The sequence below is a fragment of the Cnephaeus nilssonii genome (assembly GCF_951640355.1).
Source record: "Cnephaeus nilssonii genome assembly, chromosome: 13".
Taxonomy (NCBI): Eukaryota; Metazoa; Chordata; class Mammalia; order Chiroptera; family Vespertilionidae; genus Cnephaeus; species Cnephaeus nilssonii.
Genome location: NC_137084.1, coordinates 44,902,839 through 45,033,980, shown reverse-complemented (window position 1 = coordinate 45,033,980; position 131,142 = coordinate 44,902,839). Strand labels below are relative to the sequence as shown.

The window sequence follows — 131,142 nt, the reverse complement described above, 5'->3', positions numbered from 1 at the left end:
GATACAAGCTCCCTCTGAACTCCAGTTCCAGGCGAGACTCTGGGGACCCAGACTCATATGGGGAGAAACTCAACTGTCTGGCATTGGGCTGGAATGCGAGGGCGGCTTTCTCTCAGAGTTGCTCACAGCGATCATTGTTCCTGTGAGGGGGCGTGGGGGCGTGGGACTTGGAGACTCGGGGACTTCTCCCGTGTAGGGCTGACTGGCAGCCATTGCTGTTTGCTCCACCCTGGTGATTCCCTGAGACCCCACCCAATTTACAACCCCACCCAAGCTGTGAGCAGCAGCTTTTGCATATGAATGACCTGTCCTTTCTCAGCCTAAAACCTATCAAACTGCAGGTGCGTCAGAGAGCCCCAAAGCTTCCAAAAGAAGGCCCAAGGCCTGGCAGTAGCAGACTGCTTTGCTTCAACAGCTGGGCCTCATCTGAGCACTTCCAAACCCCATACAAAGAGGAGGAATCTGCAGATCTCTCTGTAGCTCCTGCTGGGTGGCCTCAGGCAGTGGCTGATTTTGCATCTCCTTGGAAATCCAAAAGCCAGTGTACCCAGTGGTCAGTGTGAGACCATATCAGGTTACAACTCTTCACATCCATAAGCAACACACTCAAAGGGCAGACTCAGTGAGCACCAAAGCCCCACTGAAGCAAGTCCTGCCCATAAGGGTGTCTCCTTCACAGCAGTTCTTCCATTGTAAACACAGCTGGTCCTCACAGCCAATTGGCCTGGAGGTCAATTCCTCCCAGTGATACCAACAGCAATCAAGGCTTAACTACAAGACTGTGCACACAGCCCACAAAGGGGTGCACCAAGAGTGTCCACTCAGGTGATTGGGGAGGCTGAGCCACTGGGCCCTATAGGACACCTACCACACAAGGCCACTCTATCAACACAAGGAAGTAGCCAAAATGTGGAGACAAAGAAACATGTCACAAATGAAAGAAATGGAGGAAAGCAAACTACTGGATATAGAGTTCAAAACCACAGTTGTAAGGTTACTCAAGAATCTTCTAGAAACCTCCAAGGAACTTAGTGAGACCTTCAAGGATCTTAGTGAGAATGCCAAAAAAATGGAAAATGACCAGTCAGAAATTAAGCATACACTGACTGAAATGAAGAATAATATTCAGAGATTCAATAGTAGATTAGAGGATCCCAAGGATCAAGTCAAAGATTTGAAATACAAGGAAGCAAAAAACACCCAACTGTAAGAGCAAAAAGAAAAAAGAATACAAAAATATGAAGATAGTGTAAGGAGCCTCTGGGACAACTTCAAGCGTACCAACATCCAAATTATGGGGGTGCCAGAAGAAGAGAGAGAACAAGATATTGAAAACCTATTTGAAGAAATAATGATAGAAAACTTTCCCTACCTGGTGAAAGAAATAGACTTACAAGTCCAGGAAGTGCAGAGAACCCCAAACAAGAGGAATCCAAAGAGGTCCACACCAAGATACATCATAATTAAAATGCCAAGGGCAAAAGACAAAGAGAGAATCTTAAAACAGCAAGAGAAAAACAGTTAGTTACCTACAAGGGAGTACCCTTACGACTGTCAGCTGATTTCTCAACAGAAACTATGCAGGCCAGAAGGGAGTGGCAAGAAATATTCAAAGTGATGAATAGCAAGAACCTACAACCAAGATTACTCTACCCAGCAAAGCTATCATTTAGAATTGAAGGTCAGATAAAGAGCTTCACAGATAAGAAAAAGCTAAAGGAATTCATCACCACCAAACCAGTATTATATGAAATGCTGAAGGGTATCCTTTAAAAAGAGGAAGAAGAAGAAAAAGGTAAAGTAAAAAATTGTGAACAACAAAATGACAACAAATACATATCTATCAACAAGTGAACCTAAAAATCAAGTGAATAAAAAATCTGATGAACAGAATAAACTGATGAATATAATAGAATCAGGGGCATAGAAAGGGAGTGGACTGACAATTCTCGGGGGAAAAGGGGTGTGGGGGTGCAGGAAGAGATTGGACAAAAATCTTACACCTATGGACAAGGACAGTGGAGGGGCTAAGGGCATGGGGTGGGGTGGGAACCAGGTGGAGGGGAGCTATGGGTGAGGGATAGGAACATCTATAATAATCTGAACAATAAAGATTTTTTTTAAAAGAATAGGAACCATAAAATGAAGACTACAATAACTGAAATGAAGAAGGAATCAACAGCAGATTAGGTGAATAAGAGGATCAGATCAGCAATTTGGAAGATAATGAAGCAAAAAGCACCTAATCTGAACAGCAAAAAGAAAAAAGAATCCAAAAAAATGAGGATAGCATAAGGAGCCTTTGGGACAACTTAAAGCATACCAACATTTGCATGATGGGGGTAGCAGAAGGAGGAGAGAGAGAGCAAGAAATTGAAAATCTATTTGAAAAAGTAATGACAGAAAACTTCCCTAAATTGGTAAAGGAAACAGATATACAAGTCCAGGAAGCACAGAGAGTTCTAAACAAGATGAACCCAAAGAGGCCCACACCAAGATACATCATAATTAATATGCAAAAAGTTAAAGACAAAGAATCTTAAAAGCAGCAAGAGAGCCCTAGCTGATTTGGCTCAGTGGATAGAGCGCCGGCCTGTAGTCTGAAGGGTCCCAGGTTTGATTCTGGTCAAGGGCACATGCCCAGGTTGCAGTGTGGGGCTTGCAGGAGGCAGCCGATCAATTATTCTCTCTCATCATTGATGTTTCTATCTCTCTCTCCCCCTTTCCCTTCCTCTCTGAAATCAATAAAAATATATATTTTAAAAAAGCAGCAGGAAAAAAGCAGTTACTTAGCTACAAGGGAGCTCCCATAAGACTGTCAGCTGAGCCTAGTCAGTTTGGCTCAGTGGATAGAGCGTTGGCCCTGAGATTGAAGAAACCTGGGTTCGATTCAGGTCAAGGGCACTTAGCTGGGTTGCAGGCTAGATCTCCTGCTCTGGTTGGGGCATATGTGAGAGGCAATCAATTGATGTGTCCCTCTCACATCAATGTTTCTCTCTCTCCCTATCTCTCCTCCTCCCTTCCACTCTCTCTAAAAATTAATGGAAAAATATCCTCGGATGAGGATTAACAAAAAAACAAACAAACACAAAAAACATTTCTGCTGTTTGGAGGTGTATTTCTTTTCTTTTTTAAAAATATATTTTTTATTAATTTCAGAGAGGAAGGGAGAGGGAGTGAGAGAGATAGAAACATCAATGATGAGAGAGAATCATTGATCGGCTACCTCCCGCATATGCCCTACTGAGGATCAAGCCCGTAACCCAACATGTGCCTTGACTGGGAATCGAACCATGACCTCCTGGCTCATAAGTCCAAGCTCAACCACTAAGTCACACCAGCCGGGCTGGAGGTGTTCCCCCCCCCCACCCCCCAATAAGTGTTTGTTAATAATAAATAGAAAAATAGATATAATAGAGAAAAAGGCCAGAAGTAAATATTCTTTATTTTTCTTTTATTTATTGTTTAGGGGAGAGTGCGAACGCTGTCCCCCACTGCCACAAATTATGCAGTCGAGTTTCCCACATTTGGAGAAATCGCAGGGGTCAGCACATCGGGGTGCAATGGGTAAGCCTCACCCTGGGAAAACCAGCTTCGTGATCATGGTATCTCTACTGCCAGGTAAGTACAGAAGGAAATATTCTTAAATGGTTCAATACTGTGCGTCTTTGGAGATGAAAATGCACGTTATTTATATTTTCTCCTCGCTGCCTCTCTGAATTTTTTCAATAGCATATTTACTTTTATAATCTGTTTCTGTTTTTTATTTTTTTAATCAATAAACTGAATAGAAAAGAAACATCGAGTGGGAGGTGAAGATCTGAGTGGGGTCTGGGGACCTGGGGATGGGACCCCTCCTGCAGCTCTGGGGGAGATGGGAGGCTGGGCAGGAGCCCCTCTGGCCAGGCCTGGCGTTCTCCACCACAGGCCTGCCGGCTTTAGGCCTCGGGCTAAAATGTGCGAGACCCTCATAGCATTTCCTGGGAAGCAGCCAAGGCAGGCAGGCAGGCAGGCGAGAATCCCTACAGTGTCACCATGCAAGGGGGCAGGAGTACGTGTGGGTAAAGACACAGCAGGTGGCCAGCCTGCGAGTAGGAGCTTGAGAGCCAGAAGCTCAGAGCTTCCTCCTGAAGGCAATTTAGCAGGGAAGTGACGAGGTCACGTTGATGTTTGTGTGTTGTTGTGTTTTTTTAAATATATTTTTTATTGATTTCAAAGAGGAAGGGGAAGAGAGAGAAAGAAACATGAATAATGAGAGAGAATCACTGATGGGCCGCCTCCTCCATGCCCCCCACTGGGGCTTAAACTCTGCAATCCGGGCATGTGCCCTGACCAGGAATTGAACCGTGATCTCCTGGTTCATAGGTCGATGCTCAACCACTGAGCCGCGCCAGCCAGGCCACATTGATGTTTTAAAAGGAGTTCTATGCCTGTTGAATGGAGAATGACAGAGGGAGGTCAGAGAGGAGAATATCACAGTAACCCAGAGATGCTAGTGCTTAGACCTGGTGGGGCCATGGGTCTAGAGAGGACCCAGGAGGAGGAGGAGGGAGGACTCTTGTGTGCCCAGCCTGGGCAAAGGGGTGGCAGATGATCCCCTTCCTGAGATGGAGATTCTGAGGGAAGATGTGAGCTCCGTTGTCCATAGATTGGAGACATCCAGGAGACCGTAGCATCCACGAGTCTGGCACTAAGGAGAGAAGGCCACCCTGGGGAGGACAATTTGGGAGTCGTGCACAGGAAAGTAATGGATGCCATGGGTGGTAGGTGTGAGTAAAAGCAGGCGCAGAGGGTGAGAAGAACAGAGGATGGGGGAAAACAGGCCCATGCCAGGCAGAAGGGCACCTTTGCCACATCCAGGAAGGAAAATCAAGGTGAAACTGGCAGGGCCACGGATGGGGCAGGGCAGGAGGGAGAAGGCCATGTCGGATGCAATGGAGTGCTGGCCTCCTCTGCCCCCACCTCCCTGGCTGAGAATGCTGAGGGAGGACCAGGCTGCCACGTGATCTGTACACTCAGCCAGGCCCCATTGGCTGGCGGGCAGGAGCGGGCGCAGAGACAGGCCGAGCTGATGCAACGTGGGCCTATCGTTGCAGCCTGGCGGAGGGGATGCAGCTGTGCTGGCCGCTGCCCAGAGGTTCCAGCAGGGAGGGGGGAACCACTCACAGGGAAGGCTGGAGCTCTGGGACTGCAGCCCAGCCAGGCCCCAAAGCCCTCTGCTCTGTTTGGCTCTGACTCAGGAGGGAAACGCGCCTTTCATGGAAGTCCCTGAGCCCTCAGCTTTGTGCCTGTGCGTGTGTGTGTGTGTGTGTGTGTGTGTGTGTGTGTGTGTCTGTGTGGTGGGGGAGGGCCCCCAGCTGGTGCTGCGCGCACAGTTTTCCCTCTCAGGCTTAGCATTTTCAAGGCAAGATGGGAAGCAAATGGGAAAGGAGGAGCCAGGTAGAGCCCAGGCTGAGAGTCAGGTCCTGGGTTCCAGTGTGTGCTCAGACTTTGACTCTGTATATGCGACTTCCAGCAAGTCTCTGATTCCTCTGAGCCTCAGTTTCCCCATCTCTTTAGAGAGTTTCGAAAAAGAACTCAGAAGTTGGGGGCTGGAGCAGGAAGGAGGTCACCAGGGGCACAGCTGACAGTCTGGGCACCCAAAGCAGGCATAGGAGAATGGGAACTAGTATTCATTCATTCATTCATTCATTTATTGGAAGGGGGAGAGAGAGAAAAACATCAATTTGTTGTGTTTTTTTGTTGCTGTTGTTGTTTATCCTCACCCAAGGATATTTTTTCATTGATTTTTAGAGAGAGTAGAAGGGAGGCGGGGAGAGAAAGAGAGAGAGAGAGACAGAGAGTGAGACAGAGAGAGAGAGAAAAACATTGATGTGAGAGAGACACATCAATTGGTTGCCTCTTGCACTCTCCCCAACCAGGGCCCAGATCGATCCTTCAACCTCAGTATATGCCCTTGACCCAAGACCTTTTAGTCTGCAGGCCGACACTCTATCTACTAAGCCAAACCGGCTAGGGTCATTGGTTGATTCTTGTATGTGCCCTGACCGGAGATCAAACCCTCAACCTTGGCATATCAGGAGACACTCTAGCCAACTGAGCTACCCAGCCAGGCTCAAGACCCATATTTTAATCACATCTGCAAAGTTCCCTTTACCATGTGAGTTAACATATCCAGTGATTAGGACATGGACATCTTTGGGGGCCATTCTTCCGACCACAGAAGCCAACCCTGTGAAGGCCTTGGAGTGGAGGCGAGCACCCCAAGCAGAGGGAACTGGGTGTGCAAAGGCCTCAAGGCTAGAATGGACTGGGCGTGTTCTTGGAACAGCAGGAAGGCCACTCTTCTAGAAAGTGATAATACAGTTAGCTTGATCATAATCAACTTCCTCCATGGGGTCAGTCCCCCTCTGAAGATAAGTGTGGTGTACTCCGTGGACCCTGAGCATCCAGGACAACCCTTGGCACTTAAGGTTGTCTCTTCCATCCCTCCGCTTCTGCCTGGCCAACCCTCCATATGCTTAGAACGAGAGCCCTGGATGTTTGAAGAAGGTTCCCGCCTGGGCCCTCACTTGGAGCTGGGGGCAGACTGACCCTGGTGGAAGAGTGGGCCCAGCTCCTGGTACCTGCATAAAATCCTGTTCTTTCTCCCACTGAAGGCCAGGATTGTGTGGCTGAGGGAGGATGGGGGCAGGAAAGATTGGACCTTCATCAGTGGCAGCAGCCATCAATGGCCATATTGTTGGCTCTGGGCTGCGATGGGGAGGGCGCCAGAGTCCGGCTGAATGAGGCTTCTGTGCTCACTAGGTCAGGGTTCCCAGGTCAGGGGCTCTCCTGAGAGATGCCTCCCACCCTCGGCCACTGTCCAGACCCTGCCATTTGTCTCCTTAGCATCCCTTGTACTGGCTTGCTCACTGTGCCACTGGCTTCTGGATGGTAGTCTTTGTTGTTAGAATGTAAGCTCTCTGAGAAGGCAGGAATGATTTGTCTTGATCACACCAAGTCCTAGCACCCAGCCCAGGGCTTAGCTCAGAGAATTTGTTCCATAAAGTGTGCAATGCATGGATGAATGAACGAATGAATGAATGAGACACTGTTGCCATTCTTGTTTCCTCTTCCTGGACCATTGCACCAGCCTCCTCACTAGCTTTCCTGCCCCTGGTCTCTCCTCCTCCTCACAGTTGCCAGGGGATCATTCTAACACACCTTCTAGTTAAAACCCCCGGGTGTTCGCTGAGACCCTCAGGATCCAGCCAAGCCCCTGCCAGCCTTGCCAGGTATTCACCCACCAAGTCTCATCCCTGCCCCTGCACTTCTCCTGAGCTGACACGTCTCAGCCTGTGTTCCCTGGAACTTGTGGACGCCCTTCTTCCTCTTGTCCCCACCTGGGTGACTCCTACTCATGGTTCAGGTGACACGCTCCTCCAGGAAGCCTGCCTGATTACCACCCCAGCCTCCCCTGGGCTCCCATAGCCTCCCCACGCCACCCCACTCTGCGCTTCCCACCACCTCAGCACCAACTGTAATTGCCAGTTAACACCTTTGTCTCTCTCTGCAGACCCCGAGCTCCTCAAGGGCAGGCACTAAGTCTGACCCATGTTGTTGTTTTCTTAAATATGTTTTTATTTATTTCAGAGAGGAAGGGAGAATGAGAGAGAGATAGGAACATCAGTGATTAGAGAGAATCATTGATTGGCTGCCTCCTCCATGCCCCACTCTGGAGACTGAGCCTGCAACCCAGGCATGTTCCCTGACCAGAATCGAACCATAACCTCCTGGTTCATAGGTCGACGCTCAAGCACTGAGCCATGCCAGCTGGGCTCTGACCCATGTTGGCTGGGCTCTGACCCATGTTTTGTTATAGCCAGGGCCCTGGACATGGTCAGACACAGAACCAACACTCAGCAAAGGTGTAATCTTAGCCTCAAGGTTGTAGGTGCCACATGAGGCCTGACTAGTGGGCACGTCTACCCTCTAGTGGTAACATTGTGTCACTGCACTTTTCTGTGTCCTAATTATGAGCTTCACTAGGGTGATAGACTCCCAGAACAGTGGTTCTCAGAATGTGTCCCCAGTGTCAGCATCACCTTGTAACTTGTTAGAAATGAAAATTCTCGAGTTCCACCCGAGATCTGTGAATCAGAAACTCAAGGGGTTGGGCCCAGCAATCTGTTTGGTTTTTTTTAAAATATATTTTTTATTGATTTCAGAGAGAAAGGGAGAGGGAGAGAGCTAGAAACATCAATGATGAGAGAGAATCACCAATCACCTGCCTCCTGCACCGCGCCCCGCCCCCCGGGGATTGAGCCTGCAACCTGGGCATATGCCCTTGACCGGAATCGAACCCAGGACCCTTCAGTCCCCAGGCCGACACTCTATCCACTGAGCCAAACCAGCCAGGGCCCAGCGATCTGTTTTAACAAACCCTCTGGGTGATTCTGATACAGGCTAAAGTTTGGGAACCCTTCTTCCAGGAGCCCCAGGTAATGGAGGAGACAGCAGGGCCCACTGGGTAACATCACCCACCAGCTAAAATCCAGGACTCCCAGTTAAAGTTGAATTTCAGACAAACAACTGTTGACGTAAGAAACATCCAAATCTGCAAAGAATTTTTATGAGTTTATTTAAGCCAAACTAACAATAATCGCCGGGAAGCAAAATCTCAACAGATTGAGAAAATGGGAGTTTTACCACTTATTTTACACATCCTAATCAAAGGAGAAGACATAGGGGTGTTACATGAAATCCACTGGTGATAGATTAGGGAGTCAGAAAAAAGCAAAGTGGGGAAACCTCTGGGATTGGATAAAGAGTAAAATGAAGACACATGCTTCTTTTACACTGGTGGTTATAGGATAGTTAACAATGAACATTTACAGCCCATAGAGATGATATGGGGGGGGGGGGCGGGTAAGATAACAATGAGGGGTTCTGTGGGTTCTTATTCTGGTGGATGATTGTGCCCTGAAGGATCTGCAACACAAAGGGGATTACTCTGACCTTCCAAAGGTCTGTTATTGTAGATCCAAGAGACAATAGACAGCTCCGTTAAGGTAAAGATTGACCTTTGTCAAGAAAGATATCGGCCTAGGACGTGACTACACTGTGACTCCCTTATGGTTAAGTAGTTTTAATTTCAGACCATCCTATGTGGTTACTTTCCGCCTGAGTTTGTAAGGCCACCACACAGGTCTCCCCTGAGCTTGTCAGGTTTAGTATGTGGTCCCTTTTTAGTCCACAGAACAAAAGATTTTTTATTGCAAATACTGCACCAAACACATTTATTATAAAACATTATCTGAAATGCAACTTTTACTGGGAGTCCTCCTCCCCCTCCCCCACTTCTAAATCAGACAATAATTGCCAATTACTATCAGTTTGGCTCTAAGCTGAGGACTTTGCTCTTGATTTTTAAAAATATTTTATAAATAACTGTTTTTTTAAGATTTAAAAATTGATTTTTAGAGAGGTAAGGAGAAACAGTGATCGGCTGGCCCCTGCACACCTCCTACTGGGGATTGAGCCTGCAATTCAAGCCTGTGCCCTTGACCAGAAAATGAATCAGTGACCTCTTAGTGCATGAGACAATGCTCAACCAACTGAGCCACACTGACCAGGGCTCTGCTCTTTATTTTATTTTAATTTAATTTTTATTTATTTATTATTATTTTTAATCCTCGCCTGAGGATATTTTTCCATTGATATTCAGAGAGCGCTGAAGAGAGAGGGAAAGACAGAGAGAAATATCGATGTGAGAGAAACACATCAATTGGTTGCCTCCCACACATGCCCTGACTAGGGCCTGGGCTAGGGAGGAGCCTGCAACCAAGGTACATGCCCTTGACTGGAATCGAACCCGGGACCTTTTGGTCCACAGGCCGACCCTCTATCCAATGAGGCCTAATTTTATTTTTTTAAATATATTTTTATTGATTTCAGAGAGGAAGGGAGAGAGAGCGAACCATCAATGATGAGAGAGAATCATTGATCGCCTGCCTCCTGCACACCCCCTACTGGGGATCGAGCCTGCAACTCGGGCATGTGCCCTTGATTGGACTCGAACCTGAGCCCCTTCAGTCCACAGGCCGACACTCTATCCACTGAGCCAAACCAGCTAGGGCTCTGCCCTTGATTTAATGCTCTGGTGTCCCCATTTTGAAATTCTTAATAATTTTTGGACATGAAGCCCTGCATTGCCATTTGGCATGAGTAGTCAGTCCCAGAAAGGACCCTTACAAAGCCTCACCCTGAACATTCAGGACCCAGAGCTCAGAGGCAGGCGGGGTCAGACCTCCAGCAGCTAAGTAGTGCCTCTAAGTTTTCCCAGCCCCGTCTTCCACATCCCCCATTGCCCCCCTCCTTCATCCCTTCCCGGATTTTGGTATCTATCTCCTCACTTTCTTGCTGCCTCTGTTCTCACCCCTTCCTTTCCACCTTGCATACAGTGAAGTCCCTAAAACGTCTGCCCACATCCCCCTCATGCTCAAAACTTTCTCTGGGTGTCTCCTCACCGCTGCTTTTATTGTAAGAGCCATTACAGAGCACAGGGCTAGGCACTTCCCTTCATCACCTCCTGTGTCCTGCCAGGTAATCCGCCTCGGGCTGATGCCCGGGTGAGGGGGTGCTGTGGGCAGGACATACCTGCAGCGTTGGATAGGAAATAGGGAGTTATTGCTTAATGGGTACCGAGTTTCAGTTTCACAAAATGAAAAAGTTCTGGAGATGGATGGTGGTGATGGTAGCAGAACAATATGTATGTACTTAATACCACTGACCAGTACACTTAAAAATGGTGAAAATGTAAATTTTATGTTATGTTTTGTTTTTTATGACAATATTGTTTTAGAGTTTTATTTTTTAAATGTTTTTTAATTTTACTTATGGATTTGAGAGAGAGAGAGAGGGAGAGACATCTATTTGTTGTTCCACTTATTTATGAATTCATTGGTGGATCAAATCCATAACCTTGCCATATCAGGATGATGCTCTAACCAACTGAGCTAACTGGCCAGGGCTAGAGTTTTATATTTTATTTGTGTGGGTTTTTTTGTAGGTAATTTTTAGTAAGTACTTAACATTTTTCCAGTTTAATTATTATTCTTACTAGAGGCCCGGTGCATGAAATTTGTGCACTGAGGGGGGCGGTCCTTCAGCCCAGCCTGCCCCCTCTCACAGTCCAGGAGCCCTCAGGGGATGTCCTACTGACAGCTTAGGCCCGCTCCCCATAGAGAGCGGGCCTAAGCTGCAGTCTGACCTCCCTCTGTGGGAGGCGACCGGGCTGGTCAGGGGAAGGCACCGCCCCCATCACCCTGCTGCTGCTGCCACTGCCACTGCCAGCCGCCGCAGCCACCAATGTGTTTTCATCAACACGGACTCCAGTCCCTTCACCACGAAAAAATGACAACTTTCTTTAGGCATTTTCAAGATGTGTCTTTCATAGGATATGACATTTCTTTCTTTCTTTATTTTTTTTATCCTCACCTGAGGATATTTTTCCATTGATTTTTAAAGAGCATGGAAGAGAGAGGGAAAGACAGAGAGAAACATCAATGTGAGAGAGACACTTCGATTTGTTGCCTCCTGCATGAGCCCTGACCTGGGCCCAGCCAGGGAGGAGCCTCCAACCTAGGTACATGCCCTTGATCAGAATTGAACCCAGACCCTGTGGTCCGCAGGCCGAGGCTCAATTCACTGAGCCAAACCGGCTAGGGCAGGATATGACATTTCTTAGCCCCTCCAGCAGTGGACCTTCGTTTTTTCCTCCAGGAGTGAGGTGGAAAAACCCTAGATCACCTTCTTGGATTCTTATTACCCAAGTTACCAAGTACACTGTGAGTGGCGTATGGGAGCTTAGCCAATGAGCGGTCAGAAAAGGTGTTTCCTCTGCAGCTCACGCGCAGAGGCAGGACTGCTGGCGTGCCGTGGCTGGCAGGCCCCCCTGTCTCCACTCTGGGCCTGCGCCATCCATGGCTTGCCTCACCTCCCATGCAGTCCCCTCCCGCCCACCTGCGCGCACATCCTCCTCCTGAGCAGTCGTGATGTTACGGTGTCACGGACAATTTGCATATTACCTCTTTATTTATATATATATATATACATATATTCATATACTTGAATGTGAACTGATCAGTAACTTTGTAACCATGTGGATATCTTTCATTATCCCATTCTATCCCCTATGTATAATAATCTTTTCTTTAACTACCCAACACTTTTTCTTTTACTTTATTCCCACCTCCCCCCACCTTTGGCAACCATCAGCTTGTCCTCTAGAAGCATACTTTTGGTTTTTGTTCATTCATTTATTTGTGTGTTTTTTAGATTCCACATATAAGTGAGATTATACAGTATTAGTCTTTCTCTGTCTGACTTACTTCACTTAGTATAATACCCTCTGGGTCCATCCATGTTGTTGCAAATGACAAGATTTCATTCCTTTTTTGTTGTTGTTGTTAATCCTCACCCAAGGATATTTTTCCATTGATTTTTAGAGAGAGTGGAAGGGAGGGGAGAGACCAAGAGAGCAACATTGATGTGAGAGAAACACCTGGAATTGTTGCCTCTCAACCAGGGCCTGGGATTGAGCCTGCAACTGAGGTTCGTGCCCTTGACAGAATTGAACCCAGGAGCCTTCAATCCAGAGACCATGCTCTATTGACTGAGCCAAACTGGCAAGGGCAAGATTTCATTCTTTTTTATTGCTGAGTAATATTTTATTGCATATATGTACCACATCTTTTAAAAAATTATTGATTGATTGATTTTAGAGAGAGAGGAAGGGAGAGAGAGAGAGAAACATCAATTTGTTTAAAGAAATTTGTAAACATATAAAACAATGCCACTCTCCTCAATAATGTTTTGGTTTTGGAAAATATATGTCTCATAAAAATGTATGTTAACATTTAATAAGATTGCTATTGTTAAATTAATTACTTAAAATTTTTAAATGTCTCCATTTTAATTTATAATACTTTAAATACAACATAAACTATATAAAAAATAATTTCTCTGTGGTCTTCAATAATTTTGGGGTGTGAAAATGGTTCTGAGAACAAAAAGGTTGAGAACCAGCGCTCCTGTTATTATTCTGCACTAACCAGTATTACCCAGCAGGGGGCAGCAGAGGCAGCCAAATGAACATGTCCCCTCTGCGTCTCTTTAGCTAAAGGTACCGGGCACCTGACTATTGGGTGTGACCCTCACCCTGTTTGTGCTTGAGACACAGAAGTAAATTTGTGCAGTTCAGTCCCGCAGGTAACAGACCCTGGCGATTGCCAGTGGTGGGGCTAAACTAGACATTCCCTCTTGTGAGCATGGGGAGGTGCTGATGGTAAGCTTGAAGTTACCGCGATTGCCGTTATTCCCACCCGGAAGCTCCCCATCCTTCCAAGACCGGAGGGGCCAGGTCTCCCTTTTTATTCAGTTGACACAGGCGTTGCGCGAAGCCATCCCCAACGCCTCCGCCATGGAAAAGGGGCCACCACGTGGTTTGGCTCCTACCTCAGACGGCCTTGTTCCTCCCTTCCCACTTCCCACGGCCATGGCTTCAGCGTCATGCCTCTTCTCACGGCCCTGCTCTGCCTGGTCCTCCCTTGGCGAGCAGACACCTTGCCTCTTGCTTCCCTGAGACCTCCGGCTGGATCTCAGCTGCCCCATCCCCCCCCACCCCCCACCAGGTGGAAGTGCTGCCTCCCAGCCTCAGTCTGCGCCCAGCCTCTCCATTGCCCGTACGGGTGACCTCCTCTCGTTCACACGGCCTTAACTCCTCTACAAGCCTCCAGCTCTGCCTCCTCCTCCAGCTGCCGCCCAGGCACACGCCCTTTGGCAGCTACCCTGGGAAAGGCAGCCCACACCGGCTCCGAGCGCACCCCTCCTCCTGCCTCCACCTCTGCCGGCCACCCTCAGTCCCAGCTGTGGACCCCAGGACACTTCAGTCCTGGTGCTCTTGGCCCTCGCCATCCGCTCCCGACAGCCCCCTCTCCTCCCCTTTTCTGATCCGTCCTTCTCTGGCTTTTTCCTGGGCTCCATCCCCTGTCCACCCCTCTCCCTGTGGATCCTCTGCTTCCTCCTTGCAAGCCCACTCCCACCCTGGGGCCACTCTCCTCTCATCCCAAAAGCTATCCCTGGCTGTGGCCTCAAGCCCTGGCCCCTCTCCTGAGCCACAAACTCCTCAAATTCTCTATCTCCCTTACCACACACAGACAGGATGAAGAGCTTGCCTCCTTTCCTTAAATGTTCCAGGTTCAGACACTCCTCTCTCCTTGTCATCCAGACTCAAAACAGGCCTCAGACAGATTCCCTGCCTCAGCCTCTCCTCCGAAGAGTGACCAGGGCAAGTTCTGAAGGGCAAACATGGCCTTGTAAGCCCTGCTTAAACCCTCCAAGGCTCCCCTCTGCCCTCAGCACGGAAGCCAAACTCGGTGTCAGAGACGTGCGACATGCCCCCTGCCCACCTCTCCAGCCACAGACAGACTCTCCTGACCTTTCTGCCTTAGTACTGTGGACCTGACTGTGGTCTACACACACACACACACACACACACACACACACACACACACAGTGCTACCTCTGGCCTGGCTGACTGAACACCAGGTGTCTCTCTCTCTCTCTCTTTCTCTCTCTCTCTCTCTTTCTCTTTCTGATTTCAGAGAGGAAGGGAGAAAGATAGAAACATCAATGACGAGAGAAAGTCACCCATCAGCTGCCTCCTGCATGCCCCCCATTGGGGACCAAGCTCACAACCTGGGCATGTGCCCCTGACCCGAATCGAACTTGGGACCCTTCAGTCCGCAGGCTGACGCTCTATCCACTGAGCCAAACCGGCTAGGGCACCAGGTCTCTTTTAATCCGTACCACCTTTGCGGGGCCACTACCTTCATCTTTGCTTTAGTCATACGGAAGCTGAGGCATAGAGAGGGGAGGTGACTGGGCCAGGATGTGTGTCTGGTGCCAAACTCAAGTGTCACTTTCCCTGGGAAGCTGCCCTCGATGCCACCCTCCCCTCCCCCTGCAGCCTCCTGCGTTCACAGGGCACTCAGCACACACCACTGCGGAGAGCCCTCGGCCTGGGCACCCCTTGCTTGTCCGGTCCCTGGATGCCCAATGTTTGGTCTCCGCTTAGAAATTACTGGTAAATGTGGGATGAGCTGGGGGCATAGAGAGACGCCCCCTCCCTCGCTCTCTCGAAGCTCATACTCTGGTGGGAAACCTGACCCACAAACAGCCCGAGACCCAAGCGATCAATGTCCCAAGAGAGGCCCAAAGGGCCAGCAGGGTCACCGGCTCCAGTGGACAATACTGTGCCAGCACCCGCCCCCCCCAGCGGGGTTGGTTGGGCAGGGTCCCCAGAGGGGTCAACCTGTGTCCTGGGCTTGAAGGATGGAGAAAACGCCGGTGGCTGAAGGGGGCGCACGCAGGCAGGAGAGCCGGGGAAAGGATTCCGGGCTGGCAGAGGCAGACCGGCGGGAGAGCAGGCGATCCTGGGGGGGCCCCGAGTTCAGCTGTCTACAGACCCTACCAGACAGCGAGCTGCAGGGGGGCAGGGCCACATCTGCCGGATGCTCCGTGGGTCCCCTGCCAGCACCGAGCACGGCGCCTGCACCGAGTGGGCGCACATAAGGATTTGTTGGAAGCCGGCCTCCTGGGGCACAACGTTTTATACAGACTGGTGCCCCTACGGAAGAGAGTGCTAAATTCCTAATATAAATGTCGGCACAAAGTGGACGTTTATTTGCCACAAACAGAGGAAGCCGCGCAGCAGAGCTGAGGCGGCACGCGGTAGCGGCTGTTAACTCCCCTCCGGCCAGGATATAAGGAGGGGAGGTTCTGGAGAGGTGGGGCGCCGCTGACAAGGGCGGCCTTTTCTGTCAGCCCCAGAGGCCCAGGTTCAGAGCCACCTCGGAGCCCTCCCAGACATCCCGCCACGGTCAGGCCTCCCTCACGCTTCATGGGCCTCTCTGGCTGCATAAAGGCCTGATTCTCCCGGGTCAGGAGAGTTCCTCCCCCCGGGAGGGTAGCCAGAGGTGAATGTGGGCGTGGGAGAACTGTTTGCTGGTCACCCCCTGGCAACCTTGGGCACTCCTCTCTGGGGCCTCGGGGGTCATGGAGGGTCGGTGCTGAAAGCCTCCTTTTTATTCCGGCCTCTGCTCATCGGCCTCTGCTCATCGGGCGCTCAGGGGGCTCTCCCAGCATGGGCGGGCGGCAGAGGGTCTCTCTGAGAGCCTCATTCATCTCCCCTGCCGAGGTCTCAGAGGTCTCCCCGGGGCCACCCAGCACTCAGCTGGGTGTGGGGGCGGTCAGGGGGGGATGCTCTGCCACAGACCTGGAAGGCACAATGACAGAGCCTTCCAGCAGAGAGATCCCGCACCAAAGGCAGGCTTCCTGGAGGAGGAGACACTTGATTGGAGAGATGGAGCATTCATTCGATGAGTACTTACTGAGTACTTACTGCGTGCCAGGCTTCGAGGATACAGCAATGAAAAGACAGACGGGCATTTGCCCCAAAGTGTCTTCCCTTCGGTCCAGCAGGGAAGTAGGAATTGACTCAGGAGAGAAGGGGAACACAGTCCCCCAGACAAGGGGTCAGCAGGAGCAACCACATCCAGGGGAGAGATGGTACCCTACTCAGGCATGGAGCTGACTTTGGTATGAGGGGGAAAGGAAATGACCAGAAGATGAGGCTGCTTGGCAGAGAGCAATAATGGAGAGTCTGGAACACCAGGCTAGGGACTTAGAACTTAATCATGCTGACAACTGGGAGCCACAGACCCTGATTCAGTGCACCTGGGCGGGACGCTCCTGGCCCACCATACGGGTCCACAGTTGCGGGTCGTCCCCAGCCTTTTGCAGCGGGTGTCGGAGCCCTCCGCCCGGGGATAATGCAGGTTGTCCCCGGGACCCCGACTGAGTGCAAAGGTTCTACACAGAGGGAGAAGTTACAAGGTTTCTTTTTTTAAAAAAAAATATATATTTTTTTATTGATTTCAGAGAGGAAGGGAGAGGGAGAGAGAGATAGAAACATCAATGATGAGAGCGAATCATTGATCAGTGCCTCCTACACACCCCACCCTGGGGACTAAGCCCGCAACCTGGGCATGTGCCCTTGACCGGAATCAAACCCAGGACCCTTCTTTCCACAGGCTGACACTCTATCCACTGAGCCAAACCAGCTAGGGCACAAGGTTTCTTTTTTTTTTTCCTTTTCTTTATTGATTAAGGTATTACATATGTAATATGCCCCCCACCCCACCCCCCACTCATGCCCTCACCCTCCTGGTGTCTGTGTCCAAAGGTTTCTTTTTTAAAAATATGTTTTTATTGATTTCAGAGAGAAAGATGGAAACATCAATGATGAGAGAGAATCATTGATTGGCTGCCTCCTACACACCCCCTACTGGAGATGGATGCTGCAACCCTGGCATGTGCCCTGACGGGGAGTTGAACCATGACCTACTGGTTCATAGGTCGACGTTCAACACTGAGCCATTTTGGCCGGGCAGGTTTCCTAGCACCATTACCAAGCTCAACACATAAGACAAGCGCAAGCTTCCTGGGGCCAACCTGCCCACCCCCGACCCTGGGTTTGGCTAGGAGAGGGCACCCCCCAGCCTGGACTTCAGCCTCCAGCTCCACCACCTCTTCCTTGTGCTCCCAGCCACACTCAGAGGTTGGTGTACTCCATAGAGAGGAAGAGACAGAGTGTCTGGGTCCAGGACTCACTGAGGACTCTAACCCTTAACCATCCAGGCCCCACACCATTTGCCTTTTGTGGGCTTTGGGTGTTTTCATGCTGCCTGGTTTCCCTACAAAGTTCTGCTTTCCCATATCCATACCTGGCATAAAACTTCCCAGGATACCCTTCTGACAACCAGTGAGTCCAGACTTAGGGTCTTCAAGGCTGGGGCTTCAGCATGACCCGGCTGAGTTCAGGGTCAAGAGCAAGACCTTGCAGAGTCCTTGGCCCCTGGAATAAAATCCGAACTCCTTTCTGTCTGGCCCCGTCTGCCTCTTCACACCGCCCTGAGAGCTCCAGTCACCCCAAACTTGTCTGGTTCTCCAACAAAGCAACGCTCTCCCTCACTTCCAGAGTTTTGCCTGCACTGGCCTCTCTCCCCAGAGCACTGCCATTCCCTGAGGTTCCCTCCTGACCTAGCTAACCCCTACCTCTGGCCTGAACTGCCTATCACTCCCTCAGGGAAACCTCTCCTAATGCCCCAGAATAGGCCAGGGGTCCCCAGAGGTGTTCTTTCAGATCCCATGCCTTTGCACATGCCGTGTCCTCCCTCAGGAATAGACTTCCCTCCACCTCTGCAGCCTGGTGCCTGCCCAGTAGCAGCATCTTTATTGCGCTTTTACAGAAGAGGCACCGGAGCCTCAGAGAGGTCCAGTCACCTGTTCGAAGCCACACAGCTGTGCCTAGAGTGCTACAGTGGTAAGTGGGTAATGTCCTAGCCTAGCTATATGGTCTTGAGAACATCATTTGGCCTCTCAGTGCTTTAGTGTCCTCACCAGTGAAATGGGGTACCTCTGCCTAAGGTTGTACTGTGCAAGCCTCTATTCCTTTGCTCCCCAGGCCATTCATTCAACTTTGGCTCCTTCAGACATCAAAACCCTGCAAGGCCGGCTCTGTGCCTCGCCCTAAGCAGGGTCCTGGGAACTCCATAGGTATGAAACAGACACAGATCCTGCCCCAATGCGCTTGGGAGGGACGGGAGCAAAAGGCAGAAAGGTCACTCACAATCCTCTGCTGATAATGACGTTCCTCCCCGCACAGGGGGCTGAGAAGGGGTAATTGTTTAAGAGAGATCCCTTGTATTTGCAAAAACTGCGTTTTCACCGCTTCCTGAAACCTGGATATTGCACAGCATCCAAGGCTCGCTTCCTCACGCTGAGCCCTAGAAGCTGGGGAGGGTGAAGAGTATTGTGGGGGCTGTCTCACAATCCCGGGGGGCTCCACTTATCCTGGGGATTCCACTACCTCGGATAACGCACCTCCACCCTGTTTCTTTCCCTACCTCGACCCCTGTTCCATCGCATGACTCCTTCTCTCCCATACAAGGCGGTCTCCACGCCCCGGTCCCAGACACATCCGTCCTTTTCGATCCTCCCTCCTCTTCACCTCGCCCTCCATTCAGGTCCCCAAACAGCCCCAGCCCCGGCATTGTCCTCCCTCCTGCCTCACGTCTCACTGTGGGCCCCGCCCTCTCCAAGGTAGAGACCGCGTTCCGCAGAGCCCCGCCCTCTTCCCACTCTCCCATTGGCCCCTGGCCCCTGACGGCGCGGGCGGAGGGAGGGCACCTGGAGAGCGCCCCGCCCCTCGCCCTGGTCCGAGCGATGGGTGGGGCCTCGGGATGACTCCGCCCCCTCCGGGCGGGGCCGCGCCTGCTGGCTCTGGGGGCGCTGGGCGGCGCTGCCCCGGCTCCGCGCTGCTCTGCCCGCCGCTCCGTGGGGGTGGGCGACCGGGATGACAGCGGCGGGGGCGGCGGCGGCGGCGGCGCGGGGCTGAGCGCGTGGCGTGGAGCCAGGGAAAGAGGAGGAAGTGGAGCGCGGCCCGGAGCTGCGAGTCAACCGCTGCGCCGAGGTCCACCCCGTTTTGCAGAGCGAGCCGAGTCCGGAACCGGGAAGACTTCCCCGCCGGGCTCCGGCCCCCGCGGCTCCCCGCCGGCGTCCCGACCAGCCCCGCCGGCCCTGGCCCCCGGCAACCGCCCCGGGACGCTTCCAGCCCCACGGTCCGGGGCGTCGTGGCCGGGACTCCCGAGCCCACGACCCTGATTCAGTGCACCTGGGCGGGACGCTCCTGGCCCACCATACGGGTCCACAGTTGCGGGTCGTCCCCAGCCTTTTGCAGCGGGTGTCGGAGCCCTCCGCCCGGGGATAACGCAGGTTGTTCCCCGGGACCCCGACTGAGTGCAAAGGAGCCCGGACACCCTCAGCCTCTTTCCCCGAGACCTGGACCTTCAGCTGCTTCCGACCCGGCGCTTCGGACTTCCAGGCGGCGAGCGCCCAGGAAGCCCCTGCCAGGGTCCAGCGCCCGCTGAAGGGTCCCAGGCGGGTTGGACAGTCGGACCGAACCGGCCCCGGGTGGTACTGCGAGCCGAAGCTGCCACGTTCCTGCCGTTCCAGGCGAGGGGCTGGGTGCTTCCCCCGGAGAAGAACACGAGGGCCCCCCTGCCCCGGCAGGCAGCCGGCGGGAGCCGAGAGCTGCAGGTGAGAGCCTCCCGGATGCCGGGCTAAGCGGCTCCCCAGCCCATCGGGGCAGCGACGGGCCAGCTGCCGGCGTGTGCCCCGCACCAGCTGAGGCTGGAGGGGCGCGGGAAGGGGAGGAAGGGAGGGGGAAAACGGGCACTTATTGAGCGCCCATTGTGTGCGTGTCCGCGCTCCACCCTTGCGCAAGTGGTCCCTCATTAAGTCTCACTAATACGCGATGAGATGAAAGGTGTCGTTTACTGTTATAGGGGCTTACAGATCGGGACACTGAGGCTCCGTGGGGTTGAGGGACCCTGCTGTTTTCACTCTGGGGATGAGACTGGGGGGAGGGTTAGGTGGGAGGTGGAAAGAAGCAGAAAGTGAAGAGAAAAAGAAAGGAAGTGAATAGCCGCGGGGCAGGATGGTGGAAGCGGTCAAGGTGGGGCCATTTGAGACACCCCAGAGCCGGTCCTGAGGCCGGGGAGGTAGCTTCTGCTGGCTTCCTTCCCTCCCGTCTATGGCCGGGTCACCACCTCCCAGGACCAGGAGTTAAGGGCAGAGGTGGGAAACTTCCCCCCTTCACAGCTTCCCCCCTGTGGGCCTCTCTCCCCTGCCCCAGACCCCGGGATCTCTAAGGCACCCTGGAGGTCCTGAGACAGTGCTTAGAGGCCCCCCAGGCAGAGCCTCTCATAGGGGGGAAGATGAGGCCCCTCCGCGCTCACCCAGCTCACATCCTTCACATTACTGACCAGGTGTGTGGGGGAGGCTGTGGGGTGAAGGAAGAATGGGGTGTGTGTGCCAGCTGTCCCAGGTCCTAGAGCAGCGAGTGAGTGGTTGAGCCGCAAGTCCGCTTGAGGAAACCTTCCCGAATATCCTGCAGGGTATCCGCTCCCCCTCCCCAGGTAGCACCTTCTGGGTAGGTGGCCGGGGTTTTTCCTACCCTGATGTGAGGTCAGGGTGATCACACATGACGCTGTTGTGAGAGTCTGTGTGGTTGGTGCTGGGGCCCAAGACATGCCGGCGGCCTCCTAGCCTTTGGCCCAGACTAAAGACCTGACCTTGGCCTCTCCTGGCAGGGGGCCCTGAAGACACCTCTGAGCCTGGCGGGGCGGGCTTGCTCAAGGTCTCAAGGCTGGGGCTGCCAGGGCTGGGGGCAGTGTCCCAGGTGTCTGGATTTCCAGGCAGGGGTTCCTTCTGCTACCCACCCTCCCCACCCCCAGGGCAGTGCAAGGGAGAGGGGTGTTGTGAAAGAGGGCTTGGCATGGATTCTGTGGGCTCTTGTTCTGGGTGGGGTGGGGGAGGGGACCTGGCCTTGGTCTGAGCCCTGTAGCCTTGGCTGGGACTCTCTAACCCCTGCTGTGCCCAGCTTCCAGGAGTGTAGCGGGAGCCACCTGGGAAAGCCCCTGGGAGGTGGAGGAGAGTGGAGAGGTCAGCTAAAGACTGGAAGCTCCGTCCCTTGGGGGGGGGGGGGGGCGGTGTCTGCAAGAGAAGGTGACGGAGGAGCTTGGGGATTCCCCACAATCTATGGAGATTCAAATTCTCCTAGTAATCCTGCCTCTAAACAAAGCTCCTTGTTAATGACATAATTTCACACCCGTGATCTCATTTCATGGTGTGATGGAAAGAACCTGGAATGAGGCGAACAGGGTTGGGGAGCCACGTGGGCCCTCTCAGATGCATCCATGGCTCCCAGCCTCACCTGTAAAATAGGGTCAAGGCAGGCTGGCGTTATCTGTTCCGATAATGAGGCCATGATATCTGGCAGGCTGTCAAGTGCTAAAGAGGGTGTGTGTGTGTGTGTGTGTGTGTGTGTGTGTGTGTGTGTGTTTGCCATGACTAGGATTGTTATTAATGGCTACATTGTGTGGGAAACTGAGGCTCAGAGAGGTGAAACCACTTGCCCAGGGCCTTTGGGTTTGCTTCAGCAACTGAGTGCCAACTGCATACCAGGTGGCCTGGAAGTTACCCAGATGGAAAAGGCAGTGTGATGACTCGCTCACAACCGGGTGGGCTGAGTGGCACAGACAGAGAGTGGTGAGACAGACCAGGTGGGCGTGAATGCGCCCTGCCTCCCACTGGCCATGTGGCGTTGGGCAAATCACTCCACTCCTCGGAGCCCCAGCTTCTGCTCTATAAATTAGAGGATTAAGTGAGATATAAATATATAGCGCTTGGCAAGATATCTGTTTCCTTCCCTATGAGGAAGGAAGCTTGAATTGTGACCAGGAAATCTGGGAAAATTCTCAGGCTTGCTCTCCTGTGCCACCTTCCTGGTCTCGGAGTCCTCTGGAACCTGCTTGGGGACCCTGGATTCTGACCCCCTCCCCACCCCAGGGCCAGGGTTGTGGGAGCTGGTACTCATTCCCTCTGGCTCTTTGTCCGGCCTCCCTTAGGCACAAAGGTGCAGTGAATAATTTATGGGTCCCCTCACACTGAGAGGCAGGCTCAGAGAAATTGCTCTGTGCCCAGATGAGCTTCTGAACTCGCCCCAGAGGAGGAGGTTGTTGCTGTTGGTGCTGTATGAAGCCTTGGCTACGGGGGGAGGGAGGCAGGACGGGAAGAAAGGGACCTGTTATCAACCCGGGCCCCTCTCCAATGGGAACCGAGCTAGCTGGGCTAGGGTCAAGCTGTGGGCCTCTGATTCCAAATGGGTGATGAGAAATGGCAGGGAGGGGCCCATGACGACGAGTCACCCTGGAAGGCCTCATCAAGGAGGACGGTGTCAGCGTTGGGGCTGGAGGCAAATTGCTGTAGTCCCGACATCCGCTGAAGGTTGAATCCTGGCCGTGCTGCTTACTCACTGTGAGACGAAGCAAGACACCGACCCTGCCAGGCCTCCGTGTGCTCCTCTGCAGCATTAGGGTAGTTATGGGTGACTGTGGGGCCACATATGTAAAGCACGTGGCACCATAGGTACTTAGTGAAAGGCTGCTTCATGGTGAACGTGAACCTTGGGGTGGGCTAATGGCAGGGGAGGTGGGATTGCGAGGTGGGATAGGGTGGTAAGCAGAGAAGTGGATTGAACTCTGAGGTAGTGACCCTGGGGTTGATGGGGTCAGGGAAGGGGTGTGGAGAAGAGGGAGGGTAACCAGATGCCAGAGAGCCTTGAATGTCAGACAGAATTCACATTTCAGAAAGCAGTAGGGAGCCGTAGCCAGTTTGGCTCAGTGGATAAAGTGACAGCCTGTAGACTGATGTGTCCCGGGTTCAATTCTGATGAAGGGCATGTACCTCGGTTGTAGGCTTGATCCCCGACTGGTCCAGGCTCGTGCGGGAGGCAACCAATTGATGTGTCTCTCTCACATGGATGTTTTTCTCTGTGGGTCTCTCCCCCTCCCTTCCACTCTTATCTAAAAATCAATGGAAAAAATATTCTCAGGTGAGGATTACAAAATAAAAGAAAGAAAAAAAGCATCATGGAGGGCCCACTCAGAACCCTCTGTGGCTCCTTTTGGTCTGTAAGTTGGAGACGAGTCTCCTTTGTTGCGTCTTCAAGGCCTTGCCCACTGTAGCCACTGCATGGACCCCTGGCTCACTGCCCATCACGGTCTCCTAAACACACCACAGGTAGCCTCATCCCTGCGTCTGTGCTTGTGGGGTTCCTCCTGTCAGAGCTGCCATCCCTGCCTCTTGTCTGCTCACCTCCCCATCTGTGGGGGCCCGACTCCAGTCATAAACATCCCTGGATTGTCCAACCCACTGCTGAGTCTTCACCACTTCATAGGAATAAATAATACCGACCATTGCACCACATTTCACAGTTTGTAGAATGCATTCACATACTCGTTAGTAACACTATGATGATGATATTAACAGTAGCTACAGCTTTGAGTGCTTATTATGAGCCAGACACGGCTAAGCGCTCTACGGACACACTTATTCGCCACGCGGGGAGGTAGCTGCTGTTGTCTCCAGAAACGGGGGGCTCCGAGTGGTGCATTGTCTTGCTCAAGGTCACACGGGTCAGACAGAAGGGCGTGAGGAGTCAAACCTGTGCTCCTCTCTGGGACTAAACTGACAGCTTGACAGCTTTTAGAAGATACCCCGTCTCCTCAACTGGGGCCACGTACCTTGAGAGCATGCTTCGCATGTAAAAAGCCTTCTTTTCCAAGCTAAGGAAGGGCAGTGCTGGCGCTGGCATGCGCCCAGGAAGGAACCCTGGCTGGGCATCCAGGGCCCCGGGCCCCGGACGGGCTGGCTGTGTGACATGGGCGAATCGGCCCTGCGCTGTGTCCTGTTTTCCCACAGGTGAGTGGGGTGGTGTCCAAACTGCCGGCGCTCCAGCTTCTGCAGTGTCCTTCGTGACCCTGGGAGGCAGAGGAGACCACAGCGTCAGGGCCAGAGGATGTGGTGTGCTGGGCGGCTGTGATTCTTGGCCTGGCTGCTGCCGGGACAGCAGGCTCTGTAGTTAGCTGCTGCCCTTCCCGACGAAGGGTGGTGCCTTGTGCTGCTGGCAGCGTGGTCATTAGCAGGGCAGAGAAGACCCTGTGAATCGGGAGCAGCTGGGCCAGGCCAGGTTGGCAGTGCCGGAGGCAGGCTGGCCCAGCCACAGTGGGGTCATTGGCAGGGCAGCTGGCAGGGCAGCCGCTGCTCCTCGCTTTGCAGCCTCCAGGGCGGTGGCAAGTACGCACTGGGCACCGGAGCTCTGTGGGCTGAGGCATGCCCTTGCTCCTGTTACCGGGGTCCTGGGAGTGGAGCAGAGGAATCTAGCCAGGCCCCAAGGTGCCGCCTCCTAGAAGCTTGCAGGGCTCCTCCCACACACTCCTCCCACACAAGGGGAATCCCACCCTCCTCCTCTGCAGATCCTTAGCCCGCCTTCACTGACGGTGGTCGGTGGATCGGGGCTGTGTAGGTCTGCTTTCCTTGCCAGCCCGTCAGAACTAGATTCTATGCCACCCCAACCCTCCCCTCCCCTCAGAGTGCCTAGCAGCATGCCTGGCACAAAGTGGCAACCCCTGGGCAGGGGAGACCATGTGAGTTGACCCTTGAGCAAGTTGCTCAACCTTTCTACTTGTAAATAGGCCTGGTAATAACAGCGTTGTAGGAGGTAAGTGGGGTGATGGGAGGAAGAGGCGGCATCAGCCTGAGTCCTCTTGCCTGCCTTCTTGGTAGCCTTGTGAACAAGTGACTCAGTAGGAAGTCGATTGAAGTCTCGCTGGTGATGCCAGGAGGGAGGGCGTGCCAGGTGGCAGGGAGGACTTCCCGGAGGAGGACACTTTGCCGTGTGGGGAGGACTCTGTGTCAGGTGGGATTTATAGAGCTGCAGTTCCCACCACCTTCCCGGTGAGCAGGTAGTGGAGGGGAATGAGGAAGGCTCTGAGCTGAGTTCAGGGCAGGGAGCGGGATGTCCAGGGACCTGGTTACTCTCGGGCCTTAGCAGCAGGAATGACCCAGTTGGGAGGAGCCACCTGGGCCCAGCCAGCAGATGCTGGGCAGAGCGCCTCCTTCCTTAAGCAGCATCCATTTTCGAGCGCTCTCTCTCTCTCTCTCTCTCTCTCTCTTTCATCGAAAATGTAACATGATTGGAGATTTTAGTCTGTTGGGGAAACAGACACTAAACAAGTAAACACACCGATACAAAACTTCCAAATCGTAAAGGGTAAGCTCCTGAGGTGGGGCCAGTCCCATCGTGGTCTGTGGATGGTTGGTGGTAAAGGGTAACGCTCAAATCACAGCCCGAATGCACATGCTAGCAAGTGATTTCACCTCTCTGGCCCTCAGTTTCCCCATCTGTAAAACGGGACGATTAGAGCACCTATTTCATCAGGTTGTGGTGAGCATTAAATGAATTATACAGGTAAAGCGCTCAGAAAAAATACCCAGCCCTTAAGTACTCGGTGCGCGTTAGCTGTCATTGGCTGTATCTCCAGCGCCCAGCGGAGCGCCGGAAAGACAATGGGTGCTTGGGAATGGGTATGGAGTGAGTCCCAGGCAAAGGGCAGCTGCTCTGTGCAGTGAGGGGAAGGACGGTAAGCAGAGAAGGACACAGAAACAATGACCACACAGAACGTGGCCGGGAAGGCCCCGGCCTGGGCTTGTGTCTAGTGCTGGGTGGAGGACATCAGGAGAGGCTTCCGGGTGGTGGTGCTCCCAGCGCTGAGCTTGAGCGTGTCCTTGAACACACGCGTGCGCACACAAGCACAGGCACACGCCCTGGCACCGCTGTGAGGCCAGCCCTGGGATTGAGCTCAGAAGGGAATGGTCTCTGTCTCGGGGTAGCCAGCCAGGGTAGAGCTTGGGAAGTCCCGGGTCTGCTGGTCTCCACAGGCCCCCCTTTCCCACCGCCTCCCTCCCACGGCCTCGCCGTCTGTGACGTTCTGTGTGAGGGCACGAGGAAGGCAAGACAGCAGTTGGGGCGGAAGTGTGGGCCGAGAGCTGAGACCAGATCTACAGAACAGAGTAAACAGGCCTTGCTCCCTGGGCACACCCGCCGGGAGAGGTGGTCTCCCAGCACTAATCCCGCAGCTGTTTCGCTTTGAATGAGAGGACTCTATTTTTTTTTTTAAATGTCATGAAGAATTCCTCTCACCCTCCCACCCAGGAGGCTCAAAGGAAAGTTTCCTCCTACTGACAAGGGAGCCAGGACCCCCCAAGTATCTTAAAAGAGGTCACCCCAGAGGCACCCTGAAGTCAGGGTCCCCTGGTGCTGCTTGCACTCGGGGTTGGCTGTGGGCCTTGAGGACATGACCTCAGCCCTCCTATTTTGCCTGTTTTTTTGCCTGTCCTGTAACATGGGGTCAGAGTACTGAAGTCCTTCTCTCCTTCAAGAGTGTGGGGTGAGCCCCGATCGGTTTGGCCCAGTGGATAGAGTGTCGGCCTGCAGACTGAAGGGTCCCAGGTTCAATTCCGGTCAAGGGCATGTACCTTGGTTGCGAGCACATCCCCAGTAGGGGGTGTGCAGGAGGCATCTGATGGATGTTTCTCTCTCATCAATGTTTCTAACTCTCTATCCCTCTCCCTTCCTCTCTGTAAAAAATCAATAAAATAAAATAAAAAGAATGTGGGGCGGGAGAGGTTTCAGTGGGCACCTGTGCCCATGGCTCTCGAACTTGGCCGCACACGTCAGAATCATTTAGGGAACTTGAAACGTCCTTCCTGGGCCCCACCCCGCAGTCCAGGGCAAGACGCAGGCCGCCGTAGTTTTGTGAAGTGCCCCAGGTGATGTCCGTCGGCTGTCAGGAATGAGAACCACCGGCCGCACTCTGCCTGCCGCCCGCAGCTTCCCCCGTGGTCCCTGCCCACCCCGTGACAAGGAGCTCATTGCTTCCAGCTGCTCCCTCCTCTGTGGCAGTGCCTTCCCTGGGCCCTCCCTGCCTGGGGGACGGGGCGGTGGGAAGACTGCACAATCCTGTACACTTGGGTTCCAACACTCCTCTGCTCTTGGCTTGGGTGTCTTCTTGGAGCCTCGGTGTCCTCATCTGGAACTAGGAGTAACAATCGTCCCTCCCGGAGAGGGCCGCAGAGACCGAGCAGGCCACACACAGAAAGCACGAGCGAGCGCGGTGCCTGAGTGTCCACACTGCGCACGAGAAGGCAGAGCCCTGCAGAGCCGGCCGCCGCACTCAGGCCCTGGCCTCCCCCTGCAGTGCTCTTCCCCCTGCCCTGGCGCCTGAGCCCGGAGCCTCAGAGATGCTGCTGGTGGGGAGGGAGCAACACCCAGGCTCGAGGCCCCTTCCTCCTGTCCCCCTTCTCTCTAAGAGATAAGACAAGACAGCAAGCATTTTGTTTTGCCTGGTTTTGTTTTAATGGCCAAAGAGTCAGGCTCTCCTTAACAATGAAGCCTTGTCTGAATCTGCTTGTTTTTCCCAATTGGACACCCAACTGCACCGCCCGCTTGGGGCCCCCCAGCCCCCCTATCCCACCTGGAAGAATGTCAGAGGGTTTCTTTTTCATCGGGGGGAGGGGGCGGGAAACACTGGAGGCCTCTGTCTGGCCCTCGCCAAGAGTTGACCCCAATTAAGGGAGCTACCTTTGTTGGAAGCCAGTTCGCAAATTTAATGCAAGGTAGCTACCGGGATGGGCTTTGGGGGCAGAAGAACTTGTGTTTGAGCCTGGGCTTTGTCTCTTTCTGGCAACCGGACCCTGGGCGAGTCATTTCAGCTTTTTTTTTTTTTTTAAGAATTTTAAAAAATATATTTTTATTGATTTCAGAGTGGAAGGGAGAGGGAGAGAGAGATAGAAACATCAATGATGAGAGAGAATCATTGATTGTCTGCCTCCTGCACGCCCCCCACTGGGGATCGAGCCCGCCATCCGGGCATGTGCCCCTGACTGGAATCGAACCTGGGACCCTTGAGTCCGCAGGTCGACGCTCTATCCACTGAGCCAAACCAGCCAGGCCATTTCAGCTTTTTTAGCACCAGTGTGTCCTCCTGTAAAATGCATACGTGGGATGCACTTCCTTGGGTTGTTCTGAGAAGCCAACGCAGTGCTTGGTGGGTAAAGCTCAGTGCCTGCCACAGAATGAGCACTCAGACACTGTCCACGATCTTCCTCGTTAGGAACTGAACTCTGGCCCTGCCCCTCCCGTCACTGGCAAAGATCCTACTCCGTGTGGGGTCAGGCCCAAGCTCAGGCGCAGACAGTGGAGGCCTGCACCCTGCGAACGGCCCTGTAATCGCCTGCTCCGTGCATCCTGTATTTAGAGCAGGCTCCGAGGGCTGTTGGTGGTAGTGCTTGGTCTCCTCTCTCTGGCCCAGCCCAGGGTGAACCGCTCAGGCCATAGGGGGGAGCAGACGCACAGAGGAGAGTAAGCGCCGGGCCTAGCAGCCCCTGGGAGCCGTTATGGCCCAGGCCGAAGTGCACAGGGAGGAAGTGGTCAGCTCTATGGACAGGGGCTGTGGTCTACAGTCAGGGAATCAGTCAGCCCAGGAGAACTATCGGGAGAATAAAACCTCAACTATTTTTCTTCCTTCCTCCCGTCTACCACTGGTTCTTCCCACTGGGTGAACCTACTCAGAAGCCAGAGGCATGGAGCCCAAATCAGTCTACTGAGATGAGCCTTCAGGTCCCCAAGCAGGACGGAGAGTGGATCTGGAAAGGCAGACAGGAGACATTTCTCACTCTGATGGTCAAAAGCTGTGGAATCCCTGGTCCCACCCTCCATAGGATGCAGTTTAAGGATCTATTGTTACCTGGGTGTTCCTCTTCTGCCCCCACCCCAAAGACAAGCCAAAGCATTCCAACTGCCACAGCCCTCTCAGGGAGAGGAGTTCTGGGGTGCCCAGCCTTCCATCTCTGTCTCTCCAGAGGTGCCTTAGCACCCCTTCGAAATTGGTACCCAGGTCCCCGCCCACGGTGCCCATCACTTCATCCGGCTCTGCTACCACTGGTCCTCAGAGGCCCTGGCTGTCAGTTTTCTCCAGCCTGATCACCTGAACAACCTGTGTCTCTGTCCCTCTTAGTCAGGCAGTGTGGAGCAGTGGTTGGAACGCAGGTTCTGAAAATAGACTTTCTTCTGAAATCCTCGCTCTGCCATAATATGGTTGGGGAACGACAAGTTCTGTCTGTGCCTTGGCTTCCTCATCTTTGCAGTAGAGATAACACAGAGCAGGGGTGTTGTAAAGATTAAATGAATGTGTCCTAGCCAGTTCAGTGGATAGAGCGTCAGCCTGGGGACTGAAGGGTCCCAGGTTCGATTCCTGTCAAGAGCACATGCCTGGGTTATGGGCTCGATCCCCAGTGGGGGGTGTGCAGGAGGCAGCCGATCCATGATTCTCTCTCATCATTGATGTTTCTCTCTCTCCTTTCCCTTCCTCTCTGAAATCAATAAAAATATATTTTTTTAAAAAACCTTAAATGAATGAATTAACATAAAGTGCTTAGGATGGTGCCTGGTGAGCAGGAAGTGCCCAGTAAGGGATAGCCTTCATCATCACAAATAATACAGGCAGAACCCCGAACACAGTGTGGCGGGACCATTAGTAAGAGGATGGGGACTGTCACCACCCTTAGCCTAGACCAGTGATGGCGAACCTATGACACGCGTGTCAGCACTGACACGCGTAGCCATTTCTGATGACACGCGGCCGCATGCTGAGGATGAAACATTTGCTGCTCCTGAGGATGAAACATTTGCGACTAGAGTCTCGGAGTTAGTTTTTTCCTCAAAGTGACACACTGCCCGAGTTATGCTCAGTTTTTTGGCGAAGTTTGACACACCAAGCTCAAAAGGTTGCCCCTCACTGGCCTAGATCCTGCTCCAGGGACGAGGCTGTGACAGTTTCTCACCGCCTTGCCACGCTGTGGACACTCACCTGTCAGTTCTCCACGCCCTCCCTGCAGTCCTCTCCTGCAAACCACGTCCTGTGAAGAGGGGTCTCAGCCTCCCGGGCTGCAGTCGGACTAGCTGTCCCCACGTTCTGCCCCTGAGTCCGCACCAGGAGCCGGGAGGGAGAGGACTCAGGTTGTCCCTGCCCTGGAGGCTGGGGGTGGAGGGGAGTGGTTGGGGCACAGTCCAATTCCCTTCCTCATGGGGCAGCTGCGCAGCCACAAGCAGGAGACGAGCAAAACCCGAGGAGCTCAGAGGGGAATGAGAGCCATCAGGGAGCTCCGTGGAGAAGGGGCATTGGAAAGGAGCCTTGAAGGTAGGCTGGGACCCCGGTTGGTCCGCATTGGATGGGAAAGGCCTTGTGGGAAGGGGGAGAGTGAGGAAGAAGCCAGGAGGCACGGCCGTAGGCTGTAGCAGGAAATGGGGTGAGCAGCACGGAGGGTACACAGCAGGCCCTCAAAGCTAGAGCGGACCTGGGAAACATTCGGCTTTCTGGAATCAGGCAGGCCTGGGTTTGAATCCTGGCTCCGTTCCTGGCTGTTTTGTTTTTGTTTGTTTTTCACTGTGGGCAGGTGGCGTGGCTTCTCTGACCCTCCATTTCCCCGTTTGTAGGATGGGGGCAGCCCCCCCAGTGTGCTGAGTGAGGCTGAAGTCAGGCTGCCTCTCCACCCCGGGCTGCAGAGAAGTCAGGGACCCACGGGCCTGTCTTGGTCCATGCGTCCTCCCCAAGGAACAGCCTTATCTCTAGAGGGGGGCAAAGGTCACGGGGAGGCTGGTGTCAGGTGAGCTCAGGTGCCCCAGCTCAGAGCTGGCGCTGGTGTAGCCACCTTGCATGTCCTCCTTCGGTCTGGGTGGCTGTCGGCAGCTCGGGGGATCAGCCCCGGGCCCACATCAGCCCTGACCCCCAGAATGAGCCATGCTGCCCTAAGCTCAGATGGCCCCCACAGGAGCCTGTGCAGACCAGGTAAAGGGAATGGGGGTGGGGGGGCCTGCAGGCCATGCTCGTGTTGCTGGGATGTTGGGGAGAAGATGTGTTGGGGGCACATTGCATGTAAAGCCCCCATGAGGCCCCCAGGGCATAGTGTTTGGGGAGCAGCTGGGCAGGCCTAGAACGCACAACCCTCTCTGTCTAGCTGGCCACACTCCCTCTCCTGCCTGACGGTGCTTCGGCATCTCCAGCAGCGCGTGCCGGGGCGTCTGGGCAGACGCGGCGAGATGCCCTGGTGGCTGAGGTGGTGCCTTGGTCTTCAGAGGCCTGCCTGAGAAGCAGGAGTGCGGGCTTCCGGTTGGTCCTGGCTTTGAAGACATTGGGCAAGCCACAGTCTCTGGGCCTCAGTTGCTCGCCTGTACAATGAAGGCAGCAGCACTTACCTTCCAGGTCTGTTTTGAAGCTACAGTGACATGCTGGATGAGGCAGCATCTTGTATTTTAGAAGAGACTCCACCACCACCCTCATCCTGCTCCCTTTCTCTGTGCACTGTCCATTCTTAATGCTGCCTCCGGAAGTTCTTCTTCGTGTCTAACTTAAATCTGTCATAGTGCAACTGGAACCTCCCTCCTCTTGTTGAGAGCTCTGCAGAGATAGACCAGGCCCTCGGTATAAATGTGCCCCATCGGTACCTGGGAGTGAGGCCGGGAACGGAGAAACGGGGAGTTGGTTTTCACCTCGGAGCCTGGGTGCCCAGCTGTCAATGGCCAGTACCTCCTGACCAGCGTGGAGTGGGGGTGCATCACCTTGGCTGCTCACACTGGTTTTCCTCTCTGTGCTTGATCCATGCTCCAAAGGGATGACTCTGAGGCAGTGGAGAGAGCCCTGGGCTGGGCCTAAAAGGCCTGGATCCCAACATACACTTGACCCCTGTCATGCTGTGTGGCCTGAAGCCAGTTAGCAACCTCTCTGGGCCACGATAGGCCTGTGAGGACTTCTGTGCCCGAGGGCCCAGTCTCTCCAGGGAAGATGTAGGCAGTTCAGCTGGAAGACCCCTTTTCTATCTCTCCCCTACCTGGGCCCAGCCAGCCTGGGGAGCCGGAAGCTTAGCATCCTGATGGCTGGTGGTGGTAGGAGCTGGTCCACCTGTCAGACCAGGGCTCCCATGGGCAGGCAGGGAGTTGGGAATCCTGGTGGGATGGGTAGCGCCTTCCTCAGACCATGGATTTTGAGAGCCTGGATCTCCTCCTACTCACCTAGCTAAACCCATCTAGCTCAAGGGTGGGAAACGGCGGAGGGTGGGAGGGTCAGAGAAGTGAGAGGACTAGCCTGAGGTCCCCCAGCCTGTCAGTGGGGAGTGGGGAGGTAGTCCCCATGGCACCTGGGTAGGTTGTGCATCTGAATCCTCAGCAGGTGTCAAGTACAGCCAGCCAAGTGGTTACCAGTGAGGCAGTGTCTGGGCTGGGAGGGCGCTCTGTGGGCTGTGAGGGGGTGAGCTGGGACTCCCAGACAGCGGGTCCCTCTCCCTAGGAAGAAGTTGGCCAAGGAATGCAGGAGGTGGAGGGATCAGGAACCCCGAGCCCTGGGCTGCCGCCAGTTCTGAGTGCTCCTGTGAACTGCAGTATTTGGTTTCATGGAGGAATTAAGACTTCTTTCTTGTTGGCTTTGGACACATAATAGTTTACCTTTTATAAAGTGCTTTGATATTCACGATGTCACCGAATCCTCACGGCCATCGGTGAGAGGCAGCATGGGACTTGTTAGGGAGGGTAAGAAGGGAGTGATCTCTAGTATCAGACAAACCTGGGATTCAATTCTGGCTCCCACCAACTCCCTCAGGCAACTGAGTAACCAGCTGAGCCTTGGTTTGCTCATCTGTGCAGGGGACAATCATCCCCCATAACAAATAGTTAGCGACAGTTGTCTAGCTGGCTGTGCACATTAGGGGAGATAAGGTCTATAACCACTGATTCAGTGCCTGATGCAATGTAGTAGATTTCACGATTTTTATTATCAACCCATTTTACAGATGGGAAGGTGGAGACTCAGAGAAGGAAGGTGACTTGCCCGAGGTCATGAGGTGATTTAACTTGGCCCTCCAGACTTCCTATCTGTGGCTTTTTTCTCCAGCACCACCTTCTCTGTCCTCAAGTGACCAGGTAAACTGACCCCTCATCTCTCCAGTCTTCAACACACGACGCTGTCTGCAGAGGCCTTGTGCCCAGCTCCCCACCTAACAGTGCTTGCCTGGCACACAGTAGGCCCTTAAAATAGGTTTTTCCTGTGCATGACTGTGTTGCTAAGTTTATGTAAAAACGTAAGAAGTGTTTTTCCAGGCAGCTAAGGCTTGTGCCCCTAAGCCTTCCTTCTGCTCCCCTATCCCCTTTAAAACCAGCCCCTGAGTCGTTTTAGTTGGCAGCCTTGTGAGAAGGGTTGACACCTCCTCCCTGTGCACTATGCTGATAGGGCTAACCGCTCGGGGACGGGCTTTGGGAACATGGACTGCTTTGCTGGGGGCACTGAGACTCTGCCCCGCGTGCCCCGGACTGCGGCACCTGTTCAGCAATAGTTTCTGCCTTCAGGCCTCTGGCTCTTCTCGCCCTGACCCTTCAGTCTGCTGTCCACAGACTTGCCTCCAGCAGCCCAGCACCTCCTTCTTCTCCCTCCTTACACGTGTGTGTGTGTGTGTGTCCTTCCTAATTTGATGCTTCTACCAGTTGAGGACTGAGAAATGGGACAATTGAGTTTGTTAGAGTTGTTCATCCATTCATTAATACCTACTCAGCCAGCCATTATTGATCCTGGGTCTTGCTAGGGATTCATCCACCCTTCCACCCATTCACCCACTCATCCATCCATTCACTCACCCACCCACCCATCCACCCATCCACTCACCCACCTATCCACCTTTCCACCCACCTATCCACTCACCCTTCCACCCACCCACCTACTCACCTATCTGTCCACTCACCCATCCACCCACTCACCCATCCATTCACTCACCCACCCACCCATTCATCCACCCATCCTGATTGAGAACGTCTGCAGTAGCTTGTGATTAGTCAAGACATGACCACGCACCAACCTGGGTGTGAGGCAGGGAAACAGGCTGTGCACAGCAGACACCAGGTCAGGACTTGATAGTTTGTAATCTGCCTCTGCTTCCATCACCACACTGAACCTTCGCAACAGCCTGAAAATACCGTTATCCCCATTTTGTAGCCGATGAAAGCAGAGCCCAGGAGGGTGCAGTCCCCTGCGCAGTGGCCAGCAGTGAGCACAGTACTGCGGTTGGAACTCGGGTCTCCAGCCTGGCCCGTCACCTGTTCCCTCTTCTGTGCTCCATTTGGGACCTGTGTGATGCCCCACTCAGTTTCTGCTTCTGTCACAAAGGATCGTTGGTGGCTTCGGCCTGACCTCTGCCGCCATAAAATGGCCAGCGCAAGGAAGTGTGGCCTTGGCTGTGTGCCAGCGCAAGCATCCTTTAGTGTCCATACCTTGTCTGCGGTGGATCTGGCCACACCATCTAGTACACACGTCCCAAACTGCCCTGAGCAGTCCCAGCTCCCTGGGATGGTAGCAGGTCCTAGGACAAGTGGGCATGCAGGGTCTGGAAGTCACAGCGGGACTTCTCAGGGCCTTTACTGTGTTGACATGAAGTAAGGGTCCCCGACAGGTGGTATAGTGTGCAGCCAGCCTTTCCCAAGCTTGCTTGAACATGCAACTCCATTGTCACAGTGAAGCATCCATCTTATATGAAAACGGCTGTTTGAAATTTTAACCCTGCTACTCTTTGGCTTCTGTAAATTCTTGCTTGCTAAGACTACTCCCACTTCAGAGAGGCCATTAAACCTTCCCCAGACAAGGTTATCAGTGCTGGTGCCAGGCTAGGCCTCTGGTTGAGGTCTCAAGGCCCAGCACATACGGGCTCTTTAAGAACTTTCAAAAGGGGCCGGAAACACTCCATATTTGGGAGACAAAAAAGGTAAAAACATGTAAATAGGGAAAATTCCTGCATGTTGGGGCCCAGAATTTGAGAGACATTTTCCTCTGGACTCGCATGTAACAAATGTAACTCCATCTCTCTAAGTATTGCTTTGTTCTTCTTTGGTTTTCTGTAACAACAGCGCCCGTGGCCTGGGACTGATGTCTAGAGAAAACGCTTGGGGAAGATAGCAAACGCTCACTTTCCCATTTTGTACACAGAAGCCTCCAGCTAGCGCATGTTTCCTCCCAGGGCTGTTTGATTTTGAGAGGACCACGGGGAGCAGAGTTTAGCCCCAGGATGGAATTGATAACAACGGTGGCTGCAGGGGAACGCGGAAGGTGGACATATTTTTATTCTTTCATCCACCAAACTAACGAATCTCAGACATCTACTGTGGGCCAGGCACAGAGCCAGCATTTGGAAATGCCAAGATAAGTCTGACTAAGAACCTCCCATCTCATTTCCCCGCCCACCAAAGGTTTTTAAAGAAAGACAAATGCAAACCTTAGAAGGAAGAAGTGATTGTTTAAATTGTTCTGGGTCTTCGTGGTGGGTGAGTAGGGGACACATTTACTCATTTCAGTGAAGGTTCCGTGCCAGGTCCTGAGGGGTGTGAGCGAGAGGGTTCCAGGAACACTCCGCCTGGGCAGAGGGCACCAGTGTTGTAAGGGAGGTCAGTCGTGTGGGGAGGCTCAGGAGAGGGGGGGAGGGAGGGAGGCTTCCCCTGGGATTAGCCTGAGCTGGGGGGTGTGGAGGGGAGGGGAGGGGGGAACTTGAGTGAGGCTTGCAAAGAGGGCAAAGGTTACCCGTGGGGGCGGGGGTTGGGGGGGATACGTAGGCTCTGGCCAGCAGGAAGAGCAACAGCAGAGCAAAGGTATAGAGGTGACAACAGGGGGGTTACATCTTCAAGACACTGTAAGGACCCCGGGGTGATGGGGGCTGAGGGAGGAAAAGTGGGTTGGGCTGGGGAAGCTGGCTGGGGAGATCCTGAGGGTCCGAACACTGGCCGAGTGGGTGCCTACCTGACTGGGAGTGCCTTGAAGGCCAGACCATGTCACATTCATCCCCAGACCTGGCCGGCACCTGGTAGGTTTGTGGGCTGACTGGACTCTAACGCTGTGGGACCTTGGACCAGTCCTTCCCCTCTCCGGACTTTGAGTTCCTCCTGCTGGGGTCAGCCACCCAGCCCATCCCTTCAGCTCGGAAGGGCTCTCAGGGATGCTTGCCTGTGTGCAGGGGAAGACCAGACTGCCCCCCACCCCCACCCCCCTCCCCCCCAGCCTCCAGATTCGGCCCTAGTGGACCCTGGGTCGGGGCAGCCCGTTTGCTGGGTGGGGGTCAGGCGGGCTCTACATTCTTTCTTCCTCCAGCAGTCGGCCCTCTGAGCTCAGGGTGAAGTGCCCTGGTGTCCTCGCTGATGGCTCTTCTAAGGCCTCAGACTGTGATTTGGGGGACAGGGCCGTGGAGCCAGGCTGGGGTTGAGGGTTGTGCGCATGCCCCAGCTTGGTGCGGGGTAGGAAGTTCTGCTTCTTCTCGGTGAAAATGGGCAACTTGCTTCACCTCTGAGCCTCGGTTTCCTATCCGTAAAATGGGAACAACAGTTAACTCTCACACTGGGCTTTCGTAAGATACGAGCTTAAATTTGTGAAAGCACGCAGTAAACTGGCCTACCCCAACCACGTGCATGGAAACAGTTCTGGTTGGTGATTATATTTATTGGTCCAGTTTTCACAATCCCTCAGGCCTCTGGCCCACTCACCCCTTTCCCAGAAGTGCTCCCTGGTGACAGCTCACTGTTCTCCCTGTGACTTGTGCTGGGCTCATTTTATCCAGGCCACAGCGATAGGAGGCCATGAATTATGTACACGCTGCACATGCAGATCAGGGTGTGTTTTGCATTCCTGTGTCTGTGAGCATTTAAACAGCAAGAGAATCAACTGCTGGGTTCTGGGACCAGATACCACCCCCCTCCCCAACCGCATCCCAAAGGCCTGCAGAGCATTAGGTATGGCCTCTGGGGAAGTGTGGGGAGCCCATGGCAGGAATTCCCCCTCCCCAGCTTATCTGTACTGCTGGGGTCCAACGGAGTTTGCCCACATGCAGGGGACTCTGGCCTGTGTCCCTCATAACTGGGAATTGGGGGGAGGGGGGCACTGGGCCTGAGGGGCAGAACAAGGCTGTCACCTCTCCATCCCCTCTGCCTACCAGTTGGTGCCAGGAAATGTCAGTCAGGGCAGCCCCGATTTCTGGCATGGACGTGACTTTATTTCAACAGGGCCTGGGGCCCCTGCTCCGGGGGGGCTGGAAACTCTCACACACGGTGCTTGGTCAAAGCTGCCCTGCCCAGGATGGGGTGAACGGGTACAGGGCTGGGCTCTGCCCAGCATCCTTTCCCCCAGAGATCCGTGGGTCCCTCTCAATGCCCTTGTTCCCGAGTGGCTCCCAGATGGTGTCCTAGACCCACCAGGGTTGGGGTTGAGGGCAGACAGCTGGGCTCCGCTGGTACCTGGAGGCATCACAGATGTTCCCTCTGCTTGTGTTCGTAAGGGGGCAGAGGAGTAGGGGCATTTAGCAAGCAGAGAGAAGGATGTAATGGAGGATCGGTGTAAACTTAAGCAGTTCATTGAGAAAAGGGTCCGGTGAGCATCAATTCTTCACCGTCTTTAAAAGGCCTGACACACCCGGGTTCCTGTCCCCCATCCCCTCGGGCCTGTGCAACCTTGGATTTCTGACATGGCCACCATGAGGCTCAGCCTAGGCCAACCTTGCAAGGTTGGTGTGAGGTCGAATCAAACTGCCCAGTGGGTGGGACGCCCAGTAGGGTGCCTGACACATAGTAGGCCACTGATTTGCAGAGAGGATCTCATTCCAGCTCAGAGCAAAGCAATTGGTTTTTTGGATAGTTCACCTGTGGTCTCTCTAAGCAGGAAGGAGGAAATTTCGGTTGAGCTCCTTGAATGGTCAGAACATCTTAGCTATGTTCTCAAGCTATGACTCCAGCAGAGGACCCTCCACATCACTGGGGCGTGGGGGAGCCTCCCTCTGGGGCCAGGCGAAGCCGTGCAGCCAGGCAGCCCTGGTGTGAGTCCTGACTCTACATAGTTGCCTATGACCTAGGCTAAGTCCCTAATCTCCCTGTACTTGAAAAGGGAGGTAAAGGATAATTTATCATCTGAATCTCAGCTCCGTGAGATTCAGATGAGAAATTATCTATAAAACTCTACTGGGGAGCCCAGCTGGCATGGCTCAGTGGTTGAGCATTAACCTATGAACCAGGAGGTTGTGGTTCGATTCCCAGTCAGGGCACATGCTGGGTTGAGGGCTCGAGGAGGGCATACAGGAGACAGCCGATCAATGATTCTCTCTCATCATTGAACTTTCTATCTCCCCCTCCCTCTTCCTTCCTCTCTGAAACCAATCCTATTAATAAAAGCCTATGTGGTCGCCATGTCCTCACGTCGTGATGCCCTCACGCCACAACGAGCGATCACCAGGAGGCTGCATGCACAGTGGGCACGTGCAGGTGGGCAGGAGCTTGACGCTGCATGCGCAGCGCAGAGGCGGGACCCCTGGCTCTGGCCTACCTCTTTGGGGCAATCCCATCGAGGAGCCCCGGATGGGTGGGTGGGGCCTACCTCTTTGGGGCGATCAACCGTGGGGCTCCCACACTGTGAGAGGGCACAGGCCAGGCTGGGAGACCCCCCCACAAGTGCACGAATTTCATGCACCAGGCCTTTAGTAACAATATATTTAAGAAAAGAAAAAAACTCTACTGGGGGGGAAAAAAGCAACTGATACACAGTAGGTTCTTGATGGAGTCTGGGGTGGGAGACCTGGGGTGTAGGCTGGTGGCTCAGGAAGCCAGGCCTAGGTTCCCCATGCGGGTGGCAGGCAGGCTCCGTGAGGACAGTCAAGTGGAACCTCATTTGCTTTCCTTCACGGGACAGCTGGCTAAGTCGCCTCTGAGTATTCCTGACAAGTGCCCATGTGCACGTTCCTGACATGTCAGAGTCAGCCCTTGCCAGACCATGTGGTGCTCAGCTGACCAGCCTTGGGCACAAGGGAATCCAGAGAAGGATTCCTGGTGTCAGGGGCTCACTCTGCAGCCTCCTCCTGCGGGTCTCAGGCTTCAGTCCGGTCACAGGGATGCTTACCATCTTCTTGCCGGTTGTGATCACCCCCCCAGGCCCACACTGCTGGGGCTGGTAGCACTGAGGGCTGCAGGGAAGGAACTAGCCCCTGCTCAGCTAAGAATAGAAGGCTTTGTGTGACTGAAGTAGCAGCCTGATCATATCAGGCCTCCCAGCCAGGCCCCAGGTAGCTTATCAAGAAGGATCTGGGGCCATGGTGCGTCCTCCTGGGTGGAGGAGGGAAAGGGGGGTTGAGGTGCTGCGGGGCTTTCCCTGGACTTCTCTCTCATTTCCACGTGATGATGATTTTTCTTTTTCCATCAAGTAAGGCTTATTGCTCCTCCCTTCTTCTCCCTGGGGTTGGCTGGGGATCATCACCAGCGTTCCTGGGGGAAAAATCTCTTCTGGGAAGAGTTCAAACAAACAAACTGGCTTCTGAGAGGAACAGATTGGTGGAAATGGCTTTGTCTTCAAGGAGAAAGCCAATGACGGCAGCCATTTATTAAGCGCCGACTGTATGCTAGACCTGAGCACACAGCATTTGGTGTCCTTGACTCGTCTAACACTCGCTAGGGTGCTGTGGGCGGTGTCCTATTCCCACGATGCAGTTGAGGACACTGAGACCCAGCTAGTCCTTGGCAGACCTGGTATGGGAACCAAGGACTATCCCGCCTCATTACTTTTGGGGGCAAAGGATTCCTGAGTCAGGGGAAGAGGTGAGAGTCAGAATTCTTAGAGCCCTGGGCATGGAGGACGTGGTCGCTCCGTGCGATAAATCACGCTTGGCCTTATGCTGGAGTCTGTTCCACTTTTTGCCAGCCTGGAGTAGGAGAAACATCCCAGGGTTGGGAAGAGGAATGATGATCCTATCACAGACATATAGCAGGTACAGATACCTGTCTGTTGAGTTGGAATGGAACCAAATTTCCTCTGTGAAGTTGGAAGAAACTGCTCCGGGCAGGATCATGAGGCGGCAGCTCCTGGCTCCTGGTCCTCCTCTCTGGTGCCTCCCTCTCGCCCTCCCCTCAGAGATTATTCCCCCGTGTGAGAATGGAAAGGAATTCTGAGTCACCTTCTGTTAGTCCAGATGGGAAGACTGAGGCCCCAGAAGGAGAGGGACTGGCCCAAGGTCACGCAGTAAACGGGCCTGGGAACACACAGTAGGTGTTCAAGAAATCCCTTCCTCCGGGCCAATGCCTGCTCCCCTGTGGGGCACTGCTTTTGTGCGGAGACCTGGAGGGCCTGGGATGGGCTGGGAGATGGAGTCAGCTGGGTCCTGGAGGGAGGCAGGGCCCAAGGGCTGGCACCTCTGTCTACGGTGCCCCAGACTCATCTCTGCTCACCCAAATCCTGCTCAACTCAAATGCCCCCTTTTCTGTAAAGCCTGCTTGGACTCCTCTCCCTCATACTCCTCCTAATCTCTTTCTACCCCAAGAATGGGAAAAATTTTTTTTAACTGTGGTGAAAAGCACGTAACACAAAATTTACCATCTTAATCATTTTTATGTGTGCAGTTCAATAGTGTTAACTGTGTTCACATTGTTTCACAGAAGTTCACAGAATTTTTTTCATCTTGCAAAACTGAAACTCTACACTCATTAAACAACAATTTCTTCCTCCACCCCCACCATCCCCTGGCAACCACCATTCTACTTTCTGTTTCTATGAATTTGACTGCTTTGGATACCTCCTATACATAGAATCATGCAGTATTTATCCTTTTGCGACTGGCTCATTTCACTTAGCATAATGTCCTCCAGGTTCATCCATGTTTGCTACATGGTTATAGCCTGTGACAAGGTGTCCTTCTTTTGTTGTGGTTGAATAATACTCCATTGTGTGCATCTACCAGATTTTGTTTATTCGTTTGTTTGTTGTTGGACACTTGGGTGGCTTCCACCTCTTGCTATTGTGAAAGGGGTGGGAGTTTGGAAGTTGAATGGGTCTGGGTTGAATCCTGGCTTCCAGCATCACTTGAGTTTCGAGTTTGAGTCCTTTGTCAGTTGCTAATGTGTCTAATGGGGCTGCTGGCAAGGATTGATATTGCACATATGAAAATGCCTGGCACGTAGCAAGCTCCCAGTGAATGGTAGGTAGGATTTATTGTCATCATCCACTTTCCTTCTAGGGACAGATCCCTTTGGGGGTTTATAGGACCATGGATTATTGGACCCACATACCCAAGCTCACCTCAACCCCATCCATGAGGCCAGCTCAGCATCCGGTGAGTCTTAGTGCAGCTGAAGAGCACCTAGGCCTAAAGAGGGGCGGGGACCAGCCCAAATTCACACAGTCAATGGCCGTGCCAGGATTAAACCCAGATCTCCAGCCTCACAGCCTGGGACCTTCCTGGTGCAGTCCCCAGGGTCCACAGGTCTCAAGCTGAGGAGGGACTGGCTCTCCAGGGGCCCGTGTCTACTTCTGCAGCAGGTAGAGTTGTGGGTAGTCGGCATCTCGGGCTCATCTCTGATGGGCACAGGCAGGTGGCATCCACCAGGCACCTCTGGTCATCACCTCAGCCCATGGCTATGGACAGTGGAGCTGCCGCAACACGCAGTACAAGGAGCTCCCGTCAAACTCATTTGCATTATGCAGGCTTAGGTCTAAGTTCCCTGTATTGCACCTGGGAGGTCATCCTTCGCTTTTATTCATTAAGTTTTCCTTTGCCTATTCCTTCCCTCAGTCACTTATTCTGAACCACTCCCTGGGGCTTGCTGTGGGCCTGGAGACAACCCATGGAGGCAGTTAGTAAGGCATGATAGCGAGTAGTGTGGATTCTGGGACTAAATTGCCTGGGTTCAAATCCTGGATTTGCCGGTGACTAGCTCTGTGACCTGGGGCAAGTTGCTTAACTCCCTATGCCTCTAATTCTTCGCTAAGTTGGGGATAATGATGTTCTAGTTACTATTGTTACCTAACAAATCACCCTGAAACTCACCGTCCTGTAGCCTTGGGGCTTTGCTCCGCCATGGCTTCCTCACAGCAAGGCAGCCTCAGAGCGGTCAGACTGTATACACAGAGGCTCAGGGCTCCAGCAGGAATGTTCCAGTGAAGGAGGCAGGAGCAGCAGCACCTTTGAGGACCTGGCCTTGGAAGTCTTTAGTGTGGCTTCAGCCATTAGTCCACAACCCCAGATTCAAGTCGGGGAGACATAGACCCTGGCTCTCCACGAGGAAAGAGTATCAGAGTTATTGTAAGAAGAGCAAGTGGGAAGGTAAATGTTGCTGCAGAAGTGTTTGGGAATACAATCTGCCACAGTCCTGAGAATTAGATGAGTCAAAACACGGAACTGTCTAGAACAGCGCCTAGGCATTGTATATAAGAGGTAGTTGTATATATATGGCCAAAAAATAAGGGTGATTTTGAGCATATGTAATTTACTGTGATGTGCTGACTTTAGGACCTGACTCCTACTACAGAAGGCTATCCACTGAACTGCAGCATTTCCCATTTGGGTATTGAGGGATCTATAGGAGTTCACCAAGCAGAGACAAGTGAGAAGGCATTCCTTGCAGAGCAAACTTGAACTCACTGTGTAAGGGTGTAGAGTTGTTAAGTTGAGTTCCTGGGGGCAGGGACTTAGCTCCGGGTAGCTGGAGCTCCCCTGAGGTGAGCTGGGGGAGGCCAGGAAGGTGAACTGAGGCAGGATAAGAAAAGCTTTCTGCATACAGGGTTTGATCCTACAGGTCTCAGGGAGTCCTTAGCTTTTTCTCAGGCAGCCACGTGAAGGACTGGAGTGCTCTGATGAGGAGCCACTTCTGAAGCAGCATCAGCGGGATGGGGAGGTATTGGACCACTTTAGTGGGGAATAAGGAGTGGACTTACAGGGGAATAGGGAGAGGTCAGGCGTGATGGGGCTCAAACCCAGGTGTGTGCCTGGGGCATTTGCGTCAGCTTTGCATGCGATATGCATACCCACCCTGGCGTGCTTTCCCTGATTTCTAGTATGACACTTGGCGATTTTTCTCTGCTCAGAGCAGCTTCCCTGCAGGGGAAGGCAGAAGGGCTGGAGGATGACTCTCGGAAGACTGGGTGTGGAGGAGCCTGGCAGCCAACCCTGGGTTAGCAGGCAGGGCCTTCTCTGCTCCCTGCCCTATCTGTGGAGAATAGCTCTTGCACCCCTAATGGTCTCCCCTCCCAACACCCCTCCCTACTCTGCAGTCCTGCAGGGTCCAAATGGAACAGATCCTGGGGGTTGTAATACCCAGCTCCCCTCACCTCACAGATGGGGAAACTGAGGCTCAGTGACTCGCTCCAAATCCCATAGTAAAGGAGCGAGTCTCAGGCCCTTCATGTGGCTGCAGCCAGGTGCAGTGGCCCTGAGGGCTGCGTCCAGTTCAGGTGGGAACAGGTGCTCGTCAGGGCCAGGATGCCTCCCTGTTAGACCCTCCCCACCCCATCTTTCCTTTGTGCCCCTTCGCATATGCAGGAGGAGGGCTGTACCTGCCCAGCCACAGCTCAGAGCTTTTAGGATCAAGATCCCTCCTTTTCCCAGCCCTCGTCCTGCCTTGCCTCCCAGTCACAGCTCAAATGTCCCTCTGAGTGAGCTCGGCAGTTCCCTTTCCCAGGCATCAGAGAGAGAACTCAGTGCTGGTGAGGTCACCTGATCCTGGGCCAGCCCTGCTGGGCTCTGTGTTCTCCTCCTCCTTTTACAGACGAGAAAACCATGGCTCAGAGAGACGAGGTGACTTCCCCAGGGCCACACAGCTGCTAGCCCTTCTTTTCTTTCCTGAAATCATGTTCCCAGCCACGACCTCCCTCTGGAGGGAGCCCTGGCTGTTGAGGGTCGCTGGGAGGGGGCTCAGGTGGAGCGGTGGGCATCTCCAGGTGGCTTGAGATGGGGAAGGCAGGAGCAGGTTTCGGGGGATGTGATGGATTCCCATTTGGCCACTGTGGGTGTGTGACTCCTGTGGGATGTCCAGGGTAGGATGACCTGAGGTTCATTGGGTAGACTGACTGGCCTTGAGCTTGGTCCAGACAGAGATGAGTGGTGGATGATATCACCCAAGGAGAGTGTGAAGGACAAGGGAGGGGACGGGGCTCACTCAGGATAAAGAGCAGCAGCATGGGTCCTGGACAGAGAGAGAAGCCAGCTTTGGGGGGGGGGGGGGAGTATGGAGACCAAGAGGAATGGGGGAGCCAGAGCAACTGGTGTCCTGGAAGCCACGGAAGGAAGGTGAGGCCCACAGTGTCAGGGAGGATTGGAAGCTGTCCGTTGAGCTTACTCACATGGAGGTCATGATTGAACTTGGGGACAGAGAGTGGTTGGTTTTGCAGCAGGTGGGAGGGAGGAAGTGGAAACATGAGTGTAGATAACTCTTTGAGAAGTTGGGATGAAAAGGAAGGAGGGAAAGGGAGTGCTGGAAAGGGTGGAGGGGGGAAACCTGGGTGAGACGAGGCCTGTTTTTGCTGCCTGGAGAGGGGAGAGGAGATGCAGGAGGCAGGGGGTGGAGGGGGAGGCCGCATCTATGAGCATCCGCCATAGTCCTCTGCATCAAGGCGGCCTCCCAGAGGAGGTAGCTCTTGCTGGAGGGATGGTTGTGGAAGGTAGGGACACAGGCGTGGCACGGTGGCTCTCAGCCCTGCCCTGAGCTCGGACAGGCTCCAGGGCCTCTGTCTCCTCGGTGTGGGGAGGACCCAGGGCCCTCACTGTCGAGACCTTTGACGTCCTACGAGGCAGGAGCTGCACCAAGTCAGAGCATCCTCATAAACTAGGTTCCAGGTCAGTGGTAGAAGCTCAGGGCTGCGCGGGCTTGGCCTGCAGTGCTCACCAAAGTGGCTTCATAAAAGCTTCAAACGAGAAAGGCCTGGGAAGGTTAGGACATGGATTGGTCTGCTTCCCAAGAGGCCATGCCTTGTCCCATCCCTGGCTCAGCTCCCAGTGATGGGGAAGTCCTTCCTCTGGGTCTAGCCTAAATCTTTCCTGCTGTGTGTTCCCTCCTGGTGAACTTGTTCAACCCAGCTCTGCGGAGCCAAGCCCGTCAGCCGGCCACTTTGAGTGGCGGCCAGTGTTTTTACAACTTGTTTTCATGAAGCTGGTTTGAAGTCTCCCTGCATTCCCAGAATGTCAGACCCGCCCTGATTCACAAGGGTTGACCAAAACAGTATCCGAGCCAACAGAGGAATCTGAGGACTTAGTCATCCCCCTTGGACCATCTACTGGTTCTCCTGCTTTTCTTCCAATAAAAAAAAGAAAGTTCGCTCAGAGGGCCAGGATGGAAGGCACTCGAGGATGTAAACAGGCTCAGATGATGCTGGTGGGCAGGGCTCAGGCCTCAGGCTTTGCCCTGGGCTGACCTCAGTCCAAGTCTTGCCACAGGGGATCCTTGACAACACTGTCTCTGAGCCTCACTTTCCTCGTCTCTGAAATGGGAAAATTAATGGCACCTACCTCATCGGTTGGGTGATACAGAAATAGACCCTGAGACCAGGATTTATGTCAGAATGACTCATATCAGAAGTTTTCCAGGAAAGAAAAAAAAAAAAACTGCTATGGGAATAGGAAAAAGAACCAGAAAGAGGAGAAGCAAGAATGCGATTTCAAGCCAAACCCCTCGAGGGAAACTTAGCTTAGTCCCCAGAGCTCTCCGGACACGCAGCCAGGGCCGTGCCAGGGGCAAGGGCAAGGGTGTGGGACTTAGACCTCCACCCACCAGGTACTGGTAAAGGGGCATCTGGGGGATCTCTGGGCTGCAGGCAAGGGGATTTCAAGAGCCTGATTCCAGAGGGAGGTCGTGGCTGTGCAGGTGTTGGCTGCTGGACAGGACCACACAAGCCAGTGTCCCCCCAGAACGGTAAGAGGTCCCAAGAGACGGGGGTGCAGCTCGACAGAGCCTCTCCTGAAGATCAGTGTGCAGATCATGCACGGTAAAGTGTGTACGGCGCTGATTGTGCAGAACCTGGCACGGAGGAAGCATCAGTCAGCCGCCGCGCGTCTCAGCTGTCAGGAAGAGGGCTGCAGAACGGGCGTCCTGGGGTTGTGTGGTCAGCGACAGGCAGGCCCTCTGAGAGCTGCCCTGGGTCCCTTTGCTCCCTGAGCCCCAGCTACTCACTGTTCCTCAGCTTCCAGAGGCAGATCCCCACCGAACCCCCCAGCCCTGCAGACCGGGCCCCAGCCCCCAGGCTCTTCCCACAGCTCGGTTGAGGACCATCTCCCCAACTCTGCCAGGCTGAGCTGGAGCCCTGCCATGGCCCCTCCAGAGAAGTCTGCCTCTGCGCCACCCTCACCTCTGTGTGCGCAGCCCAGTGTGGGTTGGTGAAGAGCAGGGGATGGCACAGGGCCCAAGGGCAGAGGTCAGGTCGGGGCCGTGGAGGCACGGAGCCCTGTGGAGGAAATGGAGGCCCATCTCCACCTCGACTGAATTTGGCTTTTCAGCCCAGCCCAGCCCAGCCCAGTGTGTCTCCTGTGCTTTTTCCAATAGAAGGGGCTGAGGGATCGCTTCAGAAGTTGTGTCCGGGAATGAACAAATCGAAGTTGTGCTTCCAGGGCTCTGATGACTTTAGCGGGTGATGTCAGCCTGGGTTGGCCCTGATGGAATCTGACCCAACCCCTCTCTGGCCTCCGCCCGCCCCATGATATCACAAGGAATGTCACCCAGGACCTGGCCTCCCCACTCAGGCCCCTGGGGTTTAGCTCTGCAGAGCGTGACAGGCCCGGGTTCTAGTCCAGACTCCATCACTTGCTGTTTGACTTTGGCCACGTCACCTTCGCTCTTTGAGTCTCCGTGCGCCATGTTTCTAAGCAGAGTTTTGTACGCGCTCACCTAAATCCGATGATTTCAGCACAGCGTTAATCCCGTCTGACTGATTCCCAGAGCGGTGAAGAGATTTGCCCGTGATCGCACAGCGAAAGTGCGGAGGTGAAAGGGCCAGGATCTGCTCCCGGGTTACATGAGCACCTTACCCTTTATGTGCTCTGGCCCCCTGCCCACATCTGACCCAGAACCTGAACTAACCTCCCAGTGGCCAGGATGAACAGAACCAGGTACCCAAGTGGTCCGTCACTGCTGTTTAGTCATTAGCTCACCTGACAACCGTTTATTAAGCACCTACTATGTAAGGGATTCTGTGCTCAGACGGGTAGGGTCCTGCTTTCTCCAGGCTTAATGTAAGGCTGTGCCCTATCCTGAAACCTGGGGAACCGCAGACCCCAGGGGTGAGGGGAGACAGATGGAGGTGGCCCCAGAGCAGGCTGGGAGTGGCTGGCCAGGGTGGTGGGTGCAGGGGAAACAAGTTTGCTCACTCCCAGGTATTTGTTGCTGCCTGTGGTGGGTCCCCGCTGGGTTAGGCTGGAAGATGGCTTTGATCCACCAGCAAGGCCCTCCTGAGCCCCTCCTGGCTCCCGCCTCCCGCCTCCTTTGTTCACGCCCTAGCTAGCACCTGTGCACCATTAGACCTTAGTCACCTTCAGCAGAAGCTCTGTCTGTCCACGGGACTCACACACAAGAGAGCTTAGGAAAGGTGTATTGGGGTCGGGGTTTATGATGTCTAGACTCGTTTGGGAGTCAGAGTATGAGTCCTGGCTCTGCCACTTGCTTAGCTGTGCCCTGGAGCAAGGGACCCAAACCCCCTTGAGCCTCCGTTTTGTCATCTGCAGAAGGTGTTGCCATGGGAGGCCAACAGGAGTAAGTGAGAGGACAGACAGGGAATCTCGGCCTGTGCGAGGCTCGGGCCCGCCCTCCGTAAATGGTGCTCAGTGGCATAGAAGACGGGCTGTGCATGTGCCAGGCTGAGTAGGAAACACACGAGAGATGGAGTTAGGCCCTGATCACGTGGCTCAGCATTTACCGTTTACAACCCTGCCGTGTCCCCATCGCGGGGTTCCTCCAGCCATCCCATGAGGCACTCGGGGCTGGTTGCAGAATCCCCATCTGACAAATGAGGACCGTGAGCTAGAGAGGAGGCTGACCTGCCTTCCAGTGACCTCGGCAGGCTGAGAACCCAGCTCTCCCGGCTCTCAGCCTCCTGCTCTCTCCTCGACAACCCTGCCACCTCCGGAATCCAGCCCCTGCCCTCGGGAAGCTCTGGGTGAAAGATGCTAGGAAAGAAGGGTGGTGGGCAGGTGATGTGGAGATTTGTCATCCCAGATGTCAGGGGGCTAAGGGTGCCTTCTGGGCTTTAGCACAAAGGGGGTCACTGTGACCAGTAGGCTCAGAGTAAGGGGGCACGAGGTGGGCTGGGTGGAGGTGGACTGCGTAGGGGTGCAGAGGAGGAGAAAAACAGCTGTGGGAGCCTAGAGGTCACACACCTAGCCTGGTGGCTGGGTACAGAATTTGAATTTCCCCCCAATATCTATAAAACCTTTAAAAATGTGAATGTTTAATCTCTATTTAAATAATTTTATTTTAAGACTGTTATTTGTTCATTACGATGGGTATAGTTTTAATGTCCATAACATTTTCAAGAAAAACAATTTTTAAAAATATAAATTTTCTTTACATTTTTTTGATGGAAAAAAAATCAAATTCTGTACTCTTTAAATACAGTTGCATTTTATTTTTGACCCTTTAGATTACTACCATCAATGCAAAATTTTCAAATGATATGCAAATCATCATTATAATAATGTAAATATAGTGATCTTGCTAAAATGAAGACAATAATGTATATTTTATGAAATAATCTATGAACTATGTCTTATTACTCATCCGAACATCACCAGCCCACCATCAAAACACCCAGCTGAGTAATAATAATTAAATTCAGTCTTCCTTGATATTTTGTCACTTTCAGTCATATAAAACCATAACTTTACATATACATTTCAATTTACCTTATGCAGACATATTTGTCAAGGTGGGGAAATCAAACTATTTTATTTAACAGTTTCAAATATATGACAAAGATATAGACTCTATTTATATTTTTGCTATGGGTTCTGCAAATCTTGGGCCAGGCCTGCCTGTCCACTCCCTGCCCACTGGCTCTCACTTTTGTGGGGCGCAGGCCACCCGCACTGGTCATTTCAGCTGAGCATCATCAGCTCAGTTGCCAGCCAGGCCTGCCTTCCCCAGAGTCTGCCTTTTAGAAAGTGCTCTATACATGCAGCATCCAGGGCAACTCAAATGCCCTCAAGGGCAGTGACCATGACTTGCCTGGCATTTCTCACAGCCCTGGTGCCCCTTAAAGTCCCTTACATTCCAGCCCTATCTGTGAAGGGACCCGGGTGGGAGGGCCCAGCAGCCTCTGGCTCCCAGGCTGGTAGGCCCGGCCATCAGGTTGTTCTAGTGTTTAATGTTCATCTAGTTGACAACGTAAAGAATTAGTATCATACTTCATGTTACATTGATTTGAGTAATAGGAGTTGTTAAATATAACAGTCCCCCTTAGTCACAGGGGGATACATTCCAAGACCCCCAGGGGATACCTGAAACCACAGATAGCCCCAAGCCCTATACAACTGACTCTGAACAACTTGAGGATTCGGGGCACTGACCCTTCGCAATCAAAAATCCACCTATAACTTAAGTCGGCCATCCGCGTACGCAGATTCCCAGATGTAGATTGAAAATACAGTTGACTCTTGACCAACACAGATTTGAGCTGTGTGAGTCCATGTTTACTTATGGGATTTTTTCAAAACCTGTGTTGCTCAAGGGTCAACCATATATACTATACTTTTTCTTACACATATGTACCCATGATAAAGTTTAATTTATAAATTAGGCACAGTAAGAGATGAATAGCAATAACCAATAATAAAATAGAACAATTATAATACCATGTTGCCATAAAAGTTACGTGAATGTGATCTCTCTCTCAGCAAACTAGCACAAAACAGCCTAATTTTTTTTTTCTTATTAAGTTGAGAACTTTCACCTCTTCACTGAAAGGAAGCATTTTATGGCTTCTCTCTGTCATATCTGCATTTCCAGCATCCCTGCTCTTCCACGTTATTAAGTGAAATGTGGGCTACTTGAACCCAAGCACTTCGATACTGTCATAGCCGATGGCTAGAGGACGGCTAAGTGGCTAAGGGTAGGGAGCATAGACAGTGTGCACAAAGCATGGACAAAGGGTGATTGATGTCCAGGGCCAGATGGAGTGGGACCATGTGGCGTTTCATCATGCTACCCAGAATGGAGAGCAATTTAAAACGTATGAATTGTTGATTTCGGGGATTTCCTATTTAATAATTTTGGACCGTGGTTGACCATGGATAACTGAGACTGTGGGAAGGGAAACCGCAGATAAGGGGGGACTACTGGGCCATAAGATGTTCCTCAGCCACCGTGCGCATTAACTGTGAATAACAACGCTAATTCACAAGTACTTTTAGGACCACAAATTGGAACAGGGAGAAAAAGCCCCACTCCCCCCCCCCCCCCCCCCCCCGCCCAGTAAAAGGATGCTCGGCGTTACTGGGAAACAGATGAGGTACAGTGTTCACTTAATGCTGTTTATAGGCTCTTGGAAACTGCCACTTTAAGCGAAACAACATCTATCGAAGCCAATTTTGGCAGAGGCTAGTTGCTATAAAAAAGGGTTAAGTTCCTACAACATATTTCTGGTCACAAAACCATCACCAAACTTATAAATAGGGACCCAAATTACTTCTAATATTTAACATTGGAATGAATGTGAGCCGTACATACATTTAAGAAAGATGCATAAAAAGTAAAATAATGCATTTCCAACCCACTTATTCCAGTTTAGGGTCAAGGATGGCCGGAGCTGGAGTTCAAATCTAGGTATCGGCATTCACTCATCTATGCATTTGTTCATTTATTTCAAACCCATATTCACTTCGTGCAATTCTTCATTTCACTATAGAACACCAGGCCCGAGTAGTCTTGGAGCACAGCCCCCTGATCCTACCGATGAGGGAAGTGAGGCTCAGGGAAGGCTGCCGATGTACCTAAGATCCCACAGCAGAGAAGTTCCCTGGCGAGGTTTCACAGCGGGAAGATGGGTGCCGTGTTTGGGTTTCAGGTAAAATCTGACTGTCCCAATCAACTTCCCTTCATCAGACTCTGCTACCCAGGCCCCCCACCACAGGGCCCCCGGGAGATCCTACAGGGGGTTTCTGTTTGAAGAGCCACTTCCTGTTTGGGGCTGAGCACTTCCTTCAGGTGACTCACAGGCTCCCGCTGGCCTCGTGCTGGGCAGCCAAGGTGGGGGTGGAGGCAGGCTCCAGCTGGGCCACCCTCTGCCTGCGACCCCAGCTGGGTGACCCTGAGCCCGAGCGGTGCCGTAGACTGGAGGTAGGAGATGGCGGTGGAAGGAGGATGCTAAGCTGTTCCCCTCACCCAGCTTGGTGGGCAGGGCTCTGAGAGAGCCTCAGGCTCCCGTGGGCGGAGGGGCAGCCTCCACACCCAGCTGTTCGTCCCCACATCTGGTTCCCAGGTAGCTGCTGCCCAGGTGGGGGCTGACAGTAGAGCGGGGGACCCCGTAGGATGGATTTGTGATACTTTCTCTTCCTTGCAAGACAGTGAAGTGTGGTAGAAAGTGCACTAGGCCAGGAGTGATGGACTTGGACTTCTGATGCCAACTTTTGGTGACCTTGTCATTCTCTGCCCATCTCGGGGCCTCCGTAGCCAAGTCTGTCTAATTGGGGAGGGGGAGGGGAATGCTGGCTGTGACACTTTGTGGCAGCTTGGTGTTGTAGGATTTACGTGAAGAGAATTGGGTTTGGCTGGCTGGTGTGGGTCAAGTGGTTGAACATCAACCCATGAACCAAGAGGTCGCAGGTTCAATTCCCGGTCAGGGCACATGCCCAGGTTGCGGACCAAGTCCCCAGTGGAAGGTGTGCAGGAGGCAGCTGATCGATGTTCCTCTCTCATCGATGTTTCTATCCCTACATACCTCTCCCTCCCTCTCTAAAAATCAATAAAAACATTTATTTTATTATTATTTTTTTTTTAACAAGAAAGAGGGAGAGAAAGTTGGGTTTGAATTCTGGCTCTGCTCCCTTGCTGGATGTGCCTCCCTCTCAGAGGCGCCATTTAAAAACCTGAAATAATAATCCCTTTAGTCATTTTACATAACGTAATCCTCAAGCCTCAACTCCATGGGCAGGTATTATTGTTGTTTTATGCATAAGGAGATTGAAGCACTTACCAAGTCCACATAGTAAGAGCCAAGATTCTAACTTGTGCCGTGTGACCCCAGGACCCATGCTGTGGTCTTGCTACTCACACTGTGGTCCCTGCACCTGTAGCCTCAGCATCACCCAGGAGCTTGTCAGAAGCGTGGACTCGCAGACCCCAGCCTAGACCTCCTGATCAGGCTGCCTTTGAACGAGAGCTCCAGGTCACTTCTTTGCACATGCAAGTCTGGGAAGCCCTGCTCTGTTGCTGTGCCCTCTGTCACTGAGGTCTAAGGATCCCTGTGGGAGATGAAGGAAATAAGTGTGTTTTGTAAACTGTAAGTGCAGTACCCTCGGGCACTGTGGAGGTGGGGGGGGGACAGGGCTGCGGGTGCCCAGGGATCTGTCCCTCAGTCGCAGGATATCATTTCCAAACTGTCTCCGAACCCAGCTCTGTCCCCTTCCCATCCAGGGCTGAGTCTTGGCTGTGTGTTTATGGCTGGCGTGTGGCTCCAGGGCCCGACTGGGTTAGAGAGAGTTTTCACGTTGGCATGAGCTTCTGCTGGGCACCAGGTCTGAGCTCCCACTGCGCTGGGTCTGCAGGGTACCAGGAAACCTGGGTTCCAGCCCTGGCTCTGCCTCTGACGCTCCGGGTGGCCTAGGCAGGCCCCGGCCCTGCCAGCCTGTGTCCCCTAAAGGGCAAGGTGGCAGCATCCTCTGAAGCCTGCAGTCTGACCGGGACCCCTTCCCCTTTCCCCTCTCTCTTCGTGGCCTGTTGGCACCATCTTTCCTCCCCGTTCCTGGGCAGGAGGGCTGCCCAGTGGGCTGTAAGAGCTGGTGTTGGGGGAGGTGGTGCATGAGTCAGAAGGAAGCCACATAATTTCGGTGCCCCAGATCCCGCCTCCAGCCCTCCAGCCCTTCCTCTGCGGCTGCTTTAGAACAGCTGGGGTGGCGGCTACCTCTGGAGAAGCAGGTCCCTGGGCAGCACGGAAGGGCCTCTGCCCGCCGGGAGCTGGGCACAGCCCCAGGTTTCGTCCCAGAGCGGCCGGACCTGGGATCATGTCCCGCGGGTCCTGGGGAAGGGGAGGAAGAATGGTTCAGGGAGCAGGTTATACTGGGTTTGGGGTCAGGCTGGTTTGTGGACAGCATGTGTGGAGGGGGATTGCGTGTGAGGGGTCTCATGGCCCACCACGGGATCACGTGTGTCTCCTCGGCTCACCTACCCGCTTGGTGACTTCTCCAGGCAGAGACTAGGTGTGCCCATCCCTGGACCCCACACCCAACACAAGGTGGGCACAGTGTGGGGGCCCACTGAGGGGCAGGTGGGCGGGGAGAAGGCAGGGGGAACCGGTGAGTGATCTGACCGGGTTTGTCCCCTTGTCCCCACAGCTCTCCCAGTGAAGTGACGTCACTGCCTTCCTGACAGGACACCCTTGGGAGCCCAGCTCACAGCCACTGGTACCTTCTTCCAGGTAAAGAAAAAAGAAAGGCCCTAGCCGGTTTGGCTCAGTGGATAGAGCATTGGCCTTCGGACTAAAGGGTCCCAGGTTCGATTCTGGGCAAGGGTACATGCCTGGGTTGCGAGTTTGATCTCCAGTGGGGAGGCTGGGGGGGAGGGGGCGGGTGTAGGAGGCAGCCGATCAGTAATTCTCTCTCATCACTGATGTTTCTATCTCTCTCTCCCTCTCTCTTCCTCACTGAAATCAATAAAAATATATTTTTTTAAAAAAAGAAGGAAGGAGGCAGGGAGAAAGGAGTTAGAGACAAGCTACATGGAGCAGCCCGCTGGGCTCCAAAACAGTCTGCCTCTCACAGGGGGGCGGCACTTCACAGTTTACAAAAACAGGCAGGGGAGCGGGATTATTGCCCCATTTTACAAGCAGGAGAAGGAAGAGCGGCCGCTCCGGCTTACTCAAGTGTACCTGCACTTACCTAAGCACCTTACACGTATAAGCTCCTGTAATCCGCACAGCAGCCGAGGAGGTTGGCAGTTATTATAACTAAGGAGACGGAGGTGTGGAGGCATTAAGGAATTTGCTCCGTTAGGAAGTGGTAGAGCTGAGTTTCAAACCCAGGCAGGCTGGCTCTCCGTGCACACTCCCAACCCCGTGATTTCCTGCTGCTCCAGGGCCACGTCCTAAACTAATGTACCTTGCCCTCCCCTTTCCAGGGGGAGATTGGTGTGTTAAGAGAGAATCCTAGAGAAGGGTGCTTCAGCCAAAGGCATGAATAGCAAATAATGGGACAGGAGGCCCTGAGTCGTGGACTTGGTAGGAGCCTCGAAGGTGTGCGGGCCACCAACTCCTGGGACTGTCTTCCTCAGCTTTGGAGCAAGGCTGGCGTTCTTTGGTTACCGAAGGGAAACCTGGACGTTTGGGAGAGAGGTAGACACGTTGAGGCCCCAGATCCTCAGACTTGCCTGGAAGTAGGGGGGCTGCTGCTCTTCACAGAGCCCCGTGACGAAGAGAGATGTGAATGACCACGAGGAGTCCGGATTCTGGGCTAAATCTGAGGTCCCCTTATGCTAGATGGGGAACAGAAGTGTGCAAGCAGATACCAGCGGCTTAAGGAAAAATTGTGTGTGTGTTGGGGGGGGGGGGGAGGGATACTTCATTTAGACCTTTTTTAAAGTAACTTGGCTTTTCTGTAAATGAGGAGAGGCAGCGGCAGAGTATGGATCAGGCTCGGAGGGCTCTGCGCGTGTGTGGTGGACGAGGCCCTGATCGGTTCCTTCTTTCCTTCCTTTGCACATTGAACCAGCTTTCCTGGCTGACAGACACACGGGCACCTCCTGGTGCTGGCATAGTGCAGGGACCCGGGTCGCCTGCACCCTGGCTCCTCTAGCAGGGACGGGGCCTGGGTTTGCTGGCGGAGTGGGTCAGAAGTCTGCCTCTGGGGAGGCTTTCAGCCTGGTGGGCATGGCAGCCACGGAAGCAGATAATTGCTGAGCACACGGGCCTGTGATCATGTCTCAGGAGCTCTGCCAGACGGGAGCACAAGGGGAGGAGGCAGCGGGGGCGGTGGGGGGGGGGGGGTGTCAGACTGAGCTTTGCACAGGATCCATTTGTTAAGATGGATGGGATGTGTATTGGGGTGGTGGGAGGGCTTTCCTGGCAGAGGCCCCAGCTCCAGCAAAGGCAGGGCTGTGGGAAGGTGGGCAGTGTGGTGTGCTGGGAACACGGCAGTGTGAAAGGGGAGGGGAGGGAGGGGAGGGGAGGAGGGAGGGGAGGGGAGGGGAGGGGAGGGGAGGGGAGGGGAGGGGAGGGAGGGGAGGGGAGGGGAGGGGAGACAGGTAGGTGTGAGTGGAAGGAAGCAAGGGAAAGACTCCTTAAATGGCAGGACTTGTTTTTCTCTTCCCACCCCAGGGCCTGATGAGGAAGCCTGTTTGTGTCATAACCCCACTATTTTACATAAATAAATAAAATAAATCATCGCTCTCCATCCCTCAGGGGGCAAAAACTAGTCCGAGACAAGTTTGCTCAGTGCAAGTTCCTGCCAGACTCAGCTTCCTCCTTCTCCTCCTCTCATACAGGTGCCCCCCTTCCCTGGGACTCGGGGAGAGGCGCTGGAAAAAGCCAGCCTGGTCCCTGTGGCAGAATCCCTGGGCTCCTGGGAGGGGCTGAGAGGGAAAGTCATCCCCTTCACCAGGCCCCTGGTCTGGCCCCTGAGGCCCAGCCTGAAGCCCCGGGGACATTGGCTCACTCTGCCTGCTCCAGGAAGAGGCTGTCAGTGCCAGGTGGTTGTGGTTTTTCTGTGCCTTTTTTTGGGGGGGGAGTGGGGGGGTTACAGGGGGCAGGCCACTCCTCTCAGGAGGGCTCTCTACAGGCCTGACTGAAGGAGTGAACCACTCAGCCCTCCAGGGAGGGCGGCCTTCACAGAGAGCCTGCAAGCCCACGCAGGCCGCTCTGCTGGGAACCACCACTAGGACCTGTGCTGGGATTTCTGCGCGGAGAGCGAGGCGGGATGGGAAGGCGGCAGGTCTTTCCTGGTGCTGACTTTCGATGACTTTAATAATCTGAGATCCAGGGATAGTTCTGTTGGATCGCACCAGGGTTCCACGATGGCATGAGTCTTGGGTGAGGTGATTCTAAGACTCTGTTTGCCGCTAGAGCTTTTGAGTCTGAGATGCTAAGTTCCGCTCTCTGCCCAAGCCCGTAGCCCTGACTTGGGAAAGAGAGGTCCTTTCTGTGCCAGGAGAGCCCAAGGCTCCTGGGCAGGGTCCTGAGCCTGGCTCCTGTTCAGCCAGTCGCCCCAAACTGTCCCAAACATGTGGTTCTGTCCCCCGAGGGCCTTAACTGCGGGTGCGTCTCAGACCTGTCCTGACCTGCTCCAACCTTGCCTCCTTGCCGTAAAACGGGGATGTGGTACTTACCTGCAGAGTGGGTGAGACGCTTCATTGAAACGATGTGAGGGAGACTTCTTTGTTAACAGCAAAACACTGGCCGTGTGGTCAGAATTGTGCTGCTGTTGCTGCGAAGAGGTGCCCCCCTAAAAGGAAGGTCCGTGTCCGATTCTCTGTCAATCTTTCTCGGCTCCCAGGAGTGCCTGGCACACTGTGGGGCCTTCTCAAACAATTACTGAATGACCTACAGAGCCTTAGATATGGGACAGGGGGAACCAGAGGCCACGGCTCCCAGGGACAAGCAGGGAGCACTTCCTTCAGGAGGACCCACGCCTGGGATGCAGTGAGCCTGGCCTGCCCCCAAGGAAGAGCAGTCCGAGGCCTCTTGGGACAGAAGTGTTGTGTAAACAGGAGGCTCAGACACCTCCTCCATGGCAAGAGGTTAATAATGGCCCTAATTACGGCAGGATTGATCTCTGAGGGCTCCTGCTGAGCGCCAGCCTCAGCCGTGAGTAACTTTTTCCCAAAGAATGTTGCACGGACACAGGAGGCCTCCCTCCTGGCACCTCCTCTCCTGGGCTCTCCCCCCTGGCAGCTGCCTCAGTGACATTTCCTTCCTGTCCCGCCTCTGCTTACCTTCTCTGTTGATTCCATGAAAATGCAGGGCTTTCTCTGAGGCTCAGGGAAGTGGAGTGGCTTGCCCCAGTCCATAGTGTAATGGGGGCAGCCCGGATCTCTCCATGCAAGCCATCCGACGGGCAGGGTCATGACCAGCCTCTAACCTGGTCACAGGCCTCACTTTGATGCCTCCAGTCAGTGGCAGGCTCAGGACTCCCAGCCGTTAGCCCTACGAGTGGAGGGGGTCTGCGCCTCAGACCAGACAAGGACTGTGGGATTGCCCGTCCCTCCTCCCTGAGCTGTCCCATCTCTGCTTCTCTCCTGGGGATGAGGGGAGAGCAGGTGGTGAGAGGGTTTTAGAAGGTGAGTGCCCAGAAGGATTTTGGAGATCATCTGGTGGTGCTGAAACCCGCTCAGGATACAGACGGGAGAGCCACGGCCAGGGGCTTCTGGAGGTCGCCCAGCCTGCCTGTGGCTGCGCTCGGCCGCAGCCTGCAGCCCTGGGGTGGGACTGGGGTTGAGGCCCCAGGGAGGGCAGCCATGGCCAAGGAGAAGGGGAGCGATTCCTCCTCTGCATTTGTGCTTTGCCTCCTTCCCCAGGGCCCTGGCAGGCTGCTGGAGAAGATCAGGTGTCTGCCAGCCCCAGCCCTGGGCCCGTCATGGTGTGTGGGGGTTCCCCTTCTCTCCCCTGGGTTCTTGGCCCTCCTCCGTACTCTCGCTCCCTTGGAGCCAACCAAAATATTGAGCTTGGCCCTATGAGGTGCAGCTTGCAGTGACACCGAGGCTGTGGCTGGCAGAGACACGGAGGATGGCAGAAACATGGGCAGGCACTTCCTCTGGGCTGTAGCGTCAGCAGCCCTGGATTCACACCCCTCTTCCGTGCCCATTGGCTGTTGGGCCTTGGGGGAATCACTTAATGTCTTGGGTGTGGCTGTCTATCTGTCAATCGATATAGATATCTACATTAAATGCATATATACTCAATTAATAGACTTTATTTTTTTTAAAGAACAGTTTTAGGTTTATAGAAACATTGATCAGAAAGTACAGAGAGTTCCTGCATGCTCTCCCTGCCCCACCTCACAGTTCCCCCTAGTAACACCATAACATTAGGGTGGTGCATTTGTTACAACTGATGGGCCAACGTGGATACAGTATTATTGACTGAAGTCCATGGTTTGCATTAGGGGCCATATTCTAAGCGGTTTGATAAATGCATAATGACATGTGTTCACCATTACAGTATCATGGAGAATAGTTTCAGTCTTAAAAATCCATCCCCAACCCCGGCAACCACTGATTTTTTGTTGCTTCTATCATTTTGCCGTTTGCAGAATGTCACGTAGGTGAATCCAACAGCATGCAGCCTTTTCAGATTGGCTTCTGTCGCATAGCAATATGCTGTTAAGGTCCCTTCCTGTCTTTGCGTGGCGAGGTAGCATATTTCTTTTTATCATTGAGTAATATTCCGTTTTCTGGATGGACCAGTTTGTTCATCCCTGCGCCCGGGGCCCATGTTTCTAATCTGTCACAGAAGCCTGTGGGCTCCACTTGGCAGGTTGTCGCCAGGTGAGGACACAGGCACGGTGCTCAGCACGGGCCGGCAAGCCCCACCCCACCTTCTGTAACTAGCTTCTTTCGCTGGGCATCCTGTCTTCAGGATTCTTTCGTGTTGTCGCACGGCTCCGTGTTTTGTTCCTTTTTATTGCAGCTCGGGTCCTTTTATTTGTTTTTCCATCCAGTTCCCATTTCTCAGACGAGTAAAATGAGGCGCAGGGAGAGCTGGCGACCTGTCTAAGCCAAGTTACAAGTCGGTTGCAAGAGACTAGGCTGTAACCTGGGCACTGACACCTGGCCTAGAGTCTTTCCTCTCTCAGGAAGGAGCGTGGGCTTGGGCCACAGGCCGCAGGAGATGGGGGCAATGAGGGCCCGGAGCCTGGGGGTCATGGGAGGGAAGAGGAACCGGGAAGTGGGTTGGGTGCCTTCCCAGGACATCAGGGAGGGAGAGGACCCTGCAGCTTTGTAGCAGGCGCTCCGTGCTTCTCAGGCCTGGACTCCTGGAAGGCCCTTCCCTGTGCAAACAGGAGTTCAGGGCAGGGACCAAGAATTCAGACAAATCGGGACTTGGTGCTGCGGGGTGGGGCTCAGAGGTGGGGGCTACCTCTTGTCCCACAGCCAAGCAGGGGTTCCGGGCAGGGGATTTCTTGGGAACTTGGCTGATGCCCTGGGAGGTGGCTTGGAGAAATCAATTGATCCTAAGTAATGCCATTGCCCTGGCGGGAAGAGGGGGGGGGGGGGGGGGGCAGGGTTTGGTCTCCGGGAGCTTGTCTGAATGCCAGCGTCTGAGCGGCACTTTCTGTCAGTAAGAACTTCCAGGCCTCCTCGGCTGTACAGTCCAGGAAGCCCTGTGCCTCCTCCTCTTGCTGCCCGGTGCTGGCCACTGGGGATGTAGGAATAACTCAGGCCATCCAGTGGGGGAGAAGGACATGTCCACAGTGCTCACACAGGGTGCCCAGGAAGCATGAGGGACGCTCAGGGCTATGGGAGGCTGGGAAGGGCTCTAACCAAACCTGGGCTCAGGGAAGGCCCCCTGGAAAAGGTGACATCTGAGCTGAGATTGGGAGGGTCAGGAGGTGTCAATCAGACGCAGGGACAGCAGGCTCTGGAGTGGTGAGGCTGGAGGAACTGGAGGGGCCTGGTCATGTGCCTTTAAAAATCTTTCTCTAGCCCTAGCCAGTTTGGCTCAGTGGATAGAATGTCGGCCTGCAGACTGAAGGGTCCCCGGTTCAATTCTGGTCAAGGGCGTGTACCTGGGTTGCAGGCTTAATCCCCGGCCCCAATCAGGGCCACGTGTGGGAGGCAATCAATCGATGTGTCTCTCCCACATAGATGTTTCTCTCTCTCTGTCTCTCCCCCTCCCTTCCACTCTTTCTAAAAATCAATGGAAAATACTCTGGTTTATCTTCAGATCGCATAAATCTTTTGCCTTTTGAAAATCAATGGGAAAATATCCTCAGGTAAGGATTAACCAAAAACCAAACAAACAGATCTTTCCGCTAGCTCAGCTGGGAGCTTGGATTCATGGCCAGTGCCTTCCTTTCCCTAGGGCAGTGGCCAATGGGATGGTGGGAAAAGGGCTTTGAGGGATATGAGAAGCAGATTGGGGGTGGTGAGGAGGTCAGTGTCCGTGCAGGGCCTGAGTGACACCCCCGGAGACAGCCAGGAGCCTCTATCTTGATGGAGAAACAAAGATTGGGTGGCCTTGGCTGTACCTGGTAACCAAAGCCGTGGGAGTGGACGCGATGACCCCAGCAGAACATGGGAAGAAAAGAGAAGAGGTTTGCCTCCCAAAGGGTGCCTGGCGTTATGAATCGTGTGAAGAGTTTCCTGGGGAGAGGCGGTTCCAAGAGCCACAGTCAGCTGAGCGCTGGGCTGAGGCCAGGGCAGACAGTTCTGCTTCCCTCCTCTCCAGACCTGAATGGAATTTCCATGCCTAGGGATCGTATTGCTCAGCTGTGGGGGTGGGCGAGCAGGGAAGGGCGGAACGGAGTTCACATGGGAGCCAGTCCCAGGGTAAGGGGTCCTGGGAAAGGAATGTGAGGGCAGGGGCACCTGGGTGTGGGCTTCTGCTGGCCTCAGTCACTGCAGCCATGTGCCCTCCGGGCACCCTCCCCGCAAACTCTGGTCCCTATTGAAGTCAAGGCAAAGGCTGTTACCCCACTTTACAGATTCCGAAAGCAAGGCTCAGGGAAGAGCGCTGAGAGGCCTCAGCCACAGTGCCCGTCAGCGGCTGACACAGGATGAATCCAGGCTTCTTCCTAAATATCAGCTGCCCCCTCCCTTCCTGGGGGCAAATGTGGTGGTCGACCTAATCTGGGGGTGCACTGGATGAGACCTGGCTGCGTAAAGCTGGGAGCACCCCCCATGTGCTCCCCAGGCCTCCCCAACCCCACAGGAGCTAGGCCGACCGCAATAGTATCCCCATCCCTTACTGTCCCCCAAGCCCACGGCTCGGCGCCGACTCAGAGAATTCCCAGCAGCTGCACCATGTTCCCATGCCTCCCCGGGGAACCACGGGCACAGAGACTGCACCACGCAATTCCCAGCAATTAGGAGGCACTGGATCAGTCGATATTCCCAGCAAGCCCCTAATGCATCTCTCTCCTCAGACTGGAGGCTGGACGCCCTGTGCTGAGGTTAGCATTTGGTGGGGGCTGGGGATGAGGGTGGGGGTGGGAGGCAGAGGTCCTGAATGAGGCCCAGAGGTGGAAGTAGGGGGTGGGCCTGAAACCCTGGGTGCCCCTGTGGTGCAGCCCCTGGACATTTAGAAAGAGGCATCTTGGGGTGGGTGGGGGCGAAAAAGAAAAAAAAGAGGCGTCTTAGGAGCTCATGTGATAGGCCTCAGCTCAATGCTGCCTCCAGGAAGCGTGGCTGACCCTCTCTGCCCGGTGTTAAGTGCCCAGAGCCTCCTTTTACTCTCTCCGCCATGCGCTGCACTTAAGAGCCATTGCAGCCTGCTGGTTACAGGGTTCAGCAAACACTCCCTGTAAAGGAGCCAGGCAGCATTTGAGGCTTGGTGGGCCATATGGACACGGTCGTAACCCCTCAGCTCTGCAGCTACAGTTAAAGCTGCCATAACAATGCATGAACGAGTGAGCCTGGCTGCCTCCTAGGAAACGTTATTTATGGATCCACTGAAATGTGACTCTCATATCATTTTCATGTGCCACAAATGTGTTCTTGTTTGATTTTTTTTTTTCTCTTCTCAATCCTTTAAAAATGTAAAAATCGTTCTTAGCTCGTGGGCTATGCAGAAATAGTTGGCTATCTATGGCCATACCACTTAGAACGCACCCGACCTCGTCTGACCTCGGAAGCTAAGCAGGGACGGGCCTGGTTAGTACTTGGATGGGAGACAAAAATAGGTGGCTGGCTGGATATGGCCCCTGAGGTAGAGCAAGGCCCCTGGAGCCAGACTGCCTGGCTCTGCTGGGTCACCTATGGCCAGTGGCTAAACCTTTCTGTGCTCCAGATTCCTCCAGTGTACAAGGGAGATGGTAATGATAGTGCTTTGAGATGTAAAATGGTGCAGCCGCTCGGGGAAGCAGGGTTTGGCGGCTCTTCAAAAGGTTAAATCATATGACCCAGCAATTCCATCCCAAAGTACTGACTCGAGAGAAATGAAAACATATGTTCACACAGAAACCTACTCACAGCGGTGTTGTTCGTTAATGTTAACGTAAAAAACAAACAACACTGAAACCTGTGAAGAATTTTTGTGAGTTTATTTGAGCCAAACTGTCGACATATGCCGGGAAGCAGAACCTCAACGAATTGAGATAATGCTCCAGAGAATGGCGGGTTATATCTGTATTTATACATTGCAATCAAAGGAAGGGACGTAGGTGGGTTACATGAAATCCATTGGTGATAGATTAGAGAGCCGGGAGAAAGCAAAACGGGGGGCCGGGGGACGGGGGGAAGAGACACCTGGGATTAGATAAAAAGTAAAATGATGGAATGATGGACACATACTTAGGTGGATGCAGGAACAATTAACACGATAATGAAGGAATTTGTGGTATCTGTCCTGGCGCCCAGCACATTTGGTTGTGCCCCAGGAGGTCCAGAAAAAGGGAAGTTACAAGTTACCCTTCAAGGGTATGTGTTTGTTTTTTTTAATATATATTTTATTGATTTTTTACAGAGAGGAAGGGAGAGGGATAGAGAGTTTGAAACATTGATGAGAGAGAAACATCAATCAGCTGCCTCCTGCACATCCCCTCCTGGGGTTGTGCCCGCAACCAAGGTACATGCCCTTGACGGGAATCGAACCCGGGACCTTTCAGTCCACAGGCCTACGCTCCATCCACTGAACCAAACCAGTTAGGGCAAGGGTATGTTATCATATATGCAAAAAGGCAGATAAGCTCAGTTAAGGTAAAGGTTGACCTTGTCAGTGAAGATGCCGGCCTAGGACGTAACTACCCACCATAACTGCTTTTAGTTAAAGTTTAATTTCAGACCATCCTTTGTGGATACTTTAGGCCTCTGAGTTTGCAAGACTGCCATGCAGGTCAGCATGTGGCCCCTTTCGTCCACAGTAACAACCACAAAGCAGTAACAACCCAAATGTCCATCAACTGGCGTGTGGGTAAAATGGTATATCTGTACAATTGAGTATTCTTTAGCTGTAAAAAGGAATGCACTGATTTATGCTACAGCATGGATGACCCTTACAAACATTATGCTAAGTGAGAAAAGCAGTCACAAATGGCCACATATTGTATGACTACATTTATATGAAATGTCCAGACTAGGCATATAAATAGAGACAGAAAGTAGATTAGTGATTGCCAGGGCTTGAGGGGTGGTAATGGGGTCGATGCGGGGTGGACGGGGTGAGTATGGAGTTTTTGCTGGGATGATGAAAATGGTTTGGAATTAGTCACAACTCCGTGACTATCCTAAAAGCCGAAAATGCTCAGTACTGAATTGTACACTTTAAAGGGGTGAATTTTATGGCGTGTGAATTAGATCTCAATAAAAAAAAACCAATGATAACACGCCGTAGGTTGCTGTTAGAGTTAGGATATGGACAGCACTTGGAATGGTGCCTGGAGCCTAGTGTGGGCCTGCTTGTGCCCCTCGCTGGTCCTGTGAGGGCCCTGAGGGGTCACTGCATCTGTCCTGTCCACGTTGTCTCCAGAGCCTTGGACAGGGTCTGGTGCAAAGCAAATGGCTTCAGTGTCTAGAATCCACAGACCAGGAGTTGAGTCCTGGCTCCTTGGGTAAATCATTTGCTGCTCTGAGCCCCACGCTCCTCATCTCTAAAGTGGGACAATGAGCCCTAGCTGGTTTGGCTCAGTGGATTGAGCATCAGCCTGTGGACTGAAGGGTCCCAGGTTCGATTCCGGCCAAGGGCACATGACTGGGTTGTGGGCTTGATCCCCAGTGGGGGATATGCAGGAGGCAGCTGATCAATGACTCTCTCTCATCATTGATGTTTCTATTGCTCTCTCCCTCTCCCTTCTTCTCTACAATCAATAAAAATATATTTATTTTTTTAAATATATTTTTATTGACTTCAGAGAGGAAGGAAGAGGGAGAGAGAGAGAGAAACATCAATGATGAGAGAGAATCATTGATCAGCTGCCTCCTGCAAGCCCCCCACTGAGGATCGAGCCCACAACCTGGGCATGTGCCCTTGACCAGAATCGAACCTGGGATCTTTCAGTTCGCAGGCCGACGCTCTATTCACTGAGCCAGACCAGCTAGGGCAATAAAAATATTTTTTAAAAAAAATAAAATAAAATGGGACAATGACAACTGGTGTTGAGGATCAGGTGATGCCTGACATCAGAATGTGTGAGGTGCCCAAGCCAATGGCCACTGGCTATACTTGGCCAACACTGAGCCCCAGCAGGTATCTCTAGGCCACCAAGCAGGGCCGGGGCAGTTGCTCCTGGTGGCAGCAACTCAACCCACCAGACACATCCCATAGTTCTACCCACGAGCCCTGCTGGGCTGGGTCTCCCCGAGCCTGAAGGATTGAACTCGTCAGGGCACCAGACTCCCAGACTGACCACACCCAGGCGCTGCCCGCTTCTCTTTCTGAAACTCGGTTTGTTCAATTGTCAAACGGGCTTGGGACACACAGTGCCTTCCACCTGGGACAGTGAGACGGAACGATGGTTATAAAGTGTTCACACAGGGCCTGGGATATTTTACATGCTCAGTACGTGTCAGCTTTTATGATAGTTCATTTTATTTCAGTTGTTTTTTTTATGATAAGTTATTTTGAAATATTTATTTGGAATGTTCTGTGTGCTAGGCTCTGTTCTAGTTACTGGGCATATAGTGGAGAATAAAGCAGACACCATCCTTGCCTTTGTGAAACACACATCATAGTGGGATAGGCAGACGAGAAACAAAGAAAGGAAATTATGATCGAGAAAATAAAGCTAAACATGGCCGAGCGGTAGGGGGAGGGGCTGCAGTTTGACGGAAGATGACCTGGGGACGCCGGGTTGAGTAAAGACCTGAGGAGAGGAGGAGGGGAAGGAGGGAGCCATGCGGGTCCTAAGGGAGGAGGCCTCCGGGCAGAGGAGGCAGCGGCAGTGTGCGGGCAGGCGTGGCTGAGGGTGGGGTCTGGGTTAGATCCGGGGAGGGTGGCCGGGGACCGTCCTGGGAGACCTGCTGGGGTTTGTGCAGAGCTGACCCACCCTGACCTCAGCTACAACGCCTTTTGCTGGGTCTAGGGCTGCCGCCTCCGCCCTCCCCGGCCTCACAGCCTTGTGCTTTCTCCCACAGAACCAGCCTGGGGCCCCCATGGGCGCCTGAGGGCCGGGCACCAGGGCCTCGGGCACGAGCATGGTAAGACACCAGCCCCTGCAGTACTATGAGCCCCAGCTGTGCCTCTCCTGCCTCACGGGCATCTACGGCTGCCGCTGGAAACGCTACCAGCGCTCGCATGATGACACCACTCCGGTGAGCACCACTGGGACCTGGTCGAAAGGACCCAGGGAGCCCCAGAGTCGGGGGTGAGGGGTGCGGGGGGCGGGGGAGGAGTGGGGGAGGGGTGTCAGCTCTGTCACTCTGCTGTGTGGCTCTGGACAGGTCAGTGCCCCTTCTGGGTTTCACTTCTCCTTCTGTAAAATGGGCCCGTGGCCATTCTTGAATCTCTCTGACGAGGTGGGGAAGGCCATTCAGTCGTGGGAATGGTCTGCTCCCGCGGTCAGGGCAGGGAGGGGTGCTCCAGGAGGGGCACTCCAAGAGGAAGGGGTCACCCCAAGGTGAACAGAAGTTCTCAGCTTCCTGGCAGATCCAGACCGGCAGGCCTGCAGGTGGGGGTGCTGGAGGGGAGGGTGAGGAGGTGGGCCAGGCCATCGGGAGCCTGGGAGCTGGCAAGGCGGTGGCCTGGCACCAGGGCCCTGTCACCTGAGCCACGGGCCTGCCAGAGCTGGCAGCGGGTGCTCGGCCGGATAAGAAAGCCTCCTTCAGTGTTCGCTCCCCGGCCAGGCTCCGGGCTGCACTTCATCCCTGGGCGCTATCAGCCGGTGAATCTAGTTTCTTTTCTGAAGGAACCCAATTCCTTTAAGAAGGAATAGAGAGAGAGAGAGATAACTCGTGTTTATCTAAGAGCTTTGCTGCCTGAAAAACAACTTTCTTCTTCCTTCCTTGTTTGAACAAAGAAGCCAGCTTCCAAAGTCAGCTAGCCCCCAAACGGGCGGGCGGCCAAGGTCGGGCAGGCATCTCAGGGCTACCTGGATGGGGAGGCTGGGCAAGTTGCCCCCTGTCTCTTCTGCTTCTCTGCTTGTGACCGTGAGGGACGAAGTGCTGGATGAGTCAGGAGCCTGGGCTCATGGCTCCCCAGTGGTGAGAAGCAGGTACCTGGTGGTAGCTGGCCTGATTCATGGTCATGCCCCCGCTCCCAGCAGAGAGGCAACATGGCAGACGGAGGCACAGGAGAGGAAGGGGCCTGCCCACGTCACAGAGCAGGTCCCTGCGCGGCTGGGGCGGCCGCCCTGCCTGGGACAGCCTCTCCGTCGTAGGTGGACGTAGGGTCTCCCCCACAGCGGTGCAGACTGTGAGGTCAGGAGTCAGGCAGACCTCAGGTTCAAGTTGTGCCTCTTCTACTTGTCCTGTCGATGTAAGAAACGTCCAAACCTGTAGAGAATGGTAATCGACTTCATTTGAGCCAAACTGACGACAGTGCTGGGAAGCGAGGTCTCCGATGCTCCGGAGAAGGACGGTTTGCGGTTTCTCCTGTGCGTTTAGAATGAAGGAGGGAAGATCACATGAGGGTGGGAGAAAGCCGGGCCGGCATTGGCCTCCAGGACCGTTAACAAGACCCCGTGCTCCCTGAAGGTTAGTTCCACTTCCCAGGGGTCTGAAAAGGGCATTTCAAACCTGCGTTAACCTAGATGCACAGAAACAACGGACAGGGCTTGCTTGAGGCAGAGATGAACCTTTTGCTAAAGGAGTTAGGAGCCTGGGGTGTGACTGTTCGCCATGTCCCGCCCGGTTAGGAATGTGTGATGAGATCACCCGTGAGGTTACTGTCGGTTAGGTGTATGACAGTGCCCCTCTGTTGTCTGCAGTGTGCACTTGACTTTGAGCGTTCTCACCTATGCAATAGCACTCACACCGCTCAAGGACCTGCTGGGCGGATGGCATGCGATAGCGACATGAAGTGACCGGCACGGTGCTAGCTGTGACTAGTTAGGAAGATCAGAGATTCCTGGGCCCCGCGCCTCGGCCTCTCCACTCTGAAAGGGAGGAGGGGGAGGGTTAAGACTTTGGAATTCCTCGGCCACGCCGCTGTGCTCTGAGCTCCGTTCTCCCCACAGACTGGGGCCCGGCGGCAGGGCCTCCCCATGTCAGGAAAGGCAGACGGGAGGGCAGTCAGCTTCCCCCGTGTGTCTGGTGCCAGGCGCTGTGCTGAGCACCGACACGCCGTGAGCTGGGTGTCACGGCCACCATTTCACTAGGGGAGACAGAAGCCAGGTTGTCAGTGCCTTGGCCCAGGTCACACCAGCCAGGAAGGGGCAGAGCTCAGATCTGACCCCAGCAGTGTAGGTGGAAAGCTCTCGGTGGGGGCGGGGAGACAGCTGAGGCGAAGGAGGGGAGAGCATGGCTGAGCTTCCACGCAGACAGTTCCCTGGCGGTCGCAGCAGACCCTGGAGGAAGGTGTATCTCCCAGAACACACCGTTTGGTGGGCGCGGGCCAGGCGGTCCTCGGCGGTGGAGTCAGGAAGTGATGGGTCCTGGCTGTGGCCCGCACCGGGCCCAGAGGGGGGGAAGTGGGCTGAGGCCAGTTTTGAGCTGACTGGGAGCCCAAGTGGTGCAGGCGCTGCAAATACCAAGGTCTGGGGCCAGGTGTGGGGCAGAAGCAGGAAGGGGTGCAGGAGGTCACGAGCCAGCCGGCTGGGAGAGGGCAGAGGGCTTTGCAGCAGCTCGGGGTGGCAGGGCCTCTGCAGAAGGGGCTGAGCTCACCTCAGGTGACCCTGAGACTCTGAGCTGAGGATGAGCATCCGCCCCCTTCCCTGTCACTCACTCCGCTCCAGCTTCCCCTCCCACTTCCCGGGCTCAGCCTCAGCCTCAGCCTGCTCACCCTTTTCTCTCCCAGTCCCCCGGAGACAGCTGGGTGAGGAGGGTGATGGGGTGCTGGCTCCCCGGCCTGACACAGTGACGGGGACAGCCACCTGGTGTCTCAGAGCCGGGCTGGTGCCGAGAAGGTGCTCCGTACATTTGGCCGAACAAATGGAGGCCCTGAGTGAGCTCCGGGAGCACAGGCTGGGTAGGAGGGGAGAGCCGCTCGGGCTGGGGGGGAAGGAGAGGCCTCAGAAAGGGGTGGCCTCCAACGCTGGGCCTCTGCCGCTCCTCATCCCCACCGCGCCCCCTCCTTTGGGGGCGGCCCAGGCACCCCCTCCCCTCAGGTCCTCTTAGGGGAGCCCCCCTGCATCTCCCAGCTCAGAAGCCTGGGGTCAAGTTCTGTGAAGCCCACTTCCCGGGGCCTCATCTGTGAAAGGGGGTGACAGTCGGGTGGTGAGGCAGAGGCATTGCACTCCCGGCTGGGGAGTGAAGTGTGAGACTGACAGTGAGCGTGGACTGAGCACCCACTTTATTGGGGAGCATGCGGCTTACACGCCTTGCCCTGTTCACTGTTGTAACACCCCTGGGGGGGGCGTGTTTAGTTGTTACGCCCCACTTATGGGTCAGACACCAAGGCCATGTCACACCTGCAGTCCGGGACAGATTTGCAGCAAGAGCCTCCGGAAGATGGAGGCTGTAGGGGAGGAATCCTGTGTCTTGAGTCCAGGAATCCTGTGTTTTTCACGAGAGCTTGTGAGAGGGAAAAGAACGGAAGGGCGGAGAGGGCGTGGGAAGTTGCCTGATGCAGGAGAAAGAGCACTGGACCAGGAGCGTTTTGGACAAGATGGGGAGCGTCTTCCCTGCCACCCGAGGGACCCTCTGTGTTGCCCGGGCTGGGGCCTGGCCCTGCAGGACGGGAGGGGAGCCTGGGGAGGGTGTGGGGTAGAGAGGGCTCAAGTAGGAGCCCCCTCCCCGCTGTCCAAGCGGGCCTCCTTCCTTCCTGCCCCAAGCCTTGGCTCACATGGTCCCCTCCCCCCAGGACACACACTTGACAAATAAGGAAACAGGAAACTGAGGACCAGAGAGGTGGAGTGAGCCGTTCTCCTGCCCCGGCTCAGTGGGTGGAGGAGCCTGGCCACAGGAGGCGGCCCGCTCACTCTGGGAAGGGGAAGCAGAGCTTTTTATAACCGGGCTAATGAATTGGTTGTTGTCTGTGACTCATTACTCTAATGCTGCCAGCGAGGGCCTTGGTGGACAGAAGGCAGTTCTCAGGCCGGGCCCACGGGGCCCTGAGGACTGTGCAGCGGTGGGAGGCAGCCCCGTGTCAGAACCGGCTTCTCTGTAGCAAGAGGGATACCGGTCAGATGCCTGGAGGACCGTCCCAGCCCAAGACACTGAAGGAGACCGTGACCGTCGACCCTTGCACTTGTACAGTCAGCCTGCCTTTTGAAGGCTGTTTTGAGGCTGTTTGACCCCGTCCATCTTAAGGATGGGGCTCCAGGCAGAGTAAGTGATTAATTCAAGCTGAGGAGGTACAGGCACAACCTGTACAGCCCCTGCTCGCACCCCCAGTCCTGCGCCCGCTCCCCACTTCCACACCAGTCTTGTCTGGGAGGCACTGGTTACTTATTCGATCAACAAACCATCATGATACCTGCTCCGGGCCTGGAGGTCACAGGTGTATCAGACCCGGTCCCCCTTCCCCGAAGGGCTCCTAGGCAGGCAGGGGAGCAGACAGACAAGAGCTGACATACCCAGACCACCCAGGGGATCGCTGCCGAGGCCAGGAGACCCCAGGCAGGAACGTTGGCCTGCGCCGGTGCCTGAGAGAGTTACACCATCGTGCCAGACTGGGGACGTGACCCTGGCAGGGAGCTGTGTGTACAGTGTCCTGCACTTGGGAACTGAAAGCATTTGGCTCCAGTGTGAGGAGGGGAGGGCGCTGGCTGAGGCTGGGCTGGAGAGCCTGCACTCACACTGGGCAGACTCGGGCTGTGCAAGGGCCACTGTGGTTCAATCTCGGAGGAAGAGTGCTGAGGGGACTTAGTGGAGGTGGGGAGGGCAGGGGGCCCGGTGAGAACGGCTGAGGTCTCACTTGGGGGTAGGAGGATGCAGGGAGGTAGTGAAGGGAGGGATCTAGAGACACCTAGAAGGTGCAGTCAGCAGGCTGGCTGTGGACGAGGTTGGGAGTCTGACGATGCCTCTGTCGGCCCGTGATTTCCAGCCCGGCAGGATGAGGCCACCGTGCTGTGCCCAGGAGTCAGTGAGAGGGGAGAGTGGCCTCGGTAGAGTCCAGGAATGGTGCAGCGGGATGGGTGGGACACAGAAACAGAAAACTCCCCACCCCTAATTGCCTACCTCCTAGGATGGGAGCAGTAGACACCTGCTGTGGGGGTTTCGTCAGCACCCCTCCCCACACACAGCCCCTGCAGCCACCCCACCATCACTGCCCCCTTTCACAGCTCTGCCTGAACTCTCTTTGTCTCTGCCTTTCAAGGCTCATTGCAAACAAGAGGCCCAGTGCACGAAATTTGTGCACGGGTAGGGCCCCTAACGGCTGCCGGCTGCCCGCTGGGGCCTCCCTTCCCCTGGCTGCCTACCACCACCACCGACCAGGGACTCCCTCCGCACCCGCCTTGGCCGGATGCCGCCCGCTCACCTGCTCCACCATCCCGCCGTGGTCTCACTCTTGTGGGGGCCCATTGGGGCCGGCAGCACCTCCACTGCCGCCTGCTGCCAGCGCCGCGTTGCCGACGCCCGCCATGTTCCACACTGCCCCGCGGTGGTCAGGGCATGTCTAACTCCCTGTCGGTCAAACTCCTGCCCGTGGGGACAATTTGCATATTAGCCTTTTATTAGACTAGTATAGGATGTCTATTCCTCTAAGTTCCCCCCTTCCCGCACCAAAAAATGAGTCTGGTCTCTCTCCCGTCTTCCCTCCCTCCCTGGGCTCTCGCAGTACCTGCCACGTGGAGTGTGACTTCCTGTGTCTCCTGCTAGACTCTGAGTGTTTTGAGGAAAGGGCTTGGCTCAGGAGGGGCTGGGCAAGGCCTGGAGGGATGACTGAGCCCCGAGTTGGACGAGGAGCGAGGAAGCCTGTTAGGGGAATGCGCTGCCACCCCGTGACTGTGTGGAGAGGCAGGACCCCAGGGAGCTCACAGGTGTGGGGTGGTCGGGAGAGTGCAGCTGTGAGCTGCCTTGCCCTGCCCCTGGCTGAGGCTGGCAGGGAAGGGTGCGGACTCAGCTGTGGGACCTCTCAGGCTACCCTTGGGGTTGGGGTTGGGCTCTGCCAGTGTACAGGAGGATTCAAGGCTGGCGCCCCACCTCCCTGTTCTATTACCGCCACGTGGGCCTATGACAGGGATGGGTGTGTGGCAGGGAAGAGTGGGTTCCACTTGGGAATCAAGGAGGGCTCCCTGGAGGAAGCAGCCTTTGGGACCGGATGCGATTAGCATCGGCCAGAAGCACCTGGTGGGCATTCCTGGCCAAGGGAGCGGCATGCAGCCTGCCCTCTTCCCTGCCCCCTCCAGTGACTTAGCGCGTGACCTGATGCAAGGCCAGACCCTCTCTGGTCCCAGCTTGCGTGTGGGTTAGATGGCGATACATGTTCATGCCCCAAAGCTCCGGGGAGATAGGGATACCAATGTGCCTCACGTCCTTTACCAGAGACACCGCGGCTCCCACCTTGGGGAACCGTGTCCTACCACAGACTTGCAAAGGGCTGGCGGCTCCCTTCTTCGGGGCTTTGGGGGGAAGGGGCCCAGCAGGTGAGAGGGGCACCCTCTGAGCTTCCGTTTTGCCACTTCTAAAATGGGGATGATAAGCCCCCATTCCAGAGGGGGGCAGGGAATGTCTGGCCCGCGGGCTGTACAAGGCCCTCGAAATCATTTGGTCTGGCCCTGCCAAGGCATCGGGGGTGAGTTAATGAAATGTTGGACCCAACATAGCTGGCTGATTTTTAAGTTGATAGTTCTGTACGGCCTGTGAATGACGTTATACGTATCCACATGGCCCTCGGCAGAGAAAAGGTTCCCCACCCCTGCTGAACCCTACAGGGCTGCTGGGGGGATAAGAAAAGGGGAGGTGGTATCCTTGCATTGTGAGAGAGAGGACGGGCTGAGAGTGCCCGGGTTGTGGCAGCACCGGGAGCTGAGGATCTATCTCTGCAATAAAGCCATGTCATCTCTGGCCTTTGGGGGACCCCCCCCCCACACACACACACCTAGCTCTTCTCTGAATGTTGTGAGGGGGGCATGGCCACGCCGTGCTCCTGGGGAAGCGGTCACGCCTTGTTCACGACACTCCTGACAGCCTTGAGTGGCTGCTTAGGGAGTGTGGATGGGACAGCATGGTGATGGGGAACAGCAGGGCGTGCGGCCACCCACCACCCTGTGGCAGGGCCCTCGAAGGGGCTCTGGGGTAATCCCTCCTAAGACTCCCAGCTCTTCTGCTCGGGTCTCCTCTTGGACCGATGCAGCCCGCAGGATGGGCGGGAGAAACTGGGCGCTCTGGCTGGGCCTGGTTCCATTCTACTGCCTAATGAGCAGCTCTGAGGACCTCCCCTCCACCTCCCCACCCCCCACCCCAGCAGCAGAAGGGCAGACAGAGGCCTAATTGCCCTGCTCTCTGGAGCCTAGAAAAATAAATCCAGCCTCTTAGGCTGTCAGGAGCTGGCTGGGGGTGGGGATTCTCAACCCTTTGCCTGCGAGGCCCTCATGCTGTCATACGGCTCAAATCTCCCCAGGCCACCCCTCCCCCAAATCTCCTGTGTCCGGGCCAGAATAATCCTGCCAGGGCCTGCCCACCTCTCCCTTCCAGGAGCTCCCCGCACCCTTCCCAGCTGACATTTCCCGGGCTTTTTCTGCGCATCAGTCCCCCCATTTGGAAGTGGGTGAGGGTCAAACAGGCTGGTGATTGGAGGAACTGGGCGCCCAAGATCTGGCCTGCAAGTGGGCAGACTGGATGGGTAGCACCCCTCCATCTCTCTCTCCAGTGTGGTGCTCTGGTGCTGAGGGCATAGCTGGGCTCTGGGACCTCAAAGCAGAGCCAGGACCACAGGGGTGGCCCAGGGGCCAGAGCCCCGCCATGTGGAAGGAGCTGTACCAGGCAGGGTCAGCACATGGGGTGAGACAACCCAGAAGCAGACCACACACATCCGAGCACGCGCCTCTGTGCTCACTGAATGTGGGAGCTGTTGCACGTGTCACAAATGGCACCGGGACAGCCGAAGCATCCGTTTGGTGGAAGTAAAATGAGATCCCTGCCTCTTACCTCAAACCAAAATAAGTCCCAGATGGATTAAAATGTATTTTTGTTCCCTTGAGGAAGCACACATTTGTTGAGAAGACTCAAACAGCTTGGGAAGATGTAAAGTAAAAGAAATTCCAGTCTTCATGCTTTAGCGATAAGGCTTTCCAACCTCTCTCCGTACACGTAGACATCCGTACGGAGCTATAGATAGATGGCTGTAGAGAGATGGGTTACACACAGATTTAAATGCAAACAATGAGGCCAGGAAATGACCACTGTGAAATATGAATTAGATACGTAATCTTGGGCCACCTTCCTTAAACGTGAGACCAAAGGCAAAACCCATAAAAGGAAAGAGATAAATGTGACTGCCTAAAAATGTAAATTTTTATCCAAAAAAAAACACACTTGATAACAAAATTAAAGTCAAACGACAGAATTAAAAAATACACCATATGTGAAGGTTAATACTCTTACATAGAGAAAGCTTTTATAAGCCCATAAGAAAAGAAGCCATTTCCCCAAACAAAACCTGCCTGGTTCTGTGCCTTTGCACCGTCACTCCCTCCCTCTGCCTGAATCGAGGCTCCCTGCCTTGGTCCTCCTAGCAAGCCCACTTCCTCCAGCTTTGCTGTAGGCGAAGCCTCTTGGAGGCCCTCCGTACCTGGCAGTGTGCTCCTCAGCAGCCCATGTTACCCTGTTCGCCACACTCACTCCTAGGACTGGAGTTGCCTGTCGGCCGGTCAGTCATCTGGGTGGGTTGCTCAGCGTGGAGTCCAGGCCTGATTTATATTCTAGTGCCGGCACCAGTGTGTAGCACTCCTGCAAGAGAGTGGTGGCGAGGACCTGGAGGGAGATGCTGGGATTCAGTTTGGTTTAGGCCGTGAGGTAGGGATCTAGTTGTATTTTTTACCAAATAGATGTCTGGATGTCCCAACACCTTCTGTTGGATTCTCTAGCATTTCCCTACCAATTTACCCTGGACATGTCCTGAGTCCATGCTCCCAGGCCATGTCCCCTTTTTGGGGTCTCAGATTTTCCATTTCCTAATTGGACCTTCAGAGGACAAGGCGGGAGGACCTCTGAAATCCTTTCTGACGCTGGCATTCCAGAGGCCCTGCCCTGGCATTGCCTGTGACCTGCTGTGTGGCTCGGGGCAAGGCCCTGCCTCCTGCGTCTGTCTCCTCAGTCAGACAAGGATAATTACACGTCCTGTTCCAGGCTGCTTTGAGACAGTTGGGACTGGGGGCAACCAGGCCTGGGTGTGGGTTCTGGTCCCACCATTATGTTTTCCCTTTGTGATTTGGGAGAAATCACTTCCCCTCTCTGAGCCCTGGCTTCCTCCAACTAGACTATCCCACCTGCTTTGCAGAGCTTGGAGAGGATGAGATGAGATGGGGCAAGTAGAGAGCTCTTAGAAGTCCCCCACCCCTGAGCAACCACCAGCTCTGTGAAGAGCTCACACAGGGCTCTGTCCTCCGTAGCCAGTGATGTGGGGCTATGAGACAAGATGGGGCAGCTGCCGGGCCGGGGTCTTCTTCCTCCATCCCTGTGGCTCCGAGGGCTGCAGCCTGCAGGGCCAGACCTGACCTGTGTGCCCACTGATCCGGGCACCCACCTGGGCTGGGGGTGGGCCATCGGTTGGCTCTCCTCAGCAGCGGGAAAAATGTGGTGCAGTGCAGGGGGCGGGGGGAGACTTGATCACTGTCTTCACGTAATTAAAGGGCTGTCAGACGCGAAATGATAATTACAGGAACGATCCTGGATTTGGCGATTTACAGCTTACATCTGTAATCTTGTTCAGGCTGGCAGCCCTCCCATGACATAGGGGTGATGTCATCCCTGTGGACAGGGGGAACGGAAGCTTGATGTCCTGGTTGACTGGCCCACAGGCACCTGGCTAGTGAATGAGAAGGGCCGGCTCTTGATTATATTCCCCCTGGTCATTTGACCCCAGTATTTCTTGCCCTTTTGGGGGGCTTGTTCCGTGTGGTATCAGAGAGCCAGCTGCGGGGGGCAGTCAAGGAGACGGGTTCAGCTGCGTCTCAGGGAGGGATGGAGAGAAGAGAAATAACTCCGAGGGCCCTCCCGTCACCAGGCACCTTGCAGGTTCTACTGGTCTGTGCCACCTGCCAGCCTGCTGTCCCATTTATAGAGCAGGACCCGGGCACTCGGAGATGTTGAGTAAACGTCTTCTCCAAGGTCACACATTCAGTCGGTAGCCAGTCTGGGGTTCAAACCCAGTGTTGCTGGACCCCCAGACGCAGCCTGTCCCTATCCAGCTTCTCTTAGAAGGAAGAACTTTCGGGCCAGAGGACGACCAGGCAGCATCAGAGGGAGCCCGCCCATCCCGGGAGCTGCAGGAGCAGAAGCAGGCTGAGCTCCTGTCCTGGAGGCTAAGAGGCCGCTCTGCCCCGGGTGACAGGCCGGGAACAGGAGCCCACTATGGATCCGAAATCGATGATGGTGCCAAGGTCAGGGAGGTGGCTCCTGCCAGGTGCTGTCCTGACATGAAGTTCAGGGTCCAGGTTCTATTTGGGGGACTCAGGGGAGGCGTTCCAAACCCGCAGGGTCCCCAGCAGTGGAAGGGAGCCATGTCTGTGCATCCTGGCCTGAGGTCGCGGTCCGGGGCACAAGTAGCAGCAGCAGCACTTCCTGTGTAAGGTGGGGGTTTGGGGCTCCAGCCCTGCTCCGTGTCTGTGACTGTGACTGTGTGAGCCCCGCTGCTAATAAGCTCTTGCCACCGTTTTTCTCTGAATGCAGAAGGTTCTGGGGTGGGCGGGACAGATGAAGAGGGAGAGGAGAAGACGTGACAATCAGCATGAGGCAGTGAGAAGAGAAGGAGCCGGGTGTTTGGGGAAATTGGCACACTGGTGCTTGGCAAGGATGGAGGGTCTCATCTTCCTGGGGGGGGAGGGGGGATAAGAGTGGGAGGAGATGAGGCTGGGGGTGTGGGCTGAATGCCTGTGGCCTCTGGGATGCTGTCACAGCCACGGCTGGGAGAGTGAGCAGTGCACAGCCAGGGCCCATCCCTTCCCCGGCTGCTCTCAGCCTCCTCCTCCTCCTGCCGGCTGCACCTGTCAGCGCAGGAACTGCTTGACCTTTGTCCTGCAAAGGAAGGAGGCTGGCGTGTCACAGGGGCGCCTTCCCTTGTGGCGTGGGGCCGCCAGGCTCAGCCTGAGATGATGTCTGGTCTTGTCCACCGGCGCCCTGAAGCCTCCTTGCATGACGGCTACCAGCAGCACATCCTCTGTTCCTCATACCAATCTAAGCACTACCTGTGCCCCACAGGATGTGGGCCCAGGGCACACAGAGATATCTCAGCCACCCCTGCCCCGAAGGAGCCCACAGCCCTGCACACTGATCCACATGAGGCTGCGTGTGCCCCTTGGCGTTCATCACCTCATTTAACACCAGCCCTCCGAGGCCGGGGTTGTGAGAGAAAACCGAACCTCAGAGGAGCTGAATACGTTGCCCAAGTGGCAGGGCCAGGTCTGCCTTCTGCCTCTCAAGCCTGGCCTCTTTGCATCGCCGCAATTCAGAGTGTGGTTGAGGGTCACGTCGGCGGGTCCCAGGAATCTCTGCAGAAGGGGTCGGGGAAGGGAGGTCTTCAGAGGCTGGGCAGTGGGAGGGCCTCTCCTAGGAGAGAGAGGTTGGGGCGGGGGAGGGCAGAGAGAGGGGAGAGAGGAATCCCAGTGAGCTAGTGAGCTGAGCTGGGCCTGGGGTGGCCACGCGGGTCCCAGAGGGCGGTTTTGGGGAGAGATGCGCGGGGCACCCGGGGAGCCTGTGGGGACCGCCTCCGGTCAGGACACCGGGGTTCAGTCCCACGGCCCCTCCTCCCCCACTGGGTACATCGCTCCACCTCTGAGTCGCCTCCACTCATCCATATTGATGCAAATTAGCAAAAGGCGCCCCTTCCCCAGACTCCTGACCGGCAGGGGGGGGGGGGGGGGACATGGTCGTGACAAATGTGCCCATCGCTGGGAACCACGATGTCGGGGCCCTTTTCCATGTTGGGATCCACAGCTTGCTCAGCCATACGTGGCGGCCCTTCTCTGAGGTTCCGTGTCTGCGCGTGCTCTCCGCTGGGACAACTGCCCACAAACAAACACCCCGGCGTCGTGCGGACCGTGAGAGGTGACAGAGGCAGCGGATCCGCCGTCCCTCCTCTGGCTGCTCAGCCGGAGCAGGGCCAGGCTGGCTCGTCAATGTGGGCAGCATCCCCGGCCGCCCTGCCGCCCTGACAAGGACCCTTAGCGCCATTTGGAGCCTCTTTGTCAGAGGAGCTGCTCCCCGCCCCCCACTTCCTCCTACCAGTTCCCTGCCTCCCCCTCCCCCTCCCCCTCCTTCCAGCCCCCGCCATTCAGTTTTTTCCTCCGATTGTTCTTAGAATGACCCTGTCTGTGCCCCCTCCCCCGCCCGCCCCCTGTGTCGGTGCCTCTTTATCCCCATCTGCAGGCTCCCTGTGGCCATGGGGCCTCTGGCTTCCCATTCCTAGGACCGGTTTCTGTAGGCGCCCCCACCCTAGCTCATGCCTGATAATGGGGTTCCTAGACCCTCATTGCCCTGCTTCCATCCCTGTCATGCCCTGGGTGCCTCACACATCTGCCAGCTCTCATCTTGCCACCCTGGCTGGTTCCCAGGGGCAGGGCAGTGCAGCCCCTCATTCCTGCCCTGTCCCCCCCCCCCCCCCCCCCGGTCCCACTCTCAGGATCTAGCCATGTGAGGACAGGGACCCTTAGTGTATGAGACCCCTGCCTGCCAGCTGTTTAAGTTGGCCCGGGACTGACCGCTGCACTCTGCAGGAAATGGGTACAAACGAATTTTTATCTGTGAGCAAGTAAGAAATGGAGGTAGCAAGAGGGATTCTTAGAAGGACTTGGAGGGGGAGGATGCCGGGCCCACCAGGTGGGGGTGCTGGCTCAGTTGTGCGGGGCCCAGACGCAGAAAGTGGACCCTCCCGACACCTGTGGTCTCCCCGGCCACCTGTCAGCATCGCCCCCGGGTCCCACATCACAGCTCGTCACAGGACATCTCCCAACACCTGGGACACCCTCCCTGTCCCTGCCGCCAGCCCCCTGGTGCCACCAGCTGTGGTCCCCTAGCCTGCGTGCCTGGGTCAGGACCCATCATGGCCGAGGCTCAGCTCTCCCCAGGGCCCCTCTGAGAACCCCATCACCTGCTCAGAGGCTCAGAGGCGCAGCGGCCTGGTCCTACTGAGGTGGAGCGAGCTCTGGACAGGTGGCCACGCACCACTGCCAGCTCAGAGTCCGCAGAAGTCTAAGGCTCCTCTGTGGGGCCCCCAGTGAAATCTCTCCTGGGGGGGGGGGGGGGGCGTGCTCATTGGGGATAGGAGAAAGGTTGTTTTCTCACCTTCTGTTTCATTATCAAATTTTTCTTAAGTTCCCACTCACCCTGGGAAAATGAAGACCATCCAGATTTTCCAGGCTCTCACAGTACAGCAGGGAGACCCACACACAGAGAGACAGTTACAGACCTGCAGGGCGTGTGTCGGAACGGACATGGGTGCAAGGGTAATGGGAACGCTGAGGAGCGGGAGTCTCCCCTGGGGACTAGGTTGCCTTCTCAATGGAGGGTGTGGCTCGTGGAAAGGCAGGGGGCTGGAGAGAGCCCGTGAAGAACGGTGGGTGATTCGGCACGTGGCGTGTAAAGTGCACATGTGGGGTAGAGGGGGGCTGGGATGCAGAGGGGGGCTGGGGGGCTCAGGCCCGTGGGACTCTGGAGCTGGAGCAGGACATCACCAAGGTGGACCAGTCTTAGGAGACCCAGCTGTTTAAGTTGGCCCGGGACCGACCGCTGCACTCTGCAGGAAATGGGTGCAAACGAATTATCTGTGAGCAAGTAAGAAATGGAGGTAGCAAGAGGGATTCTTAGAAGGACTTGGAGGGGGAGGACGCTGGACCCGCCAGGTGGGGGTGCTGGCTCAGTTGTGCCGGTGAGGGCCAGCCCCTCTGGAGCCGGGGCCCAGACGCAGAAGGCAGGACCGAATCGGGCCCCTCTCTGCTCCCCTAGACAGTCCCAGCCAGTCTCTGGCCAGTGGCTGCCAGGGTTCCATTGCTCCAAAAAGGCCCATGGCTTGCTGGCCCCTGCCAGGGTTTCTTCCTTCCTGGACAAGGCTGGGCCTCGCTGGGCCTGGAACTGGGGCTCCTGCCATTCTGTGTCTGGGAGGGGGGGGGGGGGGCCAGACACCGCTGGCCTACTCTCTGAGAAGCCACCGCCTCCACCTCCTTCGCGTGTTGTCATCATCACAGCTCCATTTATGTTCCACGTGGAGGAGGCTGCTTTGTCACCCAAGCTGGACGCTCCTGCCCAGGAAGTGTTCACAGTCACGACTCGCCCGGGTTTGCGGGCCTTCCCCGCATGCTGGGGAGAGGCAGACATCCTTACGGATGCGCTGAGAACACTGAAGGCTTGCCAGCGCCGAGCACCTGGCTTGTATTATCTCATTTACTTCTCACATCAACCCCATGGATAAGTACTATTGTCCTCATGTCACAGGGGGGAAACTGAGGCACGGGTTGCATCGGCTTGCAATGCCCCAGGTTATACAGCTAGTAAGTGGTGGACAGGGAATCTGGCTCCACTGTGCTGTCTCTTGACCGTGTAGGATGGCGGTATCCTGGGCAGCGAGGGAACTCTCCCTCTTCTTCTCCCAGTCGCAAATACTGGGAGTGGAGGCAGGCGCAGGCCCTGTGCTCGCAGAACCCAGGGCGACACAGAGCGGTAATCGGGGAGACACAGTCCCAGGGACAGGTCACAGGGAACAGGAGGCGAGTTTAAAGCGGTTCCCGGATGCTGTGGGAGCCCCGGGGAGGGAGCATGCTGGCAGGGGCAAAGGCCAGGCAGGCTCCCAGAGGAGGTGACGTTTGAGCTGACCTGGAAGGTGAATGGGAATGTTAGGTGGCCACACCCAGAGTGAGGGAACTGGTAGGGGGTATGAAGCGGGAGAGGTGAGGGTGGGGAGCACCCCCAGAGGCACCCCCTGCTTGGCTAAGCCGGAAGGAGCCATTAAGAAAGTACATGGGGATTAGAACTGTAGCTCGGGGCTGGCTGAGGTGAGGTGAGCTGCACGGAGCCTGGCAAAGGGCCTCCTGACAGTGCCCGCGAGCGATTGCCCAGCTGCTGCAAACCCTCCGGCCCGTCCAGGGGGTGGTCTGGGTTCTCCCCTGCACTGACTTCCCCTCAAGGGCCGCTGGTGTGTTCTGATGACCTCAGCAGTTCCCAGACAGCAGGATGTCCAGGCTTGCTGTGCTTCGGAGATAAGGGGACGGATGAAAGCAAGGATTAAACCCGGGGCCCAGCGGAAGCGGCTGCAGACTGAGCAGCCCTTCGGAAGCAGCCCTGGTGGGTCGGCAGCCCCCACCCTCCCCATCCCCACTCCTACAGGAGACAGAGGGGTGGCCTGGCCCAGCCTTGAGGGGCCAGTGCCTGGTGGGGGGCTGCAGAACCCTGCATTTCCTCAAGTCCAGAGTGGGGTGGGGGGGGGGGGCTTTAACCCTCTGATAACTGGCTGTGTGACGTAGGCAATCGCTTTGCCTCTCTGGGCTTCAGCGTTTAATCAGTAGTTCAGGGCGGAGGTGGGAAGAAGAATGCCTGCTTTGTAGGCCTGTGTGAGGAGGGACGGAGATGAAGACTGTGACCTGTTCACAGGCTGCAGGTCACCATGCCAGTGGGAGGGCTCCGGGCAGCTGTGGCCTTTGCTCCTGGGCCACTGCCAGAGCCCAGAGACTGGTGCACGCTGGCAAGGCCTCAGGCTGCGGCCATAGGGCCCAGCTCGGGGGTGGAGCCCGACCCTGCTCCCAGCTCCCCACCAGTTTGTGCACAGGACACCCCCGCCCCCCCGCCCCCCGCCCCCCCAAGCCTCAGGTCCCTACCACTGTGAAGAGGGCACCAATCCCTGCCTGGCAGGTTTGGCTGCAGAGGGGGAGAAGGAGGGCACATTCAGGCAGGTGGCCTGCTGGGCCAACCCGTGACCCCACTTGACCCCTTTCCTGCCCTGCTCCTCCAGTGGGAACGCCTCTGGTTCCTGCTCCTCACCGTCACCTTCGGCCTCACGCTCACCTGGCTCTACTTCTGGTGGGAAGTCCACAATGACTACGATGAATTCAACTGGTGAGTGGGGACGGGGCGGGGGGGGGGGGGGGGAGGACGTGGCCTGGGTCCCGGGCATCCAGTGGCTGAGACTGGGGGGTGGAGTGGTGGTGATGGTGGTGGTGATGGTGATGGTGGTGGTGGTGATGGTGATGGTGGTGGTGATGGTGATGGTGGTGGTGATGGTGATGGTGGTGATGGTGGTGGTGATGGTGGTGGAGTTTGAGCCTCTCTCTCAGGCTGGCCCTCAGAGCTCTGCCACCAACTCTGTGTGGCTTTGGGGCAGGGGTCTCTGGAAAGACAAAGCCCAGGGGAACGGAGACCAGCTTGGGGGCGGTGTGTGTGTGGGGGAGAGACAGGGAACTCCTTCCTGGTGCTATTTTGGAAAATAAGAAGGGCCTCAGGCAGGGCTCAGCAGGGGGCTGGGGCCCCTGGCCCCTTTGTAGATGAGGACTCCAAGGCCAGAGATACAACGGCCTCAGCAGAGGACGTGGCCCTGACACCACCTCCCCACCCCCCACCACCCCCGCTTAACTCCTTGATTAGGGCCTTGGGCAGGGCTGCCAGATGCTGTGGTTCTGGGACAGCTCGGCTCAGGCACCTGCTTCTTCCCCACTCCCGCCTCCATTCCTGTCTTTGTCAAATAGTGAAGGGAGGAGGGGAGGGACCCTGAGTTCTAGTGGGATCTCCTTCATTGACAAGTGTAGATACTAAAGCCCAAGTTCACACCATCAGTTGGGGGCAGCGTTGAGGCTGGAAAGCCAGACAACCCCCCCCCCGCCCCCCGCCCCATTGAGTGCTGTCTCTTCCTTTTGAGTCAGAAGTTCAGCTCAGTGCAACTGTGAGCAAGTCTCTGGTCCACTCTGAGCCTCAGTGTCCTCTTCAGTAAAATGGGGTAACTGACCTCATCAGGTCTTTCTGAGGGTGAAATGAGATGATGGACTTGAGAGGGCTCAACGCTCTACCTCACCCTGAGGGTCGTTTCCTGGGAGGCCCGTTCTCTAGCTGGAAGGGGCCATGATGTTAGAATTGGGGACGTCTAGGGCTGCGGACTTCTGATGGGCCATGGTTCTGGGATTCCATGATGATCCTAAGATTCTGTTCATGGAGTTGGGCATCCCCTCCCCTCTGTGTGGCCCTACGTTGCGCCTCCATTATTAACGAGCACAATAAAGGGTGTGCTGCTGTCCCCACTGCCCCCAGCCTGGCAAGATGAGCCTCAGCCCCAGCTGAGTCCCTGAGGTGGCCTCTGGCCTTTATTAAATGCCATAAATCAGCTACTCGTCCTTGTAGGCATCACAGCGCAGGCACTGTGCTGGGCATGCAGGAACATTCCCTGCTGGCCCTCTCTGCAGACCGTGGACAGTTCTGCTGAACTGGAGGTTGGCTACCTGGAAAATCATCGGGTCCATCCCCATCATGGGGAACCTAAGGCCCAGAAAGGGGCAGGACTCACCCGTGGCCACACAACCAGTTAGTATCAAAAAGTCATTCCGAGGACAGTCTGAGGCTCAGAGAAGTTAAGTAGCCTTCCCGAAGTCACACAGTGAAATGCAGACAGCTCTAGGACAGCGATGCGAGCCTGGCTGACTGTCTCATGCTGTCTACAGAGCCACCCCCTCTTCCCAGAGGGTGAGCTCCCTGTCACTGGGTGGCTCAAGCACAGGATGGGTGCCTGCCCATCGGGAGGCTGCCTGGGACTTAGGGGTGGCCTGAACACCTGCCTGTCACCTCAGTTTCTTGAGCTGGGATTCGGGGGAGCCTGGCCCGGGTCTTGTGGTCTCTGCAGAGGGTGTGAGTGAGACCCAGGCGGTCAGGGCTGGATGACAAGAGCCAGGGAGGGGCGTCTGGGCTGTTGCTGCCCAGGAGGGCTCCCTGGCGAGTGAGAGACACGTGGAGCCAGGGCATTTGGCAGAAGTTGTTAGCAGGAGCGGGTCCTCCCACCTCTCTGGGCCTCGGGTTCCCCATCTATATGGTAGAAGAGCGCACTCCGTGATCTCCCAGGTGGCAGATTTCCTCTGGAATCAGAGCGCGAGGGCCACGGAAGAGCAGGAAACACGTGCCTTAAAAAGCTTATTCCCTTTAGCCTGTGACTCTGTGTGTAGGAGTCTATCCTAAGTAAGTAATTACTAGAACACAAGGATACGTGCACAATTTTCTTTTTTGTGTTAATTTATAATAGCGAATAATTGGAAATGATTAATTGCCATTAGTGGGAGGTTGGCTACATATGGTGCACTAATTCAACAGAAGACTACGTGGCTGTTGAAAATCACATTTCCTCGGATTTGTACTGACCTCAGTAAATGCCTGTGTTAATGAGAAGAGAATTGATTACTTATCACATGCCTCCCCCCCATCCCCCAATTCATCCTCAGGAAATCCTTTGAAGGGCATTTGATCAATTCTAAGACCCCTTGTTTTCACATTCTAGCTTTGAAATAGAAATGAGTGTCACAACTGATGGCATTTTAGGATCGGTGAAGCCTGTCACCTCCACAGGGACCCACAAGCCAGTAAGAGGCAGAGTGGTCATTTGAATCCGAGTGTACTTCCCTCCAAAGCCAAACTCTGACCACTATGCTCTTCCAGCGGGTCCCGGCTTTGCTGTAGATACAGATCTATAAGCATAGGCGGGGAAGCCGCTGGGAGAAAAGCCAGCCCAGTTTGGGAAATGTTTGTTTTTGGGCAGTAGAACGACGGAGATGGTTGTTCTCTCCTTTATGCTCTTGGCATGCCCAGTGTCCACCACGAGCTCTCCACAGGCCTGGCTGATGATGGAGAAATAATAGCATCATTACAGAGTGGGCAGGGCCTGGCCCCTGAGCCTGGCCAGCCTGAGGCAGGGCCCTGGCTCCTGGGGGAGGTCTGAGCCCGGCCCCCTCTCCTCCTGCAGGTACCTCTACAACCGCATGGGCTACTGGAGTGACTGGTCCGTGCCCATCCTCATGACCGCAGCCACCGCCTTCACCTACATCGCGGGCCTCCTGGTACGCGGGCTGGCCCTGCTCCCGGGAAGGGAGGCGTGGCCTGTGCAGGGCTGATGGAGGGGCCTGCCCGGGGCTGATGAGGGGAGCTGGCTTTCCCCTTCTCTCTTCCCCTTCTCTCGGGCTGCTGCACCTCGGGGGCTTGGTTCCTTCAAGGTGGGAGGTCGCCTTGCTTCTACCCCATCCTGCAGTGTTTCCCCCGACCTGGAGGGAGGCGTCCGCTCTTAGGAGCCGCTGCAGACTTCCTCTTCCAGGAACTTCTGTTTTGGTTCCTGCTCCCAGACCTCTATTCCCTCAGACTCCGGTCCATCCCTTTGTTGGATGGGGGGCTCCTTGGGAACAAGGTTCAGAGGTACCTCCGCCTCGAGGGGCCTGGACCTCCTACAACACAAATTGAGCAGTCCCAGGGCAGCAGGGCCGAGGGGGAAATCCCAGAGGAGGAGGAGCAGGAGGCCTGGGAGAATTTGGGAGGAGGCCAGGCGTGGGCCGGGCTGGGCATTCCCATCGCCTACGCCTGCGGGGAGGGTTTGTTGACTTTCCTGAGCCAGACCCAGAGCTGAGTGGGGAGAAGGGTGTCTGGGGAGCTGGCGGAAGCCTTTGAGTCTCACGCGGAGCCTGACTGTCGCCCTGTGGCCCCTCTTCAGGTCCTGGCGCTCTGTCACATCGCCGTGGGGCAGCAGATGAACCTGCACTGGCTGCACAAGGTAAGGGCTGCCTCCGTGAGGTCAGAGGGGAGAGGAGGCGGGCGCATCGCCCCTCCTCTGGGTCACGGCTACAACTGTTCTAGTAGCCCACACTCCGTACTCACTCTGTGCCCAGCACCGTTCTCCCGGCCTGGCCTGTGTTCACTCATTTAACTCTCACAGTAGCCCTATGTTGCAGGTACTATTATCCTACTTTGCAGCTGGAAAAACTGAGGTACAAAGAGGTTAAGTAATTTGCCCAAGGTCTCCCACTTCGTCAGTGGAGGATCCAGGGTCCTCACCCCATAGCCGCGCAGCGAACCAGCACAGGTCACACTGGCGGGCTCCGCCTCGGGTCTCACCCTCTCTTCGTTCCGCAGTGAGCTCATTCTGACACCGACCCAGTCGTGTCATTCCCCATTAGAGTCCTTTCCACCACTCCCATTGCTCCCAGGAGGACCCCCCAACCCCCAGCCAGCATGGCGGCCCCGCATGACATGGCCCTGCTGATGTCTCCCAGCTGCTGTCGTGCGTCGGTCACCCCCGGCTTTGGATGAGACATCTCGGGCCCTGCCAGCACGGCTGCCTCTTCTCTACTTTGCCTCCTCGCTCTCGCCTCCCTCTGTCTCCCTCCGGCCCTTCCTTGGTTCTCCACCACCTGCCCAGGATGCTTGGACTCCCCAGCCCCTGCAGGGCCCCCCACCACAGCCTGAGCATCCGTGTTGTCCGGTTCCCTCTGGCTCCCTGACCCCGGCCCTCCCCACTCTGGGAGCTTCTTGCAGACCAGGACTGGCTTTGCCCATCTCTGGCCCTAGTGCCTCCCTGGGTGCTGGGCCCAACACAGGGAGGCTTCCAAGGACCAGAGCCTCAGCCCTCTTGCTGCTCATCGCCCGCGCGGTGCTGAGCGGAACTGCCTGACGCCTGCTGTTCTTGAGGCCCCAGGGGCCGCAGGGGTGGCACAAAACTGACGAGAGAGAGCCCTTTCCTCGCAGGAGCACCTGGGCCTTAGAGGGAGGGCTCGGCTGTCTCTTTATTCCCAGAGCCTGGCTCAGAGTGGCCATGCCGTTTAGGAAGGGGCAGACATGTCTAGAAATAACCATGAGCCCATGAGATGGGTCCAGGGTGACTCTGAGGGGAAGGGCTTACTTCCAGCTAGAAGAGGGACATGGAGCAGGAACTGGAAGAAAGACATAGTGAGTTCGAATTGGGCTGTGTCGTGGGAGGTGCCCCAGGGCATCCAGGGGGGCCTGGAGATCAGGAGCTGGGGAGCCAGACTGGGTGGCTGGCGTCTTGGAGGGGTGAAGAGCAGCCAGCAGCCCCGGTGTCCCACCTCTGCCTGCTGGTCCCTCTATCCGGAGGCCTCCTCTGGGCTTGTGAAGTCCCCTCTGTGAGGCACTTTTATCTCCCGGCTGCAAAGCTGATGCTTGAAAGAACCACAACAGATGGCACCTGGGTGGGGCTGGCTCACACCGTGGTCACCTCCTCTAGGTCACGCCTGGTTCTCAGCAGGTCACCCCTGCTTGATCCTGGTGCAGAGGCCTCCGGAGGCGCTGACCCGGCAGGGGTGCAGGTCACTGCACGGATTCTTCTCCTGGGAGGGGGATCAGATCCCTTCATCTGCACGGTGCCAGCTCCGGTGCCAGCCCTGACTTCCTGTCCCCGCTGCCCCCTCCCATGAGATCTCAGCACGAGGAAGGTCCAGCCGAAGCTGATGCATGCCTGGACCCGTTGCACCAGGAGGGAGGCAGCTCCCTGGGGCTCAGAGTTTTCAAGTAGGGGCTGGACACTCTCCTGTTTTGTTTCCAATATTCTATCATTTGAGTAGAAGATTCTAAGGAATCCTTGTCCTTTTTTTTTTGTTTTAACCAATTTTTGACCATCTGATACATTGACATGGTTAAAAATTAGAAAGGTGCCAAAAAGTACACAATGTAAGTCTCCCTACTATCTCTCCAAAGTATTTTAAGCATATGCACATATTCATATACACTTCCTTTTTCCTTTTCTTTACACACAAGCCTACTATACCTCCATTTCACACGTTAACAAAACTCTCGGAGCTCCTTCCCCACAGGGCATTGAGAGCTTCCATTGTCGTCCAGCCCCTGCTCCTGTCCCCGTCTCTAACCCTGGGTCCCCAGGTATCCCCTGTTGGTGGGCCTGATGACATCCCAGTTGCTTTTTAAATATATATGCATATATACATATACTAGAGGCCCGATGTACAAAGATTCGTGCAAGAATAGGTCTTCCTTCCCCTGGCTGCCGGCACCACCTTTGCTCTGGCCCGGAGCCACCTTCCGCCTCTCGCTTGTGGCGTCAATTTGCATATTTCCTCCTTATTGGCTGTGGGCGCGGCCACCTTTGTCTCGGAGTTATGGTCAATTTGCATATTCTGTCTTTCTTAGATAGGATACTTATATATACATATATATTTTTTTATTTCAGAGAGGAAGGGAAAGGGAGAGAGATAGATACATCAATAATGAGAGAGAACCATTGATCGGCTGCCTCCTGCATGCCCCCTACTGGGGATCGAGCCCGCAACCAGGGCATGTGCCTTGACCTAGAATGGAACCCTGACCTCCTGGTTCATAGGTCAATGCTCAACCACTGAACCACGCTGGGGGGGCCCCAGGTGCTTTTAATTCATTGCCGGGACCTTGTGATCTGGGTGGGAATTCTAGAGGATGCTTTTGTAATTGTGATAGTTCTTGTCAAATCGCCTCCTTGCCGAGTGCGCCAGTCCATGCTCCCTGGGCACGTGATGATTATGCTTATCACGTCACCCTTGCCCATAAAGTGTGTGATGATGTCTCGACTTGAGCCCATTAATGGGTGAACCTGACCCTCCGTGTCACTTTGATTTGCATTTCCCAGACGATGCGTTAGATTCGGCATCTTTCGTGTGCTTGAGTCATTTGCATTTTCTTTTCCATAAACTGTCTCTTCGTCTCTTTTGCCTTTTTGCTACAGGATTTGCTTTTTGCTTATTAATTTGCAGGAGTTCTTTATGGATTCCGAAAATCGGCCCTTTGGCTGATGGACTGCAAATAACTCCTCCGAGTGTGTCACTCCGCCTTTGACCTTGCTTGTTCTGGTTTTGACATGGGGATTTTTTTGTTCTTAAGGATGTGAATCTGTCTTCTCTTTTTATGGCGCCTGGCTTTTGTGTTAGATTCTTTCCCACTCCAAGATTATAAAAATGTTCTCTGTGGCATTATTTGATAATTACATGTTTCTACTTTTTATAACATTTAAAATTTTAACATTTTGGAAGTTACTTTCAGGTATAGTATGGTCTTACTTTGTTCTTCTTGGATGGTTTCCCACTGTTCCTGACTATCTATTGAGAAATCTACCCTTTCCCTTTTTAAAAACAAATATATTTTATTGATTTTCACAGAGAGGAAGGGAGAGGGATAGAGAGCCAGAAACACCGATGAGAGAGAAACATGGATCAGCTGCCTCCTGCACACCCCCCACTGGGGGATGTGCCCACAACCAAGGTACATGCCCTTGACTGGAATCGAACCTGGGACCTTTCAGTCCGCAGGCCGACACTCTATCCACTGAGCCAAACCAGTTATGGCTACCCTTTCCCTTCTCATTGGAGATGCCACTTTTATCATATGCTGATTTTTTTTAAAAAATCTTCACCCAAGGATATTGTTCCATTGATTTTTAGAGAGAGTGGAAGGGAGGGGGAGAGACAGAGAGAGAGGAGCATCGATGTGAGAGAGACACATCAACTGGTTGCCTCCTGCTCGAAGCCCCAGGGCTGGGGATAGAGCCTGCAACTGAGGTACGTGCCCTTGACCAGAATTGAACCCAGGACCCTTCAGTCTGCAGGCTGACGCTCTATCCATTGATCCAAACCAGCTAGGGCATATGCTGATTATTAAAATCTATTTAGATCTGTTTTTGAGCTTTCTATTAATTCTGTTTATCTCTCTGCTCTTATATCAGCATCCAACTGCTTTACGTAAATACTACAGCTTTATACTGTGTTTAATCTAGATCTTTACTTTGAGAGTCCCTCGTTCCCCTGAGTCCTGAGCAGGGGAGGGCGGGGGGGGGGGCAGGTGCCAGGACGTGCCAGGCACTGTGCTCATCGTAAGAGCCACGACCATCACTGATTGGGCACTCACTCCGTGTGTCGGGCACGTGCCACACAGTATTCCATATACTCCTCGTAATAATCCTGTTCGCCTGATGTTCAGCCCGCTTTTAAAAATTACACCACCAGCATGTACTAATTCAGTGCCAACCACTGTGCTAAGCACAGCCCTTAGTACTTGCTCTTTTATCTTCCCCAGGACCCGTGGGGTCGGCACTCACTCCCCCCATTTCACAGCCCAGGAGCCGTGCTCCGAGAGGCCCACCTCCCCCGTTAGGCAGCAGAGCTGGGATGTGCTGGTGGATGTATCAAGTGTGTCCCTGAGCCCCGGCCAACCAGCTGCTACCGAACCCAGATTCCAGCCCCCCACCCCCACCCCCCGCCCAGGAGGCCAACCTGTGGCACCTTTTCGAGGCGGGGCTCCCACTCCTCTTGGGTGCCAGCACCCAGCAACGCTCCTGAACGAATGGATGCAGCCCCCGTGTCCCTATCCTTCCCGCTGTCCTCACAAACCACAGTCTCTCCGGCACGGAAACCAAAGGCGGGCTCTCAGGGGACAGCGGCTTCTGGGGGGGGGGGGGGGGGCTTCTCCTTCCCAGTCAGGTGGGAGGGATGGCGGCACGCTGCCGGGATTCGGGGCTGTTCTTGTGGCTGAAGGACACGTGTGGGGGGAATCCCTCAGACTGTGAATATTGCAGCCACACTGCTGAGCATAATGGTGCCACCACAGCAACTGCAAAACTCATCAGCAAAGTTTTAATTGCATGAGGGTTATGGGGGATTTGTTTAATTTCCACTAGCAATTAAATACTGCCATAGATGCTCTCAGAAACGACCCTTCAGAGACGCTTGCCGTGCCCAGCGCCCGCCTGGCGGGGCAGCAGGGGCCAGGCGCCTGCGCATGGAGGGGCACTCTCAGGGGTGGTTAGGACACTGGGCCTCCCGCACTGCAGCATGACCTCTGACCCAGGCAGAATGGGGTTTGGGTCCAGACCCACCCCCTCAACGCTACACGACCAAGCAAACCCTGTGGTCTGAGCCCAGTTTCTCTGTGTGTAAAATGAAGATCGTGCCTCCCCTGGGACCTTAGGAGAATAAACACAAGGAAAACAGAAAGTGCCTCCCACAGACCCAGCACACAGGCCCAGCACACAGACCCAGCACGCAGGCCCAGCACACAGGCCCAGCACACAGACCCAGCACACAGACCCAGCACACAGGCCCAGCACACAGGCCCAGCACACAGGCCCAGCACACAGGCCCAGCACACAGGCCCAGCACACAGACCCAGCACACAGGCCCAGCACACAGACCCAGCACACAGGCCCAGCACACAGGCCCAGCACACAGGCCCAGCACACAGGCCCAGTACACAGGCCCAGCACACGCAGCCTCCTCGGGCCTGCTTCTCCTTCCCATGCTCCCAGGCAGGCTGGCCAGTCGCCGAAGGCCCCGCCCCAGCTCAGCCTTATTACTGCTTCTTATGGGAACACTTGTTTCCCGCCTGATGGGCCGGCATGACAAACCCACAAAGGAAAACTTCACCCCAGGCAGGAATGAGGTGGAGCTGCCCCCTCTGCCCTCGCCATCTAGAAACCCATCAGAGCTTGTTCCGGCTGGAGGGTGGTCAGAGCACTGCTGAGAGGGGTAAGACAGGCCCTGCAGGAAGAGAGAGGGACACCTGCCTCAGGCCTGAGCACAGTGGGGGCAGGGTGTGGGGGCCTGGCTGCCCGGCCCCTTAGAGAGAGCGGGGTAGGGCTGTGGGGTAGAGGGGTCACCTGGGCACTACCCGGCCTGCATGGCATGCAGGGAGGTGTGCAGGGTGAGTGCCAGGGCTCAAGAGGTGTGGGGTGTGTGTGTGGGGGGGGGGGGTGTCTCTGGAGACTAGCCAGACACCAGACTTCACTTAGTTTGGGGGAGCATCTGACGTGTATGAGATGGTCCCCTCTGTCCCCCGAGACCCCTGTCCTGTGAAGGTTCCCTCTAGGCTCCCATCACAGCTGGGCTTGCTTCTCCAGGAGCGGCTGGGAGGCAGCCCCGGGGACACCGTAGAGGCTGGGGGCTCGGAGGCTGGGGCTGGGCGGTGGGGCTGCACCCTCCCTCACCTCTGCTTGCTCAGCCTGCAGGGCCTGTGGGCCTGGCTGGCAGAGGACACGGCTGGCCTGGGCATCAGGCTCCCACAGGGACCTGGCTCCTCAGCCTCCTGCCCCTGTGGTCCAGGCAACTCACCCTTCACTCCAAAGGCTGCTGGCAGGGCTGGGGGAGGCCTTGGGTGGGCGCTGCTGGGCGCAGGAGAGCCCGGACCCCTCAGTTTGCTGGGTGTCTTCCCGCCTCACACCCTCCGTGGGGCTGAGCCTGGGCCTCACCTCCACCTGCTCCAGCTCCCTCCCACCTCCCATCCCCCTGCTGTTTCTCTTGGTCCTTGGCTCTTCTTCCCTGGGTCCGCGTCCTCCTCCTGTCTCTGTCTCTCACTGTCATCTCTGTCTCTCACTGTCATCTGTCTCGCTGTCATCCATGTCTCTCACTGTCATCCCTGTCTCTGTCATCTCTGTCTCACAGTCATCCCTGTCTCTCACTGTCATCTGTCTCGCTGTCATCTCTGTCGCTGTCTCGCTGTCATCCCCGTCTCTTGCTGTCATCCCTCTCACAGTCATCCCTGTCTCTCACAGTCATCTCTGTCTCTTACTGTCATCCCTGTCTCACTGTCATCTCTGTCTCTCACTGTCATCCCCATCTCTCGCTGTCCTCTCTGTCTCTCGCTGTCATCCCTGTCTCTCGCTGTCATCCCTGTCTCTCGCTGTCCTCTCTTGTCTCTCGCTGTCATCCCCGTCTCTCTCTGTCATCCCCGTCTCTCGCTGTCATCCCCGTCTCTCGCTGTCCTCTCTGTCTCTCGCTGTCCTCTCTGTCTCGCTGTCTCTGCTTTTTTCAGTCTGTGCTGTCTCTCTCCTGCTCCCCCTTCCCGGCTTTGTCCACCTCTCCTGTGCTCTCATCTCTTCCCCTCTGTCCCTGCCTCTCCCTCTCAGACACGCTGGAGGCCCTTGGCCTGTCCAGCCACACCTGCTCTTCCCCTTCCAGATGGGGCTGGTGGTCATCCTGGTGTCCACGGTGGTGGCCATGTCGGCCATGGCCCAGCTGTGGGAGGACGAGTGGGAGGTGCTGCTCATCTCCCTGCAGGTGAGTGAGGGTGGGGGTGGGGCTTCCCTCACACACTCAGAAGAAGGCAACATCTGTCTCTCTGTCACATTGTTTCCTCAGACCAAGACCCTGAGCGGGGAGGAGGGGTCCAGGTCACAGCAGGGGCCCAGGAGAGCCCGAGAGTGACAGAGGAGGGAGGGCGACAGCCCAGGGTCCCTGACGCCCAGTGTCTCCGGGGGTGCCCTGCCCCGTGGATAGAGATGGGCCATCAGGGTGTTGGTGACCAGAGGGTCTCGCATAGCTGGGAGTCAGCGGTCCTCTTGCCCCGCACACAGGGCACAGCTCCGTTCCTGCACATGGGGGCCCTGGCCGCCGTCACCGCGCTCTCCTGGATCGTGGCAGGACAGTTCGCCCGGGCAGAGCGGTCCTGTAAGTGTGACTGGGCAGGACCTGCCCCCAGCCCCCCCTTCCCTAGGTGTGCCCTGCTCTCTGCGGGGCCGTGGGGTCCGTGGGGGCTGCAGCTCCAGTCAGCGGTGCCCGCTTCCTCATCTGAGTCTGCATCTGTGTCTGTGTCTGTGTGGCGTGTGGGCCAGAGCCAGGGTCACCTCTCTCTGGTCACGATGGGGCTGCCCCTCGTGCAGGGTCTCTTCAGAGCACGTGTGTCCTGACACTGGAGGGGAGAGGGGTCCCCCACAACCTGCCCGGGGCTCATGGCCGGGCCTGACGGGAGCGGAGGCTCATGGGGCAGTGCTCTCGCTTGTGCCCCAGCCTCCCAGATGGCCATCCTCTGCACCTTCTCCGCCGTGGTGTTCGCCCTCTACCTGGCCCCGCTCACCATCTCCTCTCCCTGCATCATGGAGAAAAAGGACCTGGGCCCCAAGCCCGCCCTCATTGGCCACCGCGGGGTCCCCATGGTGAGTGCCCCCGAAGGCCCTGACAGGTGGCAGGGGGCGGGGAGCAGGGCTACCATTCTAGGGGGGGATGAGCAAAGACCTGTCCCCTCGGAGGGAGGGACTTGCAGGGAAATGAACGTGATACGTGGGATGAAATACAATCTTTAGCCTTCGGAGGGAAGCGTGGGAAGGGTTCCTGAAAGGCTGGAGAGCTGGTGGGTGAGGAAGCCCCAGGAGAGAGCAGCCGGGCGGGGTGGGGTGGGAGCAGGGCTGCCGGCAGGCTGACCAGGCCGCGGGCAGGCGGGGCGGGCGCAGCCCAGAGCCCACGGCTACAGGGAAGACTGCGGCAGTTGAACTGGGTAGGAATGGAGAGAGGAAGGAGTCAGAGTCAGCGGCAGCCCCTCTGCTGATGCCCTGTGACCCCGCAGGGGCCTCCCCTCGAGTGGGCACCCTCCAGAGCCGGCTTCCTCCACCTCTTGGCGGCTCTGGGAGCCGGACTGACTCCATCTTCTCTGGGCCAGTTTCTGCATCTTGTGCCCCGAGATTCCGAGAGAGCCTAGGCCGAGGCCCGCGAGGCAGGACACAGCACGCGGGAGGTGCCCAGCTGTGAGCCTGGGAGACGCCCCTGTTATCTTGGGCCACCCTCCCCCTTCTCTGGGCCAGGGTTTCCTCACCTTGAACCTGGGTTCTCCACTGAGGCAGGACCCCTCCCACCCTCAGGGGGACTTCGTGAGAGCTTTTTCTTGGCCGTCACAGTGACTGGGAGTTCCGTGGTGTTGAATTTCAGGGGAGCCCACGTGCCCTGAACTGGGCCCGGGGGCCCTTCCCCCGAACCCCGCTCTGGTCACGGTACCTCCTGGAAGCAACGAGCTGGAAAGGCCATGGCTTTGGGGTTGGGGGGATCTGGTTTTGGGGTCCAGTTTTGCCATGTGCTGCCTGTGTGTGTCGGGGGTCACCTGTCCCCTCGGAGCCTCATGCCCTGTCTATGGTGAGAGAGACGCACAGCCTCCCAGGCAGCGGGGTGCTGAGGGAGGGGCGGGGCCGGGAAGGAGCCAGGCGGCCCAGCCTGGATTATTACTTCAGTAGGAAATTTTCAATCAATCACAGACATGGGAAGAGTAATATAATGGAGAACAAATAGAGTCATGAATCCAGTACCACCTTCAACATCCATCCCTGCTTTGTCATTCTTGCTCCATCTTTCCCTACTTTTCTTTTTTCTGCTGTCATATTTTATTTATTTTTAACCTTTTAAAATCTTTATTGTTGAAAATATTACATATGTCCCCTTTTTCCCCCTATTGACCCAATCCAGCCCCCCCCCACCCCTGCCCCAGGCCGTCACCACCCTACTGGTTGTGTCCATGGGTTATGCACATATGCATACAAGGTCTTGGGTTGATTACCTCCCACCCACCCCCTCTCCCCTGCCTTCCGAGATCCCACACTCTGTCTGCTGTAGTATTTTAAACCAAATCTCAGACACTGTATAATTTAGCCATACTTCAGGGTGTATCTCTAACCATAACACATAAGGACTTCTTTCTTTTTTTAACATGACCACAACCACAATGCTTTTATAACACCTAACCCCGTGGTCTGCAAACGGCGGCTCGCGAGCCACATGCGGCTCTTTGGCCCCTTGAGTGTGGCTCTTCCACAAAATACCACAGCCTGGGCGAGTCTATTTGGAAGAAGTGGCATTAGGAGAAGTTTAAGTTTAAAAAATTTGGCTCTCAAAAGAAATTTCAATCGTTGTACTGTTGATATTTGGCTCTGTTGACTAATGAGTTTGCCGACCACTGACCTAACCGATTAATAATATTGAATCCATGCTCGGTTTTCCTTTATCTCAAAAATGTCTGTGTATAGTTGTTAAAAATCAGAACCCAGTGGGGTCCAGCCAGCGCATCTGGCTGACCTCTCTTCTAAGTACGTTTAATTGCTGTTTAATTGTTTAGTTGCTGTTTAGTTGTTGAAGAAACAGTCCTTTGTCCCATAGAATTTCTCACATTGTGCCTCTGGCTGCTTGTGTTCTTGGGGTGTTTCTGAGGGGCTGGCGAAGGCATCGGCACAGCTCGATGCGTTGCTGTGATACCCGTGCACATCCCCCTGTGGGAGGCGTTGACTCGGTCCACACACGTGTGTGATAAGCCCAGTGCACATCCCTGTCTTGGAGACGGTGCCCATGTGCCTTCCTATGAGAGTGCCCAAGTGTGTGTGCACACGTGCTCACTTTAATGTCTGGTTGGACTAACTCCAAAGCTTGGACTTTTAACCACAGTGGCCTGCCCACTTGAGTTTGTGACACGCCTCCTCCCCACCCCCGCCACACACACACACACACACACACACACACACACACTCACTCACTCCTGACAACAGAACCACACGTGGGCTTAGGCCAGAGGCATTGCAGGCCCCAAGATGGGAATTAACAAGTCACCCTGAGTGCCCACATACTTCTGGGGGTCCTCCTGGGGTCCCAGGACTGGCCAGGGAGGACCAGCTTTCCATGCCTTTTTCCCTAGGGGCCAGCACTTAGCACAGGGAGACCCGAGTTGGAAAAAGCCTCGAGGAAGAGACTTCGCCCCTTCCAAACACTTCCTCGGGCCACCCACCGTCTCCCTCTGCAGCCCCAGCCTGAGCAGGAGAGAGCAATGGCCCAATCTGGGTGGTCACTGGTGGAGACCTGGCCACAGGGCATTTAGACGAGCTGGGTGGGAAGCCCGTGCTCTCTCCAGACGCCTCTGTGGCCCTGCCCCACCTCTGGGCGAGGCCTCACACGGCCCATTTGCCTGGGAGACAGGCCGCAGGTCCCCAGGGCTGCTCTGCATCAGGGAAAGGGGGAGAAAGAAACGCGAATTATAGAGCCCACTGACGTCTGTTATACCACCCACGAGCTTGATAACATTAGCCCATTTTATAGCTAAAGAAACTGAGGTTCCCAGAGGGGAAGTGATGGCCCAGGACTGGGAAATGGTATTGCTCCTTCTCAACTCCCAAGTCCTTTCCGTGTGTTACATGTTGGGGAACCGCATGGCAGGGGGAGAGAGAATGGGAACGACCATGTCTTGGTGGGAATGAGATCGGCCATGGGGACCCTTTCCACCTCATCCCTTCGTAGCCAGGAGTCCTCCCTCCCGGTCTTCCTTGTGGTGCGCCTCCTCCTAGTGGCCCAGCCCTTGGTATGGTGCTGACCCCCAGTGGCAGCAAAGGGTATGACAGTCCTCAAATCAGCTAGAACTAGGGAAACTTAAAACCTCCCCTCACCCAAGTAGAAAGACCCTTAAAGAAGAGGGAATATGCTCTCTCAAGGGGTATGTGGGGAAACTGGGGTCTATGAGAGAAACAGATGTACCAAGCAAGGCCACAAAGCTGGTTGACGGTAGTCACAAGCCAGAACCAGGCTCTTCTGATGTGGATGCTGCAAGGTTAGCAGTTGTCATTACTTATTGAGTATCAGCTAACATGCTGGGACTCTTAACCCATGTGACAGCCTTGGAGATGGTCTCATCATCTGTACAGATGAGAAGACTAGTCGCCCTCTGAAACTGCTGCCTATCTACCCTCTCCTCTCGCTCTGGGACCTCTACCTGGACTCGGGGTATAACAAGGGGAAACTTGGCATTCACCCCCAGCCCACGATTGCCATAGGCAGAGGCCTGTACCCCCACATTTATGTACATCAACACTAACCACCCCTGCCTCCCACCCCCACCCAGAAAACCTGCGAGGCAGGCGCAATTTAACAGATGAGGAGGCTGAGCCCCGCCACACAGTATTGCCTGAGGAGTTGGAGCTAGAACCAGGCCCAGCATGGAAGATCTGCCCTTGGCTGGGGAGGTGCGCGTGAGCTAAATCTCAGCTCTCCCCTCACTACCCCCTTTCCCGGCAGCTGGCCCCAGAGCACACGCTGATGTCCTTCCGGAAGGCCCTAGAGCATAAGCTGTACGGATTACAAGCTGATGTCACCATCAGGTAGGCGCTGGGTTGTGAGGATGGTACCTCCTCCCGTCCCCACTGCATCCACACCCGGGTCTCCCCTGGGGAAACCGCGGGTCCCAGAGCCTCGGAGATGGGAGGGCAGAGGCTTGGGTTACCCACTGCAGGGCAGGCACCTTGTTCGTGACCTTAAATCTTGGATATAAAATAGAGAAAAGAACAGAGGCTCTTGGTTGAAGCAGGGCCGGGGGTTGGGAGCTGGAGTCCTGCCACGGAGCCGCTTGAAGGACAGACTCGATCTCTATGAAGGACTAGGGCTCCGACAGATGGAGCCACTCTGATAAGTGAAATGCGCACATTGCAGAGCACACACTCACTGTGGTGTCCCTTATATTTTAAAAGACCACATTAGGATGACTTACCCAGCCCTGGCCAGTGTGGCTCGTTGGTTAGAGCAGTGGCCTGTGCACCGAAGGGTCTCGGGTTCAATTCCCAGTCAAGGACATGGACCTGGGTTGCAGGTTCAATCCCAGACCCCGGTGGGGGCGCGTGTGGGAAGCAACCAATTGATGTGTCTCTCTTACTTCAATGTTTCTCTCTCCCGCCCTTCCACTATCTCTAAAAAGTAATGGGAAAAACACCCTTGGGTAAGGATTAACAACCAAAAACAAACAAAAAGCCCTAAAATGACTTACACATCTTCTACATGTAGGTACATGTGTGTATTAGTATAAAGGGCAGGAGGAACCCACACCCGTCTCATAACAGACCTCTGAGGAGGGGAGAGGGCCGGGCTGCCACGTCCGGCTGCACAGGGTGTGTACTAAGGGCACCATGTACGTGCGAACACTTTCCCAGTGTAGGCATCCTGGAATTATACACCGAGTGGCCAGATTATGAGGATCTCTGAACGCATAATAATCTGGCCACTCAGTGTATATCCTATATAATAATATGCAAATTGTCCCCTCGACCAGGAGTTCGACCAGCAGGCAGGCCGGCCAACCACCCATGTTCCCTCCCCTGGCCAGGCTGGCCGGACCCCACCCATGCACGAATTCATGCACCGGGCCTCCAACACACACACACACACACACACACACACACACACACACACACACACACACAGTGGCCAGATTATTATGCGTTCAGAGATCATAATAATCTGGCCACAGTGTATATTGATCCAAACTTTCGAGGTGGTACAATACCTGAGGAAGGGGACATGGTGCCTTTTACTGTTTCCCACGAAGACACCATACGGGTTCAGGCAGCGGCAGTGGGGTAGGCCCGGATGGTGGAGGTAAAGTTTGTCGAAAGGGTCTGCATTTGCACTGTCCTCATTATGGCATCGCGTGGACTGGGTTCTGGGCCAGATTCCACCACTTACTGGCTGTGGGTCTTGAGCTAGGTGTTTCCCTCTCCCAGCCTCAGTTTCCCCTTTATCCAATGAGGTAGCACCTACCTCCCAAAGTTGCTAAGAGACTAGGCCCAGCCCTCCCTCCTCAGTCCCCACCCCACCGCCCTCTGACCCTCATGGAGAACCTGAAGGAGTCGCCCACCAACCCACTGCCTTCCCTGTGCAGACGGGGAGCCTGAGGCCGAGAGGGGCAGAGCCTGCAGGGCCCCCTGGCGGGTTGGTGTACGTGGGTGGGGGGCAGGGGTGTGTGTGTGTTGGGTGATTACTGGGGACAGGAGAGGGGCCTGGGTGGGCAGTGACTCCGTGGCCCGCCCTCGTGCAGCCTGGACGGCGTGCCCTTCCTCATGCATGACGCCACGCTGCGGCGCACCACCAACGTGGAGGCGGCGTTCCCGGAGCTGGCCCGCAGGCCCGCCTCCATGCTCAACTGGACCGTCCTGCAGAGGCTCAACGCTGGCCAGTGGTTCCTGAAGGTCTGGTTGCACCTGCCCCGGTCCGAGTGTGGAAAGCGTGGGTGGGGACCCCGTGCAGTAGGAGCTGGGCGGCCATCAGCTCAGGGGACCCCACTCCCCAGCGTCCCTCACAGCCGGCTTGTTAGCGGCCCCCTTGGGCTCTTGCCTCCGCAGCCCTGAGACCATGGTTGTCACTGCGTGTGCTGGTCTGTCCCCCATCAGAAAAGCTGATGGTGATAGGAGTTAAAATTGTCACCTCGGCAAAACTCCATAGAGGGAAGTGGTTTCTGGTCTGAAATGTTACTCAAGGAGAAACGTGCTGGGGTCTGGGAGATAGTCCAAGCAAATAATTCTTTTGGTAAGCAGGGCGTGGGGGAGAGGGGTGAAGGGTGGGGTCTCCTAGAGCCCCCACGGGGTCACAGCCATCAACCCACCTGACACGCACGCTGGCAGCGGAGGGGTCTCCGCGCTCGGGAGCCAGGAAGGCCCGTGGAGGCCCCTCAAGTGCTGGTGAGGCAGCCAGCCATGTGTGTCCTTGTCTCTGCCAGACGGATCCCTTCTGGACGGCCAGCTCCCTGTCCCCCTCCGACCACAGGGAGGTCCAGAACCAGTCCATCTGCAGCCTCGCTGAGCTCCTGGCGTTGGCCAAGGGCAATGCCACGCTGCTGCTCAACCTGCGCGACCCTCCTCGGGAGCATCCCTACCGGGCCAGCTTCCTCAACATCACCCTGGAGGCCCTGCTGCGCTCCGGCTTCCCCCAGCACCAGGTGAGCCTGGCGCCTGGCCACGCCCGGCCACGCCTCCGGGACTCAGCACCAATTCACCGGGTCCCCTCTGCAGACCTCAGCTTCCACCTTTGTAAAATGGGGGCACCGTGCCCCTCGCCTCCCTGACAGGGTCATTGTGGGGACAAGAGGGTAACAAGGAAGTCCTTTAAAATGACCAAGTCCAGGTTCTCCAACACACTTTTACGGCCAGGAAGCACTGCCCACATTCCTGTGGTGCAGTATTTGGAGATCTGAGGAATGTCACACCAACGTGTGACGCACACTAGATGCTGGTGGCCCCGTGCAGAATAACTGACATTTTGATTATCAGTCATTGTGACAGGGCTAGAGGGCAAGTCCCTGGGTTATTGCCAACGCAATTCACAGCCTTGGCTGGGACCAAGTCATCCCCCCGGATGATGATAATTATATGTAAGCTTTTACCCGTGTCAGGCCCGTCTGTCCTATCTCTTTTAACCCTTCTAGGTGCGTTAGGAGGGGTAGACTCAACCCATTTTACAGATGAGAGATCTGAGGCCGCCCCCTCTCTGCCTGCAGGTCATGTGGCTGCCTAACAGGCAGAGGCCCTTTGTACGGAGGGTGGCTCCTGGCTTCCAGCAGACGTCAGGCTCCAAGGAGGAAGCGACCAGCCTACACAGAGGCCACATCCAGTGGCTGAACCTGCGCTACACTCAGGTGTCCCGCCAGGAGCTCAGGTGCCCACCCCACCCACCCCCGCTCAGCCAGAGGAGGGCAAGACTCAGTTCCTCCATCCTGTCTGTCTGTCTCCTCCTCTCCCTCTCTCATACACACGCACGCACACACAATACACAAACACACGTCTGGGCAGATGGTTAAGCACAGGGACTTCTGGTCAAGGAGGAGACGTCAAGAGCGTCAGGCAGACGTGGGTTGGCTCCGAGTCGGGCCCTCTGGGAGGAAGAGTCCTTCCTCGGGACAGGTGAGGATGGCGTCACGCCTCCCAGGCTCCCAGAGGCCCCGACCACAGGCTGACCAGCCCGTCCCTCACCCCACAGGGACTATGCCTCCTGGAACCTGAGCGTGAACCTCTACACGGTCAACACGCCGTGGCTCTTCTCGCTGCTGTGGTGCATGGGGGTCCCATCCGTCACCTCCGACAACGCCCACACTCTGTCCCAGGTGCCGTCCCCCCTCTGGATCATGGTGAGTTGGGAGGACTGCTGGGGGCAGAGGGCACCTGGGGGGAGTGGAGAGCTCCCACTGGCACCCAGGCGGGTGCAGACTCCACACTTGGGGTCTCTGGTGATCAGTCTCAGGTTGGGGGGAGCCCATGGAGGGTACAGGCTTGAGGCAGGAGGAGGATGTTCGAGGCCGCTGCGTCGGCGCTGAGGTGCTGGGAGAGGGGAGGGCCTGGGCCTGGGCCTGACCCTCGGGCAGAAGCATCACTTATGGGCCCTAGAGAGCTACTGAACAACTACTTGGTTTTCTGGTCTGGGGTGTTGTTTTTTTATGTTTTATTTTAACCCTTTGCACTCGCTTGCTTTTTTCTCGATTCCTTTATTCTAATGCTAACCGTGTCAAGTCACACTCGACATCCGAGTGCAAAAGGTTAAAGGAAGGGAAGGCATTGTGAAAAGAGGGTAACAGGACAAGAATAGGGAACAGTAAAATCTGCTCAGAGATGACAGCGGATCAAACCAGTTTTCAATTGTTTTCAACGAGCACCTGCAGACCGGCCTGAATTCCCGTCCCAGCTCTGCCACTGGGGGTGGGAGCCTTTGATCTCCCCGCTGTGCTCCCACTGCTACCTCTCTGAGAAGGTGAACAGCAGGCGGAGGGTCTTGTTATGGCTGAGACAGTGCCAAGGTCCGCGGTCAGATCTAGGTCACGGAGGGTTACGTCTATCCACCTGCCCTCGGTCCTTTAAGATCTGCGAAGGCTCGGCCCGAATGAGATGAAATAACACTGTGGCGGCAGTGGGGATGAGACACTCGAATTTTGGGGTCACAGGAGTTGACCAATGCCAGAAGAGCCCCACCCCTCCTCCTCAGGCCGCCTGAGGTCAGGAGGTTTGCCCTCCTGGTCCCTCCACTGTCCCCGGGGGAAGCCCCGGCAGTCCACACCCTACGGTGACACGTGCACTCTGACACCCACACGGACGCCACACACGGCACACCTGCAGGTCACGTGGAACCCTCACACGCACCTGTCTGTCGTTCCTTATTGGCCTCTTGCTTTGAGCCTCCTTAAGCAGCCAAACCCTCCAGGCTGGACACTAACCACCTTTACTCCGAACACCACACAGGCATCCTGTGTACACACACACACACACACACCCCCTCCCCTCCCCTCCCCACAATGCCCAGAGCGCACACCTCCAGGTCCTCCCCTGCCCGTGGACCCTCAGTCTGGAGCCGGATGTGGACCGGCTGTGACTGGGGCTGGCCACGGGCCGTCTGTCCACAGCCCCCGGACGAGTACTGTCTCATGTGGGTCACCGCGGACCTGATCTCCTTCACCCTCATCGTGGGCATCTTCGTGCTCCAGAAGTGAGTAGGCTCTAACCACTGCCTCGGCCTTCCCCGCCCCAAGGCAGACCCGGCTCCCACCCAGCCAGGCGCCCCTCCTCCTGAGCTCTGGGCCGGGAGAAGGCCTGACCAGAGGGCCCAGGTGGGGAGAAGACTCCCAGTGTCCCCCAGCCCGCCCCCCTCCGCCAGGGCTGGCAGCTTCTGGAATGAGCCCCCAGCTGGGAGCCCAGAGCCAACCCCTGTGCGGGTTTGCTGGTGGACGCGGGTTGCCGCTCCTCTCCGGCCTGTCTCACCTGTTGAACACGCCGTGGTTCCCACCAGCACTCAGCACACCTGTGCCATGCCGGAGCCCTCCCCACCCTCAGACAGAAGCCGGGGCAGTGGGCGCAGTGGGGAGGTGGGGTGGCCAGGGGAGGGCTGAGGGCCAGGCTGGGGTCCCAGCCCAGCCATGAACCAACGGGAAGGGTTTTATTCTTGACTGACGTTCTCTCTCTGTCCCATCCTGCTCTGACCCGGCGCATGTCCCTCCTCTCTCCCCACCCTCCCCTCTCTGCTGCACTCTGGCATCTCACAGCTATCACTTGATCAGGTAATTCTGTGTGGTCTTCCTCCTCCTGGCGCTTTGCTTTCTCCCTCCTCTCCGCCCCTCTCTCCAGTTCCTCTGGGACCTGCCTGAGCCTGTGCCTGGGTCCCTCTCTCCCTCACCGGAAGCCTCTTTCCCTCCCCAGAACCCTCCTCTCCCGGCGTCCTCCCTTCTCTTCCCCCCTGGCCGTGTGTGCCCTCTGCTCTGTCCCTCCTGCTGCTTCTGCCGATGGGGAGCCAGGGTTTCCTTGTCGGTTGCTGACCTGGCCTCTCTCAGCACCAGCGCATCTTCCTCTGCAGAGAGGGCTCTGCCTGCTCCCCCCTCGGTGTCCCTGCAGGGCTGCCCGCTGCCCAGCGCACGCCCCACCAAGTTCTGTCTCTCCCTTCCCATCTGTCGCCTTTCCGCTCTCTGGGTTTGCCTCTCCCATCACTCATTCTCTCTTTACCTTTCTCTGTGTCTCTCACCTCTTTCACTTTCCGTCTCTGACTCCCCCATACACACTCTCCCACTTTCCCCTGGCGAGAGCCCCACAGCGGGTGAGCTTCCTGTCTTAGATGTGCATGGCTGAGAAACCCTGGCCTGACACTCTCCTTCTGGGGTTAATGTTAATTTCCAAGAGGAGACTTCTGTCTTGGAGACCCAAGTCCTTGTCAAGCACCTTGAGCCCTCCTGGGTCAGACGGCTTCACTGAGCAGCTGCTAGGAGGAACTGCTCCCTGGCTGGGGGACTGAGCCAGCCACGGTACATTCACCCGGGCCTTCCTCCACCTCGCAGTCAGCAGGCGTACAGAGGTGCTGGCTGGCGCTGCTGGGCCTGCAGTGGGGGTCGGCGTGCCTGGGAGGCTGGCCCTGCGCAACATACAGCCAGGGTGGTCCGCTCTCTTCCTGGCACCCCCCTGATGGAGGTGGGGGCCCTGGTGCAGATTGCAGATCACTTTCTCATTCTCCCATTCATTCCCTCACGTACTTAGGGCCCCCGCCACACACACACACACAGCAGGCACTGAGGTTGGTGCCAGGGACACAGCGATAAATAAGACCCAGCTGCTGTCCTCAAGGACACGAAGGGTGCTCGCCCAGCCAGGGCGCAGGCTGCCTTCCCCTCTGCTTCCTGCTTGGCCCCCGTCTGTCCGCTCTGTTCATCCACCCCTCTGCCTGTCCATCTGCCTGTCCATTTCAGCTGTGCTGACCCCATCTGGAAACAGCTGGTTTCTTGTGGAGTCTGGGCTCCCTGCATCCACCCCACGGGGCTCCGTGCCCTGAGGGTTGGGTTGTTTCCAAGCTGACCCCGCTTCTCCTGGTGGGAGTGAAAGTGGGGTCCAGTGAATCCTTCTGTCCAGGTTGCAAAGTCTCAGGTCAGCGGCAGGATTGGGGTAGTTGAGGCCACAACAGGAAAGCAGTGCCTGGCTTCACGTGGCCCCTGCATGCCCAGAGCAGCCCGGCCTCGGCCATCAGAGGGATCGGCGCTCCAGCCGGGGCTCCCCATTGGGGAGTATGTGCCCCCCTCTTCCAGGGTGGTTGGAAGGGAGTAGCTCAGACCCCAACCCAAGTCACTCTAAGTCCTTGGCTCAGAGCCTGTGAAGACCAGTTCTGAGCAAAGCCCCCTGTATCTCCCCTCCTCTCTCTGCTTTCCTCTCCGGGGGTTCCCTCAGCTTAGTCATAACAGTGGAGCTGTAGGAGACATCAGCTGGGGCTCCCCAAGATTAGTGTGTACCTCAGGGTAGGTCATCAGAGTCATGTCTGGTAAGCCCTCCCCCACCCCAAATTTATCCCGTCCAAAGAAACCAGGTGAATAACTGGGGGCACCTGAGACAGAACTAACCAACCCAAAGCATCCTGGGCCCGGGGGGCTGAGCTGGGTCTGGAGGAAGAGGAAGGCAGGAGAGGCCTGGCTGAGAGTCAGGAGACTCTGATTCAAGCACCAGCTCTGCCCTCGCTGGGCCCCTTCTGGACAGTCAGACAGGAGTCCTGCTGGTCTCTCAGGCCCAATCCACAGAGGCTCCGGGAGAGGGCAGGACCCCTGCTCCAGGGATGGGTGGGAAAGGGCCTGATCCACGGGGTCATCTCTGCAGGTGGCGCCTGGGTGGCATACGGAGCTACAACCCCGAGCAGATCATGCTGAATGCGGCGGTGCACCGGACCAGCCGGGACGTCAGCATCATGAAGGAGAAGCTCATCTTCTCAGGTGGGCAGCCCCGAGACAGGCACTGGGCCCGGGTCCCTACCCCGCACAGGCAGACAGGGACATGGCATGGACATGGATGCCCACACACACAGACACACACGCCCTCCACATACAGCCATGTCAGCATCATGGGTGGTGGGCAAGGGTGACGTGCAGGAGTGGGGTGGAGGGGAAGAGTCTGCTTTGAAGGCCTATCCCCCTTTGCCTGGTTCATACAGGGACCCCAAAAATTGACTTCATCCCTGCTGTTGCCAGGCGGCCGACAGTCCCCGTCGGATGGAGGAGGCGGCAGCTATCTAAGCAAGATCATGGGGAACTGGGTGTCAGGGGAGCTCTGACAGATGAGGGCGCTGAACCCAAGTGGGGTACAGAGGAGAGTGGTCAGAGCTCCCTGGGGCGGTGAGGACGGTTTTGAAACCCACTTTGCACGGCAGTGACATAGCTGAACCAGAAGGATGGATGGGGGGGCCTGGGAGATGGGTTTGCGCTCAGGGCGGAGGAGCAGAGGGCAGGAAGGACAGGCCGGCAGGAGCAGCGTGCTCGGAGGGAGGGAGGGAGCACTGCTTCCAGGGCACTGGCAACTAAACACCACTCCACACGGCTGGCGGGGAGGGGCCGCTGGCTGGCTCACCCCAGGTGGCGCCTGGTGGCGTGGTCAGGAGCTTGGGCCTCGTTCTGGAAGCAGAGGAGGGTTGTGGGAAGATTTGTATTTGGCCGTTTTTGCAGGAGAGCTGTAACCAAGTACTGCGAAGTGGGAGGCTTAAACAACAGAAATTTATTGTCTCACAATTCTGGAGTCTAGGAGTCCAAAGTCCAGGTGTGGGAGGGCTGCGGGGGAAGGATCTGGTCCAGCCCTCCCCCCTTGGCTTGTAGATGGTCATCTTCCTGTCCGCATGGCATCCTCCCAGCATGCATCTTGGTAATTCAGGAGAGAGGTATGGGTATGGGAACAGAAAGAAAAGGAGAAATTTATAGAGCATTTAGGAGCCAGGTGGATCTGGATTCAAATCCCAACTCTAGCCCCAACTAGCTGTATGGACTGGAGCACATTGTCTAACCCAGGGGTTGGCAAACTCATTAGTCAGCAGAGCCAAATATCAACAGTCCAACGATTGAAATTTCGTTGGAGAGCCAAATTTTTTAAACTTAAACTTCTTCTAATGCCACTTCTTCAAAATAGACTCGCCCAGGCCGTGGTATTTTGTGGAAGAGCCACACTCAAGGGGCCAAAGAGCCGCATGTGGCTCGCGAGCCGCAGTTTGCCGACCACGGGTCCTACCTCCCTCAGCATCAGACTCCTTGTCTGTAAAATGGGCTAGTAACCCCCCAAGGATACGTGTGAGGGTTACTGTCACGCTGGTCCAGAGGGGGACTTGGTGAACGTGCATGAATGAACGAGAGCCATGGGGGTGACTGCGGTTTTGGTGGGGCTGGCTCCAAGGATCAAGGATCGTGTGACCATCTCACTATTCACTCCTTTACTATTCATTTCCCTAACAGATGAATGCCAGGCACTGTTTTGGGTGCTTAGGATACACAGATTCTTGCTTATCTTTGCTCAAAAAAAATATCCTCCTGGGAGCCTTCCCTGAGCACCAAGACGGGTTGGAGGGCCCCCCTGGCATCCCACAGCCTTCTGGCCACGCTGGAGAGCTCCCTCCTGGAGGAAGGGGCCAGTCCAGGGCACCTGGGCTCCCCAGGCCCCCGCACTGTGCCTGGCCTCAAGTCAGAGGGGGGAGGAGCATGAATGGAAGGCAGGAGGCCAGCCCCTACCCCTAGGCCTGGCAGGTTCTGCCCAGACCCCCCCGCCCCCTCCCATAGTGCCAAAGACCATTCACTGAGCACCTCTGAGGCAGGCTCTGAGGGGAGTCGACCACAGTCCTCACTCCAGGCTGAGAGGTCGTCTCCAGAGACCCTCACCTCCACCAAGGAACCCTGAGTCCCCTCAGGGTGGGCTCAGCTCCACTCGGCGGACCTTCCCCTGGGCCTCTGCTGGGTCCAGCACTGTGCCAGGCACTGGGGACAGAGGCCCAGACAGTACCCCTATCCTTGAAGTGCTCCAGCTGGTGGCAGTACAGGATGTGATGGGGTGGGAGGTAGCGGTGGGGGGGGGGGGGGGGTGGCTATGAGCAGGTCCCATCCCTGCCGGAAGAAGGGGGGTCAGGGAGGCTGCAGTAACACACATGAGAGGAATGAGCCAGACTTTTTAAAAGGTGTTGATGGGGAAGTCACTCCCAGGAGAGGGGCCAGTTTGTGCAAAGGCCCTGAGGAGAGTAACACACGGTGCCACGCCCAGGAGGGTGCGGCTGGTTGTCGGTGGCTAGAAGGAAGAGTTCCAGGGGAGAATAGACACCCAGGGGGGCCTTGACTACCAATCTCAACTCCAAACCTGAACCCAGTGGTCTCCTCAGCATCCCAGTGCCTGGCCAGGAGTCGCTGCAGGCCACCCTCCCCACAGTTATTTCCTCGCCGTCCTCACTGACCCCTCTCTTGCCCCCTCTGGCCCAACAGAGATCAGCGATGGCATGGAGGTCTCCGATGAGCTCTCTGTATGTTCAGACAACAGTTATGACACATATGCCACCAGCGCCACCCCCCCAGGGGACCCCCGAGGGACTGGCAGCCAGACCAAGACCCTCACAGACCGGAGTGGGCGTTAGCGGAAGCCCTGTCTTCCCGGGCCGAATCTAACGGAGAGACCAGGGAACCCAGAAGAGCAGGCAGAAGCTTGTGTGGACTGGGAGCGCTCTGGGAGCTGGCGCCGTGGCCTCCTCGTTGGCTCCAGCCCCTGGTCCGCCCTGACGTCTCTTTTAGGGGGTAGGGGCTCCTCTCTCCCCTCAGGCCCAGCTGGGCCAGGACTCCAGCCTCTCAGATGCCCCTGCAGGCCTGGGGATCCTTCTTCTGGGAAGTGTGGGGCCTGGTCCTCCCCTGCAACCCTCCCTTGAATCCTGGACGCTTTGATGGGCCACTGGGCCATGCCCTATCCCCTATGGCAATGGAGGATGTGGATGCTCATGTGGGACCACCCTCCTGTTTGGGCTGTGAAGCAGCCGCCTTCTCTGTGGCTCCTGCCTCGAGGACCTGGGGCTGGGCCTCTGCCCCCAGCAGCTCGGCTCTTCACATCCGTCTCAAAGCACAAGGAGGCTCGCTCAGCGGGAAAGCCTGCGGCGGGGGTGGAGACACTCCTCCGACCAGCCTCCCACCGCCACTGGCCCTGCCCCAGGAGAGGGCCCCAGCCACGTCCTTCGGAGCAGCTGGAAGTGGCCAGAAGAGCAGGCTCAGGGCTGCTCGGCCCCCTGCCCAAGTGCCCAACAGGCCTCCAGGGCAGAGTGACCTGGAGGCTCAGGAGGGCGAGACTGGCACCACCTCAGTGACCACAGGGCAGGGCCCCTGGGAAGAGGGTTCTCTGGGCACAGTCAGGGGCGGGCACGTGGCCACGGAGGCCTACAGAGGAAGGAGCCTGAGGGGCCGTGGCCAAGTGGTTAAAGCTGCCAAGTTGACACGTCATTTCTGAACTGTCAGTGGAAGGATGGGGACCGAGCTGCCGAGTTTGGGATTCAGTCTTGGCCCCATGATGGGAGGAAGAGCCATTCTCAGAAACGAGCGGGAGAGTGGCAGGTTCCGTAACAGCCCAGGGCTGGGGACCAATCTTGGAGAGGGAAAGTGACCGTCCAAGGCCCCACAGAACGAGTGGCACCAGAACCCCACCCAGGCACTCGTGCCTTCTGTAACCAGCCAGGAGCAGCACGGAAGATGGGGGGGGGGGCTCCTGGGCCCACTGTCAGGGTGAACCAGGGGACTAGGAGGTCCCCGCACGGCCCCTTGGAGGTGTTCTGAGCTCCCTGACCTGTGGAGTGAGACCTTCAGCCAGCAGATGCCTCTCCACCTTGGCAGAAGTCTGGCTTGGACGTCTCAAGGACTTGGACCTGATCAAAGCCAGCCCACCCCATTCCTGGCACATTGGGGTGCCTGGGCTGAAAGCCCCGAGAGAGTCCACAGATGTCCCTGTCTGTCACTCAGTCCTTGGACCTCTGCCCTCCGTGGAGGAGTCAGCAGCGGAGTCGAGGCAGGTCTGTAACTCCCATCCTTGTCCTAAGAGTGTGTGTGATCGTGGGGGTGTCCTGAGGGGAAAGGGGAGAAGCTGAACTGTAGCACCAGCCTGCATTAAATAAACATGGTGCTTTCTGGAAACCACGGGAGGTGTCTCTTCTCCACACAGGGGTCTTCTGGGGAGAATTCTTGGGGTTGGAGTAATTCTGCCACCTCCTGGAGGGAAGGAAACCCCTCCCAAATGTTGGAACCCAGGCTGGGCCCCCCCACATTAACTTCTGGGACTGCCCCTCAGGAACTGTGAAGGATTCACCCCTTCTTTCCCCCACGGAGCATCTGCCAAGTGCTTCCCTTCCTGGAGCAGAGGTCAGCTCCTGCCTCTCCTTGGGCACGAGGGAGTACGAGTGAAACCTGGAACAGCTGGGTCAGGAGTGGGTCACTGTCCTACCCAAATGCCCAACAACCTGCTCTCCAGCCGCTGGCAGGCCCAACAGGAAAGTGGACTTGACCTTTCCTGCCAGCTCCTCCCTGTCCAGGCAGTGCCCCTGGCCAGACCTGGGCAACTTGAGACATCCTGGAGTTCCCAGGAGAGGGTCGAGCAGGCTAGTTCTCTGTGGAAGAGCCAGAGTCCCCCTCTCACCAGAGCCGCGCCCCCCCCCCCCACTCCCAATGCAGACAGTCCAACTGCCTCCTCTCTCCCCAAACAATGGAGGGAGGAGGGAAGCCAGCCTCTTCGTGGGCAGATGGCTGGGCCTGCCTCCACCTCAGTTGAGCCCACAGCCCGTGGCCAACCCTGGCCCCTATGCCTTGACCTGAGGAGTTACTGAGAACCCCAACTTCCTGATGTCCTCCCCTTGTCTGCAGAAGACAGCCTGACAGCCTCCCACTCAAAGAGGCCTTCCCTGCCAGCCCCTGCAGATCCACTCCATCCTTCCTCCCTTGGACCTCAGTGGGTGAGACCTCCTCAAGGTTGAGCCTACCCTCTACTTCCTCCAGGGTCCTCCTTCCCAAGTACAGATGTAAAGGTGCCTCAATCTAGAGGTCCAAGATGGCAGTGGCATAGGAGGACGCTGGACTCCACCAAGTATACACATACAGAGAGAGCAACTACTCCAAACAACTGAGGACTGAATGAGCAGCTTCTAAGTGTGAGAAAGACCACACAGAGAAGGCTGGGGAGCCACAGGAGCGCTCCAGGAACCCCGGGAATACTCGGGGGCTAGAGGGCCAAGTGAAACTATTTACATCCCCCTCCACCTCCACAGCATGGGTGGGGGCTCCAGTCCAGGTAACCGGGCCAACCTGCCAGACTGCTGCAGTGAGTTTCCAAACACATCACCTGAGCCCCTTCTGGTTCCAAACAAAGGGAGCGAGCACAATCCACAGGACAGTACTACTCACACTTGCCTCCCACTTGGAGCTGCTCGGGGTTGGTAGGCCAGGGCCCCATATGTCTTAGGCACCTGCTTGGCTCCTACCAGCCTGTCGACTTATGAACCAGGAGGTTCCAGATCCATTCCCGGTCATGCCACATGCCTGGGTTGCGGGCTCGATCCCCAGTGTGGGGCATGCAGGAGGCAGCCGGTCAATGATGCTCATCATTGGTGTTTCTATTTCTCCCTCTCTCTTCCTCTCTCAATACACACACACACACACACACACACACACCATAAACCATGGAGGGGATTGTAAAAAATGTAGTCCTTAAAAATATACTTAAATTTAAATGCCTTAAGATAGGTTGCTATTGGTATAGAATGATATACATAAACCTCATGGTAGTCACAAACCAAAAACCTATAAAATATTAAATAATAATAATAACAATAAGGAATCCAAACAAAATACTAAAATAAATAAATAAATAAATAAATAAATAAATAAACAAACAAACACAAACCAGCAAACTACAGGAAGGCGTCAAAAAAAGAAAGAATAGGGGACCTTTATCCCCCTTCCTACTTGGGAGTCCATTCTGTGGGACCCTTCTCCCCCTCCCTACATGGGAGTCTGTACTTGTTCTTCAATAAATCTCCACCTTTGCGAAGGAAGGGAGGGAGGGAGGGAGGGAGGGAGGGAGGGAGGGAGGGAGGGAGGGAGGGAGAAGAACTATAAAAACAACCAAAAAAACAACCATTAACAAAGTGGCAATAAGTACATACATATCAACTACTTTAGATGTAAATGAACTACATGCTCCAATAAAAAGACATAAGATGCTGAATGAATTTAAAAAAACAAACATGCCCCATCTATATGCTGCTTACAAGAAACTCACTACAAATCAAGACACGTTCAGACTGAAAGTAAAATCAATAAGGAAACAATGGCCTTAAATGACAATTAGGTCAGATGGACTTAGTATTTTTTGAACATTTCATCCAAAAGCAGCAGAATACACATTTTTTTCAAGTGCACATAAGAAAATGTGAGAACATTTTCCAGGAGAGACCACATGTCAGGCCACAAAACAAGTCTCAATAAATTTAAGATTAAAATAACATAAAGCACCTTCTCTGACCCCAATGGTATGAAACTGAAAATCAATTATAAGAAGAAAATTGAAAAACAAATATGTGGAGGCTAAATAACATACTAAACAATGAGTGGGTTAACAATGAGATCAAGGGTTAAATAAAAAGATACTTTGAGCTAAAAGAAAATACAATGACCCAAAATATATGGGTCACAGCTAAAATAGTCATAAGAGGGAAGTTCATAGCAATAAAGGCCTACCTCAAGAAATAAGAAAAATCTCAAATACACAATATAACCTTACACCTAAAGGAATTAGGGGGGGAAACAAGCAAAGCCCAAAGTGAGTAGAAGAAAGGAAATAATAAAGATCAGAATGGAGCCCTAGCTAGTTTTGCTCAGTGGATAGAGCATTGGCCTATGGACTGAAGGGTCCCAGGTTCGATTGCGGTCAAGGGCACATGCCCAGGTTGCAGGCTCGATCCCCAGTAGGGGGCGTGCAAGAGGCAGTTAATCAATGATTCTCTCATCATCAATGTTTCTCTCTCTCCCTCTCCATTCCTCTCTGAAATAAATAAAAATATATTTTTTAAAAAAGATAAGAATGGAAATAAACAAAAGAGGCTAAAATTACAATAAAAATATCAATGAAACTAAGAGCTAGCTCTTTGAAAAGATAACCAAAATTGATAAACCTTTAGCCAGACTCATAAAGGAAAAAAAGAGAGAGGGCCCAAATAAATTAATTCAGAAATGAGAGAGAAGTGACAACTGAACCATAAAAATACTAAGAATTGTAAGAAAATACTACAATCATATGCCAACAAATTAGAGAACCTAGAAGAAATGAATAAATTTCTAGGAACATACACTCTTCCAAGACGGAATGATGAAGAAACAATAAAATCCAAACAGACCAACTATTAATGAAATAGAATCTGTAATAAATAAATAAATACTTCCACCCTGGCTAGTTTGGCTCAATGGATAGAGCGTTGGCCTTCGGACTGGGGGGTCCCGGGTTCGATTCCGGCCAAGGGCACATGCCTGGGTGGCATGCAGGAAGCAGCCAATCAATGATTCTCTCTCATCATTGATGTTTCTGTCTCTCTCTCCCTTCCTCTCTAAAGTTAATAAAATATATTTAAAACAAATAAGCAAACAAACAAAAAAAAAACTCCCAACAAACAAAAGTCCTGGACCAGATGGTTTCACAGGTAAATTTTACCAAACATTCAAAGAAGAATATCTATCCTTTCCAAATAACTCCAAAAAATTTGAAGAGGAGGGAAGGCTCCAAAATTCATTTTATGAGGCCAGCATTACTGATACCAGTACTAGAAAAAGACAATACAAAGAAAGAAAAATTTTGGCCAATATCCCTGATGAACATAGATGTAAAAATCCTCAGCAAAACATTAGCAAACAAAATTCAGCAATACATTAAAAAGATCATACATCCTGCTCAAGTGGAATTTAGTCCCAGGATACAAAGCCGGTGCGTTATCTGCAAATCAATTAACGTGATATACCACATAAACTGAAGGAGAAAAATCACATGGTAACATCAATAGTTGCAAAAAAAAAAAGCATCTGACAAAGTCCATCATCCATTTTTAATATAAATTCCCAGCAAAGTAGGGATAGAGGGAACATACCTCAACATAATAAAGGTCATATATGACAAACCCACAACTAACATCATACTCAATAGCATAAAACTGAAAGCTTTTTCTTTAAAATCAGGACAAGACACGACTGTCCACTTCCACCAGTTTTATTCAACATAGTATGGGAAGTCCTAGCCTCAGTAATCAGACAAGAGAAATAAAAGGCATCCAAATTGAAAAGGAAGAAGTAAAACTCTCATTAGCTGCAAATGGCATAATACTATATAAAGAGAACCCTAAAGATTCTACCAAAAAAACTATTAGAATAAATGAATTCCGTAAAGTAGCAGGATACAAAATTAACATTCAGAAATGGGTTGCATTTTTATACACCAATAATGAACTATTCAAAAGGAAAAATAATGCCACTTACAATTGAATAAAAAAATACCTAGGAATAAATGTAATAAAAAAGATAAAGGAATTATTTCTGAAAACTATAAGACACTGAAGAAAGAAATTGAAGAATACACAAATAAATGAAAGGATACACCTTGCTCATGGATAGGAAGATTGGCATTGTTAAAATGTCCATACTATGCAGAGCAATCTACAGATTCAATGAAACCCCTATCAAGATACTAATGGCATTTTACACAGAACTAAACAAATAACCCTAAAATTTGTAAGGAACCACAAAAGACCCTGGAGAGCCAAAGAAATCTTGAGAAAGAAGAACAAAGTTGGAGGTATCATGCTACTTGATATCAAATTATATTTTACAAGGCTATACTAATCAAAACAGCATGATACTGGAATATAAACAGACACAAAGATCAATGAAACGGAATAGAGAGTCCAGAAATAAAAGCACACCTACATGATCAGTAATCTATGACAAGGAGGCAAGAATATACAATAGGATAAAAACAAATGGTGTTGGGAAAACTGGACAGATACATGCAAAAAGAAATTAGACCACCTTCTTAGACCATATTCAAAAATTAACTCAAAATGGATTAAAGTCTAAATGTAAGACCTAAAACCATAAAACTCCTAGAAGAAAACATAATAGACAGTAAACTCTTTGGCATTACTCGTAGCAATATCTTTTTGGATATGTCTTCTTGGGTAAGGGCAACAAAAGAAAAAAATAACGGGGCTACATCAAACTTAAAAGATTTTGCACAACAAAGGAAACCATCAACAAAACAAAAAGACACCCCACTTAATGGTAGATCTTCCCAAATGACACTTTTGATAAGGAGTTAATATCCAAAATATATAAGAAACTCATACAACACAAAAACACACACACAAAAAAAAATCAAACTGATTTAAAAATGGGCAGAGAACCTGAATAGATATTTCTTCAAAGAGGACATACAGATGACCAACCGTCATATGAAAAGATGCTCAAGGTCACTAATCGTCAGGGAAATGCACATTTAAAATGAGGTATCACTTCGCACCTGTCGGAATGGCTATCATCAATAAATAACAAATAATAAGTGTTGTCAAGGACGTGGAGAAAAGGGAACCCTGGTGGGATTTTAAATTAGTGCAGCCACTATGGGAAACAGTATGGAGGGTCCTCAAAAAATTAAAAATAGAACTTCCATACAATCCAGCAAATCCATTTCTAGGTATTTATTGGAAGAAAACAAAAAGAATTCTAATTCAAAAAGATATATTCACCCCTATGTTCACTGCAGCATTAGTAGTATTAGCCAAGATATGGAAGCAACCTAAGTGTCCATCAATTGATGAATAAAGAAAATGTGGTACATATGTGCAATGGAATATTATGCAGCAATAAAAAAGAATAAAGTTAGCCATTTGCGACAACATGGATGGATGATGTTAAGTGAAATAAGTCAGACAGAGAAATACAAAAACTGTATAATTTCCCTTATATGTAGAATCTTAAAAAACACGAGTAAAACAAACAAAACAGACATAGACCCACAGATATAGAAAACAAGCTGATGGTTGCCAATGGGGAGGGGGGTGGAGGATGGGAATAAAGAATAAATAACGTTCTTAAAAAGTGCCTGGATCTCTCACGTCCTTTAAGGAAGAGTAACACATACCCCCCTATTTTTAGGCGGAAGGGGGTACACCATTCCCTGGAGCAGGGTCCTCGGAACACGCTCTCCAAGACCTCAGGACACATACCGGGCCACCGTCGCAGTGACCCCTCCTATCAGACTGGGCCGCCTAAGCCTGGCCAGAGCGGGTTCCTGCAACACCCGGCCTCGGTGACTCCTCGTGGCACAAGGCTTTCTGTAAAAAGAGCTGGAACCTGGAGTACCCCTCCTGTCAAGATGAAAGACCAGGGCCAAAGGAGGGGCTGGTCTAGGGCTTTGGGACGTGTCAAGGCAACAGCCAGGACAGACCTTAGGTGCCCCAGGCCCACTGGTGCTCTAGTCAAGGTTAACCTCCTTCCAAATTGCTGTCCTCTTCCGTGAAGCTACATCTGTTCGCCCACCCCACGGACACCAGGCCCCGGGGCCCTTTGTAGAGGCAGCAAATGATCTGGCACCAGTCTATGGAGTCGCTTCCCTCTGGTCCAGGAGGCCAGCCCAGCCCACAGCCACCTCCTCCTCTCCACCCCCACCAGGTCTGTCCAAAACCACCACCCCAGTCCTACTGTACCCCTCCAAGGGAGGTACATTCTTGAGTGAAAACCTCAACTCATACCGTATCACAGAGGACCATAGGATGTTCACATGCATGACACGGTCCACAGACAGAGACCCGTCATGCACACTTTGTCCACAGAGATACACCCGTCACACACAGAAATGAACAATCACAGAGACACAGAGACGGACGCACAAGGCGTATAACCAGCTGCACGGTCCCCCAATGACGTCTTATCAGCAGGAATACAGACATGGCACAGTCACACCGGCAGGAAGGAAAGCTAGACCGTCAAGCCACGCAGTCACATTCTTAGTCACGCCTGCAGCTACAAGGTTACACTCTCCCCCATGCTACGCAGCCGCTGAGTCCCACATACTCCCACAGTCTCACACAAGTACCCTGGAACACCTGGAAGCTCACAACCACCAGGCTGTACACCATCTCCCAGGAGAGGCACCCGCCTTCACACCTGTGCATCCTTCAGGCGCAGAGTCAGTGCCAAGTCGCTCCAACCCAGGCACACGGATCCCGGAGTTGCACACAGTCAATCCCATGCCCACTCCTCCCTCCTCCCCCTTTGCCTCCCCTCCAGGGCTCGTCCAAGAGTGAGTGGAACAAAAGCCCGGCGTCCCCTCTTTCCCTCCACCCTCCTTTCCCCTCCCCCTGGCGTCCAGCCCCTTTGTCCTCCTGCAGCTGAGCCTGAGTGGCAGTCTAGGCAGAGCAGCAGAGACGTCGGAGCCCAGGCTGCCGGGGGTTCAGGCGGCAGGACAAACAGGAGTGGTCGGTGCAAGAGCAGCAGCTTCCGGGCACCTGGGAGAGGGCATGGCCAGGTAAGTGCTTAGGACCCAGGGCTGCCCTAACTGTGGTGTTTACAAATCTAAGCATGTTTGTACGAGTGGGTGTGGGCGTGAACAAGAGGCAGGGTGGCATGCCAGCTCTTAAGGGCTGGGTGCCTCAGTCTGCATCAGGACCTATAGCTTGAGATGCCTAGACTCTTAGCTGGATGGGAGGATGTTCCCACTGAGTGCCCTTCAGCCCCCTGAATGGGAATCCCCAGGGTGGAAACTGTGTCTGAGGTCCAGTGTGTCCACAGTGCCCAGAGCAGATGAGCTGTAGAATGAATAAGTACTCGAGCACTTCCCAGGAGAGGAAGCCCTTCCCAAAAACCCCTATTGCTAGGACAGTGGTCGGCAAACCACGGCGCGGTTTGCCACTCTGTTGACTAATGAGTTTGCCGACCACTGGACTAGACTAAATGTTACCGTGTAGTTGGAAGCTGGGAGGATTAGGCAATTGTGGCTTATTGTGTGCAAAGAGGTAAAGGGTAGTATATGACAGTGGTCGGCAAACTCATTAGTCAACAGAGCGGCAAACCACTGCCCTAGGACATCTCTGCAGGGATAAGCCCCTCCTCAGGCTGAGACCTACTCACCTGCATCTCAACTCAAAGTGGGGCTGCTTTCTCATTTCAGAGAGAACAGAATGGGGGCAGCATATCTCATAGCCTCTCTCACCTCCCTCAGCTGCCCCTGAGCTGCCCCTTGGGACACACCCACCCTCTAGCATGTGTGGCTGAGCTGCTAGGCACACAGAGTCTGGAGCCAGGTGCAGGGCCCAGGCCCTCTACTTGGGCAAAGTTAACTTCCCAGAACCCTGCCCACCAGAGAGCTCCTTTACTACGATTCTGAGGCAGGGGACCCACCGCCTAGTATGACCGGGGCATGAGCCGTGACAGCCAGGCTGACACTGGGCAAATCTGATCTCCAGGGCAGAGTGGTCTCCGAGGAGGGAGAGCACCTGGGATCAGGAGAATTAAGGGAGAGGCGAGGGCACTGACCAGGCTGTGCTCCTACAGAGTAAGTTACTGCACAAAGGAGTGAGCGCCCTGTCCCTGGGGGTGTGCAGGCAGAGGCAGTACGTTCCTAACGGCCAAAGCATGACCGGCACCATACAGCCCTTCCGTCTGGAGTGCCTTCACGAACACCCCCCCTTTGATCCTCACAGCAACCTCTGAAAGGCACGTTCCCCCTGTACTTGCCTCCACAGGACAAACGTAAAGAGGGCGGGGCTCTAGACAAACTTTTCAGGGTCGTGAGGATCAAATGAAATTATATACCAAAAACTACAACCAAGTGTGCTCCCTTCCTCTTAAAAAAAAAAAAAATGCAAAGAACACTGGGTTTGTACTATGCACCTAGCACTTTCCATACATTCTATTTAAGAGTCATAAAGTCACAACAACCCCGTGAGGCGGGCATTTATGATCTCATTTCAAATGAGGAAACTGAAGGGAATGTGCACAGGTCACGCAGAGTCAATGTTAGAGGCAGGATTAGAGCCCAGATCAGTCCTTAGAGCCAACCTGTTCCTACTTCTCCACACTGCTTCCTTGACAACAGAGAACTTCCCTCTGGGCCTGGGCTTTACCTTCTATCTCCTTCCCCTTGGGCAGCAGTCGGCAAACTCATTAGTCAACAGAGCCAAATATCAACAATACAACGATTGAAATTTCTTTTGAGAGCCAAATTTTTTAAACTTAAACTTCTTCTAATGCCACTTCTTCCAAATAGACTCGCCCAGGCCGTGGTATTTTGTGGAAGAGCCACACTCAAGGGGCCAAAGAGCCGCATGTGGCTCGCGAGCCGCAGTTTGCCGACCACGGCCCTTGGGCCTTTGCACAGGCTGTTTTCTCAGCTGGAGACCTTCTCCCTCCACTCCCCTCCCTTCACCTGGCAAAATCTAAATCTCCTCCGGGTTACCTTCCCTGACTCTCCCCTCCAACTGCATTTAGTGCTCCTTCTAAGAGCTCCCCCAATATTCTGTACTTCCCATGGGAACCCCACCACCACCACCACCACCACCAAGCTATGAGCTCCTGAGTGCAGGAGCCATGACTGCCTTGCTCACTGCCTGGCAGAGAAAAGGTTCTCCGAGATACATACTTGTTTAATACATGCACTCGACCTTGAACAGGTACTGAGCACCTGCTGTGGCCCGATCCTATGGTGCTGGGGAAGGGGCACCTACAGGAGATGGGCAGGAGACAAGATGGGGTGAGGAGAGGGAGGTAGAGTTATACCCCTCCACATACACTGGGTCCCTGTGGGGTGGCCTGAATTCCCTGACCAAAGGCTACAGCCCCCGTAAGGGGCCCTTCCCTATACAGATACTTTGTACAGGTCCCCAGCCCTTCAAACCTGGGGAGAGGTGAAAACTCTCTGGAGTTGGAGCCACGTGGCACTGCGGCATCCCTTGTGGTAGTCCCTAAATACTTTCCACCCGTTTGAAATCATTGCTTTATTAGACCCTTCTCAAATTACCCCAAATGAAAGCATGCCAGCTGTGTTCTATCATTACTAACAGCAAACAGCTTGGCGAATCTGAAGCGCAGGAAGGGCAATTGGGCTTCAATGAGTAAGTGAAGGCGAAGGTGCAACAGCTAAGGCAGGATCTAGCCCCTCAAGCAGGCAGCGACTACTAGATCCTTGCAGCCAGCCATTAGGAATCTGGATGGGAGAGTGGAAGGAAGAGTCGTCGAATGAATGAAAGAGCGCACAGTACTTACTTTCATGCCTACCTGTGATGAGGGGCCTCCCGCCCTCTATTTCGCCCCAGCCAGGTGGATTTTCCGACGCTATTTGTGTTGTTCCCTACCCAGCAGGATGCTAGAGGGCCCGTTGCTGGAGGAGTCAGAGCCAGGCGCTGGGGCGCCCTGCTCAGGGTCTTGCCACGCGCAGCGCGTCCCGCAGACCCTCAACGCCTCCCTTCGGAGCGGCACCCTCACCGACGTGGTGCTGCGCGCTGGCGGCCACGACTTCCCGTGCCACCGAGCTGCGCTTAGCGCGGGCAGCGCCTACTTCCGCGGCCTGTTCGCAGCCGGGCAGCCAGAGCGTGGTCAGGCCGTGGTGCCCGAGATGCCGGGCGCAGGGCGGCCCAGGGCGGCAGCAGCGCTGGCCGCGGTGCTCGACTCCTTGTTCGGTTCGGGCGTGCAGCTGCGCGCCGAGGACGCGGCGGCCGCCGCGCAGGAGCTGGCCGAGCGGCTGGGCGTGGCGGGCCCCTGCGCACGCCTCCTCCAGGGCCGCCTCCGCGCCGCCCACAGCCTGGCGCTGCGCCCCGCGGCCGCCTGCTCGCTCCCCTCCCCGGCGGAGCGCTGCGGCCGCGTGCTGCGCCGGGACTTCGCAGAGGTGGCGCGACACGCCGACTTCCTGGAGCTGGAGCCCGAGGAGGTGGCCGCGCTGTTGGCGGACCCAGCGCTGGGCGTGGCGCGCGAGGAGGCCGTGTTCGAGGCGGCCATGCGCTGGGTGCGTCACGACGCGCCGGCCCGACGCGGGCAACTGCGGCGCCTGCTGGAGCACGTGCGCCTGCCCCTGCTGGCGCCCGACTACTTCCTGCAGAAGGTGGAGGCTGACGAGCTGCTGCGGGCCTGCTGCGAGTGCCGCCCACTGCTACTCGAGGCCCGTGCCTGCTTCATCCTGGGCCGAGAGGCCGGTGGGCTGCGCACACGGCCACGGAGGTACCACCACCACCACCACCACCACCCCCCACAACATTCAATCACTCACTCATTCCTCCGTCATTCTTTAATTCATCCTTCAGTCATGCCTCTTGCATGAAATTCACTCATTCATTCAGCAAACGTTCCATGGGCTGTGTGGGGCATTCTGCCCTTGAAGAGTTAACAGCCAATGGGGAGGTGCAGGGGTCTCACACCCAATGTACTTTTTCTCTTGCCCATCTATCTATAATTTTGAGTCCTCCCTTTGTGCAAGTCTTGTGCTGGGTCCCTGGGACTCAAGAGTGATTTGAAAACACCCTCAACACTCTGGGAGCTCAGACTAGTAAGGGATATAAACAGGCAGGGCCTGGAACACCAGGAGATGGGAGTAGTCCAAAATAGAAGACAGGGAAGTCCACTCTCTTACCACTGTACCAGGTATTTCCAACACTAAGCACAGGGCCTGGTCCAAAGATGCTCAATATTGGTCATAGGAATTAGGTAGGAAACCAGTGGTTAAAGAGTTTGGGAATTCTGGGGGGTCCGAGGTCTGAGGGGTCAGTGGGAGGGGAAAACGCTTTGCTGAAAGGGTACGTAGCCTGGGTCAGTGATTAAGGTATGGGTTTAGGAGATGTTACAGGAGGGAGGCAGCAGAATTAGGGAGTGGAGGCCAGAAAGGGTAAGGAGGATGGGTTAGCATCAGACAGACCTGCGCTTAAATTCCAGCTCTTCTGCTTACTGGCTTGCATGACTTTGGGCAAGCCTAAGTGTTTTAGCCTCAGTTTCCTCCTCTGTAAAAGGAGTAATAATCCCTGCCTAATAGAACTGTCATAAAGATTAAACCAGGTGATTTTTCTAAGTAAGGTTAAAGGCTTTGTAACTTAGAGTCAGTGGAATGGGATAAGGATTAGTGACCCTTGTCCCATCGATAGCCAGAGGGAAGGCTGGAAGTGACAGAGTCTAGCACGGGGATTAGAAGGGACAGAAGGACAAGGAAGGGCAGGAGGACTCTACAGTGTGGCCAGTGAGAGGGGGAGAGGGCTGACACTTGGGCACGGATCAATGAATATGGAGCTTATCCCCATGCCAGATTCATGGACCTAGCTGAAGCGATTGTGGTCATTGGCGGTTGTGGCCGCAAGGGACTTATGAGGTTGCCCTTCGTCGACGCCTACCACCCAGAAAGCCAGCGCTGGACCCCACTGCCCAGCCTGCCTGGCTACATGCGCTCAGAGTTCGCTGCCTGTACTCTCCGCAATGACATCTATGTCTCAGGTGAGAGCAGGGCCGCACTGGGCGCCCCACAGGATTGGCTCATGGCTCCTGAGCACTGCCTCTTTGTTTTTCCCGCCAACCAGGAGGTTGGGGTGGGATTTTTCCTGATAACCTAGTTATTGGCTGAAATGGTATGTAATCCTGCACAGGCAAGCCCTGGTGTGACTCCATTCCACCCTTTATTCAGTGAAGTCAGCTTCAACTCATATTAATCACTTCTTTTTATTAGCTACTATGTGCCAGGCATGTTAAGAGGCTTACATTAATTAATTCTCTCTACAGTCCCATTTCACAGATGAGAAAACAGGCTCAGAGACGTTAAGAATTTCCCTGTTGTCACAAAATTGACAAAGCTAGGAGGAGCTTTGATACCAACAGACGGTGCCTTTCCTGAGATTCAGGCCCTAGAGACTCAAAGAATAAAACACAGTCCCTGCTACCCTGATGTACCCTGGAGAGGGGGAAATGGACTTCTCTTTATGACCAGGCTGAATTTGATGGGAACTCTCAGAGACGCCAAATGAGCTGGAATCCTGCTCAGGGAATCTGGCCCGACTTGGAGGGCACAGCACAGGCAACGGCAGGAAGGCAGGAACGTGCAGAAGGGAACCGCCAGTGCGCAGGGCTCTGAAGTGCAGGCTGAGTGTACCTGGGAGAGGAGGGGAAGCCAATGTAGGTGCGGGAGGAATGGGAGTCTGGAGTCAGATCAGGGCGGCTTTGACTCCAGGCCTAGGTAGACTGCACTTGATGTTGTAGGAGCTATGGGTGGCTGGGAAGGATAAGGAGCAGAAGAATGAGGCGAGAGCCTCAGACACCATCTAGGCCACACTTCATCACTGGACAGCTTATCCAAGGCCACTGGAAATACAGAGACAAGGGCTACAAAACAGAGGTGTGGCTCAGGCTGAGGGGGTGCAGTCAGAATTGTCCCTGGGGAAGCTACTCCTAAGAGGTGAGTCCCTGGTCAGGAACCCCATGCCAGCCAGGGAGGAAGAGGCCACCGCCTGCACCCTCAGTGCCTGGCCCCAGGGAGTGTGCTGTCCTTCACTGATACCCATGTTGGGCTTGGGGGCTGGAAGCTCTGGTTTGGATCAGTGCTCTGGCAGTGAAAGGCCTGTGGTTTTCAGCAAGTCATTCCTGGCCTCTTACGCGTCATCCGAGATTCCTACCTGTAAACTAGGTACCGTAATCCCAACACCTCATGGAGGGATGAACAGACATGAAGTCAGGCAGGTGAAGGCAGAAGTGAGACAGAAACCCTGGGTCACCCTCTACCCCTCCCCTTCCCAGTGTAGGTGGCTCTGCTTTCTCTGCCCCAGTGTATTCCTGATTCTTGCCTTGGGTACCTTTTGTACTCTTACCTTCAGTAGAGTTCTAAAGTGCCCCCCTTTGCTTCCCTGAGCACAGAGCCTGGCACACCACCACAATGTACCGAGTGAAGATTAGTTCCTTCTTCCTGAATCTCTCAGGCCTCTCCCCTCAAGTCTTTGCCTGTTGTCCTAACTCAGACTTTGCCACCACTCATTCAAAGCACACTGTCTGGGTCACACCAGCTCAGGACAAAGTCCTTCTTGACATCTACCCTTAACTCTTCCTTTGGATCTGGGGGCAATAGTTGCTTCTCTCTCCCCAGGAGGCCACATCAACAGCCATGATGTGTGGATGTTTAGCTCCCATCTGCACACCTGGATCAAGGTGGCCTCATTGCACAAGGGCAGGTGGAGGCACAAGATGGTGGTCTTGCATGGACAGGTAGGGACATGCAGCAGCTGCTGCTCCTGGGGCCCAGGGTGTCCTATCTAATAAAGAGGGAATATGCTAATTGACCATCACACCCTCACAAAGATGGCAGTGCCCACAGCCAATAAGGAGGGAATATGCTAATTGACCATCACACCCTCACAAAGATGGTGGTGCCCACAGCCAATAAGGAGGGAATATGCTAATTGACCACCACGCCCTCAAATATGGAGGCGCCCAGTCCCCTCAGCCCTGCCAGGGCAGCAGGTGCATGGCACAGTCGGGCCCGCCCCCAGGCGGGTCCAGCCACTCTGTGCGCCTGCCTCCGGAGTCCCCCAGTCCCCTCAGCCCCCCAACCCCCCAGGGCCGCCCGAGGCTTGTGCTGCCAGCAGTGGCAGCAGCAGAGGTATGATGGGGGCGTCGTCTTCCCCTGATCGCTGAGTCACCTCCCACCCCTGAGGGCTCCCAGACTGTGAGAGGGGGCAGGCCGGGCTGAGGGACCCCCCCCTCCAGTGCATGAATTTTCATGCACCGGGCCTCTAGTAGATCTATAGATGTCCTTAGAGAAGGCCCTCTCTAAGACCCTGTCTCTCTATAAGGGCTCTGAAGTCTCAAAAAAGAAAGGGACTTGCCCAAAGTCACATCAAAATACTAATGCTAACAGTAATTACTGTAATAGTATAGCCTAGGGTCGAGGGTGTGGGCTCTGGCGCCAGTAGCCTAGGTTTGAATCTTGACTCTGCCACTTAAGACCAAAACACACACACACTCTGCCAGTTATATTTGTAAGCTACATCTCCAACTCAGAAATGCAAATAAATGTGCTTCTTAGAATCATTTAAGGCAGTAAACCCTTACTTACCAGCTATTATTTAAGCACTAGCTTGGGGTCAAGTATTTTACAGATCAATTCTACATTTAGTACCCATTCTAGAGATGGATCTCATTATCCCCAGCGAGTGAGAGGAAATCGGCTACACGAGGTTCAGTCACTGGGGATTCGTCCTGGCCCTTTCGCTGGGGTGGGCTAGCTTCTGGCATGTAGCCGGAGCCAGCCCTGACTCCAGTGGGGGGGACCCCTTGTCCTCACACATAGCTGTTCGTGGTGGGTGGCTTTGATGGACGGCAGCGCCTGCGCAGCGTGGAGCGCTACGACCCCTTCTCCAACACGTGGGAGTCTGCGGAGCCGCTCCTGGAGGCCGTGAGCTCAGCAGCGGTGGTGCCCTGTGCTGGCCGGCTCTACGTGATTGGGGGTGCCAGGCAAGACAACATCAGCACAGACAAGGTGGGCGTGGGTAGGATACTGGAGGCCTGCTATGTGTTGGTGTTGAGTTGGCACTTTCTGGCCCTCATCCATTTTCTTACTTAATCCCATCAACTGCCCTGAGGAGTAAGCTTTGTTTGAGTTCACACACTGGGTCAGCAGCACAGCTAGGCCTGAACGTTTGGGCTGCTTGGTGCCATATGGTCTTATAGATTAAAGAATTAAATGAGGGTGGTTGGCCAAATGGCTCAGTTAGTTGGAAGGTCCTCCCACACACCAAAAAGGTAGCAGGTTCGATTCCTGGTCTGGGCACGTACAGAAGGAACAAGATCAAGGTTTCTATCTCCCTTCCTATCTCTCTAAAATCAATAAACATACCCTTGGGTGAGGATTTAAAAAAAAATAAGTGAGGGCGAGAGTGGGGTTAATTAAAATGTTTTTCTGGCAGCTTCTCTGATGTGGCTCAGTGGTAGAGCATTGGCCTATGAGCCAGGAGGTCACAGTTCGATTCCCAATCAGGGCACATGCCTGGATTGTGGGCTCGATCCCCAGTGAGGAGCATGCAGGAGGCAGCAAATCGATGGTTCTCTCTCATCATTGATGTTTCTATCTCCCTCCCCCTCTGAAACCAATAAAAACATATTTTTTAAAGAAGTTTTTGCGCCATTCTCAAAAATATAATACACTCATTATTGAAAATTTAGAAAACCAGAAAACAGGAAAAAAAATCACCCATAATTCCCACACCTAAGGATAGTAACTACTACTATTATGGTGCATGGCCTCCAGGCTTCCTCTAAATTGACTTTTGATTTTGTTTTAGTTTTGCCTTCTTACTCTTGGTGTGTTTGTGTTTTTTTTCATTTTTGTTTTTTAAATTACTGACTTTAGACAGGGAGGGAGAGGGATAGATAGAAACATTGATGAGAGAATCATCAATTGGCTGTCTCCTGCAGCACCTGACTGGGAATCAAGCCCGCAACCCTGGCATGTACTCCGACTAGGAACTGAACCGGTGACCTCTTGGTTTATGAATCAATGCTCAACCACTAAGCCACACTGGCTGGTGCGTTCTTACTGTTAGTAAAATTTCACACTCTGCTTTTTATTCTTCAAGAATAAAAAGCAGAATGCACTTTCCATATGCTTAGCAACTCGTCTAAGTCATCACTTCAGTAACTGTATAATAGGCCACTGGATGGGTGAGCTATATAGTCTACTAAACTAATTTAGTTTTTTGTGAATAAAAATTAATCTTCATAATGGCAGCTCTCTCCTTCCCACAGGCTTGTGGTCTGGGATTTGAAATTTCCCAAACTAGGATCACTCGTCTTTCTTTATCCCCTGACCCCATTTCCCCAGCACACCTTCCTGGGACTGGCTGAACTGCCCATTTAGTACCCAGTACCCTCTCATGCAGCACTGACTTGTTTTAGGCCATTCTGGGGGTCTCCAAAAAACAACTGAAACGGAGTAAAGGTGAGCAGGCAGGTACAAGTACGAGCCCTCAGAAATTGTGAAAGGTATATTTAGAACACCTGTAGGACTGGAAGGCATGTGGACAGCTGTGGTAATGAGCTGCAAGACACCCTAGCTGGAATCTTGTCATGACCTCATAGCACCAGGAAGAGGGATGAGGACTGACTGACAGTGTATGCAGCCAGGAACACATCTCATGGGGACCTGCTCTGAGGACTTCTATAGCACTAATGCAGACAGCATCTCCATGTCCTGGAATGGAGACCTCTCCTTGGACCTTGAAAGATGAAGATGTTTTCAACACAGGGAGTCCAGGGGTAGGAGAAGGAAGGTGGGACTAGACTTGAGGGCAGGGATAATGGGTTTTCTCTCCCCGCCCAGACACTAGCTGAGGCACATGCTGAAGGAGGCCCCCTGACGGAGAGAAGGGGGAGTGCATGGGCACAGGGCAGTTGGGGTTGAAGCTTCACCACTGCCAAACCTCCTGCCTTTCAGGTGCAGTGCTTTGACCCCAAGGAGGACAGGTGGAGCCTGCAGGCACCAGCACCCTTCTCACAGCGATGTCTTGAGGCTGTCTCCCTCGAGGACACCATCTATGTGGTGGGGGGCCTCATGAGCAAAATCTTCACCTACAATCCTGGTACAGACGTCTGGGGGGAGGCAGCTGTCCTCCCCAGCCCCGTGGTAAGTGGAGGGTCCTAGGCGTGGCCCTGACACTGGTTCCATTGAGGAGAGGGAAGACCCATTTCTAAGGGTCTGGATGTTAGAGATAGTGAGTCTTGTGTCTGATTCCATGCTAGATGGTTCTACACGGTTCTCTAGCTTTGTCCTCACAATGAGAATCAGCCTTGCGTTTTGCAAATGAGCCTGGAACCCCAGTCCCAAGTGCTGTAGCCTTGGATGGGAAATTTGGTCTAAATGACCTTGCACTCTCTCCTGTCATGAAGGCCACTAGCTGGTAGCCTCCTGAAGAGATGGGAGGGGAGAGCATGGAGAAGGAACTTGCTAAGTTCTCCTGCCCCAGTGATATCAGAGAAGGGAGGCCCAGCCCCTGGATGGATGCTCTGGCCCCTGTATACCTTGCCTCTCCCACCTTTTGTCACCTCCTGAAACTCCAGACTATATAGGGGTGTGGTTACACTGGTAGTCCCTGCCAGTTATGACCTTTAGTGATCCGAAGAACCTGAGACTTCTGGCTTCTCCAAGTCAGATCCTAAGATGGTGATGGTGTTAATTATTATTATTGTCACTGGAGTGCTTACTGTGCTTCAGGCACTATGTAAAGAGGTTAAGTGACTTGTCCAATATTCATTTAGTAAGGGTCAAGCCAGAGCTTTCTGCCTCCCATCCAATTTCTGGTCTAACATCCACATTGCTTGCTCACATTCTGTGGGTCAAGGTTCTGTTGTCTGGTCTGGCCAGCTAGGGACAAAGTGAGCCCCAGGCTGGACCCCATGGCTGATTGTCTTTCTATTTGTACACCCAGGAGAGCTGTGGCGTGACTGTGTGTGACGGGAAGGTGCACATCACTGGTGGGCGGGATGATCGCGGGGAAAGCACCGACAGGGTCTTCACCTTTGACCCCAGCAGTGGGCAGGTGGAGGCCCAGCCGTCCCTGCAGCGCTGCACCAGCTCCCACGGCTGCGTCACCATTGTCCAGAGCCTGGGCAGGTGACTCAGAATTGGACAACCTGAGCCAGGAGGCAGAGAAAGAAGGGAGAACTCAGGCTCACCGCTCTGCTTTCCTCATGGAACCTCCATGTAAAAAGCCCCTTAACTTACTGCCCCCTTTCTTGTAGAAATAAAACGTCATCCAAAGGTTGGGTCTGCGTTCCAGCTCATGCCTGCTTTGCCTGGAGAAGTATCTGCTCCTTGTTTTGACTCTTTACAAAGCACCTACACATGTTACTTCATTTACTTTCATAATAGCAGTGTGGACATAATTTAAAATATTATGAAATATTCCATGCATAAAAGAATATATATTTTTGTGCAGTTTAATAATAATGCAACTTCTTCCTTCCTACCACCCAGCTTAAGCAATATGTTATAGCCCTGGCTCATGTGGCTCAGTTGGTTGGAACGCCGTCCCACACACCAAAGGTGGCAGGTTCGATTAAAATTTTTTTTTTAGTCTACATAAAAACAAAAAAAGAAATAGAATGTTAGAAATGCCTTTGTAGGCTCTGGTGTCTGTTCTCAAACCCATTCCCTTCCCATAGTCCTCTGAGGTAATCACTGTCCTTCAACTTGAGTTTATCAACACTTTTAACTTTTAGTGAGCTAATTATTAATATCTGTATTTCATGAAGCTTCAGAATCAATGAGACATTTCTGGTCAGGATAGCCCCCCTTTCTAAACAACCCTCTCAAATTCAAACACCTAGCAGAGAGACAGAATTAGAGCCCAGACAACTAAAACGACAAAGACATGGGTGTATAAGTAAGCAAACATGTCCAAGGATCAGAAACAACAGAACTGTAAAACCCCAAGGAAGGCAGAAGCTTTGGGGCTCAGGCTCTGTGGGATAAAGGCCTTAAAAACAGATTCCAATCCAGGCTCACTGCTAGAAGCCAGGGCCGACGAGGTGGCCCACCCATGAAAGGAACTGAAACAAAACAGAAACCCAAATGGCCTTGGGGTCCGAGGCGTGCAGCTGGGTGATGGGTGCCAGAGCCACAGGCCTTTGAGAACCCAGCCAGGCTGCATCTGGACCTCCAGCATCCCCAGCATCAACAGGGGGCACAAACCCCTGATGTGACTAAGCCCCTGGGTTAGCCTGGGGCTCTAGAAAAAGCAACACAGAACTGCTGGATAGGAAGGGGTGATGAAAGAGGGAATGAAAGATGCCACAAAGGGAATCTGTGAGCAGAGGCCTCGTGGTGCAGGTTCTGTGCCTGTTTCTAAGGCCCAGAGGACTGATGACCTAGCCAGACCCCATCTGGGGCTCCCCTCATTTGCACCCAGATTGCCTTTTAAAAATCTATCATAGGCTCCTGCAAGTCCTTCAGCACAGGGCCAGCCCCACGCCCCTCCCACCTTTCAAAGCCCCAGGGCCCTGTCTGGGAGATCTTCCCAGCTGAGGCTGGCCCTTTACAGCCCAGCACAAAGGCCCAGGTCACAGCTGAGCTCTTACCTTCTGATTATCCCTGATTAGGGAGCCTGGGACCATCTGGACACAGCTGATAATGGCAGAGGGGAAGGGGGGAATAGGGGGAGGCCCAGTTCCTCAGAGCCCGCCTGCCCCCACCCCAGGGATAACATCCAGGACAAAGAAAGCACTGTATTATTTGCCTATCCTGTCAAATGCCCAAGTGGAAATGATAGGGGCAAATCCAGGGCAAGCTCTCCCTCACCTGGGCTGGGCACTTCCAGTGTGCCAAGCAGACTGCACCACTTTCCCCACCATGACCATGACCATTCGCATTGCCTATGCCCTTTCATGATGTGCTGATGCCCCTTCCTGCTGTCTGCTTGGGCAGACCTGATACCCTCCACCCCCAGGGTTTACCATTCCTGTCCCTTATCTGCCCCAGTTCTATCGCCTGACGTATGGCCAGGCCTTTGTCTCCCGACACGCCCAAGGGATGCCCTTTGAGGCAGGAAAGGTGTCAGCTTCATCTGTGCCCAGAACAAGGCCTCCCATTGACTACATTAAATCTAAGTTTTTGTTGTTTTCTACCTCACAATGCCTATGAGTTGGTACTATTGCCTACCCCACCACGTTTACAAAGGAGGAAACAGACTCGGCTGTAAGTGACTTGCTTACTAAAGTCACTGAGCTGACACCCAGAGGAGGAACCAAGATGGCGGCATAGTTAAACAACTAATCTGCTGCCTCACACAACAATTTCAAAAATACAACTAAAAGACAAAACGTCTACCACCCAGAACCACGGGAAAGCTGGCTGAGTGGAAGATTTACAACTAAGGAGAGAAAGGAGCACAAACGCTGAAAAGCTGAGGTACGGAGGCGCGCGAATCGGGCTGGTGGCGGGCGACTGGGCGCGCTGCTTTTTTTTCAACCCGAAGGGAGACAAGCTCCAGATCACTCTGAAATCCAGTTTCTGGGGACACGTGGGGGACCCAGACACCTACGGGGAGAAGCTGGACTCTCGGCCATCGGGTCGGAAAGTGAGAGTGACTTTTTTGCAGAGGTGCGCCCAGCAATCATTGTTTACTGCGCTGGAGCGTGGGGCGCAGGGACTTGGAAACCATGGAAAGGCAGAGACGGCTGACGCCAGCCATTGCCGTTGGCCACGCCCCAGCCTAGTGACACCCTGAGACCCCGCCCCGCCCTGAGACCCGCCCCGCACATTCTACAAACCCGCCCAGGCTCCACACAGCGGCTTTTGCATATAAATGGCCTGTTCTGTGGCAGCTCAACCAAATTAACTGCAGCTCCAGTCAGACTGCTCCAAAACTGCCCAAGCAAAGGAGGAGAAAACTAGTTCTTGCTGTAGCTCCTGCTGGGGGACA

At 54.6% G+C, this 131,142-nt stretch overlaps 2 protein-coding genes across 7 annotated transcripts; both read left to right on the top strand.

The window, feature by feature from the left end:
- The first annotated feature begins 19,383 nt into the window (after positions 1–19,383).
- Positions 19,384–109,925, top strand: GDPD5 (glycerophosphodiester phosphodiesterase domain containing 5). 6 transcript variants are annotated; one of them, XM_079787866.1, is made up of 17 exons: positions 19,384–20,205; positions 53,917–53,999; positions 65,801–65,977; positions 81,864–81,967; positions 84,843–84,936; positions 85,578–85,637; positions 92,812–92,910; positions 93,207–93,300; positions 93,640–93,785; positions 97,663–97,745; positions 99,452–99,602; positions 100,130–100,348; positions 100,907–101,064; positions 101,386–101,533; positions 102,797–102,879; positions 105,513–105,625; positions 108,137–109,924. In XM_079787866.1, exons 3-17 carry the CDS (start codon positions 65,861–65,863, stop codon positions 108,283–108,285), a joined length of 1,818 nt encoding a protein of 605 aa, XP_079643992.1. In that variant the 5' UTR covers positions 19,384–20,205; positions 53,917–53,999; positions 65,801–65,860; the 3' UTR covers positions 108,286–109,924. The 6 variants fall into 6 exon arrangements, with proteins under 6 accessions (XP_079643992.1, XP_079643997.1, XP_079643993.1 ...); XM_079787867.1 differs by lacking the exon at positions 19,384–20,205 and adding an exon at positions 35,864–35,923; XM_079787869.1 differs by lacking the exon at positions 19,384–20,205 and adding an exon at positions 41,683–41,724.
- A 9,394-nt stretch (positions 109,926–119,319) lies between these two features.
- Positions 119,320–130,482, top strand: KLHL35 (kelch like family member 35). The gene is made up of 7 exons (XM_079787582.1): positions 119,320–120,922; positions 121,995–122,179; positions 123,813–123,931; positions 125,016–125,204; positions 127,158–127,346; positions 128,149–128,333; positions 128,462–130,482. The coding sequence occupies exons 1-7, from the start codon at positions 119,952–119,954 to the stop codon at positions 128,541–128,543; spliced, it is 1,920 nt and encodes a 639-aa protein (XP_079643708.1). The 5' UTR covers positions 119,320–119,951; the 3' UTR covers positions 128,544–130,482.
- The last annotated feature ends 660 nt before the right edge of the window (positions 130,483–131,142 follow it).

Excerpts from the sequence above, each read along its gene's own strand:
- GDPD5 (XM_079787871.1), top strand. The coding sequence starts at position 65,861 with ATGGTAAGACACCAGCCCCTGCAGTACTATGAGCCCCAGCTGTGCCTC. Across the intron at positions 100,349-100,906 it reads CCGGCTTCCCCCAGCACCAG|GTCATGTGGCTGCCTAACAG; the intron begins GTGAGCCTGGCG and ends CTCTGCCTGCAG. Across the intron at positions 102,880-105,512 it reads GGCATCTTCGTGCTCCAGAA|GTGGCGCCTGGGTGGCATAC; the intron begins GTGAGTAGGCTC and ends TCATCTCTGCAG.
- KLHL35 (XM_079787582.1), top strand. The coding sequence starts at position 119,952 with ATGAAAGAGCGCACAGTACTTACTTTCATGCCTACCTGTGATGAGGGG. Across the intron at positions 122,180-123,812 it reads CAATGACATCTATGTCTCAG|GAGGCCACATCAACAGCCAT; the intron begins GTGAGAGCAGGG and ends CTCTCTCCCCAG. Across the intron at positions 128,334-128,461 it reads ATTGTCCAGAGCCTGGGCAG|AAATAAAACGTCATCCAAAG; the intron begins GTGACTCAGAAT and ends CCTTTCTTGTAG.